This window comes from Vidua macroura, chromosome 27 (genome assembly GCF_024509145.1).
Source record: "Vidua macroura isolate BioBank_ID:100142 chromosome 27, ASM2450914v1, whole genome shotgun sequence".
NCBI classification, from domain to species: Eukaryota; Metazoa; Chordata; class Aves; order Passeriformes; family Viduidae; genus Vidua; species Vidua macroura.
In genome coordinates this window covers 200,083-321,978 of record NC_071597.1, presented here as the reverse complement: position 1 = coordinate 321,978, position 121,896 = coordinate 200,083, and the positions used below count along the sequence as shown (strand labels likewise).

The following is a 121,896-nucleotide window of genomic DNA, read 5'->3' as shown; positions in this document are numbered from 1 at the left end:
TCTGGGCGTTGGGAAGGGTCGGTCATGGGTGGGCGGGTGAGAAGGGTCACTCAGGCCACTGTCTGCAGGTGGGGTAGGGCCAGGGCAGCCTCACAGACTCCACTGAGCCCTGGAGACCCCTGTTTTGCTGGCACGGGGTACAGTGGGTTCTGGCTCTGGGGCAATGTCCCCCCTCAAAGCCTCCCGTACCCAACCAGCTCTTGCCACGAGTGATGCAGCCACGCTGCCCCTTCAGTCTAGCATGTGTGCTTTTAATGAAGACCCATCGAGTTCATAAATCAGAGTGGAGAAGCACTGGGCTATGTCCTGGACACACAGAAATGGTTCTCCTGGCAGGGTTGTGGAGGAGAAGGCAGCAGCATGGGGAGCAAGAAAGGGTTTGGGTGGTTTTCAATCCCAGCATCTCATTCTTTCTACATGGGTGCAGCAAAACTCCTTCAGCAGCCATGGGCTCCAGCTTGGGACATGTTGCTGGGGCTCACACCAGCAAGGAAGAGAGGAGAGAGCCATGGCTCTCGGTCCGATGGTCGAGGAAGCCTCCTCTTTTCATGTAGCAACCTGAAAGTACGCCATGAATAGTCCTCTTCTGAACAGAGCCTGTGCTAGAGCGACAGGCTGTATATGCCAGAGCAGTACTCCACATAGTCAAATGCCTTGATGGGGAATGTCACAGTGCCCCACTTCTTGTACCTCCTCTTCTCAGCTGGTGTCTCCACCACAAAGTTTTTGATGGAGAGGATAGGCAGCGTCACCTGCCGGTACAGCATCTCCATCCCCCACTCCTGTGGGCAGGGAGGGGACAGTTACCCGAGGCATGCCCAGCGTCTCCAGGGTGCAGGACCACAGGGACGGGACAATTCCTTACTCCCAAGGCATGTCCCTCCTTTGGAGACAGCCTGTGTCCGTGTCTCACAGCACACACATGACACAGGCATGTGCAGCTGTGAGCTGGGACACAAGGCACAGCCCTTCCTGTCCCTCCAGCTCTGACTGGGCTGCAGACACAGGGGAATTGTGGTGCTCACCTGGCTGCAGTCTTTGCAGGAAATACGGCAGCCGGGCTGCCAGTCCTTGAAAGTCCGCTGGAACTGTATTTTCCCAGAGGAAACTCTGTAATACGACCTGGAAGGAAGGCGCCACCAGACAGTAAGGATGATGGTCCAGGGGACACAAACAGGGCAGCACAGGTGCTCCCGTAGTCAAAGTTCCTGCAATCTCCCTGTACCAAGGTCCCTGAGAAAGAGCTGGCAGCAGGCTGGTGCTGCCCTTACCCATCTGCCTGTTCAGCCCTGCCCATGAGCGTCCTACCCAAATGTGGGGTTGACGTTGACGTGGTGCATGCCCTCCACCGTGCGGATGTCGCTGCCGCGGCACACGGCCACGTTGCAGTTGACACAGTACAGGCGAACGGCGGCTGGGTCGTGCAGCTGCCGCCGCTCGCTGATCCTGGCCTCCTTCATCAGCCAGCTGGCCACTGCCACCCGCTGCAGCTCCTGGATCTGTGGGGGACGGGGGGGACAGGGGTCAGCACAGGGCAGTGGGCAAGGACAGATGGCAGACACGGCAAGAGCCATACTACAGAGGGATGCATCATCCCAGGAGCACAAGCACAGAGCAGGACGGGCAGGGCAGGATGGGCACACGCTGGCCCAGGCCCCTCACACAACCCCATCCCAGGATCCGGTGCTTTCTGAAACAGAGCAGGCAGCAAGAACTGCCAGGCCCTGCCAGTGCCCATGGCAGCATGCAGCACCCACCTTTTGGCAGTACTCCTGCTCAGGCATGGCTTGCACTGCCTGAATTGCCCTCTTCATGAGTTCCACCAGGTCCTCGTTGAGCAGCTCTCGGGTCACCTCTCTGGTGTTGGCTTTGGCAAGGACAGAGTAGACACTGTTCTCAGCACGGGCACGGCCCCGGGCCTGCAGGGCAAGGTCCAAATGTTGCAGTCAATAGAAGAGGGACACAGTCAACCCTTCTGTGCTATACCCTCTGAGGACAGAGCTACCTCCACCGTCCCCTGTGCCTTCACAAGGAGATGTTCTGCCAGGGGCTGAGCTCATCCCCAAGGAGCTGCCTGTGGGGAATGCAAGAGCCCCCATGTCCCACCCCCGCAGCTCTGGGGGATCCTGGCAGGGCCAGAGGGAGTCTGGGCAGCACCTGCATCATGGCGATCTCATTGGTCATCAGCCCATAGCGGACCACGATGCTGCACTCGGGGATGTCCAGGCCCTCCTCGGCCACACTGGTGGAGAAGAGCAGGTTGAGGGCTCCCTGACGGAACTGCTTGATCACATCCTGCTGCTCATTCTGGGTAGACAGGGGGGTGATGCTTCAGCAGCTGTGTAGGGCTCTGAGACCTAGGCAGCACCCACAGCACTCCCAAAATGTGCAAAGTGGGGTCGGTCCAGTTCCTGCCCACCCTCCACTCACCTGTGTCATGTGCCTGGTCTGGTTGCTGTAGCCGGCGCCGGTGAGGACGGCGGCCCTGATGTGTTGCCCATGGAGCGTGGCCGTGGTCTGCAGCCAGCTGAGCAGGCTGTGGGCGCTCTGCCTTGTCTTGGTGAAGACGATGCCACGAGAAGTGCCCAGAGGCTGAAAGTGTTCACGCAGGATCCCCTCCAGCTTGGCCAGCCTGGGGTTCTCATAGCGATGATCCCCAGCAAGTGCCTGCAGGCTCGCCCTGTTCTCTGCAAAGGTGAGCGGGGTGTCAGGGATACTCCCTGCACCCCAAATGCAGCCAGCATCACCCCCCTTCAGGCCCCTCTGTTACCCTCAAAAGTGGCAGTGAGGAACTGTTCAGTGGGGTCCTTCTTATCCCTCTCAGCACTGTAGAACTGCTGGAGGCACTGGAAGGCGTCGACCATCCTCACGGTGTCATTGATCAGCAAAGCGTCGTTGTACTTGCGCAGGTGCAGGGCGCACACCCGCGTCTTGCGACAAAACATCTCTGCAGCTGGCAGGGCAGGGGACATGGCAGTCACAGCCTGTCCCCGTGGCTCAGCCCTGCCACACCCACACTGCCACACCCTCACCTCTTTTCTCCAGCTCCACAATGCGCTGCTCGTAAATCTGCGTGCCAAAGTCCCGTGGGAAATCCGGCTTCTCCATGAACTGCTGGATCTGCACCATCACCTTCTTCAGCTGCTCACCAAAGGGGTCCTGGGAGCAGAGAGGAGCTCAGGATCCAGGAATTGTGGCTGCTTGCATGGTGGGACCCAGACAGTTACAGGATCCCCCAGCACCAAGGCTCTGGGTCAACTGATTTTTCACGCTGGCCTGAGCGAAGCAGATGAAGGCTCCTCACCCAGCAGGGCTTGGGGGGTCTCATCTTCCACCCAGTGAGCAGCCCCAGGGCTCTGAGCAGCTGTCCCTCACCTGGACTCTCTCCTGGCACAGGTCATACTGCTTCTTGGGTTGGGGGACGTGGCTCTGCAGGTGCTGCAACTCATCCTGCACCGATGTGATCTTCTCAGTGTCCAGGTTAGCACAGATCTGAGAGGGAAAGACCCTGTTTCCACCCCGAGCCCAGTTGCCCAGGACAATGCAGCACGTGGTGCTCACCTGGTGAGTTTGGGGATGGATGACTCCTCCGGGCTGCCCATCACCCACACATCTGGACCATCAACCCTCATCCCGAGGGACACCCTGCTGAACCCCAGGGGAAGCTGTGCTGAAACAGGACAGGGGGCACAGGACGCACCTGTAGGATGTGCTCTACGGCCTCCTCAAAGGATGTTGCCCCCCCAGTGCCAGGGGATGCTGTCAGCCCCAGGACCTGTGGCAGGTCCTGCTCCCCACTGAGCTTGCGCTGGAGGTATCTCAGCATGATCTTGTTGTAGACGGCGTCCTTGTGCGTGTGGTGGCACTCATCTATCACCAGCAGTGAGAAATCTGCTCCGGGCCAGGGAGGGGAGCAGGGTGAGATGGTTGCTCAGCTGGGGGCTCAGCCAGGGCTGCGGGGCCAGCAGTATATGTAGCCTGGTGCCCACCTGTCAGCTCCACGTGCACGTCTTCCTCCGTGCTGACCAGGGCGTTCTGCAGAATCTGGGCTGTGCAGATGACAACGTCGCTCTTCTTCACCAGGTCGGCGAAGAAGGTTTTGTGGCTGGTGTCCCCACTGATGGACGTCACCTTGAAGGTGTCCTGCAGTGCGTGGAACTCCTTCTCGGTGTGCTGGTCCACCAGGTGCACCTGTGCCCACAGGACCACACTCAGCACCGGTTAGGACCACCACCGGTGTCTCCCGCGGTCCCGGGGCAGGGCGGCACCTTGTTGACAAGCACGGCCACCTTGGCGCCCCGCCGGCTCTCCAGGTGCCGCCGGCAGACATGGACGGCCACGCGGGTCTTCCCGGCGCCCGTGGGCAGCCAAACGATGCTGTTGCGGCCGCGCAGGGCCGGGGCCGCCGCCTCCCGCTGGTACTCCCGGAGCTCCATTCCCCGCCGCTCCGCGTCCCGAAGCCGCCGCAGCCGGGAAACGAAACTGGAGGCGGCGCCGAGACCGGCGGGCGGGGCAGGAGGAAGGCTCAGCAAGGGGGGGCCACGCCGGCCGCGCTGGGGCCAAACTGAGCCGAGCCGGGCCGAGCCGAGCCGAGCCTCCCGCCCGGCCCGGAGATCCCCTTGGAGCCCCGGCTGCGAACTGGAACCGAAACCAAAACCAAAACCGAGTGAAGCTCCCACAGAACCTCCCCGTACCCAGACCGCCCCTGCGCCCCGGCCTGTCAACACCCTACACCCCAAGCAAGCCCTGCACCCCAATTCCGCCCAGTGCGCCCCAGCCCATCCACGGGGATCTTCACTCTCTCCCCATCCCGAGCTGTTCCTGTTCCCCTCCCCAACAGCTTCCTGAACATCCCAGGTGGTCCCCCCCGCCTACCACGCGGGGCTGAGCTCCAAGGACGGATCTGGGGCTGCACAAGGACATTTATTAAAAAAACAAACAAACCAACGAAAACACCAGTCAAGTGGAATGGGGGAGTGGGGGGCAGGGAAAGGGGTGGGGGGCACAAGGAGGAGGGAGCAAGGTGGGGGACAAGCAGAGGTGGCTGCCAGCCAGAGCAGAGCAGGGAGCAGAGACCAGCACAGCACCAGGCAGCCACCCTCCCTGGCACTCAGAGAGGCAGGACAGGGGCTGGCAGACCCCCACTCCCCAGCTGGCAACAGGGGCAGGCAGGGAGGATGTACAGGCAGGGAAGGCAGACCTGCCCCGGGGGGAGGGAAGAGCTGACAGAGGCAGCAGGAGCTGGGTGTGCAGGGCAGGGCCCCCTGCCCAGCAGGACCCTGGCCCAGGAGCAGCACCGCTGCGGGCAGCGCAGGGCTGACCCCGCTGTACATTCAGTGTGAGGGGTGGGGGCTGCCTGAATGAGGACGGAGCAGAAACCAAAGCACTTGTGTGCCCCTGCCCTGTCACAGGGAGTCAGGGCAGAAGGCACGATCCCAGGTAAGGGGGATGCACAGGGCTCAGGGGGCTCCCCCTCCTCAGGCAGAGGCAGGAGCTCAGTGCTCTCCCTGCCCTGGGCAGATCCTGATGAGGCAGCTCCAGCCTCACCCCCATTCCCTAGGAGAGGGAGCCAGACCTGCCCTGAGCTCTCAGGGATAAAATCACCAGACCCTCAGCCCCTGGGGCTCCCCAAGAAGGAAAGCCCAGCTCCCCAGGCTGCTCAGCAGCACCAATCCCTCCAGCAGCTCCTAGCAACAGAGAGAGTGGGGCTGGATCCCACAGGAGCCCTGTCCCTCCCACGGGAGGGCCGGTGGCCACAGCAGGTCCAGGCCGGCCCCCGCTACTTGTCGATGAGCCCTCCCTCCTTGAGCTTGAAGTAGAAGAACTTCTCGAGGGTGTTGGCACACTTGCAGTAGTCGCTGTCGGGCGGGTTGTACTCGCGGCAGTTGGTGATGATGCGCTGCAGGTCGGCGATGAACAGCTTCTTGGTGACGTAGTAGCGGTTCTTCAGCCGCTCCGTCATGGTCTTCAGGTCTGCAGGTGGGACAGGTCAGGACCCCTCCCCAGGCCTCTGCCCCCCCGCAACCACTGAGCTGGACATCAGCCACAGGTCTCAACTCATCCCTCTCTTACTCTGGACTATCCTGGGAGGGATAGTCCACCCTAAACACGAGTCCTCAGCACAGACCCCACAATTAATGTGGGGTCCTCAGCCCCCTCTTCTGCAATCCTGTCCTGAGGGGCTGGATACAGCAACCTACCAATGGGGAAGCGGATGATTTCATAGTAGTCTGGTGCCTCTGACTTCTTCACCGGCTCCATGAAGGGCCATGCACTGGGGTGGGTCTGGGGAGAAGTGGGGGGCACTTGGAGCAATGAACAACCAACCCTTGTCCGCTCCAGCACCCAGGGGTCCTGCTCCTCCCACACCTGTGTCACCCCAGCAGTCCCCAAGGGCAAAGCCCAGTACAGCCCATCCCAAGGGAGAGAGCTCTGAGGGCTGTCAGGTGGACAGGCGCCCTGGAGTGAGGGTCCTTTCCTGCCCACACCTTGATCTGGGCCAGGAGGTTCTTCAGCATGTTGTAGAGCTGGTCCGGGTCCTTCAGCTCCTTCCTGCAGGACAAAGCCAGTTCCCATCAGCCTCTCTCCACTCCACGGCCAGGAAAACACCAAGACTGAGGCACAGCGCGAGCTGAGCCCCCAGCCCTGCTGCTGCAGGTCTACCCCCACCCCCATGCAGCACTCACCCCTTCTCCTTCCCCAGAGGTTTCCATCCTGTTTCTCCTGGAAGACAAGTGTCAGTGTCACCATGTCTGCGCCGCAGCCATGGACAGAGGGAGGACAGAGCCCTCGTGCCAGACCCCCTGCCAGGACTCACGGATGCCAGGGACGCTCTCGATGGGGATCTGCCGCACACCCTCCTTGAAGCAGGTCAGGCCTGGGTAGACTTTGCGGATTTGCGCCTGTTTCCTCTCGATCAGCTTCTTGATGATCTGCAAGGAATGGGGGTTGGAAGGGAGCAGATGAGTGGGGGCTGCAGGATGCTCCAGGGAGCCACACTGTGATGTGGGACCCCACAAACCCACCGTGCAGGGCCAGAGACAACCCCAGCCAGTGTCAATGCCAGCAGTACCCCCTCGCTGCCCTGCAAGTCTGCTCTCAGGGCCAGCACAGCCCCACACCTCTCCTCTGCTTTAAGGGGGTGGCTGGCAGTCACCTACCCTCATGCCCACCCCTGCGCCATACCTCCTTCTGCTTCTTGATGATGTGTGAGAGCTCGGTGTAGGGGATGCGGGGGTTCAGCTCACACTCCATCAGGGTCGCCCCCTCATAGTCCTTGATGTATCCCAGGTAGCGGCTCTTGGGGACCTTGATGTCCTTGGAAAAGCCCTAGGAGAGAGGGGCAGGTGGGAGGAGGCAGGTGTGCAGCAGGGCTGGGAGCAATTCCCAGGGAAAGGAGCCCACCTGCTTTTTGAAGTAGCCAATGGCGTACTCATCTGCATAGGTGAGGAAGTAGAGGATGTTGTGCTTGATGTGGTACTCCTTCAGGTGGTTCATCAGGTGCGTCCCATAGCCCTTTGGGAAGTACCATGAGACAGGAACCCCCCCCCCCAGGCAGCCCCAGCTGGGATAAACAACCCCCTCCCACCCATGGAAATGGCAGCTGGAAGATGACCTGGAGCAACTACCACTGCTCGGGGCCGGCCAGTGCCGAGCAGGTTTGGCTGCCCAGGGGGCTGGAGCAGCCCTACACCAGCTACAGAGAGACCATCCTGCCCACGCCAGGCTTTGGGGGGGCACACGTGTGTGCCCAGCTCCCTTCTCTCTGCTCTCACCTTCACTTGCTCATTGGAGGTGACAGCGCAGAAGACAATCTCCGTGAAACCTTGGGTAGGGAACATGCGGAAGCAGATGCCCCCGATCACTCGTCCATCCTTGATCAGTGCCAGGGTCTTGTGCTTCCTGCGGGCAGCATGGCCGAGGGTGAGGGGAGCCCCCCACACCGGCCCCCCTGCATCCCCCAGCCACGCACGGGTCAAAGACGAGGCGAGTGATGTACTCCTTGGGCATGCGGGGCAGCTGGTGCGAGAAGACATTCTGCAGCCCCACCAGCCACATCAGGATCTTCTTGTTGGATTTCTGCGAGAGCGAGTTGCCGATGACGTGGAACTCGATGATGCCGCGGCGCTCCTCCAGCCGCGCCGTCTCATCCCGCGCCGCGTTGGCCGACAGCAGGCTGGTCTGGGGGCATGGGGGGGTCACTGGCCCTGCACACCCTCTGTTGGGAGAGCCCCACTCCACCCTGACACTCTGGGGAAGCAGCTCTGTGGGACCTGGAGAGGACCAGAGGCACCCCAGCATCCGCAGCCCATACCTCAGGGCCCAGCATGGCAGCAGGGTCTGTGATGGTCAGCATGACCTCGTTCACCAGCTCCATGGGGATGTCTCCCATGACACGGATCCGCTTGGCATCCTCCAGCGTCAGGCTCTCAGGTAGCTTCCGCTTCTCTCCTGGGATGGGAGCAGAGCAGCACATCCAGTGCTGGGATGGCCCACGGACAGTTCTAGCTTCCTGGCGTGGGCTCACGTGACCTTACCTGGCAGGGGCTCTGGGGTGCTGGCGTCCAGGCTGGTGGCCGAGGTGCTGCTGCTGAGCTTCTTGCTGAAGAGAGGAGTGGTGGGCACGGCAACGGTGCTGACTGCAGCTGCAACAGACCCACGGTGCCCGTGACCGCTGGAAAATGCCTCGTCACGCCATGGCAGCCCAGCCACTGCTCTGCCACACCTTCACCTTTTATCCCTCAGCCCCCAAACAGGGGGAGCTGCTTCTTGAAATACCTGGGCGAGACACCAGCTGGGCACTCTCCGCAGCTGGCACTGTGAAATCAGCCTCCCAGATTGGAGAGTTCTCACCGTAGATCTCCTCCTCCAGCATGGAGAGGAACCTGGAAGGGAGTGGCACATCAGCATGCAAGCATCCCAAATGCATTCCTCATGCTCCAGCAGCCATCTCCACACTGGGCACCTACTTGGGGAAATGGGTGAGGATCAGTGTCCGCTTCTCCGGCACCAGCTTGTCCTTCTCCACCCGGAACTTCTCCAGCAGCTGCCGGCGGGTCACTGTGAAGATGGACTTGAGGAGGCTGCGCCCGAAGACGTGGGTGGTCTCATAGCGGGGCAGGCTGTCACAGCTCTGTGGCACATGGCAGTAGCACAGCCACCTGTGGGACAGGAAGGGGCTCTGGAGACAGGGCTGGGACCAGAGACCCCAGAGCAACCATATCCCTCCTGAGACAATGCTGCTGGGAGCAGGCTGGACGAAGGGCACAATGACATTTAGAAGCACTGGCCCCACTGGGTGCCTGCTCTCCTAGTGGACTGACAGTCTGGGGGAGCTGGAGAGAGTCCTGGGAGTTGGGCCCCAGGGTGGCTGGCTCAGTGGCCCCCTGCCCTCACCTGGTGTAGTTGACCTTGTAGGTGGCCACATCATCATTCTGGGAGCGCTGACGGAACTGGGACGGTGTCTCCAGCTTCCAGTAGTTGAGGCACAGCAGGAACATCTTGGAGAGCTCATACATGGTCTGGCGCTCCTTGGGTGGCAAGTGGCTGAACTTGTACTGCACAAAATTCAGGACTCCCTGGGGAGAGGACAGGACAGTGGGAGGGTGCCAGGGGCTGCTCTGGGGTCTTCCATGCTGCCTCCCAGAGAGTGAGGGGACCATACAAGAGCAGCAGAACACAGGACAAGTCATCAGGGCAGTGCATGAGCCTGACAGCAGCCTCACCTGCTCAATATTTGGTTTCTCAAAGGGAGGGCTCCCCAGGGACCCCTCAACCACAGGCTGGCTCATCTGCAGGATGCACTTCCGCAGCAGCTACAAAGACACCAACAGACACGGTCAAAAGAGTCCCAGGAACCAGATGCTCCAGGAATGGTGGAAGTGGCTGAATGCCACCATGGGGCTGCTCCAATTTCTACAGCCAGGAAGGCACCGGTGCTGCCCTTGGAGCACACCCATTCACCCCTAGAACTGCCCCCCTAGGGAATTCAAGGCCAGGAGAGCAGTCACTCCAGAAGAGGGTCAGCGTTCCAGGTCTCTGGGCTGTGGGATGGTTCACAGCCCCAGCTTCAGTGCCAGCTCCAACAGAGCACACAAACAGTGGGACAGCAGCCCCCACAACGACCAGAAACTCTGCACAAGTGTGCAGAGTGGGGCAGTGAGACATGCACACCCCCAGACGCACCTTGAACAGGTAGAAATACACCTGCTTGGTGTCCGTGTCCTCCTCCTTGTGCACTGACATGAAGAGGTTCTCCACATCCACCACCATGCCCAGCAGACGGTTGATCTCTTCCTCTGAGACGTTCTCCAGGTGGGACACGTGGTCCGCTGTGCCGGAGAGAAAGCCACAGTGAGACCAAGGGATCAGCAGCCCTCGCCCTGCCCGGGAGGCGCCACAGGAGTTACCCAGTGCGTGGCCACAGCTCCGGCACGGCTCACTCAGGTTGGTCACCGGCTGCTGCAGGTCCATTCGAGGGGCTGTGGGGGGGTTGGGGTTCTTCCAGCCATTGCACTTGCAGGCGTCGTTGGCCTGGGAAGAGGGAGGCAGCGTTCATTGCAGTGGCCCATGCGCTGCCACATGCATGCCATCCTTCTGCAGCCAAAGGATTTCCCTGGTTCCCACCTACTCCTTTTCACCCAGCCCAGCTTTTCTCAGCCCCCACCCTGCACCACCCACCACCCCAATACTCCCCCGTGCAGCCCCAGGACTCTGCAGCCCCTGCCCAGGGACATCCCTGCACCTCCCTTGGGTAACTCAGCACTCCCTTCGTGCAGCCCCCGCCTGCACACAGCCCAGCACCCCCGTCCTGCACGCCGTGTACATCCCAATCCCGCATCCTTTGTCCATGTATTCCTTGCACTCACCCTCCTGCATCCCTAAATTCCCCTCCTACACCCATAAACGTGCTTGCAACACCCTCCTGCATCCCCCACTCAGGTCAGCATCCTCGTCCTTCATCCCCCACCCATGCACAGCATGGAACCCCCACTCCTGTATCCCCTGCACCCCCACCCATGCCCGTCCTTGCATCTCCCACTCATGCACAGCCTTGAACCCCACCTCCTGCCCTCCCTGCCCTCCCGGTCCCGCTGTCCCCCACCTTGCAAGCCGAGAAGACTCCCAGCTTCTCCAGCTTCTTCCCGCGGGGGAACCCCCGCACCTGCGCCTTGCGCTGGCTCGCCCGCTGCTGCTGGCTCAGCCCGGGCCGTGCCGGGTCGCTGGATCCCGCTCCTCCAGCCGTCACCCCGCTCGCCCCCGCCGTCCCCGCCGTTCCCGTCCCGGGGCCCGGCGGAGGCCGCCCGGGCTGCGCGGCCTCCGGCTCCGCCATGCCGGGCCCGGCGTGCGCCCCGCGCTCACTGCGCCTGCGCGCCGGGAACGCCGGGATCTGTAGTCCGCTGCGGCGGGGGAGGTGGGGCCGGTGCTCCCGGGACGGCGCTCCCGGGGCCGGTTCACGTCACCCGCTCTCCCGAACGGGAGCAGAGCTCCCACTCGGGACTGCGCGTGGCGTGAACCGTCCAGAGAGGATGGAGGTCCGGTCATGACGACCCATCGCGACAGCCCCTCACGGGGCGATGCTGAGCCGTCGGTGCCCGGAGGAGCCCTCCCACCCCTCCGGTAACCGGTACCGCTCCGCACTCCGCTGACTCCAGCAAATATGGAGCATGGCCACGCCCTCTTCTCCAAATGCGGTGTGTGACCCGCCCTCCGCCTGCTCGGAGCCGGCACGGGGTGCGGCCAAGCGGCCGGCGTGGAGGGCGGCCGCGCCTCCTGACCGGTACCGCTGAGCCGGCTCCGCCCGCAGGGCCATTCGTGAGAGGCCGCGGCCACCGTCAGCGCGGGGGCAGCGGCTTGGCGCCGGGCTGTGCGCGGAGCTGCGGGCAGCGCCTGGAAGGTGCCAGTGCTAGCGGGGGGGGGGGGGGGGCACGGCACGGGGGACACGGGCACCGCACGGGAATGTTCCAGCGCCATCCCAAAGATGGGAGTCAGTTGTCCGAAGGCTACCCAGGGGGATGCTCAGGACCTGCCGGGGATTCTCAGTGCTGCACATGGCCCCTCGCCCCTCGCCCAACCTCCTCTGCCAGGGCAGAGCTGGGGAGAGGTGCCAGGGACATTCCCGGTGCCAGCACAGCCCCGTTTCCCACCCTGCAATCTCGCTGCGTGGGCACAGGCAGGAGCATTGCAAAGCACAGGGCTGGGCAAGACCAGAAACACCAAAACCACACAAATAAAAGTTAGGAATATTTATTACATATCAAAAAAGCCGCATGTTTTGGGCAGACACCACTCCCCGGGCCATCGCGCAGTCCCGCTCTGCGGCCAGCAGCTGCCCCCGTAGCCAGGCTCAGCCTGGTCCCTGTTGCTCCTCTTCACGCCTTGGCCCGCTCGGCTCCCTCCTCAGTGCTGCCAGCTGGCTGTGCCACCGCCGGCCCCATCTGGATGGGCACGTTCCTCTCCGGGACAGCCGGCAGTGCCAGCTTGGGGGCCTCGATGCGGAGCTGTCCTTCCTTGGACAGGGAGCAGGTCAGCGCTTCGGCGTCCACCTCCTCGGGCACGTCCCACTCCCGCTTCAGCACCTCGTACTTGTAGGAGAAGGAGCCCTTGTCGTCTGTGCTCTGCGTCTCCTTCTGCCCCACCAGCACCACCTTCCTGCCCACCACCTTCACCGACAGCTGCTCGGGCGCAAAGTCCTTCACGTCCTGGCAGACAGAGAAGCCGTCCCCAGAGCCCTGGGTCAGGGCTGTGCTGGTGCTGGACGTGCGCTCGGAGGCGATGCCAAGCCGCCCGGGGCTGCTCCCGCTGCTCAGGTACTGCTCGACGCTGCTCATGAACTCCCGAGCCCTCTCCATCTCCAGCCGCATCTCCCGCTCCAGCTCGGCGAAGAGGGTGCCTGGATGTGGCCAGAGGGTGCGGACGGGTCCCAGCCACGGGAACAGCGAGCTGGACATGGGCGGCATAAAGTGCAGGCGGCAAAGCATCTCTGCTCCAAGGAGTGCTCCTGGTTGTGCTGCAGCTCTGCTCGGTGCAAGGGCTGGAGCCGTGCTGGGCTGGGGCAGGGGAGCAGCGGATTTTATTCTCCCCTGCCCAGGGGTGTGTCCCTTCCAGAACGCTCTCTCCCCACGCAGCGTCCTGGAGCCATCGCCTATTTTTGAGAGGCTGATTATCCACCAGCCAAAATAGCAGCGCCTGTTTCTGGGGACAGGTCACATACCACAAATAGGGAGCCGCAGTCACTGCTGGGAGCTCAGGTTTCTGCAGAGCCATCGTGATGCAGCAGGGCCCATGGGGCCATGGCCGGGGGGCTACAGAGCCCTTCCCTGGGCCCCCCCGCCGGGGGGATCGATGGAGGCAGGCTCCATTGTGCCAGGAGCTCATCACTTCTGCCAATACAGGAACTAGTCCCACCCCTAAAGTACATGTCCCTGTCATCTGCTGCCAGGCACTCCTTTCACTTTCTGGGACCCCTCTCCCTGTTGGCCACCCCCATCCTGTCCTGACCCCTCAGCACCTCACTGTGCACCCCACCTGGGCATGTGGCCGTGGACTGACTTCTGGTCTCACCTGAGGGGATCTTCCTGGGCACAGATGGGGGGGAAAAGGAACACAGCGCAGGGTGGGGGGAGGCAGGGAGGAGATGAGCCCAGACTCACTCCATGCCTGGGAAAAGCAAAGGGCACAGATTTTTGGCAAGGGTGGCTCAGGCATCTCGCTCGGAGGCTGAGGTGATGCTGCTAATTATAAGCCAGGATAGCAGAGCTGTAAGAGTCAGGGCGAAGGTATGCCGGGCACGACGTCAGCGGTGCCACTCCTCACCGGTGAGTAACAAGAATGAGCTGGAACGGGCTGGAAAGAGCTGAGCTCTTCTCCAGAGGGTGACATAATGCGCGGGACAAGGCCACGCCTCCAGGGAACGGCTATAAAAGCCTCCGACGGCAGCAGCGGGGCAGAACGCTTCCAGCCCACTGGAAAGAGGACAGAAGCAGCAGCAGCAATAGCAGCAGCAACAGCAGCAGCAGCGATGCTTTGCCGGATGCACCTCGCACCATTCGCCTCCAGCTCCCTGGCCAGCCGGCTGGGCACAGTGAGGACCCTCTGGCCACACGCAGAGACCATCTTCACCGAGCTGCAGCAGGAGATGGAGAAAGCTCGGGAGTTCATGAGCAGCTTCGAGCAGCTCCTGAGCAACCACGGAGCCATCGCCACGGAGCACACCCCGAGCACCAGCATGACCCTGACCCACAGCTCTGGGGACGGCTTCTCTGTCTGCCAGGACGTCAAGAACTTCGCTCCCGAGGAGCTGTCGGTGAAGGTGGTGGGCAGGAAGGTGGTGCTGGTGGGGCAGAAGGAGACGCAGAATGTCGATGAGAAGGGCTCCTTCTCCTACAAGTATGAGGTGCTGAAGCGGGAATGGGACGTGCCCGAGGAGGTGGACGCCGAAGCGCTGACCTGTTCCCTGTCCAAGGATGGGCAGCTCCGCATCGAGGCCCCCAAGCTGGCACTGCCGGCCGCTCCTGAGAGGAGTGTGCCCATCCAGGTCAGCCCTGCTGCCCCACAGACCGGACCAGCTTCTGAGGAGGGAGCCACCAACAAAGCCCAGGTGTAAGAGGATGGGACCCCATGGCCACGGCAGGACCGGAGCAGACAGGAGCAATTCTCGGGTTTAAGCCCAGACAAGCTTCATCGGCAATGATGTCACTTTTTTTCACTAAACTGGAATGGTTTTGTATCCAATAAAAATACTTTTGCATTGAATCTTCTTGTGTTCTCTGGGTGTTGATTGATGGGGAGGCTGCGCCCTGCTCTTGGTGCCAGAGGAATGGGATGCACAGAGAGGGAAGAACCTCTCTTGCTTTTCAGGGCAGCACAAAATGGGGTCAGACAGCAGACCCAGAGGGTTCTCTGCGGCAGGGGAGGGGATCTGGGAGCACTGTGCTGCTAAGGGAGGGAGGCAGGCAGGAAGGGCAGTCCCACTCACCTGTACAGGAGCAGCTGGGGTGCCCTCACCCCTTCCTCACAATGCTGCCAGCATCATCTCCAGCTCCACAGCCTCAGCCAATACCCATCCCCACACAACAGGGAAGGAACCACATCAAGCTGACTGGCAGGGTGTGGTGTGAGGCTGTTGTAGCCACACTTTCCCCTTCCCATCTTGGCAAGGGGCTGCTGGAGTCATCCCTGAGCTCCCAGCAGCAGGGAGGGAAAAGCTCAACCCCGGGCGCGGTGTGTAACCACCACAAACACCCGCGCTCAGGCCCGGGCAGGCAGCAGCTGTGTGGGCAGGCAGCAGGTATGCAGGCAGGAACGCCTGTTTGTGCTAAAGCTGCCCTGAGATCAGACAGCCCATTGCCCAGACACACCAGGAACACCAGCAGGTCCCCAGCCTCGCTACTGAGCCCCTGAGCACCTGTTGCAAGCAGCAACACCCTCCTTAGGGCATCACAGATGCTTTCACAGAGACCCCAGGTCTAGGAAGAAACCAGGCACCCAGGGAGAGGAGCCAGCAGATGGCAACAGCACTGCATACAGTGTCCCCTGAATTGTTCTGAGAGGGATCAGGGAAGCTCTTCTCCAAACTGGTCCATCTCTGGCTGCCTGGGAAAACCAGCAAGCACTGGGTGGTCCCACAAAGATCCTGAGCACCTCCAGCAGCTCAGCAGTCCAGGCACAAACAGCACCACACCAAGGAGGTGTAGTGGGGGCCACCGAAGCCCATATCCCACAGGCAGCCCAGGCTCCAGCATGATTCCCAGGCACTCTATCACCAAATCACTCCAGACCTTTCCTGCTTCCAGGATTTTAAGGAAATCCAGCATGAGGAAGAGACACTGAGACCTTGGATAGCAGATGAAGGGCACACAAGCCAAGGCTGTTCATACAACTCTAGTCACAGCTCTCCTGTCACCGAGCCTCTTGCAGCCCCTCAACTGAGGGGGGACAATGGGTTCCAAATGCAGCACATCTCCATCCTCAGCCTCTCCTGAGCACAAATGGTGCTGCTGGCAGCACATGTGGTGTGGATGGAGCTGCAAGGGGCTGCTCCTTCTTCCATACTGACTCCAGGTCCCAGGGTGTTGGGGTCTCATAGTCCATGCAGCAGTGACAGGAGAGCAGCATCTTCCAAGGCCATCGTGCTCCAGGGACAGAGGCATTGTGTTCATGAATTCTGGAGCACCATCCCCAAGCCTGTTCCACTGCAGAGCAGAGCTCTTCCACACACTGTTCCCCCACCTCTGCCCATCTTGCATTGCAGAGTTTCCCCAGAAGTATCAAGGCAAAGAATAATTCCCACAATTTCCCTCAAGCTTCCTTGTGCACACTGGAGCCAAGCAAACACCAGCAGCATCACTGTGAGGAGAGCAGTGTGCACGAGCAGCCACACAGCCCAAGCTCAGAGCACCATTTCTCCTTCCTCAGGAAGGAAGGGCCCCATTTCCCTACCAAGATGTGGGACACACCAGGAGCAGCCCAGCACAGCTCAGCCTCCACCAAGAACTGTTGTGCTCGGGTCCAGTCCCTGCTGCATTAAGAAACATGAACATGGTTGTTATGATAGGTTTATAAAAATTTTGTTTTAATCACACAAAACTGAAGTTTGTGATGAAGACTAAGTCAACAGTTCCTCTTAAATACCAGGATGCATAAGACACTGCATTAGGCACTAGGAGCAGCCAACATCAGTTAGAGTCTGGCAACAGAAGCCATTTAATACCTCCCTTCATTCTTTGTGGAATTACAGGCTTTTTGCAATACATGTCATTCCCACCAACAGGTTACCCAAGGTTTCCCCCACCCCACCTCTGTACATCAGCAAACCTTGTGTATTCCCACCAGAGCAGGGTTAACAATATTAGTGGCATCACAACCATCAAGAAAAGGACAAATTTCTATACAAGATTTTTTGCAAAAGTTGCAACAGGATTAGTGCATTACGACAGAACCAAGAGAAAAGAAGAGTTGGCATGCTGGAGTCCAACACAAAGAAAGACAACAGGCAGCTCGTTGGATGTACTATATTGACAAGATACTGATTGGTTACATGGAGAAACATACAATACAAAATACAGAAGAAACCAGTTTTGCTTCCCTCTGCCCCACCCCAAATACTCATCACTGATTTGGTCAATAAGTGGCCCAAGAGCCGGAGTTTGTCTCTAATGCTACAGTTTAGTGGTTGTTCTGGGCGCATCATACGGGATCAGCCTCAGCTCTTACAGACAGGGAATTTTAAACACGTGTCCCAATATCCCTTTGTTTCCCATAGTGAACTACAGTGTTGTGGGACCTGGGTGCTGCTGGCCTCACCTGCGGGACGGCCACACTGGCTGGGCAGACACCAGGTCCTGCATCCACCACCACCAGGAAGAGGGAAGAGCAGAAGTTCATATATTAAAAAAGTGACTTAAGACTTAGAATTGAATTAGTATTTGTACAGAAAGGTGCAGGTGGAAGAACTCCCTCCAGCCTATGATCAGAAAGGGATGGAGAATCACGGCGGCGCCGGCAGCAGCCACCCTACGGTAAGTGCGATCGTTAGCGTGGGTTCCAGTCACGTCCTCCAAGGGCTCGTGGGCCGGAGCAGCTGCTCAGTTGCTGCAGCACTGGCTTCTGCTCGGCTGGCTGCTCTCCTGAAGGTCCACCACCCGATTCCTGCCTGGGCCACCAGGAGCATTCTGGGGTTCATTTTTTGGCAGTTTCTTGGCTAGAAAGAAACAGGATGTTAGCAGGGTCCTCCAAAGAGGCCAACCTCCTCCCAGTGCGCACCCCAGGCTGTGTTCAGCCTGCTCCAGGCCTGAGCCCTCACAGCCAACAGTTTGGGACAGGACAAACATGCAGTTTGCACCGCATGCCAAACCAACCCATCCTTGGCCCTGGCTGGCATCACACCTGCTCCCATCTCCATCACCACCCCAGACACAGGGACAGGGAACCAGCTTTGTAAGGCTAAGGCTCCACACACTCAGGGAATGACCAATCACACCAGTGTGGCAAAATGGACACCTGGCCCAGAAAGAGCCACCATACCCTGGCTGACACAGGACCCTCTTGGGCTGCAGTGCTGGTGCTCAGAACCACTCCAGCCCTACATACAGGCCATACCTATTGCCATGAAGATTTCATTCACATTCATCGCTGTCTTTGCTGATGTCTCCATGAACAGCAAGCTGTTGTCATCTGCATATGTCTGTGCATCCTACAAACAATCACATCAGAGTGCTAAAGGCAGCCTGGCAGGAGGCCCAAGCAGACTTCATGCACTTCACTTGTCAACACATTAACTGCTAGAGAAACGCTGCGTCCCACCTTGGGCCAGAAATTCCCTCCCCTGTCCCTGCTCCCACCTGGCCTGGACAACCCAGGGACACGCTCCACCAGCAGCCCTGCATGGCCGGTGTCCCACAGCTGGGCTGGGGCACAGCCTGACTGAGCCACATGCACACACAGCACCTGGGAGTTGGGTCAGCTGGAAGTGTGTCACCCCTTGCAAGGGCACCACAAGCAATCCTGTGCAAGGGCTGGGTAAGAACCTCTCCTGAGTGCTTGCCCAGATGAGGTAAGAGCTGAGAAGAGCAGAGAACAAGCTAGGAATGATTCCTCATGTGTCTCGTACCCAGAAGATGCTGTTTCACACACTGCAGACATCCCCAGATGAATAACGCAGCAAAGGAGGCTGAGGACAGAAGCTTGTGCTACGTGGGCCTCCTCCTCCACACTCACCAGGACTTTCACCAGCCAGGGCCACATGTGCTATGACAGAAGCAAGGGAAGAGCAGGGCACAGACCCTGCTCAGTAGCATCCTGCAGTCCTCAGCACAAAACTTCACTTTCATTCTCCCTCAAAGCATATTTTACATATCTGCCATCTCCCTCATTTAAGCAAAAAGATGCTTTCCTGACCTGCTTGGGTAACAACTTCTCTGGATTCCTACTCACCTGGAAGTCCACAGCTCTCTTGTTAGCAAGGTCTGCCTTGTTTCCTGCTAGTGCAATTACAATATTGGGGCTAGCCTGCCTCTGCAACTCTTTCACCCAGTTCTTGGCTCGTACAAATGTGTCCTGGAAGCAAACAGGAGGCAGCAGTCAGGAAGGGCAGCCATGCAGGAATCCTCAGGGCAGATATGATTAGAACAAGGCTTTCCTGTGAGAAGTGTCCTGCCTCTGCAGCACTTGGCAGCAGGATCCTTTATCAGCTCACAGCCTTGGCTGGAGCTGAGGAAGAGGCCGTGAGCAGTTTTCAAGAACTTGGCAGCCCCAGCCAGGTACCTGCAGGGCTCTGACCCGGACACGCTCCCAGAGTGCCGGGAGCCTCCTGGCAGTCCCCCAGCCCTGCCCACACTCACTGTGTTGGTGATGTCGTAGACCACGATGGCTGCCTGAGCCCCCCGGTAGTACATGGGGGCCAGGCTGTGGTATCGCTCCTGCCCCGCCGTGTCCCAGATCTCAAACTTCACTGTTGTGTCATCCAGACACACTGTCTGTGTTAGGAAGGCAGCTGCAAGAGAAGGGGGTTTGCCTCAGCTCCAGCAGGACAGGGCCCAGAGCCAGCACAGGAGCTCGGCGCAGCTCTGCTGCCACATGGGAGTGAGCTGAGCCCTGGAGAGGCCAGTGCCACTCACTGTGGCAGCTGCAGCTCTGTGTGTCACACCCCCCGCTCACAGAACCCAGAACCATCACACAGTGACAGGAAGGTGGCCCGGAGGGCCCAGCAGCATCCAGCCCCTGGAGCATCCACAGTGCCAGACCCTCCCAGCAGCCCCTGACAGGGATCACGCAATCCAGTTGTGGCACCACCAGGATCTGACCTGGGGAGCACCAATAACAGCACCAACTCAGCCCACTTATACCACACACCCCAGTTTAGTAATTGGTTGTTGTCCCAGTGAGTCTAACACCATGTGTTACACCCAGGACAAAGGCACAGGCCTCAGATACAGACTGAGGCAGAGCACAGCCCTCCACAGAGGGGCATTAGGTCCTGCTTGCCAGCAAGCCACACTTTCAGCTGTACTTACTTCCAGCACAGGTCACAGAGGAACAACTCAAGCTTTTTCTCAGGACACCCCTCAGAATTGTTGCTCAGAGACCCACGTGCTAACCAGCCTTTGGTTGGTTGATGACACCGTGCTAATGATTTCAAGCTAATAAACTACAACACCTGAAAGCACTGTGAAAGTAGTTAACAGAATCAGGCTAGAAACAGCCCCAAAATCCCTGGTCATGGTCTGAAAAGATAATTAAGGGCTATAAACCAAGCTGAAGGCCTCAGTTCCAATTAGAAGCTAGAGCTGAGGCACTGGAAACAAAGCCTCAGAGGCAAAGTGTGGGGTTGCCATAGCATTATTCTCTGCTGTGTTGATCATTACACCAACAAACAAATTGTGAACCAAGAGTTAAAGCATTAACTGTTTGGCTCTATTTATAGCAAAAATCCCAGACCAGCCTAAAATAGCCAGTCTTGCTTCTGACACTCCAGACTGCCCCAGCAAGGTCAGCACCTCCTGGCCACAGGCATCTGGAGCTGGCACTCACCTCCAATTGTGCTCTCCTGGTATTCGTGGAACTGCCCCTTCACAAAGCGCAGGACCAGGCTGGACTTCCCCACCGCTGACTCGCCCAAGAGAACAAGTTTAAACTGGCAGATTTTGTTCCCAGCAGCTGGTCCATTCGGTCGGGCAGCTCCACCTCGACCTGCCATTGTGGTCTAAGTGCAGGAGTGCTGAGAGTTAAGGATGCTGCAGGTTCTGCACTGGGATCCACCTGTAGGCAGGTTGCAACTGGAAGAGGAGGCCAGAGTTAGTGACATGCTCAGGGACCAGCTGTACCAGTTCTAGAGGGTGGTTTGATCTGCAGCCACCATCAGCACAGACTGGTGGTGGTTCCTTCCCACAGCGCAAAGTTATCGGCTGTGAACACCACAGAGCAGTTCCTGCCAGGCAGCAATCCCTGCGGCAGGATCTCAGTCTGCAGAGCCTCTCTGGAAAAGAGGTAATGGTAATACACCTCCCCTCCCCACCAGTGGGCCCTCCAGCACTTTCACCCTGTCTGGATGTTACACACACCTTACTGGGGTGAGGTAGGTAAGGAGCACCCAGCACACAATGGGTGTTACTAGAGCTTTGTCTATTCAAACAGCAATTACTCAGTTCACAGAGGTAACTGAGCTTGACCTTTAGCTCCCTCCTCCTTTCCCAAGTTCACAAGGAAGCAACTTCAGACTATCAATGTTATACAGAGCCATCCCAGTGCCACAGTGGCAGGAGGCAAGTCTGCAGGTCACAAGGCACTTGGACAAAAGGAATTTCTAGAGCTGTCTGTTTGTCCTGAGGCACTTACACCACAACATTCTGCATCTCCCAGTGGGCCCAAGGATGGCCCTGGAGCCAGGCAGGTGATCTGCCACAGGGGGGGCACCTGAGGAGGTGCCCACCTCAGAAAGGCACCTGACAGCAGCTGCTCTCTGGGCACAGGCTGTCCCCTCAGGAGCTGACAGCAGCTCCCCCCTCCCATTCCTGCTGCACACCAGGAATCACCACCCAACCTGATCCAAACAGGCAGCACCTAATGCTTCCCACACCCACCCCACTGCCTCAGCACCCTTATCCCACATCATTCCAGGTCATCAGGCTACTGACCACGTTCCTCACATGGACTGTTCAAAGCCAGCATGAACAGACAGCGTCCCCTGGGATCAGCACTGCCAGCCACTCCCCAGCACCAACCTCCCGAGTCGTGCAGAAGCACAAAACCAAGGCAGGAACAGCAGGACAAGCTGATTTGCATCCAGAGTTACCCACAAGTGAATCCCAGGGCCTCTGTAAGCACTAAGCTCTGCTGCCTGCAGAGAACAGGAATGCTTTCTGAGTACACAGTTACAGATTTAGGCACATTTCCTGTACCCTTCACAACTCCCACTTCCCTGTGGATGATAAATGCTACAGCTGATTGCATCTGCTCTGGATCACCACTCTCCCTTCTACTCTCCTAAAACAGGCTGTTTGTTGAAAGAAAATGCCCCAAAAGCCAATTTTTCCTTGTCCGGAGAGTACCCCCAAAGAAACTCTGTGTACATCCTGCATTTTCCCATGAATAAGAAGTTTAAAACAAGTCAAACAGGAGCAGAGTGTCCTGTGAGCAAAGCTCAAGCCTACTCAGCACAGAGAAGAGTTTCAAACAGCTGCTTTCCAGGCCAAGGCCTGTCCAGCTGTGACTGCTTGAGGTTACTTTAACAATGCCTCAAGTTTAAACAATCCCACAGTTTGACAGGGAACCTCTGGCCATTTCAGAGCCACTCTGGAGCCTGTGAGTGCCAGCAGCTGGAGAGCCCAGCAGTTTACACAACACAAAGCACTTGAGCATACGCTGACCTAGAGACATCTCACCTCAAATTGCTCTGACCAGGAGGCAGTCAGACACCAGCTGTTAAGATGGTACCAGTCACCAGAGCTGGCAGGTAGGACAGAAATCGACAAGTAAAACTTCTGAGTGCTGTGGGGTCATTGCTCTGAGTCCCAGTCTTGGGTTAAGCAGTGAAGATACTGCAATTCAGAGCTGGGTCCTTGCAAGTAGCACGGTCAGGACTCCCCTCCCTCTACTGAGGAAGGACAAAGACTGTTTGACAGGATGAGAAAGCTTGATATGAAACAGACCAACAACTGGCTTTGCTGGACAGTGAGGGAGCAGCGTTGGTTGCTCTAGCCAGGAGCAGCTTGGTGACCACCAGGTTCAAGAGGTTCAGCACCAGCTCTGCATCTCTACCAGCCTGAAGAGGCTTCACCTTTTAGAGTTTCCCCTCTAAACAGAGCTTGCAAAGGAACAGCTTTGGCTTAACCTTGTATTTATAACTCCCTGGGCAGTCTATCAGCTCCACTGCTGTTCCAGACCAACATTCTGCACAAACACTGGGTGAATCAGTGTGTCTGAGTTACGGCCTCCCGAAATCTGATAGAGGTCATTCCCAGAGCAAAACAAGAAAATGAGCTTGTTGACATCCTCAAGTCTTAGCCTGACCTATATTTCACAGATCTTGATGCATTTTGCCATCTGGTTGTGCTACATGAACTCCAACAGAATTAGGTGAGCACATCTATATTGAACTCACCATGGACAGCCACTGGTCAGTGCAGGCAGAGCAGCAGCTAGAGCCTTGACTGCTCCAATTGTGGAGAACCAGATCATTATCTAAGGGTGGTCTGATGCTTGGATACAAGAGTATATGGCTTCATGTGCACATGATAAGTTGCCATATCTTTCAGGTGTTTGAGTGGAATTTAGAGACCCTAACTGGTCACTGATGGCTTTGGGCTAAGGACTTACCCAAGACCTGGACAACCAGCTGATGGTCACAGGAGGAAGCAAATAAGCAAAGGAAGTGCCCACAATGCTGCAGACTCCGTGGCAGGACAGGAACTTTCTGCCAATGCCAAGATGTTTGAGGATTCCAGTCAAACAGAACTCAGCTCTGAAGAGGCAGCAGGCGCTGAACTACACAGCCTGAACCTGTGCTAGATCAGCCTACACCCACCAGTGGACTTGAGAAACAGGGACTGCTTCCTGCTGTATAAAGCCATTTCTGGTGCTTGGGGAGCTATTCATCCTCCCACCTCTTCCAGCAGAGGATTGGGTTCCTCCCTGCTCCCCACAAGAACCCCAGCACTGACACTCGAGCCACAGGTCAGGCAGACCAAAATAATCACAGCAGTAGCACACAGACAAGGGAAAGCAGCTGAAGTCTCAGCTTGTCCCAGCCTGCCATGCTAATTCAAGTTGTCAAGGCCATGAAAAGGAAGGGCATGGTGGGGTACTCATGTAATCAAGATTAATTGGCATTAATTTTCCTATTAGTTTCTTTTAACTAGTGAAACCCAGCAGTTGGGAGATCACAAGACCCATGAAAAGGCTCATGCTGGTTTGTCTACCTGCCCTACCCACCTCCTGCTCACTGAAGCACACACAGGAGCTCTGCATCCCACAGCAAAAGCACTGATTTTTTTATTGTGAACTCTTAACATAGTTTTGTATTTGCATTGAGATCAAAATCAAGTACCAATTCCTGATGCTGTCCCACAAGTGAGGTCCAGGTCTATCACTTCTGCAGTTTGTGCTCCTCCAACCCCTCCCCTGCCTGCCAGGGTTTGCTGGAGGGGGCTGTACACAGCCAGGAATATTAAATTCAAGAATCTAAGTGCCCTAAATGAGAAAGCACATGCCATGGCTGCTGCACTCCCTGCCTGCCCAAGTGCAAGACCATTCTCCATTACCCTCAGGATGCTGGGGAATAGCGCCAGAGCCCATTTCAAACAAACCTACCCAGGACAAGAACACAAATCATTGCATGAGAATTACTGTCAGATTCCTATGTTCACCTCTGCAGGACACCCCACCACAGAGAAGCTGCTGATTTAAGGTGTCAGAAGTTAGAGAATCTGGTATTTTTGCCGTGTGTTCACCCAGTAGCAAAAACTACTCTGAAAGCTGAGGATATTTAGAAACCTAATCCTGAAGACTCTGGTTACCCAAACGACTGCTGCTGCTCTTAGCTATGCAAGGAGTTGCTTCACTGGTGATTTGTTGGCTTAGAGCCAAAATACTCAAGACAAAAGCCCCAGTGAAGTATTTATCTCGTTAAATAGCTGACAGCGTTACATTAATTCCTTGGCAAAGGAAGCCCTGAAGTTACCCACTGGTTTTGCTTCACCTCACACTGCACGGGCAGCTAGCCCAAGGGGGCAGAGTCAGCTTCAGGACACGGAGTCAGGAGCAACTTCCTGACTTCCAGGAGCAGGACCAGCAGAAAGTGTGGGTCCCACCAGAGCCACATGCAAACCACACTAGCCCAGGCTAGCACAGGATGGAATGTCAACCTAATATTCCAACTCATCAATATGATTAATCAGAGCAAACTTCCTGAGCCCGACTGCAGGGGGGTCCAGGCTGCAGAGAAAGGAGGAACAGACCCAGCTGTTACAGAGGAGAAGAACCAGGAAACACACAACCTACAGACCTCAGTCCCATCAAGTCTCACAAGTTTCAATACTCTACCTTCCTACCTCCTCCCCCGTCAAAGAATGAGCCCTCAGTGCCCTGATCAGAAAGGACACAGTCTGGAGTTCAGGAACTGCTCTGAACTGGGCCACTCTCCACTTCAGCCGGCAGGAGCTGCACTACAGCCCTAAAGCGCAGATTCACAGACCCGAATCAGCTCAGACAGCAGTTTCAGCAGCACTCCTATGGCTGTGACTAACTTATGGTAGTGTAACAACTTCTCTGTGCAGTCCCATATCCAAGACTCACAAAGACTTTGACATGCTCACCTTAATTTAGAGGTAAATAGGATTTCCATTCCAAAACTGAACTACTCATTCAGCTACAGACCTGAACTAGTACCATCTGCTTTTCATGCTGTTGATACACATCTGTTTCCTGACATTTGCACATCCATGGCCTCTGGAGCAGCTCCAGCAGCCAGCTGTTTTCCAAAGCAGCTTTTCCAAAACAACTCAGATCCCCAGAGATTTCAAGGCCACCATCCTGCTGTGGCAATCCCTCCAGCACAGACTTCTGTGGAAGAGTTTTACAACACCTTCATCTCCCATTAGCTGCCCACTAGCTCCCTGTCCCACGGTGGCTCCCTCTTGGAGCCCTCACCTACTTGCAGTTATCCTTGGCACAGCAAGGCTGGAGGATCAACTCATGGATGCAGCCTGGACTGACTCAAATGGAACAAAAGCATCAAGGTTTTAATTCTTCAGCAAAGGTTGTTTAACTCCTGTTCAGATGCCCTCAACAGACACAGCTTCACTTGACCAGACACTCAGCAACACATGCCTTGGATAGCACCCACTATTCAGACAGCAAGAAGGCAACATCAGCAATGCAAAGCAGCAAACTGCCACCTGCACTGCAAAGAATCTGTGACCTTCAGAATATCTTTCCCAGACTGCACAAAGATCTCCTGCCTCAAGCAGCTCCTTATTTGGAGTGCTACCAAACCAAAGCAAACATGAAAAACAGTGTTTTCTTATCTGTTTATGCAGAGTTGCTCCAGTAGCTCATTCCTGTGCTCCAGGGGAGGACAGCATTTCCCCCAGACCTCAGATGAATTTTATACCTCCCCAATACTGTCACATCCAGGAAGGTTTCCTGTTTCTGGCCAGTGTCTAAGTGTTTTCAATGTTATTCCGACAACTTCTCAGGACTTGCATAAGAGGCTGCAAACTTCATACCCCAAGGGAAGAAAACAGCTGACTCCAACATTTCTACATTCTATCCTCTTTTAAGTCTGCTGACAGGAATACTCTGGGCTACACCCACTTCATTAGAAGCGTTCCCATTTAATTTCCTGTGTCTGAAAGCACTTGGCATTCCTTCCCCCTTCCTCTTCAGGGAAATGCCATGACCACCATCCATAGCTGTGCAACAGCTGAAGAAGTTTGGATCCAGAGCTGATGACTGGCAAGGCCTAGAGCAACCCTCAAGCTGATCCCTGTTGAGATGCAGAAGAGCTTGGCTGTGATGGAGATAATCCCACCTCTCACTTTGCCTGGGTTGATGCATCACCTCAAGAGGCATCAGCACCCACTTAAAGAGCCTACAGGGATCCCTCACTGCCTGCACAACCTGCAATCAAATGTCAGCTAAATCAGCCAGAGCATCTTAGGAGAGAAGGTCACCCCAGAAGGAGATTTTCGGTCGGCAGGTATTGACTGTTCCAGCAAACTGTTGTGACTCGTGAGGGGTCTGAGGTGATTTCAACACTGAGACCCAGCTATGACCCCAAACATTCCTGTCCTTGACCTCCCAGATCCAGTCAGGCTTGTGCTTTACCTGTTTGCCTCACTCCAAGAATGCATCAAGATCAACATTGTCCTGTAGCTGCCTACAGGTCCTATCCTGAATTCTTAGCCCTTTTCAGACATAGATCTTTCACCTTATTATCCAGGTGAGCTGAAAATAAATGTAAAAGACTTTCAGAGTCAAGGCAGTAGTGGACAGCAGTGGACATTTCCAGGAAGCTCCCTCAGACTGCATGGCATGTCAGGACAATGGACTGAGTTGGCTTTCTTGGCCCCAGCCAAGGCTCAGAGGTGGCTCAGGAGGCCCAGCAGAGCACAGGCCCAACATCAGGCTGCAAACAGGGCAGCTCAAGTGTGCTGACCCTCCACATAAAAAGCTAAGAATAGCAGATGCACGTTGTTCCACAGCAGACTTAAAATAGTCTCTCGACATATTCTCCTCTCCAGCTTCCCTACAGGATTGAAAACAACCAAGGTCAGAGCTCCAACAGCCACATCCGAGGGCAGCAACTAAAGGTCAGCTGGGCCGGGGTCAGAGCTGGGCTGGGCCCCCTGCAGGTCCCAGCACCACTCCCAGCTCCTGCCCAGCCCCAGGAGCTCTCTCAGCACCCTGAGCATCACCAGGAATAAGGTCCGAGCAGTTTCCCCAAGATTTAGCAGGGCAAAAGAGTGTTGCTCACGCTCACACCTGCACTCCTGGCGCAATCCCACCAGCATCCCACGCCCAGCTCACACACCAGGGTCTGTCCCACTGTGACAGAGATCCAAAGATAGCCTTGTTCCAGATTCCCTTACAGACAAGCCACAAAATGTCCTTGCAGCCCACGGGCCTTGCTCAGGGCCCTACAGCACCATGCGTTTCCCTTCACAAGGGCTGTGCTTGGCACCAGCAGTGACCCAGGACAGTCTCCTCTGGAGCCCATTTGCAGCAAATCAAGTCACCTCCCTCCCTTCAGCAGTTCCCGGGAACCCAGCTGGGCTCCCCAGCTCCTGGAGCTTCCATTCCCACCTCAGAGGCTGAGCAACTACAAAACACGATCCCACCATGAAAATCCCTTCTGTCCCGGCGCCACAGCTTCCCCAATCCCATTCAACCTGCAGTCAGTCACGGCTGTGAGAGACGGGAGCTGGGCCACAGCTGCCGGACAATCCCACGGTACCGGCTCGTTCCCACTGTCCCGAGAGCCGCTCCTGCTCACAGGAGCCTGACCCGAGCACCCGCAGCGCCGCCGGGACGTCTGCCCTGAGCCAGGCACCGTCCCCTCGCCCGTGCCGCTGCCCCCAACCAGCGTGGCTCCTCTCTCCCGTTACCGCTCACCACACACCGGTGCCGCCAGGCCGGAGCTGCCGGTGCCCCGCGGCAGCGCCGCTGCCCCGCCTCGCACGACACGCAGGGCCCCGCTAGGCTGGCGCACGGCGAGAGAGGAGGGTACCCGGCCGCCCAGAGCCCCCGCCCCGCCGGCGGCGGCGCCCGTCTGGTCCAGCCCCAGCATCGCCCCGCCCGGCACAGCGGCGCCACCGAGCCCCGGCTCCACTCCCGCCACGGGGCCTCCCAAACGGCGGGGCCCGGCTGCCGCCCTCGGTCGGGCGAGAACCCGGGGAATGAGTCCACACCCTCGGGCCGGGCCCGGCCACCTCGGGGCGAAAGCAGCGGCCGCGGCCCCACTCACCGCCCGCAGCGCCGCTCCCGCCGGTGCGTCTCGCAGGCCCCGGCCCTCACTTCCGCCTTTACCCGTTCCGCTTCCGGACCCGACCACCCCTTCCGCCCCGCGCCCGCCGGCCACAGGCAGACACAGCTGCCAATCACCTGCTCCCGCCCCGCCCCTTCCCCGCCCCTTGAGGCGCCCCGCCCCGGTAAGATGTGCGTGGCGTCATTGCGCTCCCGCGGGGACTGCTGGGAGTTGTGGTCCGGGGGCGCCCCGGCGCGACCGGCCCCGTGGGGGACTCGGGGCGGGGCCCGGACAGCGCGGGGCGGCGGCGGACGGAGACTCAGCGGAGCCGGGGCTGCAAAAATAGAGCCTTTATTTCTCGGTGTTGCGGGGAGCGTGGGAGAGGCGGGGCGGAACAACACGAACTACAGCCGCGGAGGGGCGGCAGCGGCCGTGACCCCCGGGCAAGCCGGTGACCCCCGGGCAAGCCGGTGACCCCACCGGAGAGCCCTACGGATCCTCTCCGGCTGCTCCCCCGCCAGATCCCCGCGGGTCCCCCGGCTCCAGGCACAGGCGGGGGACCCCGGGCGGGGCGGCCGGGCCCGGCCGGGCTGTAGAAAAGGCCCCGTGGGCGAAGAGTATAAAACCGTATCAAAATCCCTGCGCGTGTTCCGAGTCCCGGGGAACGCCGGGGGCACGGCCCCCCCGGGCAGGGTCACCTGCAGCGGAGAGCCCCGGGGAAGGTGCCCCCGGTGCCCGCGGGGTCAGTGGGAGCTGGTGGAGCCGGATCGCGGCTGCGGGCGGGCGCGACACCAAGCCCCGGCCGAGCAGCCGGGGAAGGACCGGGCGGAGCGGGGCGGCAGCGGGGGCGGCTGCGAGTCCGAGCCCCGGCGAGGGTCGGGGCCGGGGGTGTCCCCCCGCGGCGGGCGCGGCCCCTCGGCGCCCACCCAGGGGTGCAGGGCGGCGGCGTGGGCAGAGCGGCTGCGGACGGGGCAGCGTTTGGCCCGGGGGCTGCCGGTGGGGGAGCTGAGGGAACTGGGGGGCACCGGGGGCGAGGGGGGCACCGGGGCAGCGGGTGGAGAGAGCCGGGGAGGCGGCGAGACGGTGGTAGGCAGACGGGAGGGACAGGCCGGGGGCTGTGGGGCGCCCAGGTGGCCCTTGAGCAGCTCCATCATGCTCTGCAGCTCCCGGCTGAGGTGAGAAACCTCCTGGTTGAGGTGGTTGATCTGGAAAAGGACAGACAGCAGTGAGCAGCGGCCGATGTCCCCGGGGTTTTCGGGGACATGCACCCACCTCTGGTCCCCACCACACCTCCTGGTTGAGCCTGCTGATGTTCTGCTTTATCTGCTCTGCCTCCATCACCAGGGCTGGGCCACCTGCGTCAGTCCCTGCTGGGGAGGACACAGACGGCGGTGGAATGCCCTGCCAAGCCGCAGGGCCAGCGCTGTGGCCTTGCCCGGCGGCTGCTGGCAGTACCTGAGGTGGGGGAGTCCCTTGCCGCGCTCGGCAGCGGGTCCATGCTGAAGCAGAAGGTTTGTGCCTCTGAAGTCCCTCCGTTGTCTTCAATCCCATCCACGACTCTAAGCAGGAGGGGGTGAGGGTTGCCCCGCGTCACCCCCTCACCTCTGTGCCATCATCTGAGCAGCCCCCAGGGCCCCTCGCAGCCTGGCTGGCTCAAACCCGCAGCAGCGAGATAAGCCGCCCGCACATCCCAGCGTACCTGGGACTGAGGTCGGGCGGGCCGCACGAGTGCAGGGAGGGGATGAGGAGCTTGGCCGGCCTCCTGCCCGCGCCACCATCCCGCTCCGGGAGCCGGTTGTCCCTCCGGCGCTGCGGAGAGGGGCTGCGGCCGCGGCTGCCGCGGGCTGGCGAGTGGCCGCTGTGCCGCAGGGCTGACACCTGGCACAGCTCATCGCCCAGGAGGCTGCTCAGGGAGCCGCGGCGCACCGAGCTGCTCAGCGCGGGCAGCAGCAGCTTGCGGCGGGAGGTGCTGGCAGGGGACTGCTGGAAAACCTCATCGGGCTCCTCCTCATCCTCCACAATGGAGGGAAGGGGCTTCTCCGGGGCAGCACCGCTCTCCGGACGAGGCTGCAGGCGGGCAGGAGGTCAGGACTAGTCCCAGCCACAGCCATCCCTGCCCTGTCCTCCCCCATCGCCTCGGCAAGGGACGAACCTGTGGCGCCTGCGGCAGCCTCGGGGACCGGGAGTAGCGGTAGAGCCCCTGCGGGGAGAGCAGACGGTACCGGCTCAGCAGCAGGAGGGAGCCCCTGCACAGCTCCACGGGGACCAGTCACGGGCCCGCAGCCCCCCCAGCCTCTCAGTGCCCCCCTGGGCAACCAAGCCTTCCCCAGCCCCACACATCACCCGCAGTAGCAGCCTCCACAACCCCTCACCCACTCCTTCCTCTGCTGCTGCCACGTCAATGGTGAGCTGCCCAACCTCGGCCTGAGTGTCCTGAGGCAGAGCCGAGGCTGCACCCCAAATCCCAGCCACGACTCAGCCGTCAGAACACCAGCTCTGTCTGGAGCATGCAGCCAGCGTGGGAGGGTGACGCAGGTGCAGAACCTGGTGCACACTCCTGGCATTCTCCTCTCTTGGTTTGTTTACACCCCTCCTGTGTTATGGACATGGTGGGTCTTGGTAGGGCTGTTTGGGACCTAGAGACTGACCTCCTACACCGCCTCCATCAGGCTCAGGGGGAAAACGGGTACCAGGGAAATGCTCCAAAGGAGATCCAAGCCGCTCTCAGCAGAGCCAGGGGAGGGAAAGTGCAGCAGAGCCATTTCTGCAGCAGAACATCCCCCCGGATGCTGGAGCCATCAGCATGACTAAACCCACAGCCCCCAGCTGTGTGCTGCACTCCAGGGGGCTTTGCTCTGGCTATCTGTCCTGCAGTAACCCCCCAGTTCTCTCCAACCCCATTCCCAGGCCTTCCATATACCTCAGCCTCCTGCATTGCAAAGGCTCTCTCTGCCAATTCCCTGGGTTGCACAGAGCCAGGACAGGACATACCTGTGTGCCAGGGTGGCAGAGCTGCAGCCCCTTTCCCAACCTTGGAGCCTGGGGACTGCGAGCAGGGAGTGCATGGACTCCCTCTCCATGGCCGTGCACAGCCCCAGCCCCAGGGCCATGAGGACAGGAAGGAGCCTGAGCAGGACACGCACCCACCTCCATCTCGCTGCCCTCCCGCAGGTTGAAGGTCAGGTCCTGGTGGATGTCAGCTGTGAACTTGCTGGCGTACTCAGGATAGAGCTGTAGCACTTCACAGAGCCCCCGCAGCCCGATGTGCTGAAGGTCGCAGTAGGTCAGTGCCTTCACGTCCGCATTGGTCTTGATCACTTGGTCCGTTCTGCACAGGTCGGCTCCAATCAAATCCCCTTTGCCTGCAGGAGGGGACCGGGGCTGGGCTAGTGACACGAGCCCTGAGCCCCTCACTCTGCCGGGCAGCAGGAAGGGCTGGGCAGAGCCCACGCCACCTGCCCTCACCCAGGATGGCCAGGACCACGTTGTCCTTCAGCACCTCGAGGGAGCCGGAGCAGACAAAGTAGTTGGCCTGCAATGCGTCACCCTGGCGCAGCAGATACTCCCCCGGGGCACAGAACGAGGTCTTGATGTGGAGTGAGAGGGAGCGGAGGCAGCCCCGGCTGGCAGTCTCAAAGATGGGCAGCTGCAGGATGTCCTTGTTGAGGTGCATGGCCACGTCCGCACGGAGTTCATCAGGGAAGTCGTGTAGCAGCTGGGGACAGAGGAGCCGGGGCTCGGGGCATGAGGGGCAGGGAGCAGGGAGCAGCTTTCCTGCAGCCCGGCAGCCCCAGGGGACAGGTCCCCCTCTGGAGTGGGGAATCTCACTGTTGAGCTGCCCTGGTGTCTCAGCAGTGCTCAGCAGTCCCAACTGGCAGAGGCGGGCCCTGTGGTAATCAGCTGCCTCTGCTCCATATGCCCGTCCCACTCCCCGTGCTGGTAGGAATTTGCCCCACACCTGGTCCCTCCAGCACCACTCCGAGCTGGCCCTGCCAGCCCCATTGCTCCCCCGATAGGATAGGTGCAGGTCGGGGCTGGAGGGGGCTGGCTGAGCCCCACCAACACCTCCTACCTCATTAGCATCAATGCCGTTGTTCACCGACCAGGTGGTCTGGAAGTACTCCAACATCCTCTGCTTGAGCTGCTGGGGCAGGTGATGGACGCGGATGAAGTCCTTGAGGTCCTTCATGCGGGTGTGGTAGAGCGAGCGGCGGGAGTACATGCGCTGGATGATGGCCGTGACATTGCCAAAGACAACGGCGTGCATCAGCGCTGCGGGCAGGAGGGCAGCGTCAGGCCTGGCCGGGGGCACAGCACGGGGGGACTGCTCCCCAGAGCCCAGCCCAGGGCTGTCTCACAGGGCTGTCTCACATGCCTATCACCTCCCCCAGCGCCCTGCCAGGGACACAACGCTCTGGGAGCCCGAGGTGAGCGCCCTGCCCAGCCCCACTGCTCGCCTCACCCCCAATGAGCATGGTGCAGATGGAGAAGATCTTCTCGGTGTCGGTGTTGGCGCAGACGTTGCCGAAGCCCACGCTGGTCAGGCTGCTGAGGGTGAAGTAGAGGGAGGCGATGTAGGCGCTGCGGATGGAGGGGCCCCCCACCGAATTGTTGATGTAGGGAGCCTCCAGCCTCTTGCCCAGCTCGTGCAGCCAGCCTGCCAAGCACAGCCCGGGGTTAGCACTTGCAGGAGCCAGCTGTGAGGGCTGCACCCCCGGCACTGCTGCCCCACAGCACAGGGGGGATCCCAGTGCTCCTAGCACGCCTCCGCCCCGCACTCACCGATGTCCCAGGTGCGGGGGTCGTTGCTCTCCAGCTCCTTGCGGCCAATGACGTACCAGATGCAGGCCATCCAGTGAGCCAGCAGGGCAAACATGGACATGAGCAGCGTGAGCACCATGGCGCTGTACTGAGAGTACCGGTCCAGCTTCTGCAGCAGCCGCAGCAGCCGCAGCAGCCGCACTGTCTTCAACAGGTGAACCAGCGAGGTCTGGGGGGCAGGAAGGAAAAGGAACCTGGTGTAGCTGCAGGCAGGGACAAGAAAGGACCCCAACACCGCCCCTGGTGCAGGAACCCTTTGTCACCCCCACAGCTGCCAGGAGGGCAAGCCAGAGGCAGCTCGTCCCCAATCAGCCTTGTACCCCTGTGCCCAACACCCAGCAGGCAGCCAGGGTTGTGGCTTGTCAGGGCACCAAGTATCCCCAGGAGATGTGGGTGTTGGAGAGGGGCAGGCAGGTGGGCAGCGGCTTTGCTGTTGAGGGCTGCGTTTGTGCCAGCAGCACTCACCACGGTCACGTTGAAGATGTAGAGCAGATCAAAGGGCAGAGCAGCGATCAGATCCACGAAGAACCAGGTGGCCACGTAATGGATGCAGATGGAGCGAGGGTCGTACACAACCTGGCCCGACTGGCTCACGTATGTTGTCCGGAAGTTGAGGATGATATCTACCCCAGGAGAGCGGGACCAGCCCTCACCACCCCTTCTGTGGCTGGTAGAGCTCAGCCAGTGTCCACAGCCAACACTGGTCTCATTTCTGGTGTGCCCAGGACCAACAGCAGGGGCACAGCAATCCCAGCTCCCCTCTCCATCACCCCTGATCCCTGCCCCACCACGTCCCACATCCTGGATCAGTGCTCAGCCCCACACACAGACCTACCCAGGATGAAGAGCATCTCTACGGCGATGTCGCTGACAATGGTGCTGCGGGCAGCTGAGAGACTGTCCTCTGTGCCCGTGAAGCAGACATTGTAGGGGACGGTGATAGCCACGTAGAAGGTGGCCAGCAGGATCAACCAGTCCCAGAGTGCCTTGAAGATGCTGTAGTGGAGCAGGATGAAGCGGGACTTCTGTACCGAGGCCACCTTGTACTCGGGGATGGACGGCTTGTTCTCAAACACGTTCTGCAGGAGCAAAAGTGCGGTGGGATGGGGGTGGTGCAGGGGCCATCCCACACGAGGGGTGAAGGCCACACACTTCTCCTGAGTCCTGCCAACCAGCTGGCACCCCCCAATGCCAGGGGGCATCTTTTCCTGCACTGTGATCACCCTCAGAGATGGGCACAGAATTACAGCACATCAATTAACACATTGTCATTGCTATTAACAGTAATCCCCTGGCAATGCCAACTGCTGCCTGGAACCATCTCAGGTTCAATTCACATGCTAGAGCAGAGGAGGGGAGAGGTGAGGGCAGAGCCAGGGCCATCCCCCCAAATTCCCAAAATTTAAGACTGGTGCACTGATATCTTTTGCCTGCTTATGAGCTTTGGGACCCAGCAGCTCTCAGACCCTTTCTCTGGCCCCACAACTGCAGGTCGTGCCCTGTACTGGGCACAGCAGCCATGCAAAGGGCTGGCACAGGATTGACTCTGGTCCCTGCCCCATCTGGCAGCTCCACAGCTCTAGCACCCTGGTAACAGCACTCCCCAGAGCCAGTACGGCTGTGCTCAGAGCCAGCACTGGGGTTTCCTGACAGTGAGTGTATGAGAAGCACAGCTCTGCCAGAGCTGCCAGGTCTACTGTCTCAACAACAAGCTCTGGGCACAGACTGGGTTCTCCTGCTGCCAACCAAACACAAGTGCAGCCTGGCTACAGCATGGCTGCCAGAGCTGGGGGGTATTTCAGTATTTGGCAGGCCAGGGAGAGACGTGCATGGGAACAGCATCCCAGTGAGGCTGGGCTCTGCTGGGGGCTGCTCTCAGGAGAGCTGCTGCACTGCCAGTTCACCACAGCCCCAGCATGGGAGGCACTGGGCAAAACTGAGTGTCCCCCAGGTCCTTACACGGTTGATTTTCATCTCGCCACGGTCCCTCCGGACAAACTGGTTGCTGAACTGGTGCAGCATGGTCCGGCCCTGCCTCCGTGCAGCCCTCAGGTGTGAGTTCCCGGGCTTCTTGCTCCTCTGCTTCTCATTCCTCTGCTTCTCTGCAGTGGACGAGGCATGCTGAGTTAGTGAGAGTGCTGTGCCATGGGTGTTTGTGTTCCCCACCAGGGAACAGGGAGCCCCTTTGCCACATGCCCACTGCACACACTGCTCCCCGAATCCCATCCCCATTCTACATCCATGGCTCGCTCACCCTCCTTCTTGTCACCAGGGTAGCTCCTGCCTCGGCTCTCTGTGATGTCCTTGAAGGAGAAGAGGAAGAGCACCACCTCCCCCTTTTCATTCTTGATGGGCATGATGTCCAGCAGGCACCAGAAGGCAGCTCCTGGGTGGAGAGATTTGGTGAAGGCAGGGCAGCTCCCTCACCGCTCAGCAGCTTCCCCCAGGCCATGAGGCCATGACGGGGCCAAATCCCAGCTGGAGCTGTGGCCAGGGACCCAGCCCCACGTGCCACTCACCACCCTTCTTGTAGAAGCAGACCTCAGTCTGGTACTCCTGCCTGCTGTCCAGCGCCTTCTCGATGCTCTGCAGGATGGGCTCGCTGGTCTCAGCCCCGCAGAGGAAGCGGCAGCTGCAGTTCTTCTGCATGACCTCAGTGCGGGCAAAGCCGGTGAGGTCGCAGAAGCCATCAGAGCAGTAGACGATGGGGAAGCCACAGCGGCCTTGCGCATTTGCCAGGATGAAGTTGCTGTCTGAAAGGAGACACAGCTGCCCTCGAGGCCTTGGGACCACCTCAAGGGGCACGAACAGCAGCCCAGCCCTCCCGGCCCCCCACGTGTCCCTCTGGGAAGTGAAGCCAGATCTCCATGTGGCTGCTGGCTGCCCCTAGCTGCTCCCAGAGCTTGCTCATCCCCTGTCCTACTCCACTGCCCCAGCCAGTGCCCCAGGCAGGACCCCAGCCCCAGGTTCTGGAAGGGGAAGGAGCCCAGATCCGTCTCCTGGTCCCCATCACCCACGCAAGGCAGCTCACGCCTCCCCCTCACCATCTGCCACTCCCGCTCCGCCGGGGCTCAGGGAGCTTAGTGGGAGCAGCAGCTCCCAGCTGGGCGTATCCAGCCCAGAGGTGCCCAGCTGTGGTGCTGAGATCCCCAGAGGTGTGGGGTGCTGGGACACCAGCTGAGAGGGGGGGAGAAACACCATGAGCCCACAGGAAGTCAAGGGCCAGCACGCAGGTGCCATGAGCCAGGGATGAACTGCAGCATCCTCAGCCTCTCAGCAGCACAGAGCCTCCACAGCATCACCCAGCCCTGGCGGCAGGAGTTGGCACCAGCCGCAGGAAAATCCTTGCCAGCCCCATGCCCTGCCCAGTCGCAGAACAGCTGTTCTGCCCCCCAGCCCCCAGCCCTGCCCCACGGCGCCAGCGGGACAGAGGGGCTCATGTTAGCAGGGTACCAAGGAAGCGGGTGTGCAGCTGGCACAGACTGTGGTGGAACACAGCATGGTCACACCAGGGTATTCCCAGCCCCAAAACGGTCAGCGGTGGTGGATGCCCAGCACAGGAGCCTTGCACCACACATCCAGGATCAGGTGGATGTGCTCTGCCCCCTCTCACAGAAGAAAGGAGCCCACGGTGATACCAGCACCCGCACACCACGGGCAGAGTGGTGCCAGGGCAAGGCAAACGCAGCAAGAGGCTGCAGGAGGGAAGGGAGGCAACCACAGGCAGCCCTGGCTGATGGAGGTGCCGTGGGGCCACCACAGCACAGCTCAGCCCAGGATTAGCTCGGAGAAGCAAAAATAGCCTGGAACTGTGACTAAGGCCAGATTTTGGCTCTGGGAAGCTGGGATTATGGTGATATCCAGGATGTGTTATTAGAACAGAAAACAAGGGTTTGCATTTGGGAGTGGCTCACTGAGCTGGAGGATGTGACCCTGGCAGGCTTGGCAGACCCCAGCCATGGTGGCCAGAGTGCCCAGCCGGGTGCCTCAGGGCCCAGGGCTCAGTGGATGCCTGGGAGAGGCAGGGTTAATTCCCCACGGAGTATCACTGCCCTAAACCCCTCTCCATGGCAGATAAAGCCGATAAGAGGCACATCAAACCACAAAGCCCCACACTGTTTAAAAGTGCCCAGTGGAGGTGGTTGGGCAGCTTTGGACAAGGGACTGCCACAGCTCTGGAGGCAAGGCCAGGCTCTCCAGGGCAAATTCCCAAGGCTTTGGTCATGGTGTTGCAGGCAGCTTCTCCGAGGATTCTTCCCTTGGATAGTCTGATCCAGGAGCTCTGCCCCTCTGGAGGGACAGTGGGATCACCATCATGAGGCACGTGTGGCTCTGCCCTGTCACCTCCAGGCACAGCTCAGTCAGAACTGGAGAAGAGAGATTTCTCGCACATTGCAGCCCCAAGGGTAACATCCCAAATTTCAGCTTCCCTGGGCAAGTGACCCCCTGTGCCACCAGGGCTGCCCTGTGTCACTCCAGGCTCGGAGCAAACACATGCTCCAGAGTGCTCCAAGTGCCTCGATAGTGCCCTAGGAGGTGGCTGCAGGCTCCCAGTGCCATCTTCATGCCAGTCACACCCAGCAAGGGAGGAGGTGCTCGGCCATGCAGGCAGCTGGCCCGGGAGACACCTGTTCCAGGTGTTTTTAAGGGGAAGCTGAGGTCAGTCGTGAACACGGCCCATCCCCGGGTGGCTTCATGGGTATCAGCCATCCCGGCTTCAATCCATCCCGGCTTCAATCCATCCCGGCCCCGGCACATGGACACGGAGAGCAACTCAGCGGCCGGTGACACCGGCACCACTCGGGCACGGGACAGAGCAGCGCGGGAGCCTGGGGATCCCAGGTCAGCCCGGCCGTATTGAGACCGACCGTGCTCTCTCCGGACCTCCATCGCCCCTCCCGGGGCCCCGCGCCCCTCCCGCAGACACTGGGATCTGTCCCTGGTGCTGAGCGCGGCTGCGGAGACCCCGAGCGGCACCGGCAGCGGGGAGAGCATCGCGGGGCGGCCCGGGACACGCGCACGGGGAGTACCGGAGCACCGAGCCCAGGTACGGGACGGTCCCGTACAGCGCGTGGGTGGCCATACCCGGCCGAGGCGCCGGGTCTGCGGGGCCGGGCCGAGCACTGTCCCGTTCGCCGTCTCCTGCGGGGCATCGGCTTCCCCCACCCGGTTTCCCCCCACGCCGCCGGCACGGCCCCTCCCCGGTCCCGTCCCAGTCCTACGTGTGCCATCGAAGCGGGTGGCGATGGTGTCCAGGAAGGTGTTCTGCGGCGCCAGCAGCCCCTTCATCACCGGCATCGTCCCGCCCGACCGGCCGGCCGCCGCGCGGCTGCGGCGGCGGGGCTGCCTCCGCCGCCCCCGGCCCCTCCGCAGCACCGCAGGCTGATCCCGGCCCGCCCGGGGCTCCCGCCCCGCCCCCGCCACGCCCCGGCACCGGGAGGGGCCTCGGCACCGTCGAGCACCGTCCCCCGCCCGCGGGTAGGGCGATCCGGCCGGGGGGGCTCTGGGTTGGTGGCGCCAGGACCCGCTCGGCGCTGGAGCCGCCGTACCGGGAGGCACCGGGACCCGCTGGGCCACGGGAGCCGCTCGCCCCCGGCGCTCTCGGGCCCACGGGAGCTGCAGAAAGAGCGGGACGCGCCGCCCTCGGTTGACCTCTGTGCTGGTAGTGCACCAGGCAGCTGGTCCCGCACACGCCCCAGTGCAGGCGCCGCAGGTGAGCCCAGTCCCAGCCCCGCGGAGGAAGGCACTTGCCCCGGTAGCTGCCCCGCACCGAGCTGCCCCCGCCCGACCCCTCCCCAGAGACACAACAGAGCCGGCTGACATCAGGCTACCATTTATTGTAAAACGCCGCGGTGCCCGCGGTGCCCTGAGCAGGCTGGGCCAGGGCCAGGGCTGGGAGGAGGTATCTAAAAGTGCTATTTACACTGAGCTCCGGCTGTGTGTCCCCGGAGCCCATCCTGCCGGGGATCCTCTCTCTGTCCCGCTGCCCCCATCCCATTCAGTAAAAGCTCCTTGCAGCTCCCTGGGCCTGGCTCGTGCTCAGGTCCTTCCCTGAGTGTCCCTGGCACTCCCTGGCGCCGCCATGGCTGGTGGCGGCACCTCGCGGCACCGCTGTCGGCTGGGCGACCGTGCCCGCAGGGCAGCCCAGCGTGTCGTGGCAGACGGTGCCAGAGTGCTGCCCTCGCTTGCCCATTGTGAGGATGCCCGCAGCGTGGTTGCCGGAGCCATGGAGCAGGCGGTAGAGCCGGCTCTGGAAGGCCAGGGGGACGCTTTTCCTCTTGCCCAGTGTGAGGATGCCAGCAGCGTGGTTGCCCATGCCGTGCAGGAGGTCGTAGACACGGCAGGGGCAGGTCTTCTGCCGGCAGCAGTGGGGCAGGCTCTGCCGGGCAGCAGCCAGGGAGCAGAGCAGGAGCAGGAGCAGGAGGCAGGCAGCTCGCCGGGGCTGCCGGAGCAACGGGGCAGCGTTAGTGACAGGGCAGAGGGGGGGGAGCACTGCCCAGCCCCAGGACTGTCCTCTCTGCTGTGCTCCCCCCTGCCCTGGTTGTTGCCGCAGGGGCCCAGCCCCACACCCGAGGCGCACCTGGAGCCTCACCCTTCGCTGCCCTGGGGCACGGCCAACACCCTCACCTGTGTCCCAGCCAGCAGCCAGATGTGAGTGTCCTCACCGCACCCCTGCCCTGCTCCAGCACACAGCAGCTGTGGCAAACACCCTCCTCTCGCTGTCCATTGCCACGGGACAAGCAGTGAAAGCACCTTGCTGCAGGCATTGCATGCCCAGCTCCCTCCCAAGCAGTTCCCTCATCAGCTGCTGGCTACAGTCAGAGAGACCCGGGGATTTGCTGCACACTCGGAGCTTCCCAAGAAACCGGCCAGGCCCTCCCACACCCCCAGCCCAACATTCTGACCTCCCACCCACGGCTGTTCTCTTGTCCCTAGGGGCTGCAGCTCCCCAGGCCCACCTTGGTGTTGGGCACCTCCATCCTTCCTGGGGTCTTCAGGTGGCCGAGCGGCTCTGGGGCATGTCCCATCGGGCAGCTGACAGCACAGCACCCTGCACTGCCACTGCCACTTTATAGGGCCCAGCACAATAGTGCTGCCAAAAATACCGCTGGGACAGCGGGAGCAACTGGTGTCTGGGAGACGTGGGAGCGCTGTGGCTGGTAGCCCGGAGACCGTCCAGGCCTTTCCCCTCATTTGCAGCTCCCCATTGTGAGGGTACTCACTGGACGGGGTGCCTGGCACTAATGAGGCTGTAATTGCCCACGGCCGCGCTGCTGGGCTGGCACAAAGGGGCTGAAGGTCAGCGCTGGCCGGTTCTGACAGCAGCGCAGTGTGCGGGGCCACTGCTCAGAGCCCCATTAGGCTAATTAACCCCCTGAACAAAGGGGTGCCAGCAGCTGTATAGCTCCCTGACTGACGTGGGAAGCTGTCAGCCTGCGCTTGGCTGGTGCCAGGGAGGGACAGTGCCACCAGGGTCCCGTACCCGGTGCCACCCTCCATCCTCTTTGGTGACACTGTCCCATCCTGGTCCTGTGCCTGGAACAGAGGGAGCCACAGGGCACCAGGGAGGGTCTTGCACTCTTTGTAACACTCCACAGCCCCAGCCTGACCCCAGACCACCTCCAGCCTTTGCTTGTGCTGAACTTCCTTGCTTTTGGGGATGAACCCAAACATTTCCCTGATGCCAGAAGCCATATCTGCTGTTCAGGGACACCTTGGCCCTACATCTGCTGCACCAGAGAGCCTCCCAGCCCCTCTGCATAGTGGGGACCCCAGGGATGCTGTGGAGGTGACAGGAGCAGCCAAGATACTTCCTGTCAGGTTTTCCCCAGGGCTGATGAAGGCCAAACCTGCAGCCCTGGAGAGGGTGGGCAGGAGCCCAGACCTGGGGCTGCTTTTCCAAGTGGCATCTGCCACAGCAGGGTGGGGGTACATGCACATGGGCACTGGGCTACCAGCATCCCCACTGACCCCTCGGCAGAGTACTGGCTCCAGAAGCAGATGGAGGGGATGGATGAGTCCTCTGGGAGCTTGGCGAGGCAAGAGGGAAGCAGGGACATCTCTCCCCTACCTCTCCACTGAATTCTGGTGCAAGCCCCTCAACATGGCAGAGCACAGGCACCCAGCCTCACACACGCTCCCCAGGCAGGCTAGGGGCTCCCTGCTCCCGGCCCCTGTGGCCAGGGGTGCTGAGTCTGGGCCCCGAGCCCCAGACCGGGGTCAGCAGGACGCTGTGTCGCTGCCTCCATCTGTCTCAGGGATTGGCTCCAGTGGGGCTTGCAGCCGAGAGGGCTCCAGAGAGGCTGATCCATTCCTGCCGATGCCGCAGGACTGTCCCGCATTGTGGATCTGCCACAGATTGTCCAGCGCCTCCGCCTTGGCATGCTTGAGGAGGTCAGCCTGGCCCTGAGGGGAGGAGACATCGGGAGGTGTGTTAGGGTGGAGGAAGAGGGTGACAGAGCAGGGCAGGGCAGGTGTGTCTGCGCAGCCCTTGCCCCTCACCTTGAGGACAGTGATGTTCCAGGCAAAGCTCTCCAGCGCCTTCTGCAGCTTGTGGCCTCTCAGCCCCTCCTTGGTCTCGATGCGGTGCAGCTCCTTGTGGAAATCCATCCCTGCATTGACGGGAGAGGTGCTCAGCGTGTGCAGGGATGTTGGCGCAGGGACAGCCACCACCCACGACCAACAGGGACCAAGCCAGAGGGATACCCTTTGCCCACCATGGGAATGCAGGCTGGGTGGGCTCCCCACTGCCCCAGCAGCCTCAAGAATCCTCCATGCCTCGAATGACGGGCCAATGGAATTCCGAACATCCCAGCCCCATGGTCAGCTGCAGCCTGTGGCCCTCTGGACCCAGACACCATGAGGTCCGGAAGGGTAGTGAGGACCCTGGGCAGAGGCAACACTTGCACTCCATGGCTCATATGGGGGGGAGTCAGAGCAGGACCACGAGACCCCCCCCCCATCGCTGCAGGCCCCGTCACTGTGCCCCACGTGACATCCCCATGAGTGGGTGCTATATTTACCCCTCCTGACGCAGCAGCGGCTCCGGGCCCACGCGAGGGCTCCCACGCAGCTCACTCGCCCTCGCGCTGCCAATCAGCACGCCCACAGCCCCGTGCCCCCGCTGCAGCTCCCCGGAGCCCCTGATCCTGCCAGCCGGGTACCGGCTGTGCTGGCACCGCAGCGGCTTGTCCACAGCACGGCCAGGGTGAAAGCAGGGACAGGGAGCACCAAGGCATGGGCGTGGGGGCTGCAGCTGCCAAATTGGTTCCTACCACCACCCCGAGGGGCTGCACACCCCAGAATCCCTCTGCTCTGCAGCACTGCAGCGCAGCAGCCAGAGCAGAGCGGGAGGGCACAGCACCAATCTGTGCCCTGCAGCTTGTGCCCCACTGCTCCACTCCCCCAGTGTTTGCAGCAGTGGCAGAGCTGAGCCAAGAGTCTGGGGAGATTTCTGTCTGCCATGTAGGCAGGGAACAAACACGGCTGCTGGCAGCCAGGCTGGCATGGCGGGGACAGCAGAGCATGGCCCCCTCCTTCTTCCCAAGCCCCTCCAGCTCCTGACACTTTTACAGCCCCACAGGGAGCCCACAGAAGCCCCTGGAGCTGGTGGGGCTATCCCTGTGGGGTCCCAGCCAACAGAGGGGCCACGCAGCCATCGGGGCCTGGAGTGGAGCCAGAGGTCCCAGGCAGCTGCCAGAGTGGGGGCACCTGCGAGGAGGACCAGGGCAGGCAGCGGCAGCACCTGCCTGTGTGGGTTCTGCCATGTGTTTGCGAAGTCTTAACACTCAGTTGCCATTTCTGCCATCAGCCCCAGCCTGTTATTTCTGGCACTAATTATGTTCTGGCGTTTGACAACTAATGACTCTTCCCCGCTTCCTCATCAGCCTCCCCCACTCTGCTTGCTTCCTACCACACAGCTCTGCAGCCCACCCACCCACACCCTGCCCCAGTGCAGGAAGCCCTGAGCCCCCCAGGATGTGCCTGGGTCCACAGCCAGAGCTGAGGTGGAGCTGGGGCTGCCCTCCAGGACCCACCTGCCTGCTGTGCCTGGATGAGCTTCCCGTACACCGCGTCGGCAGACTCTATCAGCGTCCGGCTAGTCTGGATCATCTAGGGAGAGGGGCAACATGAGGAGCTGGGCAGCCCTGGCCCTGTGCCCCTTGCCAAGTGGATGGGGAGACAGAGCTCATCAGGGGCTGCTCCTTGCACCAGCACGGTGCCGGGGTCTGGCCCTTCCCACCTCACCACACACGGCCGGGTATGGTGTGACCAGCACGTGGCCAATGGCCAGGTTCCCTTCAACACAAAAGAAGGAAGCAGCTCTGGCTGTGGCTATCAATGGGATTTCTCCCACCTGGTGGGACCGGGGCAAGGGACAAGGAGTGCAGGCACAGGGTAGGGCTGCAGTGTCCGAGGGTCGGACTGATCAGGGCAAGCCTGTGCCTTGGCAAGACCCCTCCCTGGGCAGCCCTCATGCAGCCCCCTGGCCGTGCACCTTCCCCTGTCCCAGGATGGGTACAGTGAGTTCAGGTTTCCCCATCCTTGGACCTTCTGATCCATCCCACAAAACCTGCCTGGGTTCATCCCACAAAACCTACTCGGGTTCATCCCATAAAACCTGCACCACCACTGGCTGCTGGTGTCAGTGCCACTGATCCCAGGGAGCCTCCCCAGGGAGCTGAGCCCCAGCAGGACAGCACTTACCGTCTCGTAGGCAGTGAGGACCTTGCGCAGCAGGTCGGGGATGGGGCCCTGGGCCTCCATGGGGGGGTACTGCTCTGCCAGGTTGAGGGTGACGCTGGGTGCACTGTCACTGTGCAGCAGCCATGTGGACACCGTCAGGATGCATTGCTTCATATTGGCAGCGGGTGTCAGCCCACACAGCTCCTTGAAGGAGACTAACGCATTCTGCAGAGACCAGTGTCCAGTGTCAGGAGTTCAGCTGGGAGGACCGCCAGGAGCCCCCCAGCACAGGAACACCCCCATTTCCCACAGCCCTCTGCTCCAGATAAGGCTCCTCGCTCATGTCCCCCAGGAAAAGGGGTACAGCCTGGCTCCCCACCACTCTCAGTCCAGCCCCATCCTGCCCTGAAGAAGCCAAGTCTCCTGGTGCCTCTGCCGAGGCCGTACCTGTACATTCTCCCGCAAGTCAGTGGCCTCCCGCAGCGGCTGGGTGGCCGTCCGGAAGACTTCATCGATGGCTTTGATGCCAGTGGCCTTGGTGGAAGTGTACTCCCGCACTCGGCGGCCCCGGCGCCCTGCCAGCCCCCGGCGGTGCCCCTTGCCCCCGCCACGGCGGTCAGTGATGGCCACATGCACAAAGAGGGTGGCGTGGGGCAGGGGCTCCCCGGCCAGCGACTGGAGGGGGACATGGCGGTAGCCAGGCTGCAGGCACTCAAAGGGGATGGTGTACTGGGCAATGAACTCGTCCCCAATGTAGTCATCATCCAGCACAACAAAGCGCAGGACGGCCAGCTCCGGCAGGTTGATCTGGAACTCCAGGCTCTCGTCGAAGATGGGGTTGTCCCCACTCTGCAGGGCTGTCTTGGTGCGGTGCTCGGCGCAGTCGGCCGGGATGCCATGGATTTCAGCGCAGACATAGGGCTCCACAACCTCCCCCTTGGCCCCCGAGCCCTTGGGCTTGGGCAGGTTCTGCCCGCTGATGACCTTGAGGTGTAGGAGCTGGGCAGGCACCCCGGGCAGGGAGTCCTTGGCATTGGCACTGAAGTAGGAGACCTCCTCCCGCATGATGGCCGGGCGGAGGACGTAGCCACAGGCCCCATTCTGACGGAACCAGCCCGCATTCAGGTCCATCATGAGCCCCGGTGTCTGGTAGTTCATAGCCACCATCTGGCAGCCGCACTTCCAGAAATCCTGGGGGTTCATGTTGCTGGCGTCAATGCGCATGGGGCTGGGGTAGATGCGGGAGAGGAACCGCTTGTTGTAGCTGACCAGCTCAGCCGGACACTCATTGGCGAAGCGTCCCGCCTCCACCTCGCTGAAGGAGCACATCTCCCAGTAGCGTTGCCCACGTCTCGAGCTCTCAAAGTCCTGGAAGGGCACTGCCTGGCAGAGGCTCACCAGCTCCGAGAGCTCACGGCTGAGGCGCACCCGCCGCAGTCCTCCTCCCTCCGGTGCCTCCCGGTCCTCCTGGCCCAGTCGCCGCGCCAGCTCCCAGCCTTCCTCCTCGTCTGACACCTCCCCCTCACTGTCCTCGCAGGTGGGTGGCAGCTTCTTGCCCTTGATGAGGATGCGGCCCTTGAGCTCCTCTGGGGAGGGCAGGTAGGACGCCACGGGGTTGGGGGGCTCCAGGTACAGCTTCTCCCCCAGCGTCTTGCGCAGGCACTGGGCAGCGAGCCGCTGCTGGGGGGCCGAGCAGCGCACCACCAGGCAGAGGATGAGGGGGTAGGCGGAGGCAGTGAAGGCATGCTGGTCAATCAGCCCCACCACGGCACGGAAGGGCACACAGGAGGCAGCCGAGGGGCTGGTGTAGACCACGGGCTCACCCTCAGGGCCATCCCACAGCACCAGCTCGATGCTGCGGCAGCCCAGGCCCAGGGCACTGATGTAGCCAGTGATGTCTGAGCGGCCCCAGAAGTTGTCCTCCAGCAGGCAGGTGCTGTGGGCAGAGCTAATGTAGTAGTGGGAGAGGGGCTGCGCCATGTCCTGGCAGACCTTGCGGTGCTGCGGGTCAAAGATGGAGCAGTCAGCAGAGAGCAGGTAACGCGTGAAGCCGTCGATGGCCAGGTAGCCCTTCTCCCGGCCCTCCTTAGAGGGTTCGTACTTGCTGACGATCTCCAAGCACTTCTCCTCTGTCACCCCCTCCATGCCCTGCTCCACCTCCAGGAACATCAGCAGGTCCTTCACGCCCAGGTATTCCTTGTTGCTGGAGAACTGGACCAGCAGGAAAAAGATCTCAGGGCGGGTGCAGAGCTCGCAGTATGCCTCCACGAAGAGGTCGCAGGCCACCTCCGTGCCAGGACGCTCACTGGCCTTCTGCAGCTCCTTGAACTTCAGCTCGATGGTGGAGGTCTTCATGCCAGGGTTGAGTGCTTTGATCAGCTGCACAGCCCGGGACACAGGGATGCGGCCGGACTTCTCCAGGTCAGCCAGGTCGAAGACAGAGGAAATCCAGGACGTCCGGAGGCTGGGGTGGCCAGTCCCAGGCGCTTCAGGGCTGTGCTTCCCATAGGACACCAGATAGCGCAGCCCCATCACCCAGGCACTCACCACATCTGCTGAGCTGGCCACCAGGTCCAGGGACTCGTAGTTATCTCCATAGATGATGGAGAAGGCGCACTCGTCCGGGAACTGGTCGGAGAGGCCATTGCTGCGCAGGACAGGCGTCTTCTTGCCCACACGCACCTCTTTGACCGATTTGATCTCAATCTTGGCCTTCTCTGAGTCCTTCTTGGAGGGCTCCCAGCGCACAGAGCGCATGTCGGCGTCCAGCACGAAGAAGCGACTGTACATGCGGGAGTTGGAGCGCACCTTCTTCAGCTCACAGCCCTCCAGCATGAGGGAGATGCAGGCAGCTGTGCTGTTGATCTTGCGGTCATTGGGCATGGAGCTGAAGGACACTGTCTTCTTCTTCTGTGGCGGCCGCTGCCGAGAGCCATCCTGCCAGGGTGGGAAAGGGGCAGAGCCATCAGGGACAGCCAGGCAGCACATGCCCCACCAGTTCCCGGCATCCTCCTGCCCCATGGTCTCCTTGTCCCAGCCCAAAGCAGCGCATAGCACTGCCCCAGGGTGCCCCAAGGTGCCCCAGCACCACGCTAAGCCCAGTCCACTCCAGTCCGCCCCTCTTCTGGGGGCTGGGAGCCAGCTCCAGCCCTGGCTTCCCTCACAGCTCACTGCCTGGCTTATTTTAACTCTGTTTTCCTTCCTTCCTTCCTGCTCCTGGCCCTGAGCTGGATCCTTCCCCACTGCTTGCTCACCCTCACAGGCACAGCCATGTGCCAGCAACCCAGCACAGCCCCTGTCTCCTCGGCCTGGGGACCAGAGGAAAACAGACAGCCGACATGTGATGCACGAGCAGAGCTGCTCCTAGGGAGCCCAAGAGAGATCCTCCATTCTTCTGCAAGGAGTGGGGCAGGACAGCCCCTGCCATTGCCACATGCTGGGGACTACCACAGCCACAGCTGTGTCCCACAGAGCGCAGGGTCACGACGGCATGGGCTGTTTGCTGCCAGCACCTCATGCCCACACTCTGCCCTGCCTCATTACAGGGAGGGGGGACCCAGCTGCCACGGGGCTGGCAGGGGCAGGGGATAAGGGGAAACAGCAGGGCTAGGAGTGTATTATGGGATGGATTTCATTAAGTAGCACAGTAGGAGGAGATTTAATCCACTTCTTCAAGATTATGGTGAGTCACTTCTAATCTGGTGGTGTCTCTGCCAGAGGCAGGTCCTGCTCAGCTGCCCAGGTTGGAGGTGAGGGGTCGCTCCCCTCCAGTGCCCCGAGAGCTTCCACAGCTCCCACACGGGGCTGCACCTGGGCAAGCACATCCCATGCCTGACCCTGGAGGGTCAGGATCTGCCCCACGGGGTAAGGCAGCCACAGCCAAGGGCATTCGGGATAGGTCGCACAAATGGACGTACGGTTTCCTCAGGGAATGGGGAATCCTCCAAGGATGCCCGGGACACAAAGGCCCAGGGAAGGAGGAACCAGCACCAGCCCTCAGCCCCTTGTTAGAGCCAGGCACATCCCACTATCCTGGAGCTCGGATGTGGTGGCTGTTCACATCCTCTCGCTGCCAGATTGCTCCAGGGAGCTGGCCGAGCTCCAAGACTCTGCTTCGGTGCCAGCCATCCCGGGTCGGCAGGCGCTCAGCGGCAGGTCACACCATCGGCCAGCCCTGCGGGGAAGGAATCGACGCCGGATGCTTCCTGCACGCAGCAATCTGAGCGCCCCACTGACAGGCAGCCCCAGCCCCCACCTCGCCGCGGGGCGATGGGCACCGAGGGCCGATGGGCACCGATGGGCACCTCCTGCCCCCGGCAGGACCCCCGCCTCTCTGCGGACCCGCTCCCCGCCCGGCGCACCCACCCCGCGCGGGCTCCGCACCGGGCCCCACAGCTGAAAACAGGAAATCCATCCGGAAAGGAAACTCGGGCGGGGGGCCTGCGTGCACCCAGCGCCAGGGACCTGCTTCCATCTGTGCCCGCTGCAGGCAGCCAGACACACCCCAACGGCACCAGCCCCGCCGGTCCCCCGACCACCCCGGCTCGGGGTGAAAGTCCTGCAGACCCCCACCCTCCCAGGCTCACACAGGGGACGTGGTGCCCGCTGCAGCACTTTGGGGTGCAGATGTGTGGCACAGACCCAAGAGCGCCCTGCAGCACACAGGCTCTGCTTCTCCCTCTGCACGGGCAAGCAGCGAGCGGGGGATGCGAGGAGTTTCCCGTCTGCAGCTGCCCTACGCTCCTCAGTGCGGCCTGGGCACCGGCAGGGAAGAGTCTCTGCTCCCTGGCAGCCCCTTCGCAGGCTCTTCCAGGCGATCTTCAACCCCAGGCACAGCCCACGAAGTGCTGGGCGAGGCGCAGCAGGAGCAGCGCAGGCAGGTGATGAGTAAGGCAGCAGTGGAGCTGGGAGGACACGGCGCCCATGGCCATGACAGCAAGGAACACCCCCAGACAGAGGGCAGAGCTCCGGCCGGAGCAGGAATCCTGCTCACTGTGCCACCGAGCTGGCAGGGAGTAGGCAGGGCTCCACAGAGCAAAGCACAGACCACGATGCCCATGCCCACCACGATGCCAGTGGTGAGCGTGGGCTCACACGGAGGGCACGTTCCAGCCCAGCTGCCTGTCCTGCCCAGCTCTGCAGCATGTGTTAAGCACCTCTTCAGCCAATTATCTCCTGCATTAGTGCCCTAGTGAGTGCTGATGCCCTAATCTCAGCCTCCACGTGACAGCCACCGTGTTACCGGCCACATAACCCACTCTCAAAGCACGAGATGGAGAAGGGCCCATCAGTCATTCCTCCCTTCCCTTTATCTCCCCATCTAGCCGTGATGTGATTCATCTGCAGCTGAATCCCCCAGGTCCCGGGTCTCCCCACTACCCCTATCCCAGTCTGGGCAGCGTGGGCAGGGGTGCAGGCAGGCAGCAGCCCCGGAGCTGAGGCAGTGGGAGACCAGGCACAGTCAGGGCTTTTCTACCGTCGTTTGTTCCCTGCCAAGAAGAGAGCGACTGACACATCCACTCCCCGAGGCACCAGCTGCCACTCCCCGGTGAGGGGCCATGGAGTCAGATCCCGGCAGAGGCACCACACAGCTCCTGGGGCTGGCGCACGATGGGAAGGGGGCTCAGGGGACACCTCCTGCGGCAGGGAAGAACAGATCCAATACCCTCTCCAGCATCATCCCAGCCCACAGGACCACCAGCCCCCTCTGCTTTCAATCTGAGAAGAAAGAAGGGAGCAGGTCCTCTAGCCGGGGCACAGGGACACTGCAGGGGACAGCTCTGGACCCCGCTGCCCCAGGGCCCCCTGTCTCCACCAGCCAGTGAGTTGCACTTTCAGATTCACTCCTCCAGCCTTTTCTGGAAATCCCAAAAAATAGCAGAGCCAGCAGCTCTTTCCACATGTGCCTCCACTGCTTCTCGGGCCCCGGATGGACTCGGAGATGCACAACGGATCAGCACAAGCTGGGGACACTGCTCGGGTCTGACCTCCCCCGGGCCAGCACCCTCCCGTGCCAGCGCTGGCCCTGGGCCACCCGACCTTCACGTGAGGCCAAATCCCGTGGTGACGCAGGTGGTGACAGGGATGTACCCGGCCCGGGAGCAAGCGAGAGGCTCACCACCCCCAGCCCGCGGTGCCCACAGAGGGTCCCTGGGCAAGGAAAGATGTTGGTCCCTCCCGGGAGAAGCAGGAGACCCTGGCAAGGTCCCCAAGGAAACTAGGCACGGACGGCGCACTGGCACCAGCCTCTGGCTGCACGGGAACACCGGCAGGGCTCCGTGCCGTCCCCGCGTGGGCACAGCCCAGCCGCCCCCGCAACAGTTTGCAGCGAGAGCCCAGGCAGGCGCGGGCAGGAACTTGGAGTCCTGACACCGCTGTCCAGAAAACTGGATCCCGGGGACGGAAGAGTGGGGCTGGGGCACCACAGAAACAGCCCCCTCACGGGGTATTAATAGCACCGGAGCAATCCCAGCTTAAAATAGGCTGCCGGGAGCAAGGAGGCGAGTCCCGGGCGGACGTGACCTATTGTGTCAGTGAGTACCGCTGGCATCAGCACAATCAGGGGCGTTCATTTAGGGAAGCACACGTGTGATCCGCTGCCCACCCAGGTGGGACACCCCCGAGACCCTCCCTGAACTTCGGCCCCACCACGGCGCGGCAGCACCAACACCAGGTGTTGGGAGTAGACTGCAAGCTGGTCAGGCCAGGCCCGAGGCTCAGTGCTTGTCAGGAGAGAGCACGGGAGAGCAGAAGCTGCTCGAGGGGCGGGAGCGGGCATCTTCTCACGGGAGCCCGGGGGTGTCCTGAGCAGGAGCGGGTGATGCTGCAGCGTGGCCATGGCACTTGACAGGGCGACCCACGGACACTCCACAGAGCCGGGCCGGGCCAGATTGTGCCCTTGGGGACCCTGGGTCCCGGCAGGGTGCGGGGACGCCCTGTCGGTCCCGGTGTGACCAGCACCGCGGGCAGATGGCGACCCTCGGTCACCCGGGGATGCGACTGCTCTGCAGCTCCTCGGAGCCGCTGCACGGGCACAGGGGGAGCGAGGAGAGGTGGACAGAAGCGGTGCGGCGGGACGCGGGGCTCGGCGCGGGGACACGGCTCGGCACCCCAGCGCTGCGCAGATGCCGGACCCGGGGCGCGGGGGGGCCGGCCCGGTGCGTTGCCGGTGCGGGGCTCTCACCTTCATGATGCTGGCCCGGGGCGCGGCGGGCGCGGGGCTCCGCTCCGCCGAGTCCTCGCGGCTGCTGCTGCCTGAGCCCGAGCCGGGGCTGCCGCCGCCGCCGCCGCCGCCGCGGGGCCCGTTGGGCAGCGGCGCGGCGGGGCGGGGCGAGCCCGGCGACGGGGCGCCCCGGGGCCCCTCCGCCATCCCCCGCGGCCTCAGGGCAGCGGCCGCCGCGGGGCCCCGGGGCGCCCGGAGCCTGCGCCCGCCGCCGCCGCCGCTGCGGGCTCAGTAGCGGAGCGGGCGGGAGGCGGCGCGGCCGGGAGGAGGGGACGGGCCGGGCCGGGGGCGGAGACGTGGCGGGGATGGGGATGGGGACGGCGCGGCTCCCTCGCCCCGGGCTGCAGCGGCGTGGCGCGCGGACGGGCACCGGGCACCGGCACCTTCCGCCGCCGGGGCATCCCCGGCCTCCGCCCAGCACTGCGGCGCCTGGGGCCGACAGCCGCGCCATCCCGGTGGGACCCCGGCCGAGCCCACACCCTGCAGCCGGGCACGCAAACCCAGCCTGGCACCCTTCAGCCGGGCACCCGCACCCTCTACCCTTGGTATCAGCAGCACAAACGAGCCTGCACCCAAAACAAGCTGCACCCTGCAGCCGGGCACTCAAATCGACCTTGCACCCTGCAGGCACTCAGCAGCCCGGCCCTGCCCAGCGGGTTCCACCCCACCAACCTCCCCTCCCACCGGGGTGGTACCCAGGCATGGCAGTGCAAGCAGAGCTGCCTAGTGCAGCCCCGGCCCCGCGCTGCCACGAAGGTGGCTCAAGGCTTTTGTTTCAGGGTGCTCCCAGCCCAAGGCAAAGCTTCTCCCCGACCTGGAGCAGAAATTTTGCTCCAGGTTTCTCCAGCAGGGATGGGAGTGCAGGCCCCAGCCAGGTTCATCCCTGGCGAGGGTCTAGGCTGTGCTGGGGAATGCTTTGCTTTGTGTGAATCTTGTTCAAGACATCATCTTCTGCCCACGGCCCAGCCGCCCACCAGCAGCAGCTGCGGCACAGCAGGTGCCCCACACGCCCTCACCAGCCCTTGAAATAACCCTTAATGAGCAGGAGAGGAAATGACCAGTCCCTCCTGATGTGCCTCAAAGGCACAAAGAGCCTAGTGTCCCCAGAGTGCTCAGCTGGTTAAATATTCATGCCTGCCCCTTCCCCAAGACCCCTGAGAACAGCAGCAACTCCTCAGCCCCCAGAGCAGATTGCTTGAGCAATCTCTTTAATGAAGATTAAAAATAATAGTCTAAAAAATCAATCCTGGAGTGCAGTCCTTTATTTATTTTTAAAAGATAATCCTCCTTTATTTTGTATTTGGTTTTTAAAACATTAAAAGCAGCCCTCACCGGAGCTTATTCTTAAACCAGTGGAACATGCACTGAAGCCCAGCTGGAGCTGCTCTGTGACACCCACCACCACCAGCCACCTGAGCCCTGCCCGCAGTGTCCCTGCGAGGGGACAAAATGCCACAGGGACCCAGTGCTCAGTGATGAGCCACGGCTCTTCTGCTCCTCCTGCTCCTGCAGGTTTCCACTGAGCCCTCTGCATCAGCCACGGCTGTGGTGCACAATGGGAAAGGCATAGGCACCCATCCCACTGTGGCTGCAGGTGCTGCCAAGGCACTGAGTGAGTGGGACCTGGAGCTGCAGGATTCCACTGCCCCGTGAGGCTCCCAAGCTCCTGCTCCATCTCCACAGCAGCACTGAGTGGTGCCCACGGGTGCCTGCTGCTGCCACGGGTCACGGTCAAGCTCACTGTCTCCATTTGCTCCACTCAGCCAAACCCTCTGGGCTGGGCACCCTTGCCCCCACACCCTCCCACCCCAGGGACACGGCCCCTCCTCAGAGGGTGCATGCCAAGTGAACCCCGGGGTGGAAGGGCTGTGGGGCCCCTAGGCTGCCCTAGGAGATGACTGATCCCTGGATGAGCCGCAGCAGCTGCTCTTCACGCAGGACCCGGGGCATGGGCATGGGGGAGCCCAGTGCTTCCCGCAGCCGGGTGAAGGTCCTGGGCCTCACCAGGTGCAGGCGCAGGGGCCCAATGCTGCCCTTGAAGCGGAAGGATTTGTAGATGGGGAAATCCTCCTGGAGACACTGGTCCAGCTGCAAAGAGAGGGCAGCTGCCTGTGCTGGTCCCACACTGCCATACCAGTGTCCTTCAGCCACCCCACACAGACCCAGAGCAGAGCCCATGTTCTGCTCACCTTGTAGCGCTGCCCCTCTGACAGGTCCCGCAGGCCCTGCAGCTCCATGAACACCTCGTAGTGGGGGGCACAGGGCCCTGAAGAGTCACCTGGAGCAGCACCGTGAGTACGTTAAAGCTGCCAGCTTCCTGTGCTGCAGCTGCAGACCCCCATGCAGTGCCAGCTACACTTTTAGGGGGACTTGGACAGCTCAGGGGAACTCACCCAGCAGGCTGCTCTCCACACAGACGTAGTCAATCAGGCGAGCACCCGGCCACATCCTCAGGGTGTGGCACAGGCTCTGGCAGAACTGCTCCTCAGGGATGCTCTCACCTCGCACACTCAGCGTCTGGCTCTCCCTGCGGTGCAGGGACACAGGGTGGGTTACTGGCATCCTCCTGTTAAGACCCTGCCTGTAAATGGGCCCAGCTCCCTAAGGTGAGGGACAGGCATTGGGGTGTCCCCACCTGTACACAGGTTCCACCAGGGGACATTGCTTGTGGAAGCCGGTCACCTTCAGCACCTCCCCAGTACGGCACCTGCACGGGCAGGGAGAGTGTGAGGGGGAGATGGGTGCATGGGGCTGGGGCAGGCAGCCGCCCAGGACTACACAGCAGCGAGGAGGCACCTGTATTCTCCTGGCTGGGCTGTCACAACCAGCCCGTACTCACGGCCCTCCCAGAGCTCATCCAGCAGCACCGTCCATGTTTCCTTGCTGGCCAGGCAGGGCAGGAACTCGCAGAAAGCCCAGTCAGGGCACAGCAGGAATCGGGGCACTGGCTCCGCTGGCCACAGGTTTACACCAAGCAGGGCTGGGCAGAGGCAGCAAGTGCCCATGTGAGCTCCCCAGACCCCCCCATCCTTGCCCACAGAAAGCCCCACCCCTCTCCAAGGGGCAGAATTTTGCTGGTGCCAGGACTGAGCTGTTTTCAGGTCACAGGAAGGGAATGCAGCACAGAGATGCACCAGCATCTGCTGGGGCAGGGAGATCTGTGCTGCCATATGGCAGCAGTTCCCTGTGGGCACCCAGGCCAGACCATGGGGACATGCCAGTGTGGAGGACACTCACCTCCTGCTGCCTGGTAGAAGGGGTAGTAGAAGGGCAGCCCCCGGCAGTCCGCCTGGCGGAGGGAGTTGCAGTAGAGCCACTCCGTGCCATGCATCGTCCTCACCACCACCACCTCCAGCTGGGGCCACAGACGCAACACGATGCCCTCGAAGCCGCGGGCGCACTCAGCACGGAGCTCGGCTGCCCGGGCAGCATCGGGGGTCAGCAGTGCCTGCAGCTGGTCCCGCACCCCCTCGGGCAGCCCGGGCTGGGGGCTCAGCCTGCCCAGCTCCAGCTCCTGGGCCAGCCGGGGCCATTCAGTGCGCAGGGCCACCAGCGCGTCGTGCAGCTCGGCTGCCAGCCCGGCCTCCAGCACACGCAGCGCACGCTGCCGCAGGGCAAAGAGCAGCTGCACCCGCAGCGCAGCGGCCCGCGAGGGCAGGACGGCCGCTGCGGCCGGGGTGCAGTACAGGGTGGGCAGCGGCCACCCCGCCGGGGCGCGGGGACAGCCGGGGCTCCAGTGCAGCACGGCCGTGCCCCGGCGGACCAATGCCCGTGGAAAGGCGGCGCCGAGGGCATCCAGGTAGAGCAGGGACCCCTGCGGGGGAGGGTCGGGTCAGGAGGGCAGAGCCTGCGGGGATCCGCGCCCACCCCGCCCGCCGCTCCCCGTACCTGCAGCCGGGGGTCGGTGTCCCAGCAGCCGGGGAGCAGAGCCCAAAGCCGCAGCGGGGGAACCGGAAACCCCGGCGCTTCGTCCCGACAAGGCTGCCCCAGGGGATGCCGCTCCTGGAACTCCTCCGAGCCTGCCGGGAGAGTCACAAGCTGAGAGCCATGGCAACCATGGGACCGACCCCTTCCCGCCCCCCTTCCCGCAGCCCCGCGCTCACCGCCGGCCGTCCCGGTGCCGGTGCCCAGCAGGCGCCGCAGCCGCCGCTCCTGGCTCAGCCGCACGTCGCTGCCCAGAGCCTCCAGCCGCCGCCGGTACCGGCCCCCGGCGCGGCGCAGCGCGGAACGGACTAGGCGGTGCCGTAGGGCGGGGACGGCCACGGCCACCACCACCGCCACCACCACCGCCACCACCACCGCCACCGCCGGCAGCATCGCGGAATGCGGACACCGCCCCAGGGCAGGGATCCGGCCCGACACCCCTCGCCCACCCGGCTATTCCGCCTCCGGCAGAAATGACGGAGATTTATCGCGCCCGGCGCCGCCCCCCTCCCCGCTTCACTTATATTTTCATTTTCATCTTTATACAGCACACGCCGGGCCCCCCGCTCGGCGGGGAATTCAACCGCAATTGAACCCCGAGTACCAGCGCCCTCTACCCCTCCATCAAAAGCAAGCTCCTTCGTTGGAAAAACAGGGCAATTGATCCGGTTTACCTTGCTTTTTGCCCGAAAAAACGGCCCCAGCCCCAGCCCAGTCCCTGCACCTCAGAGCAGCCCTCCCGCCCGGACAGAGCCGCCCGGATCCGCTCAGTTTGTGCTAACGGAGGTCGGACCACCCTGCCCTCGGGGATAGGAACCCCGAACACCGGGCCCAGCCCCAGCATTCATCTGGTGCACCCGAGATGAGGAGCTCTTCAGAGGGACCCACCTCTGTCCCAAGACACACGTGGCACTCAGAGCTTTTGTGTTACAAAAATATTCCGTGCTTTATTTACTCTGTGATAGAAAAATAACATGGCCAGGACCCGAGTTTCCCACCCAGGCGAGGGGAGAAGCAGCGGGCAGAGGGCTCCGCTTCCCCAAATCCCCTGCCCACCCGACTGCCCTCTCTGGGTGCCCTCGCACCCTGCCACCCTCATGCTGCACTGGCTCCTGAGGGGACACCGAGGCCGGGAGCCAGGGGGGGCTCCTGCATCCTTGGGGGCAGAGGAGAAGATGAGGTGCAGGGACCCTGCCACTGTGGAGCAGAGCACCAGCACAGGCTAGGGGAGCCCTGGCAGAACCCCTCCTCTGCCCTCTGCCCTCACGCACCCCTGGGAACAGAGCTGCAGGGGAGAACAAGAAGGCGACATGTACATTCTTAGTGACGACTGCGAAAGCGAACCTGAGGCCGGGCTGGCGGCCCCCGCCCCAGCAGCCCCACGGGGGAATGAGGGGCTGCAGGGCCAGTGCTGGCAGAAGCGGAAAGCCGAAGCTGGGCCTCTTAAAAGGAACATACAGGAAAACCATGCGACAAATCCGCTGCTGTTTATACAAGGGCATAAACACTAAAGAGCTGGACGCCAGCCTGTGTTTTGGGGCAGCACAGAGCAAATCCTGGGGGCAGGGCCCACCCGCTGTCCCCTGGCACAGAGACACAAACACAGCACAGTCCCCGCAGCGCCAGGGCCAGGGGCAAGGCGCCTGCCTGTCACGACTGGGCGTGGGGGATCCACTGACTGTCCACAGGGCGCCGCAGCAGCTCCTCAACGTGCCTTGCCACATCCATCGTGTCTTCCAGGTCAAAATCACCCTCGGGGTCCAGCACAGGGTCGGGGCTGTGGGAGGCAGGCGGTGAGGGGAGGACCAGCTGCAGCAGTATAGGGATAGGGGTGCAATACTCACTTCTGGGTGTACATGTTGTAATGAGGCTGGGAGCAGACAGCAGGTGACGGTGCCTGGTCCATGTAGGTGGCCCCTCCAGGGGCAGAATCTCCTGATGCATTGACAAACCTGTGGGGATGGGTCTCATGAGCACCGCGTGCCCTGGGGGTGAAGTCACCAAGATGTCTCACAAGGCTCAGCGCCAATGTGGCCATCTGTGGTGGACCTGAGCCACCCAATCCAGCCAATTCAATGCTGGGAACCCATGGCAACCACTGCCCAGGACCTCCCTTCGGGGTCACACTTACTCTGGCACCACTTGCTTGATCTGTGGCTTCACATATCCATCCACAGCTTTAGCTAGAGAGAAGGAGGCAGCACTGAGGGCCCAAGCTCCAGCACATGCCACGACCCCGGGCAGTGCTGGGGGCTCAAACGTGGCCAGATGCAGAACCCCTGTGGGGCCGGTGTGGCCCCGGGGTGGGGGTTGCTGAGAACACCAGCTCCACCCAGCTGGATGCACAAAAGAGGGGACACACGTGGGATGAAGGGACAGCGCTACCTGGCGTGGACTCACAGAGAACCGGCGTGTAGTACTTGGAGAACACCTCGTCCTTGGGCCGGTCGGGGAACACGTAGATGAGGTAACTGAGATCCCCGAGGCGGTCAGCCAAGGAGCGGATGGAGAAGTCCCTGGTGGTGAAAGGCATCAGGTTCCAGAACATCCTCTCAGCTGCAAGACAAGTGTGAGGATCATGGTGACTCCCAGAGTTTGCAGCAGCTCCTGGCTGTGCTCTGCACATGGGCTGCGAGGTCACATCAAGCAGCAAACAGCAGGTCCCACACTGCATCCCTCCCCCAGCAACAGCTGAGGATAAAGCATAAGTCACCAGAAAATGGGATAAAGTAGGAGGTACAGCGAAGCCAAGGCAGGTCTGGCCTCATCCTGACACATGGGGTGCTGGCTCCCCAACCATGGGGCTCCATGGGGCTCTGTGGTGCTTCTCAGTCATGTGGCCCTCCAAAGGATGCTCTTGTGAACAGCAACAGACTCCTGCATGGGGTCAGGATACAACCCCTGCACTGGGGAGCACCACCGAGTAACTGGATTTTGTACAGTCCACATCATTCCCCAGGGCTGGGTTGGAGGGTTCAGCCTGGTCCCTCCTCCCCGCTGCTGCCACAATTCGGGTCTGACACAGCCACAGCTGCAGCGAGCGAGGGCAGCACCGCTCCCCATGGGACAGCCACGGCATTCTGGGGGCTCTGGTGCTCGCCTCTTTCCTGAGGATAACTCCAGTGTGCCTGCCGTGGCAGTGCCACTACCAAGGGCATGAGGTGGCCTGGCTGGGGCCACTCGGTCCAGGGATGCCAGTGCCTGGCAAACACTCACAGGAGTCGAACTTCCAGGCTATGGTGATGCCACCGATCTCCGAGTCGCTGAAGCGCAGGAGGAAGGTCCCGTCGGGCTTGTTGATGAGCAGGTCGTGCGCCTGCTGCTTGTTGACAAAGCCCAGGATGGCCCTAGGCAGAGTAGGGCGTCAGGGCTTGGGGCTCGGGCCAGGCAGCACAGGACAGGGCGGCTCTTACCCATCATTCCAGTGCGGCTTCAAATGCTTCTTCAGCACCTCCATGACCCCGTCAAACCACTGCCAGAAGGTGTAATTCCTCCCAGGCAGGTTTTCCTGTTGAAATCCTCAGATAATGAGCACTCCTGTCACCAGCCTCTGAGCCTCTGTGACACGGCACAGACATTGGGTGCAGCAGCAGCAACTCAGGGACCCCCAGGTGGGTACACCCCATCCAACCCCACTGGGGGGGGCTCTGGACAGAGTCCAGGCCACTTACCCGGTTGAACTGGGACCAGGACACTGTGGTGCTGCTGTAGTCCTCCAGGTGGGAGCTGGTGCTGTTGAAGAGCTTTTGTGCCAGGAACACCAGGTTCTCCTTGGTCAGCCCGCGGCTGCTCTGCACTTCTGCCTTGAACTTCATGTTGAGCGCCTCGCAGAGCTGTGGCCACTGCACCTTGTCAGGCACAGCGAAGGGCACGCGGCCCTGGGGGCAGAGAGCGTGGTCAGCACCAGCTCTGCCTGATGCTTCCAGGCATGTCCCACTGGGAGGCTGAGCCCTACTCCCACACCAGGCAGATAGGACCTGCCCTGCCCCCACAGCACTGGCACTCACAGGCTCAGCAAAGGCGTTGTCCCAAAGCACGGTGGCCGTGGCATTGTTGTCCTGGCTCCCATGCACAATCACCACCACAGGCAGGGACAGCGTCTGCCGAGAGGAAGGAGACCAGAATGGGCTGTGGGGCACCAAGGGAGCATCACCCATGGGCAGCCATGTGGCCCCAGCCCAGCCCCACTCCTGTGGGCATAGTGCCCATGGCTTGCCTAGGGCCTGCAGAAGGGATATAGCAGCTTTACCTTCACCTGGAAGACCAGCTCATTCCCACCGACACTGAACTGTGACTCGAAGAGGATGGTGAATTTCTCCTCTGTCACTGACTCTGCACCGCGGCGATCCGAGCGCTTGATCCGCTTCAGGGACTGCAGGGACACAAGGGGTGAGCGTGGAGGAATAGATGGGGACAGCGGGGTGAACACAGAGGGACACAAGGGGACAGCACAGGGAGCCAGGGGCACTCACCATGTTGCGGAAATGGGCGCTGAGTGTGCCGGTGGCCTGGTGATACTCCATCACACAGCAGTTGTTGAGGATCTCCCCGCTGCTCTCGCTGCCACAGGAATGCACACGGAGTCAGGGCACACCAGGACTGGGAGCTGTGCGAAGTGCAGCCCTTCCCCCCGCCCCACACCCTGCTCCCATTGCCTTGGCAGCCCCAGCCACACACCCCCAGCCCCTGGCATTACTTGCGGGTGCTCTCATTCTTCAGCAGGGCCTTGGCTTGCTGCTCGCTGATGATGGTGGCCTTCACTTGAGGGGGGTTCATGTGCACATTCAGCTTCCCCCCCACCAGGAGCCGCACAGTGGCTGCAAACTTGGTCTGTGTCTTCAGCACCTGGGGGGGCTGCTTCTCGATGATGAAGGTGCTGGGGGGGAACAGGGGGATCAGGGGGGCTGGGAAGGGGGCAGGGCCAACCTGGGCCCCCACCCAGCTGGGCCCAACTTGTACCTGGTGACCAGGGCAGAGATGATGTCTGTGATGGTTCCGTTCAGCTCTGACAGCATCTCCTCCACTGGGCCTGGGATTGGCAGCTGCTGGCACAGGTGCTCGGCACGGCGGATCTGCTGCCGGTTCTGCCAGATGATCTCTGCCAGCTTCTCACACCTGGGGGGAGCAGGGCTCAGCACCCACTGGGCTCAGCACCCCATCCTATCCCACCCAACCAGGCACTCACCAGGTCTGCAGCACATCCAAGGTGCCTTCAGGTGGGCCCCCATTCCCTGCCAGCTGCTGCCGACGCTTCCACTGGATCAGCTCATCATCCAGGATGGTTGTTTGCTGCTTGCGCAGCAGCTGCAGCGTCTTCTGGTGCTTCTCAGCCAGGTCCTGTGAGGTGGGACAACATCAGGGGCGCAGGGATAGTGTCACAGGGCATCATGGGGACAGCATCACGGGGAACCAGGCGGCATCACTCACGACGCGGTACTGCTGTAGTGTCTGGGCCTCACGGTGCAGCCAGGCCTCCAGCGATGCCTTCTTCTGCTGCAGCGTCGTCTCCCGCGACATGCGCTCCTGGGGGCCCAGCTGGGAGAGCTGGGAGAACTGGGCTGGGGACAGGGCATGGTGTTAGGTCCTGCCAGCACCCCAGCCCCAAGCCCCTCGGGCCCCCACCCACCTTGGAGTCGCATGTTCTCCTGGTACTGGATGATGAAGTATTCCTGTGTCTGCTGCAGCTTTTTGAGCTCATTCTCTGAGTCCTGAGTGATGAGCCGCAGCTCCTCGAAGGTCTGGTTGATCTGCAGGTGCTTCTGGGACATGGCGTCCACCAGGGAGCCAGATGGGGAAGGGCTCTGCACGGGGCACAGGGTGCGCTCAGCACAGTGAGGGGATGCTCCCCATTCCCTGCCTCAGCGCTGCTCCCATCATGATGGAGTCAAGAGCCCCTGAGCATCCCCCCACCCCTGCAGAACCCTCTCCTCACCCCTCCCAGCCCGCACTCACATTGTTCGCCTCCCGCACCAGCCGCTGCTCGTGGTAGAGGATGTGCCGGATGCAGCGCACCAGCTCCATGGGGCATCGGTCATACGTGTTCTGTGGGGAGAGCACGGCCTGAGCCAGGCACAGGGCAGGGACCCCCCTGGCCTTGCACCCCTGCCCACAGTCCCCCACTCGCCTGCAGCTGCGTAGCGTAGTGCCCCAGCTTGATCTTCAGCAGGAAGCCGTCCTCACCCACTTGGTGGTCTGCCTTCTTCTGCAGCTCCTGGATCAGCCCCTCCAGAAGCTGTGTCGCCTTCACATTCTCCTGGGGGTTGTCAAGGTCGATGGAGTCCCTGCGTGCGGAGCAGAGTGGTGTCAGGGCAGCCTGGCAGCAGGGAGCACCCACCTGTACCCTAGGGCGGCCCCTGGGAAGAGGACAACCTGACCTACCATGCCTGGCTCTCGATCCACTGAGACAGGTAGTGCCGCACCTCGATGGGGAAGTGCTGCCCATAGAGCGCCTGCATCTGCCGCAGGGCTTCGCCCTGGAGCTGCTGGGCCTGGATCCACACCGCCATGGTTCAGCACCTGCGGGAGATGCACTGTCAGGGCACCAGCGGGACGCAGGCAGGCACTGTGCTGCAAGGGGTCTGGCCCCGGCTGTCCCCACACCCTCTGCAGGAGTGTCCGGAGTCCCTGGTGCTGCCAGCGCTGTCTCCAGCTGCTGAAAGAAAGAGCACGCTGGGGCAGGGGACCCTGGCTCTGCATCACCCCCTCTTTTCTAGGAACAGCCCTGGGGGTGCCCAGGGCCAGGGATGTGCCTGTGCGTGGCTTCCCCACATGGTTCTCATTTCCCCTCACTGCACCACGGGATTGCAGCCATCACTGGCCACGCAAATGAGGAAACAAGCCAGGGGGAGGAAGGGCTGGCCAGAAATCCAGGGTGACGCAGAGCAGAGTCCCCCCCCCCCCCCGCATTCACCCTGCTCCTGCCCACACCCTGGCAGTGCCAGCAGGCAGGAGCAGCCCCAGCCCCAAGAGCCCACGTTGCACCGCAGTCCCTGACAAGTCCCCAGTGCCAGGGCCACTGTGTGCCCCACGTCCTGGTGGAGATGATGGACCTTCCCAAAGCAGTTTTGGGGTGATTCTGGCTCCATGCAGGGATTCCACCCACTACACAGCCTTGGCTCCCCCAGGGGTAGGCAGGGATGAGATGGTGGCAACAGCACCTCTACTAAAATCATTGTGCCCCCTGGGTCACCTGTGCTTAGAGGGGGCTGGAGAAACAACCTGCAGCTGACTGTGTGAGGGTGATATAATGGTGAGTGACAGAGGAGGGTCTGGGGGGCTCAAGGTCCCCCCCTGAGTGAGGAGGCAGCAGTACAGTAAACAGCATTTAGATACACTCACACCCTAACCACCTGGGATTTGGCACCACACAGAGGGGCCAGGCAGGCCAGGTGACCAGGCCAGAACCCGATCACTGCACTGGCTGGTGACAAGCAGAGGGGCTGAGCCAGTGAGGGCTGTGCTTCCCCCTCTCCCTGAAGCATTTTGTTCAGCCTCAGAAATACCCAGCGGCCCACAGGGCCCCAAAAGAACAGTCAGGGGGACATGCTGGGGGACAGTGGCAGCAGGTCCGAGTGGAGCAGCCACAGCCAGAGCCCCTGAGCTGTGCAAACCCGCCCCTGAACAGGAAGAGGAACAATAACCAAGAGCTGGCTAAAAATGAATTTTTCCCCTGTAAAAAGGGAGGAACATTTCCACATTCACAGAAATCACCAAGCTGGAAATGCTGCTGGCAAGGAGGGGCCTGGGGAGGCAGAAGAACGTCAGCAAGGAGGAAAGGGAAGGTGGGATGGCCGACAGCAGGACATGCTGCTGTTGGAAATTGCGGACGCTTGATAAGGGGCAGAGCCAAGAACAGCCATGCCAGTGCCACTGCACCACAAAGTGACCGAAGTCCCCAGTACTGTGGGGACATCTGCATGGACACAGAGCAAACAGACACTGCCCCGCCTGTTGATAAAATGGTGATCTCTTCCCATCTCACAGTGACAAAACACTTCCTACTCCACTCTAGCATGTTGTTAAGCAACAAGTCTCTGGCTGCTCTGTGGTGAGCTGGCAGGTACCACATTTGGCCAGTGCCAGCCTGGGAACAGGAGCACCAGCATCATATCTGCCTCTGCAAGGGGCTGTGCAGTGGCTGACGGTGGCAGAGCTCACCTGGTGTGTGCCCCAAAACACCATTTGCACCAGGCTTGAGCACAACCTCCACAGACATTGTCAATGCAGCTGGACATGCAATTTCTCCTGGGGGAAATTTGTCTCATTTTTGTCTCTGTGTCCCACCTGTGGACAAACCAAACCTCCCCATGGGCTGCAGGGTACCCTGACCACCGCAGCACAAGCAACCAGTGTCACCTGCCATGGGCAGACTTTTGGCCCTGAGACTTAGCACGGCTGGGGCAGCAACTCTGTTTCAGCATAAGCTGCAGCAGCATGGTCCCACCGTACAGCTGGAGCTGCCACTTCGAGCTTTTCCAGGCAGCCCTGCCTCCTGCACCTGGCTGCTGCTGGCAGCCACTGCCCTGGCCTGGACCATGGCTAACATCACTTTCCAGCATCACACTCCTCGGTGGCACCACCAGCTGCCCGAGAGATGGGAACCTAGGGACGGATCCACCCTCATGTCCAGGGACATTCACCCACCCCAGTGCCGCCTCCAGCCGGCCAGCCCCAGCAGGGCCACTGCAGCCTCAAGCACTGCCACGGGTCAGCCATGCACGGCAGCCACCGGCCCCATGCGCACTCCAACAACTGCAAGAGGCAGATAATTGTCGTGGTTTAGGCTACTTTGCATTTACTCGCTGGCAGCGAGCTAGAACCCACCCGTCACTGCAGCTCGGTTAACCAGCAGCACTCGACAAGCCACAGCGACGCGCTCACCAGAGACACGCTGCCTGTGAAGGGGCACAGGCAGCTGCTTCCCGGGGTAGGACCACTGCTGAGGACAGACCCCAGAGCTGTGGAGAGGGACCCCAGCAACACAGGGACCGAACAGAGAGAGGGAGATGCCAGCAGACATAATTTCTGCCTCTTAAGGTCTCACTGCCCACTGCTGATGGGGAAGCACTGCCAAACCCAATGCAAAACAGGAGAAACCCACTCAAAAAGGGCACTCAGCCAGAGAGGAGAGGGGAAGATGGGAAAGGTGGCAGCTCTGCTGGGGCTTGGGGCAACCAAGGGACTGACGTGATCACACTGGGGAAGGGTCGAAGGCACAGTGGCAGTAGGCACCAGCAAGTCCCAAACTGCAGGAGAGCCAGAGCACATCCGTGGGCAGACAAAAGGAGGGAAATGCCTCACAGGATGAGGACGGCAGTAGCAGCTTCCCATGTGTCATCCAAGCACAGGCAGCAGCTACCCCGGCACCGGAGCACGCCCTGCACGGGATGCTCGCTGCAATCTGCCGCGGGACGCTCCCCGCACAGAGCCAGCCCGAAGACCTCCTCGTGAGCAGGACACCCCTGCTTTGCTGCTGGCACAGCCCCCGACAGCAGCCTCTTGCCCAGACCCATGCCGTGAAGGGCCAGGCAGGGGCCAAGGGCTAGGCAAAGGCCTGGGGGGGACCGCCGGGCTCTGGCTGTAACCCCCCGCCCCACTCCCGCGACCCACGCGGTCCCTCCGCCGCGGCGGCTCCCGCACTGCCCTTTGCCCGGTGCTCCGGCAGCCCGGGGGTTTCCGGAGCGGTGTCTTGCCGGGGCAGGGGCGCGGCGCTGGGCTCCGGCGGCCGCTGCGCCTCCCGCCGCAGTAAACACGGACACGTGGTTTCTCGGCACCTCCGGGAACCCGCGATCGCTTCCAGGTCAGAGCCGGCCCCGCTTGTGGCCACAGAGCCGGACCCTGCACCCTACGGTGGTGCCGCCGAGGGGCTCCGGTGTTGCCCCAGCCAGCGCTGCCGCTGCCCCCGGCAGGCCCGGCGGGAAGCTGTCCTGCAGCCCTCCAAGGTGGGCGGCCCCAAGCAAGACCCCTCCAGGGCAAGATCCGGCCCCCAGATGGGCCCCGGGCACGGTGGAGGCGACAGCCGGGAGCGGCCGCTCGGCACAGCGAAGGGCTGTCCGCACCAGCTCACCCCAGGGCCCCGCTGGAGCCGGGTGTGGAGTGCCCCGTCCTGCAGCCGCACTCACCGCGCTCAGGCCCCGCTCTGGCGTCCGGCCCCAGGACAGCCCGGCTACGGCTCGGGGCGGGCACGGCCGGGCTCCCGGGCGGCCTTTTCGCTGGCTGCGCACTACAGGAAGGAGCAGAGAGCAGCTATTTCCTTCCAAAATGTCAGGTGCCTGCGCGGGACAGCCTGCCCCCGACTGCTGCAGCCACCTCTGCCACGCTGCCCGCGGGGCGCCCGCCGGGCAGCGGGGCCGGCACACTCTGCCCCTCACACCGCCCCGAGCCAGAGCAGGCACAGCTTCTGTCCTCAGCAGGGCAGTGGCACTGAGCCCCCGTGGCTGGCTGAGGGCCAGGGATGGGACCCCAGGGAGTCATGCAGGAGTTCGGCATGCGGGGAGACGGGACCCGCTCACCTGCACCCCCCAGCTTCGCTCACAGCCCCCAGCGCACGGCCCTGGAGCAGAGCCTGCAGCAGGAGCACCCGGGTGATGGTGAGCAGCCCCCAGCCCTGCTCCTCAGAGCTGTGGCACCGACACACTGTAGAGCTGGCACAGAGAGCCAAGGGCTGCTCGCATGTTTTACACCAGCCTGTGGTTTCCAGCTCTGGCTGGGAGGTGGCAGCGCCCACCGGCACGGGAACGAGCTCCTTCTAGAAGCTCCATGCTTTGATGGGGTTTGTTTGTCTCCCACAGAAAGTGGCAGCAACTGATGGCTTCGCCCTGGTGGCATCAGGGAGGAGGCAGCTGAACCACTCAGCCCACACTGGAAACATCTGGGGCCAGGTACCATGATACTCATGAAAGACGCATGGCTGGCTCTGGTAATCCAACGTGCCCCTCAAGAGCAGAGGCGACAGGCCCCACAGCAGCAGAGTAGGTAGGCAGAGGTGGAAGTGGTAGCACCAGGACTGTCCAGGTGTCCCAGCAACTCTGGGAGCCAAAAGCAGAGAATTCACACTGTTACAGGAACAAGGAAACCACATGCATGACCTGATGCTACCCAGAGGGGACACCAGCCCCACACAGGCAGAGATGCCCCAGCTGGAGACTGATTCCAGGGGCATCAGTGCTGGGGGCTGCCGACAGCTCATCTCACACCACTGGCCAGGCTCTCTGCCTGCCAGTACTTGCCACCCTTGGGAAAGGTTTTCCTCCTCACTTCAGATTTCTTCCAATCAGAGAGGCCCAGAAACCCACGTCAAACCAAAACCACCAAAATACCCAGCAAAATCCCTTGAATCCAGCAGCTGGAACCTCGAGAAAACCTCAGTGCACCAAGAGCCACCCTGGGGCAGGCACAGCCAGATACAGGCACTGCCCAGGAACCAGTGGGATTCCTTCAGACACTGAGCATGTAGCAGGACCAGCACTGGTGGGCAGGACACATGGTACAGACACATCAGCAGAGCCCAGGGCCCAACCAGTCCAATGGGCACAAGTCCAGTGTGGCTCCTGCAGGACATGCACCGTGGGGAGCCCAGTCCCTGCCAGCACTGGTGCTGCCCCCATCATAAACCCCCAGACAGGATTAGAGAGGCTGGGCAGAGCTTTAATTACTCCTGGCTCCCTGGGGCCAAGCAGCTGAATTAACTAGCTTTGGGGCTGGCACAGCAGGGAATTGCCAACTCACTGTTTTGGAGCTTCCCCTGGCTAGGTGGGGGAATCCCAGGGCAGGCACAAAGCCACTTGCAGCATCCCAGACTCTGGCCTTGCCCGGGCAGGGATGTGCAGCTGCCCTGTGCCAAGACACTCAAGGAAGGGATTTTCCCTTCACACTAATAAGGACGAACCCCAAGTCCCTGTAATGCCACGCTGAGGGCACAGCCCTGGGGTCCCTCAGGTTCTGTAGCAGCCTCCTGCACCGAGGCCAAATCCATCACAGCCCCTGGCTCGGTGCTAATCCCTGCTCAGACCTGCTCCAGCCCAGGAGGGACAGGCCAGGCGAAGGACCGGAGGATTAAGCTCATTTCAGCATTGAATTAGTCCCGATTGGGGTCTGGAGACACAATTTCATTTTCTCTGCCCATGCTCCAGTGAGCACACACAATGGCACTAATCCACCCACAGCCAGACTGGATTTGCTGGGCAGGACCCAGGTGGGCTGGGGAAGATGTGGGCAGCACAGGCACCACCGGCACTGCTCTGGCTGCATCCATCCCCTCAGATCGATGCCATGCTCCAGCTCTCCTTGGGGCTGGGGACGTGGTGCAGGAGCCTCCTCACCCTTGGCACGGCTGTCCTGCAGGGCCAGCCCAGCTGGCACGGCACAGGCTTTTTGGATGTGTGGTGAGCAGGGAGAGCCAGAGGGACACCAGGGCAGCTCCTGCATCTCCCCACTGCCAGAGTTCATCCCCAGCAGCTGCAGCAGCTCTGCACACAGAGATGCTCTTGCACCAAGCCAGCGGAGCAGGATGGAGAGGAGAAAAGCCCTGCCTTTGGAAGAGGGGATGCACAGACATCCAGGGGTGCTGGCAGGAGGGGGACTAGTCAGAGAATAAAACAACCAAAACACCAGTGGTTTGTGCAACAAAATTCTCAGTCAAATCGAGAGAGGGGGCAAAGCACAGCGTGCATCCATTCACACACAAATATGTCCAGGTGGGTTTTGGCTTTCCTGGCCCTGGGATGGGCTTTCCAGCCCCTGAAGCAGCAGCAGAGCCCCTACCCCTGAGCTGCACCGTAAGCCTCACCACACCACCATAAGCAGGGCCAGAGAAGCTGCACCCCTGGGCCCACAGCTCAACAGCACCAGGGTCGGGTATTCACACCAGAGAGGACAAAGATAATTTTACAGCAGTTGCTGCTGGTGCAGGGACTCAGAACTGCCAGCAAGAGCAGCCTCTTCCTCTGCTAAAGGCTTTGCAGGGCCACTGAGTGATAGGGATGAGAGGCCAGACAGAATGGGCACCCAGCACGTGGCAGGCAGGGCTGGGTTGCTGCTCTGGCTCTTTGAGGCAGTGCTCTCCAGCACCAGCCTTTTCCCCAGTTCCCTCCCCAGCAGAGCTGTGCTATAAACCAGCTCATAACACAAAGTTACACTGAAAGTGGGGATTGCAAAACTCACCAGTGACTGTGTGAACCGGGAATGCGCTGTGATTGTGCTGTGGTTCAGCTATGCTCCTGTGGCTGTCCCAGCTTGGCGGCACATCATTCCTGATACAGTGGGAAGCAGGACCCAGCACTCAGGGAAGCACTGGGCATGAAGCTCCTGCGAGCAGCCCGTGCTCCTGGCCCCTCTGGTGCAGCCAGATGGGTGGATTCTGCTTTATCAGCAAGTCAGCTCAGCCCTATCGGCCAGGAAGCCGTGTTCACAGTGTGCCTCCCTCCCCCTTGACGTTTCCCAACGCAGCGGGAGCAGCGGCGTGCAGCAGCCTACCTTTTATCAGCCAGCAGATGTTGCTAGAACTGTTGCTGCATGTGAAATTCAGGCATGCCCAGCACCACTTGGATCCCTGCACCAGCCATGTGCTGCCAGGGTAAACACCCCCGCCCCCTTCCTCCCGGGGTCAAAACACTTGGGGGTTGCAAAATAGACACCCCATGAAAGGAAAGGCATGCCACAGAAACATTACAGCTGTCGAGGCTACTTCTCCCGGAGCGTGCCGGAGCCCCGGAGCCAGCACAGCCTCCCAGGCTGGAGCTGCCTGCATGGCTGAGTCCTGACCCGTCCTGGCAAGGTGGGGACTCTTACCCTAACCTTAACCCTAGCCATGCCCTGGCTTCCCTGCAGTGGCTGCTTCAAGGGCAGCACTCACAGTGTGTGGGACACTGGGAGTGACCACTGCCAGGCAGGCAGAGGGATGCTGATGGCAGGGAGCACAGGTACCCAGGGGATGCTGATGGCAGGGAGGTCCCATTCACCCCACCTGCCATCCCACTGGGCCTGGGCTCCCACTGGCTCCCCAGGGCTGCTGTGAAGCCTGTCGGGTGCGGCCCAGCTTACAGTCATTCCTTGCAAACTAGAAAGTAATTTCCCAGCTGATGGGGCTGCTTCACTGTACTCGGCCCAAAGCAGTCGCCACTCGCCACCCACGATGTCGCAGAGTGCAGGGAGCAGGGATTTTTTGCAAGCAGGGTATCTGAGTTTTGCTATCACTCGAGAGAGCGAGCTGGGAAACCCCATGGCAAAGCCTTCACAGTCACTTTGGAGTCAGCACTTCCCCCGCTGCGAGAGGGGAAGGTCCCTCCAGAGGCTCTGTGTGCCCTGTGCTAAGCATCCCCAACTGCAGCTCCCTGTATGGTGAGAGCATCCCTAATCCCACCCCAGAGCACTGGCCTTGGCACAAGGCAGATGCAGCAGACCCGGTGAAGTGGCTCTAGTGACAACTGTAGGGACCCAACACCCCCAAAGCAGGGCACTATCAAAGTGTCACAAAACACAGAGTGGGTGACAGTCACCCATCACACCCTGCTCCCAGCCCAGCTCTCCCATGTCTCTGCACACAGGCTGTTGGCACCTCTCAGTCCTCACCAGAGCTCCTCCTCCTGCTCATGCTGCACCCACAGCACAGCAGGGCACAGCACAGCCCTCTCCAGCCCCAAGGATGAGCTGCTCTCCCGGAACAGTTATAAAACCCAGGGAGACAGTCTCCATCTTCACATCCAGCACCTTGGAACCACACCAGGTCAGGCTACAATCCTGATGGCTTCAGAAGCTCAAGGACCTGGGCCAGAGTCAAGACCTGGAGGGCAGAGCTCCCACCGTGGAGGGCTGAATCCTGATGTCCATGGCAGTGGTCAGGCTCTGCAGAGCACCTCATTATGCCTGCACTAAGTGCCCCCTCGCATGCCACTGCTGGGGCTCACACTGCTCTGGGCACAGGCACGAGCACTGCAGGGACCCGGGCTGGCCGCAGGCAGCCAGCTCAGTGAGCCAGCCCACAACCAGGAATGTCCTGCTCCAACCAAGGGCCCTGCACCACAGGGACATCGTGTGCCATGCCCCTGCTGTGGGTAAATCACTCGGAGCTACCCTGAGCCCAGCCCTGTCTCCCCTCCGCAACGCGCCCCAGGCACTGTCACCAAACTGCTGCTGGTCACCGGCCCGGTGCCACGGGGTGCCCAGCACGGCGCACGGAGAACTGAACGAGCCAATAGCCCCGGCCCATCGGCGGTGCCAGCGCAGCTCAGGGCGCGCTCAGCAGCGCCGGTACGAGCTGAGCATTGGAGGCACGGAGCCGCTCGGCAGGAGCTGCCCGGGGCCGGCCTGGCACGAGCCCGGGGCTGGCCGGGCACGGAGCCCTGACAGCTCCGTAACCCGCTGGACAGGTGGCCGCGGCTCCCGCGGGCTCCCAGTCACCGGCCGCGCCCGAGCTGGGTGAAAGGCCACTGGGCGCTGCGGTCCCCGTGGTGTCGCCGCTCCCGCCGGGGAACGATCCCACCCGCCCCGCGGCGCCGAGCCGCGTGCGCCACCGACAGCAACCGGGCTCGCACTCCCGCCAGCGCGGTTCGGTGTGCTGCCTGCGGCGGGACGCCCCCGGCACCGCACGGGACGCCTCGCGTTGTCCCGGATCCTCCCCTCGGCCCGGGACCGGGACTCGGAGCCGCCCTCCGCGGCCGCCGCTCCGGCGGGGCCCGCGTGCGAAAACCGGCCCCGCTCCGCCGGGCGAGGAGCGCCCCCGCCCCGGGATGCGCCGCGGCACCAGGACGGGCCCGGGACGTACCCGCTGCCCCCTCGGAGCGGCCCCACTGTCGCCTCCGCCCGCCCAAGAGACCGCGGGCCCAGCCGGGCCCCCGCCGAGCCCCGCGCCCGGCCCAACTGCGCCTGCCCGGGGTTACGAAACACCCACAGCGCGGACCGGACCGGACCGGACCGGACTGGAACGCCCCGAGCCCGAGCCCGAGCCCGAGCCCGGGCCCCGGCCCCGGCCCCGCCGCACCCCGCCCGGCCCTGCGGTCAGGAAGGCGGACGGGGTCCAGGCCCGCTCGGTCCGGTCCGGTCCGGTCCCGTCCGGTCCCGGTGGCTATGATGGCTCCGCGCTCCCGGCCCGCGCCCACCTGCGGCCGCAGCGGCGGCTGCGGCTCCGCTGCTCCCGCGGCTCCCGGCGCTCGGCTCCGCCGCCGCTCTGCCCCCGCCGCGCCCCGGCCCGGCCCGCGCGGCCCCGCCCCCCCACGGCTCCGCCCCCGCCTGCCCCCGCCGACACCGGGAACGGCACCGGGTAACGGAGCGGTACCAGTCACTGGGCAACAGCACCAGGTAATGGCACTGAGCAACGGCACTGGCCATCGGACACCAGGCACCGGGTAACAGTGCCGGTACCGGGCACGGGATAATGGCATCAGGCAGTGGCACTGGGTGACAGTACCGGACACCAGCAGAGGTTAATGCCACCAGTACCAGCACCAGCAAGAGGTAATGGCACAGGGTGTCATAAGTGAGTAGTGGCACAGGCACTAGAATTCAAAACAGCTTGAGGCTTCAACACCAGCAGCTGTGGTAGGACAGAAACCAGCACCAGAATTTAGCAGTAAGTACCGGGGAAGCCCAAAGCAGCACCAGGCCTTGGTTCTGGGAGTAGGAATGACCAAATCAGTACCAGGTGGCCACAGACGTGGCTGCAGGGCTGCCTTGTGCTGGGTCCTCTGTGTGAAGCAGCCCTGGCTGCGTGGTGCTCATTCCCACCACAGGCCTGGGCTGACACTTTGCAGCTACGTGCAAGGCCAAGATCCCCAGTGCTGCCACAGCCTCCAGCACCTGCTGGGACAAGACGCTGCATCCCCTTCTTCCAAGCTGCCACGTCCCCTGCAAGCTGTGAGGAGACCCAAGGCACTGCCAGCTCCTCTGCAGTTGCTCAAACAGGGAAAGTTGACAGCGGCCGTAAGAAAACCATCCTGAGGAGCTCTTGCACAGCTGGCACCCACAGCAGACTCCTCCTGGCAGTACTGTCACCCCAGGGCAGTGGGGTGCCCAGGTGATGGGCAACCCGGGGTGCGGCTGCTGTGCGGTGATGGGCAGAGGTGCTGGCAGGAAGCAATACTGGGTGTGCTCGTTCTGCCCCAGCGCTTGCACCCACCGCATGGGATCTCCTGGGCTTTCACTTTCGCTACCAGCTCATCCTCTGTGGCCTGAAAAAACTCCGGAGGGAAATTCAGCAAACAGGTCCCTCTCCTGCTCCGGGCTGGTAGAAGCACAGGTGACCCTTCCCCGGTGGGAATCCAGGAAGGAGGGGCTCGTCTCTCCTTGTGCCAGTGCTGGAACAGGATCGCTCTCAGACAGCTGGTGCACCAGCAATTGCAAATCACTTGGCCACTGTGTCAGAGCACAGCCCCAAGTTCCCACCTCTCTACTCCTTTTATCTATTGCTCTTGAACTAAAGTCCTCTGGCTCCAGCTCAGACTCCTCACTGCCTCGTCCAGCTCCACGCTTCCAAGAGATAAATACCTGTGGGCTGGGCAGGCACCAGCCCAGCACCTGCTCCATGCAAACAACAGCCACAAAACGGTGCTTTCCAACTGCCAGCCCCACTTCGTGCCTGAAGCAGCCTTGGTGAATGACTGAATGAGTGACTCCAGCCCGAACAGCCCTCAGCTCCCACTAAATATTTTGCTGCCTGTGCTCACCCTCTTGGGAGAATCTCACACACAAAGGCTGACACATCGCTGCTGAGCCACTGCCAGCAGAGCCCTGGCTGCAGTTCCCAGTGCTCCTGAGGCACTCCAGACCTCACAGAGAGGTGAGCTAGGACCCTGGCAAGCGGGGACAGGCACCCAAGGTGAAGCCAGCAGCTCCCACACTGTCTGTATGCAATGAGACAGAAGAAAAGGAATGGAGAATGCAGCACAGGGCCCTGGTGCCTGCCCACCCTGCTTGGCTGGGACGCTCTTGCTCTGGTGAGTTGCATCACGCGGACATGCGGCTTTCACAATCCCTGGCCCACATAACCCATTGGTGCAGTCAGCCAGGCGGGCACTGGCTGCTCAGGCCAGAGAAACAAGGTCACACACAATGTCTGTGGCTGCTGGGGCTCTGTCTGGGCACCACAGATCCCGGGGTATCTGGAGGATCCCAGGGACACAGCGCTCCCTGTGCCAGACCTGCACAGCTACATGTGCTTGGGAGAGCTGGAAGATGTAGGCAAAACACCCTCTTTTCCCTCTCACTTCCCTCCTTTCTCCCTCCCCTTCTGCTACAAAGGGGGAAAAAAGGAAAAATAAATTAGTGTTGGGAGAGAAAGTGGAGAGTGCTCCATGCTGAAAGGGCAAATGGAATCCAATAAAATCCAATCCAATCACAATTACAATTTGTTTTCACCAGGTCCCAAGGAAAACTCCAAGCTGGCTGGTGGGGATGTTACCAGGAGAAATTCTTCCTTTCCAGAGGAAAAGAACAGAGGAACAGTGACTGAAGCAGTGACCAATGGAGAGGCTGCCCCTGGATCTGCCCTGGAACTGCCCCAGCTCCATCCCACCGATGCCCCAAAGCAATCTTAGCCCTGCCCTGGCTCTCTTTGGGCCTCAGAAAGTCTCGGGAAGCCTCTGGGAAGGTGAGCATTATCCAGGCTGAGCTGCAGCCGGATGCAAGGCCACCTCGCATGAGCTCAGCAGGATGCCGAATGACGCTGCACATTCCGGGGACAGAGGGAGTCTGGAGCTTCGTAATGGATTTCCGAGAAAATTGCCTCTGTGTTTGGAGCAGGAGTGCAACGAGTGCAGGCGGAACAGCCTTCCTCCCTAAGTGGCATCTCAAGGGTCTTAATTATTTCTCAGGAGTGGAAACATTTATTTAGGCGGCTTTGGAGAGGTCCTGACGCTTTTGGCTACTGCCCTCCGGGCACATCCTGCATGCAAGGCTCCTCTGCAATCCTCCCTGCTGCTCCCGGGATGTGCGGAGTGCTGGGCTTGGGCAAAGCACAAACACCCAACCATGTCACCTGCGGGCAAGAACACCGCCTCGCCTCGGCTCCATCCCCTCCTGCTTCCTGGGAAGCAGCAGGACATCTCATGGGGGAGCCCAGCCCCATCCCATCCCTGCTTTGCATCCCTCACACTCCCAGGTCTCAAAACAAAACCCCGTTGTGATAATCCAGCCCAGCTAATGTGAAACAGATGAATCCCCACATTAGTCACAGATTCACATTTTCCCACAAAGGTCCCACTGGAGAACCAGTGAGGATGGGCCCTGCGGGGTTCCAGCCCTGCTGCTGGTGCAAGAGGCAGCCTGTGAAGAGTGGGGCCAGCAGCCGAGGGGACAGGGCAGCAGCACAGACCCTGCCAGAACCCGGCCACCCATGGGCAGCACACGACTTGGAGCCATGGGCAGGGCGAAGGGGGGGCACCAGAGATGCTTGTCACTGGCACAGGCTCAGCCTGATGGTGCCTAGTGCCAGCGGGAGGGGATGATCTGCTCCAGCAAAAACTGGAAATGACATTTTGTCCAAGGGGGAATTTCCACAGGAAACCTCTGCTTCCAGCCACTCGGATATGGCTGGGAACAACCCAGCAAACATTTGGCCTCAGTAGCCAAGCAGTGCCATTGCTTGGGCAAAGACTCATTGTTTCCTCCATAGTTCCTCCAGCTAGGAAAGAACATCCAGTTTCTGCTACTGAAACAGCCAAGACAGGACAGCGAGAGCCCGACTGGGTCTGCAGAGGGCACCAGAACCCCCCATCAGCTCAGTGAGTATCTCTGCACCTGAGGGGGCACGGGGGGCCCTGCAGCACCCACAGCCCAGCTGGGACCAAGGGCACAATCACTTCATGCCCACCCCAGTGCCGGGGCTGGCTGGGGGCATCAGGAGCACACGCAGAGCACTTGACCCTTGGCCCCCACCCCACGCTGGTGCATCCCGACATCTCTGCACATCCCCACGCATCCCTGTCCTCTCCCTGCGTCCCTGCTCTCCCTTGCAGAGCTCAGTTGCCACAGTAACCGCTCAGTCCCAGCCACTCCTGCCACAAATGTGCAGCCACAGGTCAGCCCAGTCCAGCGGCTGCACCAGGGCCAGGGCCCTTCACCCCATGTCGGGGTGAGCAGAGCCCTTGGTGCTGGTGCCACCACAGCCAGATGCTGCATTCTGAGCCAGGATGGGACACCTGTAGGGAAACAGGCAGGAGGTGGTGTTTTTGGAGATCACACTGTGCTGGAGCTCTGGGTCTGACCTCTGCCACGTGTGGCAGTAGAAGCCACCACTGCTTGGTTCTTCTCTGCTGTGTATTTATCTGAGTGTGATGCAATATTTATTTGACTGTTGTGTTCTGAGTACTGGAAGCAGGGATTGGGATGGCTCTTGGCTTGGGCAGCAGTGGCATGTGCTCTGCAGCTCCGCATGTGTTGCTGTGGGAAGATCCTACCCAGCACCTGGGAGGGCAGAGGCGAGCCTCAGACAGGTCCTTGGACAGGTGGCAACTGAGTCCCGGGGGTCTCTGCCTCCCATCCCTCACTGCAGCCCTGCTCATTCAGTTGCTTGGCCCTGGGATAAGCTGTGGCCTCTCTAATCCCTGTCTGCTGCCTTATTCCCAAGGAACTGTTAATACTGCACAGCTCAGACACCCCAGGTACCTGTGGGACCCTACATGAGCGCCTGCTCTGGACTGCCCCTGGTCCAGGGCTGCCCTGGCAGGTGGCTGCCCATCCCCATGGGGCCGCCCTGCACCCGTCACGCAAGTGTCCACATCCCAAGCGGATTATCTGCATTTGGAAACCCCTAATCCGTTTGCACGCTTGGCTCAGACACTGTCCCCACTCCTCCCCACTGTGCTGCGGCCCTGGGCAAGGAGCAAAGCCACCCTGTGACCTCCTTTTGGAGCCACAAACAACCTTATGCCCCAGCACAGGCAGAAAGCAAGGGCTGCAGCCCCGCGGGGCTGACTGGGACAGAAGGAGGGGGACAGGATGTTGGCAAGAGTCCCTTGCCCCACTTGCTGCTGGTGCTGCAGGGTTTTTTCTCCAGCCCAGCACAGGGACCTTCCCTGGGCACTTTCTCCTGCTGCCCATCAGGCTCCAGGAGCTCCCAGCCTGCTGCTACCCACAGCAGGAACTCAGAGTTAGGAGCAGTGGCCCCTTGACCCCACCACTCAGGGCTGGCCCCTGGCTGAGGGGGCAGGTGCCAACTGGGATGCAGTGGGCCCAGGGAGATAAGGAACCCCTGATCTGCAGGAATAGGGAATGAAGCACCATGTTCCTGACACCACATGGTTCTGGCAACCCCAAGGGTTGCAGATGAGTAAGAAAATTACTTAGTCCTGGGTTCTCAACTCCATCCTGCAGCTGCCAGGGCAGGAGAAGGGGGTCCCTGCTGATGGGCTGGGCCTTGTTCCTTTGTGAACTGCCCCCCACCTGCAGCACCCTGGGCTGCACCACTGAGACAGACAATGATCCAACACAGCTGCCTTAATAGCAGGAATGGGATGGTGGGGTCTGGGCAGAGCCCTGGTTTGGTTTGACAGTGAAATGGAGGGGTCCTGGAGTGAGGCTGGTTCCTGAAGCAGGGACACGGTCAGCTCAGACCTGAGCAGGATGCTCCAGGGCACACAGAGGGCAGAGAAGGCTCCAGTGCACCTCCAGCGCTTCAAATGATGCAGCACAGCCAGTTCCACATGACCTGCACGAACAATCCCCCTAATCCTGCTCTGACAGAGAAATAATCTCTCCCTCTAGGCCTCATCAGAGCACAAACCCTGGAATGATCTTGTTCTCCATGGTATTGCAGAAGGCTAGGGTGTGCAAAGCATGTCACTGTCACCAGCCAGTGCTCCCAGACTCATACACCCAATCCAGCCATGCCTTGCAGAGCCTGGGACCTGCTGCCCCCAGCCCCAGTTCCAGCCCAGTCCATCGACCCCAGGGCAGAAGCAGTCACAGGGGCCCCAGTGCAACCCCAGACAGCCCGGGCTGAGAGCAGCCAGAGCAGGGCCCCAGTGCAGCCGTGTCCTCCCACGCGGGCACAGGCATTTCCTTTACACAAGTGGAGGAGACCCAGGCGCGTCTCTGGGGCAGAGAGAGCAACCATGGGCTGGGACACGGCGACTGCCCCCCGCATGCCCGGGGAAGGGCCCCGCAGGCCCCGATAAGGGGCAGCTGCCCACGCGTGCCTGGCAGGTGCCGGAGCCAGTTCGCACGAGCAAACCGCAGCTGCGGCACCGGGGCTGAATTGCGCTGACAGAGGCCCCAGTTCCCGGAGCAGGGTCAGGCGGGTGCCGCAGGCAGAGCCAAGCTCACACCCCAGAGCACGTCGCTTCAGGGCCTTTATTTTGGAGAAAGTTAAAGCCTGTAGATACAGCAATAAAATATACAAAAAATAAAATTTTTTACAGTATTGAATGCTGCCAGGGACTGCGGCTGGAGGCAGCTATGGTGAGCGAGCAGAGGGGCAAAGGGCCCTCATCGCCCCTGAGCATCCCCAGGGCCAGCCACGGACCCCCCATCCTGCTCCCACACAGCTTGGAGGGGCTTGCCCAGACCCCACAGCCAGGGGGATCTTCCCCCCTGCCCTCTGGTTCCCTGCCTACCAGCTGTGATGCAACTCAGGAGGAGCAGCTCTCCCACTGCCTCCCCCACCCCTCCACTGCTCATCTGTGTCCGTTTGCCCACTGCATCGAAAGGGCAGGAGGGCTCCCCCAATTCTGTTAAATGCAGGACCACAACCACCAACCCCCCAAAAGTCAGGACACCTGCCCTTCACAACACCCCTGTCACTGTCCTGCACTGCCCCACAGCATGTTCCTCTCCTCACATCCACCTGCTCTCTTCAACTCTTGCCCCTTCCCACCTTAACTGTGAGGGCCAACCTCCAACAGAACAGCCACATGAAGCCCCCGAGAAGCTGCAGACCCCATGCCTGGCCCCTCATAACCCAGAGAGAAGGGGACAGGCCAGGTGCCCCACTGTCAGCCATGCTGGTTCCCCCAATTCCCCAGGGTCCAACTGGTCTAACTCAGCACAGTGCTGGAAGCAAGACCGAGCTCCCAGCACCAGCCTGGCCACAGGGAAACAGGACAGCCCCTGTGGCTTCACCCAGCTCCCAGAATGGGCCACAGCTGCAAATGCTGTTCACACACAGGTGCTATTACTGGGTAGCAGCACTGCCCTACCCCAGGGATACCAGCCATCCCAAAATGACCACTGTGCCCAAAGCAGGAAGATGGGGATAAGCACAAGCAGCTCCTGAACCGCTGGAATCCCAGCAAACCTAAGCTGAGTCCAGCAGGGGTGCCTTCAGAGTCAAGGGTGGGAGCACCTGGATACATCCACCTGCAGCTCCAAGCCCTGTACTGGTCATCCTGGCCAAAACCAGGGCCAGGCAGGCGCAGAGAGGGGACTCACCCCAGCACCCTGCAAGCTCTAGGAGGTGCTGGGAGCAGCAGGGCAGACCCTGCCACGTGGCCAATCCCCTCTGCAATTCCAGACTTGTAGGGTCTTGTGGGTTTGGGTGCGGGCAGTCAGGGCAGCAGCTTCCAGCAGTGGGACCGGGGCTGTGGAAGCGTTTGTGGGAACTGTGGCTGCAATCGGAGACAAATAGGCACTTGAATGAGCAAAAATAATAGAAAACTGTTATGGAAGGAAATAGAAAAAGGTTCATCCCCCTCCCCCAGAGAGGAGCGGCACCACCCCAGAGAGGGGCTGCGCTGTTGGGTCAGGTGAGGACCTGAACCCATTCAGGGACCCTGGCCCCCAGCTGTTCCTGAGGGCAGGCCCGGAGCAGCTGCAGCCGAGTGGGACAAATCCGGGGGAGCGCTCTGGAGGTGGGAAGGCTGAGCCCAGGGAGGGCCCCGTGCGCCGGCGCAGCCCCTCACATGGGCGAGGACGCACACTCTGGGGTCAGCTCCATGTCGAAGGTCAGCGACTCTGCGGGCAGACACAGCCAGGGTTACGGGGCCCGTGCGGGGTGGCAGCCAGGGCCCCCTGGAGCCCCCCCTGACTCACCGAACTGCCCACCCGCGTTGCTCTCTGCGCCCTCGCTGCTGTTGCCGAACTGCATGAGCGAGTCCAGGGTGCGCGGGGACATGGGCAGGTCGATGGTGTTGCTGAAGGAGGTGCTGTCCGAGGGAGAAGAAGCACAGAAACCTCCGGAGTCAGGGCCTGACCAGAGCTATGTAACACCCCCTCTACCCGCTGAGGGGCCCCTGGGCATGGCCCAGCGGCCCCCAGAGCTCTCCAAAGGAAAGGGGCCCCGGAGGGGAAGAACAGGGCTGTGGTTTGGGCAGCAGCCGGAGCCTAGCTCAGCCCCCACTGTCACCCCAGGCTGGGAACCCCACAGTAACCAAGCAAAGCTCAGAGAGAGGTGGAAAGAAAGGAAGGAAACCTCTCCCTCAAACAAGGCTGAGCACACAAACTTCCCCCAAGCACTGCAGACAATCCCCAGGAACACTCACGGGGTGACACAGATGAACTTGGTCTTCAGGTATGGAGCAGCACCTGCAAGGAGGGAGAAGCTTTGTCATCAGCCACCCAAGGATGAATCTTTCTCTCTGCTCCCCAGAACACAGGCAGTGTCCACCCTCTGCCCATACTCAATGGGACCCCATGGCTGGTCCCACACTGTGGCTGTGCCCTCCAGGGATGGCACAGGGTCCTGGCTGGTGACAGACAGTGCTATCCCCAGAGCCTCCATGTGACAAAGGAGCCACAGAAAGTCAACAACTACCTGAGTCCGTTGCTTCTGAGTGTTCCTGGCTCTCGGAGCGGCAGTACTTTCCAAACGCCTCCTCCTTGGGGATGTCTGGGTACAGGTATACCAGTGGGGACACCAGGATGTTGGTGGCATCCATGATTTTGTAGCCCATGATGATCTCCGCAAACGACATGTTGTTCAGCTGCTGCTTGGTGTAGGGCTCCACTGACTGGATCTGTGTCTTTCCTGTACAAGGAAGAAGATTTTTGGCACAGAACAAAGGCAGGGCTGCCTTCAGACACCCCCAGAGCAGTAGGGACAAGATGGGCCTGGGGCTGTGTTTAGCCCTACCAGGCACACAGCAGACCACGGGGCAGGACTGGGACCTGACTGTGTTCAGTGCCATAGAAAACTGCCCCATGGGCAGCACATGGGCACAGAGACCCAGAAGGCAAAGACCAGCTAAGGGCGGCCAGGCTCAGAGGTTAACCCATGAAGACAGCTTCTTGGGACAAGGATGAAGGACAAGTGCTTATCAGGGCATCCAAGACCCCTCCGGAACCTGGAATGCCAAGCCAAACACCCAGGGTAGCAAGGGTGGAGCTCGTACCACTGATGTCCTTCTCCACCCATGTGAAGGTGATGCCTCCTTCCTTGCTGCTCTCACTGAAGCGCAGCAGAAAGGTCCCTGGGGGCTTGGTGCTCAGGATGGCTCGCTCCCGCTCCTTGCTGATGAAGCCCATGATGTACCTGGGCAGGAGGAAGCAAGAACAACAAATATGGGTCAGGGCACAGGAGCAGCTCCTCCAGGATGTAAGTCCTGCCAGCTCTGCTCAACAACAGAACGCAGCCTGGCCACTGACATTTTATGGATTCCCAGGTGAGTTTTCACTCTGAACCAGCAAAAAGTATCCCAGGACAGCACACCTACACATGGACAAGGCACCCCACGCCATCAGGGTGGAACCCGTGGGACCCCTTCCAAGGCCCAGCCTAACCTCCGGCTCTGTGCTGGCACTCACCCTTCGTTCCACAGCGCCAGGATGTACTTCTTCACCAAGTCAATGATGTTGTCCAGCCAGACCCAGAAAGAGAAGCCTTTGCCAGCCATGTTCTCCTGAGGAAAAGGCAGAGAGGCTGCTAGCACAGCTTGGAAGAAGGGAACAGCCAATGGAACGTGCTCAGGGAAGAAAGGAAATTCTACCTTGCAGAACTTGGCCCAGGTGATCTGACAGCCAGAGTAATTCACACCTGGTCCTAGAAGAGAAAAAAGAACACAACCATTTAAATAGAGCTGTCCTTCCAAAGACACCATCTCCAGGGTTTGTGCCATCTGGGAGAAAACCAAGCACCTGAAAATTACTCAGGCCAAAAGCTCTCAGGCCAAACACAGGACCTCACTCTTGGATGACATGTACAGGTGGGGAATCACACCAGGGGACAACAGGGATGGGCAGGACACCCTACCACGTCACCCCACACTTACCCAGCAGTTTTTCTGCCAGCGTGGTCAGCTGCTCGATGCTGAGACCGCGCTTTGTGGTGGAGGAGAACTGCCAGCTCAGCACCTCTGCCACCTGGTCCCAGGTCCCAATGGGTGGCTTGGTGAAGAAGTTCACGTTCTGCACAAGGGAACACACAGCCCTGAGTAGGACATGGGACAGGAGCAGGGCCAGGTACTGCCTCAGCCTTGCTCCTTGGCCTCAGTTTCCCTCTCTCACCATGACACCCCCATCCTGACACCTGCCGTGCTGCCTTCCCACACCAGCCCTACCTTGGGGTTGTTGGTCAGCATGTTGTACCACAGGATGGACGCCCAGGCATTGGGCATCTGACAGATGTTGGAGATGACCACCACAGGCAGCGAGTGGGTCTGCAAAGAGAGGATGTTACCATCATTTGGAACAACTCCCAGGGCTCTACCCAGGCCCGCGGCAGTGGAAGGCAGTGACCTGTGCCTCACCTCCAGGTCGATCTTCAGCCCCTGGTGATACACCTCTGTCTCAAAAGTGATGAGGTGCAGCTCCTCGGTGACTATCAGCGAGGCCTGGGCAGAAGGGGACACCATGAGCACAAGACACCCACCCTCAGCCCAACACACGACCACCAGACCCAGCATGGCTGCTGGGGCTGGCCTGGAAAGCTGCCAACGTGCCAGTTGGTGCCGGTGGACCCCCTGCCTCAAGGTAGGGCTCCTGCATCCCCCCCCAGCTCAGCTGCCCCTGTCAATGGCCAGTCACCCACCCAGGGCCCCTGACACTCACATCACAGTTGGCCCGGCCTCCATTCCCACACCGCTGCTCCCGCAGGGTCTGCAGAGAGAGGGACAGGCTGCAGCAGCACCACAATGACACGTGGCTGTACAGGAGCAGCCCAGGAGCTCATGGTACCCACCAGGTGTTTGAACTCTGCTGAGAGGCTGCCGTTGTTTGACTCCTCCATGTTCATGACCTTGGTGTTGGTCCCCAGGATATTAAACTTCCGGGACCTGGGAAGAGGAAAGAATGTGGCTGACAGGGCAGTCTTGCAGTGAATGTGTGGTAGGATGTTGGCCAGGAAGAAAAGCAGAAACATGAAATAAGGAGCAAAGCAAACAGTGTACTTACCCCCGAAGTGCTGCAACATCCCCAGAGTCCCTAGAAAACGGGAAAGAGACACCAGGTCATGGCAGTGGCCTTCCTACCCTGATGCAGACAAGCTGGTGTGCAGTGCTAGCTGCATCCCAGCACAAGTCCCATGAGCCCCACAGGCCTTCCCCCTACATGGGGGTGAACCCTCAGGACTCAGCACCACCCTGCACCCTCCCTTTCAACTGGGGGCCACACTGGCCCTTGTTGTGGAGATCGAGCCCAATCCAGGGGCAGCAGTAAGCCCACCCAGTGCCACTGGAAGAAAAGCACGGGACTCACTTGTCAATGCAGACTTTGATTTTCAGCTGATAGTTCAGCTCTGGAAACTTGACCAACAACCTGCAAGAATCAGCAGACACAGAGCATGAACATGCACAGAAACTGCTCCTGTTCCACACAGCCAGCAGTATGGACCAGCTCCTCTGGTGGCCCTGGGCACACCTCCACATGGGCCTGGTACATGTTAGTCCTGGCACCTGTCCCCAGAACCAGGGAAGTGCTGGTACTCCCCTGAGCATCCCAAGGAGCTCATTTGGGCTGCTGACAGCCCATGCCAGGCTCTGAACAAACACCCTCCACACTACCCTGGGCCAGAGGCTGCCAGGGAGGCATAGCTGGGAAAGGGCAAGGAAGCTCCAGGCAGAGCCTGGTGTCAGAGCAGCCTCCCTCCATGGAGGCTGGCAGGGAACATGGCCCAGGCTGAGCAGCAGCTGGCCAGGGATGTGCTGATGCTTCCCACCCCCACAGCGGGATTTACCAGAACCCGGCTGCCTCCAGGAACATGGCAGATCCCCAGCCAGCCCTGCACTGAGTCATGTGGGCAGCACTCCAGCCCACTGGGATCATCCCTCTGGGATCTATCCTGCTGGTATCCATCCATTCCCAGCACCAGTGTTCCCCAGATAAGCTGGGGGCTGCATCTTCAGAGAGTGATCCCAGGCTGCCCTCCCTGCTCAGCTCCCCTCCCTCACCTGCACAGGAGGTGACCCACCTGACTTTGGTGGTGAACTGCACACCTGTCTTGATGACGAGGGGCCGGTCGGGGTGCATGGGCATGCAGGGCTGCCTCTCCACAACAAAAGCACTGCAGGAAGAGCACAGAGACCACAGTCAGACCTCACTGCCCACCCTCCACCCACAGCCATTACTGGGATTGCCTGCAGCTCCCGCCTGCCTTCAGCACCTTTTCATCAGGTTCCTGAACAGCTCCACAATCCGCTCCTCCAACATGGGCCGGTGCTGGACGATGGGGTCACCCTTATAGGATACTTTTTGCTGCAGTTCTTCCAACTTCTTGATCTGCTGTCGGGTCTGTAGCTGCGATTCAGCGAGGGAGGTTATCCTAGGGGAGCAGGGAGAACCAGCATTAGCTCTGGCTGCCAAGCCTGCACTGTCCAGCCTGCAGAGCCCTCCTCTTCCCATGCAAGAACACATTCTCCATGCCAAACCAGTCAAGAACTGTGTCTGTGGCTCCAAGCCCAGAGCATTTTTCTAGGCCATGCATTACAAACAAAACCTGACGTGCCCAGGTGACTCCAAGGCCAGAAACTTTCCAGCAGCCTCAGAATCCCCCAGGCATGGAACTGGGGACAGTGGGACACCTTTCCAGCACAGTGCCCACCATCCTGGCTCAGTCTAAGCTGCAGGCTACATTCACATGTGTAAGCATCAGAAACCATTTTACAAGGACATTTCCAGACACCAAGAGCTCATTTCCACAGCAGGTGTATGAATGCCACTGCTCTGAGCACTGACACAGTCCCAGGCAGCTCTCACCAGTTCTCGAGCCGGTCCAGGCAGATATTGGGTGGGCCACCAATGCAGGCAATCTGCTGCCGCCTCTTCCAGTCTGCCAGTTCCTCATCTGCCAGCATCTTCTGCACATACTCCATGGCTGACAGCAGCCCAGCCAGCTCACTCACTATGCCCTGCCAAGAGAGAAAGCAGAACCTTCAGCACCCTGTGACTTCCCCCACGGACCCACAAGTTTCACATTCACAGGCAAGGAAGAAGTCACTCAGGGCTGTGCTTGCTGCACTGGTCCTGGTTCTGGCCATGCAGGAACTACCAAACTCCGACCCTGAAGAAGGGGGATCTGCAGCTGAGTGAATCTGGAGAGCCAGCTGCCCCACTTACCCTGCGCATCTGGTCCAGTGCAGTCAGCATTTGCTCCAGCTGCTGCATCTTCTGCCGGGTCACTGACTGGTTGTTCCCATTCAGGTCCTGCATGTCTGTGCAGAGGTGAGAAGCTTCAGCCACACACAGGGACTCTTCCCACCTTCTCAAGTGCCACAACAACACAACACTTTCACAGCAAAGTGCAGGCGCCCTACAGCCAAGCAGGAATCTAGCACAGCCTCCAAGCACCTCTGTGGCTCTCCTGCATCCACAGAGGCAAATCCCTCCCCATCACACTGCTGCGCTTACAGCAAAGCTCAGTTCAGCTCCCTCAACAGTAGCATCCCTGGCAGAAACAGAAGACCAGGTTTAACCAATTGCCATGGAAATGCCCTGAGAATGAGCACATCCCCTCTGGGAGTAGAGGTTGGAACAACTCTCCAGCAAGTTTCCTTGCAGGAACACACTGTGGTTTGCAGATGCTAATGAACTGTCATTACCTCCTTGGCTTTTCAAAGTCTTGTAGTTAAAATCAAAGTCATCCTGGAGATTCTCCACCACTTTCATCTTCTGCTCCAGATCCTTCAGGGCAAGAAATGTGATTTCATTCACAGCACTCAAAAACCTTGGTGGGGAGAGCCAAAGGTGCCCAGGCAGACACATACCTGCACCCTCTTCCTGACATCCTGCAGGTGCTGCTCCAGCATCTGTTGCTTCTCTGTCACCACAGCTGCTGTTGGATGTGTTGCCTGTCCCCCTTGCTGCAGAGGGGACAAGAAGGGCGTAAGGACAGGGCTATAACCTGGGGATGCTCCCTTCCAGCCTGAGGAGGCTCTGCTGGGTCCTCAGCCCACCCCTAACACACAGTGGCAGATGGCTGCTCACTTCAGCATCAGTTCCAGGGTGTCACACAGTCAAGGAGATGAAAGACAGAGACACCCAGCTCACCACACCCACCCAGAACACCCAGGCTGCATCCTGGCTGTCAGGAATCAGGATGGAGGCCCTGGGATACCTGGCCACTGACCTGGGCTGCGGTGGCAGCGGTCTGGAGGAGCCGAGACTCTTCCCAGAGGCAGCGAGCCACAATGCGGGCTATCTCCATTGGCTTCTCCAAATATCTGCTCTGTAAAGAGTCAAACACCCCACGGTCAGCAACACAAGGCAACCCCTAGGATCTCCACATCCTTGAGGGCTGTGGATGGTGAGCTGTGCCAAGGAATCGCTCGGACTCTCACCAGCTCCCCCACCATGGTGGCACTTCCCAGCTCACCTGCAGGAACTGCTTGATGCGGCGCAGGTTGTGCTGGTACAGGACGTTGGACTCCTGCAGAAAGCGGCTGTACTGCTGGTCGATCTCCCCCAGCAGGTTGTGGAACACCAGTGTGGCGTGCGACTCCTTGCTGGCAGCGTATGCCCTGTTCAGGGGAGGGAGAGTCCTGAGTGCCTGGCATGGGGCAAGGGGCAGAGCAGGGGACCATGCAGGGGGGCTCTGCTCACACCCACCATCCCCTGTGTAACTTACAGAATCATTTAGGAAGGAAAAGATCTCTAAGATTGAGTCCAGCTTGTGACTAATCACCATCTGGTCAAGTAGACCAGGCAGACAGTGCACACCAGCACCTGATGTCTGTGAGCATGTCCCACATGCTCATGGACAGGATCCAGCAATCACTGTGTCAGCCCCTTTTACAATAGAGGTCAATGTTAGCCAGCCCTGGATGGGGACATCCCCCTGCCTCAGAGCTACCTCTGCTCCTGGCCTAGGATCTAACACAGTGCACAGAGTGCTACTCCATGCACAGTCCTGCTTCCCTTGATGCCACATGAGCCCCAGAGAGAGAGGCCAGTCCCATCACCAGGGGCCCAGGGAAAGTGACAGAGCTCCTCCAGCCCACTTGAGCCCCTGCAGATGGGTGTTATGAGCAAAGTCCCCTCACTGGCATTTCAAAAGGCCTTACCAGTCCTGGCTTTCAATCCACGGGGCCAGGAACTGCCGGAGCTCCATGGGGAAGCTGTCGCTGTAAAGCTGGTGGAGCTGCTCCAGGTACCGCGTGTCGAGCTGCTGTAGCTGGTTCCACTGCGCCATCCTGGCCAGCTCCAGAGACCTGAGGGATGGCAACACAGGTGGCTCAGAGTTGGCTACTGGCTTCCTCCTGCCAGGACCCTGTGACTACTGCAATGCCCTAAAAAGGGTTCTCTGGCCTGAACCAGAGACAGCCAGGGAATGAGCCCAGGGCACACTGCTCCAGGACAGCTGGCACGGGCAGGCTGGTCACTGGCAACAGGTAGGAATGAGGCTTTAATTTGTTCTCGAAGGCACCCCTGGTCGGCCCTGCTGGGAGGCAGGGAAGTGGCTGTGGAGCTTACAGTAAGTGAGGAAGGCGGAGACTGCCAGGAAGCTACAGAAACAAGGAAGGAGCAATTTTCAAGTTCACGACTTGAATCAATGAAAATCAAACTGACACTAACAAGGGGACTCCAGCTGTGCTGGCAAATAAAGGCACAGCTCTGCGTGACACCAGCAGTCACTTCCCTGCAGAAAGTGGTTGGCTCTTCCCAAAGGTCCCTGCGCTGAGTGATGCAGCATCACTAAGTGGTCTCCTCCCCTGAGGGACTCTTTCCCCATTTCTCTAGATGTGAAAAAAGAAAGTGGAAACATCCTCTGTGGGCTGAGACACCAGGAGGGGACAGACATCGGCACAGACATGGGAGTTAGAGAGGTTTTCGGTACTTCACAGCACTGAACAGCCCCAAAGGCAGGAGCAGCCTCCACAGGAGATTAACCTTGAACTACAACCCGCTGCTGCAATCCTCAGAGAAGTCCACATGAAGCAAACCTGCTTTCAATGGAGCAACAAGTGAACACAAAAGGAGAGAGCCAGTGGCCATGCAAAGTCCTGCAGACAACAGATTCCTACAGCCCTGGAGTCAGACCTGGCTGATGTGACAGAGCCTCTGTGATGCTGCAGTCCAAGGGCTGGACTGTGAGCCGTGGGCCAGGGTTGTGTGTGGGGCAGCACAGCAGAGCCCCCATTCCACAGGGGCTTCAGCCCTTTGTGGCCGGTTCTCAGCTGCTGTAGCTCAGGGAATGCTCCCTCTGCTCCAACAGCTGCAGGGCTCCAGCCTTCCACTCAGTCCTGGAGGCCACTCCTGCTGCATGAGTGGTGCTGCTGCTCGGGGAGAAACCCAACAAAAGCACAAGCCAGGCCAGAGTGAAAGCCCACCAGTCCCGCAGGGATTGCCCTGCCTGGATGGTGAGCTCAGCCACCACTTCCTATTGCACCATGCCCCGGGGGCGGGGGGGCTGCACCAGCCCCTCCGGAAACAGCAGCAGCTGCTGCCCCAGCCCAGCTCCTGCCAGAGCCGTGCTTCCAGCTCTGAGGAGGACAGTGCTGCAGCAGCATGGCACAGGAAGCAGTTACCTGGGCAGCCCCTGCAGCGCCCGGTGCCAAGTGGCTCACAGGCAGACCTGCCCATCAGGCTGCAGAAACTGAACCAGATGCCACATCCGGACCCATGATCCAGGCAGATGTTCCACCTGAAAGCCACAATCTCGGCATTTCAGAGCAGTGCTGGAGCCCCAGTCTGAGAGCACCAAAGGGCCAAGAGCAAAGCTCCCAGGCTGCCACGAGGCAGCAGCACTTGGACGGGACTCAGCCACTTCCCACTGCCACAAACAGCTGCAGGAGAAGCCAGCTTGCAGCACTAAACTCCAGCTCCTCCTGGCATACACCCAAGGCACTCCAACATTCCTGGAGAAAAAGGTCCCCAAGACATTCCTCACAGCAGCAGCCACCACTATCAGGGAAGCTCTGATCCTGCCAGCCCTGGAACCCCATGCAGGAGCCTCTGCCTGGCCAGCCCCACCAATGGGAAGCCACCCTTGCCTCGGTTAAAGATCTGAGGATTGAACCTTTCTGATTTCATTGGGCTTGCCCATCTCTGTGGTCTGCCTCTCCTCCATCTCTGGAATGGAGCCAGAGAGCAGCCGACACGGCCAGGACCAACACGGCATGATGCAAGCTCACGGGTAAACATGCTGTCCAGAGCTCAGAGCAGAGCTACTAAAAGTAGCTCAAGAGCTAAAGTTCACCTTTCTTTATCTTCCTGCAAGGGCAGAGCACAAGAGTCAGGCCCAGCTGCATAGTGTCACCCGCAGCCTCTGGGACAGCTCTGCACACTCCAACCCACCCCACTCAAAACGGGGCTGCCCTGGAAGCAACCCTGCAACTGCTTTCTGCCTGCCTTCTCATCTCTGGGACACACCTGGGAACACTCTGCACATGTGCCCCTACAACAAGCAACGAGCCCTAGGGCAATGTGTATGGGGGAGTCACTGGAAAGGGCCTTAGAAGGACCCTGGGACTCCATGTCCCCTGCAGTGACAGGAGTAGGACGAAGCTCAGTCACTGACAGCATTGCACAGGCCACATCATCACGGTGCCATCACAGGGTTATGACAGAACACTTCACAGAGTCCCTGCACCAGGCACCCTGCACCTCGCTGCCCCCTCTTCCACACAGCCATGAACAGCCCATGGAAAACTGCTCGACATGGCAGCCAGTAGCTCTGGCAGCACAAGAGCCAGTTTGGAAAGGCTGCTAGAAGAATTTGACTCTGCTTCTTTGGAGCGATTTCAAAGCCAGCCTTGGAGGTGGAAAACAATGATGCAGAGATTTGCAACAGGAGGAGGGAGATGGCTCTGGGCAACCTCACAGATTTCCGATCACCCCACATACCACAGCCTGCTGTTCCTCATCACAGCTCTCCAAGGTCCATCCCAGCCGAACTCCCACTGCAGCAGCTGTGAGTGACACTGTCACCATCGGGACACCCAGCCCACACCCCTCCTCTGCTCTGCCAGCGCTGCTCCAGCAGCTCCAACAGATGGAGAAGACTGGGGGAGTGACAGTGATTGCGGTGGAAGCGGGGTCTGCTCCCCGATGTGCCCACCAGGCAGGGCCGGTCCCTGCAGGCGCAGAGGGGGCGTGCCCAGGCCAGCCCACCCTCCCAGCTCCACCTGCAGTGCCAGTCCTGCTGCTGGGACAGGATCGCGGGGGCGTCCCATGGCCCGTGGGACAGGAGGCACCCACACACGGGCAGCGCAGTGCCGGGCTGCAGGAGCGGTGGGCAGCACTGTCAGCCCCCGCAGAGCTCTCGGGCGGCTCGTTCTCCCCAGCTGCACAACCCGACTGCTGTGCTCGTCACACCCAGCACCCACGGGGACTTGTCACCGAGGCCAGGCCCCGAGGTCACCGGTCCAGGCCGGAGGCCCCGAGCTGCTGCTGCAGTCCAAGAGGCATGTGACAGCCCTGAGCTCGCAGCTCCGCAGATCCCAGCCGCGTCCTTCAGCCCCGGTGTGCTCGGGCCACCCTTTCGGCTCCCAATCCTGGTTCCGAGTCCTGCCATCACCACAATGCTACCAGCGCTGCGACGAGCCGCACCAGCCCGTGCCTCGTTCCGCACGGGAACCCGGAGGCTGTGTCAGCCCCGGCTGGACCCGGGCGGGCCGCACCTCCTCTGGCCCTGCCGGTCCCGACGCTCTTCGCTCTCCAAGAAGCCGGTTCGGGTTCTGTCCCCGTGCCGGGCCGTGTGCGGTGCCAGCCCGGAAGATCGCACACACCGACCCCGCTCCGCACCGCGGCTCGGCCCTCCAGTGACGGGGAGCCGGGACAGGCCCCCCCGCGTTATCCCGCCATGCCGGCCCCGCTCCCGCCCCGGCCCCAAACCGGCCCGGGGGACACCGGCTCCCGGCGACGAGCAGCGCCCGCGCGCCTCCCGCGCTCACCGGCGGTCCCGGCGGGCGGGGCGGCGGCTCCCGGTGACGGCGGCGATCGCGTCCGGCTGCGCCGAGGGACCGGACCTCCAGAGGCGCGGCCCGGCCCCGCCACACCCCGTCGTGACGTCACCATCCTACTGCCAATGGCGACTCGGTGCTCCTGCCGCCCCGCCCCGACAGGCCTCCGACAGCCAATCAGCGCGGTCGTCGCGTGGTGCGTCACGGCGCGCAGCGAGGGGGCTGCCCCTCCGGCTATTCCCGGATGGCACCGCCTCCCGCCGCGGGGCTTCGCTAGGCAAAGGCGGTGCAGGGAGCCGGGGGGGAGCGCCTGCCGGGAACAGCCGTGCGGGAAACCCAGCTGAGTTCCGGGCAGCGCCGTGACGTCACGCGGTCGCCGCCACCGCAGCCTCTTAAAGGGGCCGCGCCGGGCGGGCCCGTGCGCCGTGCTGGGAATAGCGCCCCCGCGTGGGGAAAGGGGGATCGGCCCCGTGAGGCAAACGGGGATGGATCCCTGTGGGGATCGATCCTGTAGGACTGTGGGGATCAGCCTCTAGGGCTGTAGGGATCGGTCCCTGTGGGACTGTGGAGATCACCCCTGTGGGGCTGTGGGGATGGATCCCTGTGGGACTGTAGGGTCACCCCCGTGGGGCTGTGGGGATGGATCCCTGTGGGGCTGTGAGGATCTGCCCCTAGGGCTGTGGGGCTCGATCCCCTTGAAGCTCTGGCGATGGATCCCTGTGGGGCTCTGAGTGCCAGCCCCACGCAGCGTTGTGGGGATCAATGCCTGTGTGGCAGCTCCTCCCCAGCGCCCGGTGCCACGGACAGGCCGCACACTGGTGATTTACAAAAGAGACTTTATTGCTGCGCTGCTGCCTGGGCACAGCCAGGGACAGGCGAGGATCACCCGGGCTTCTGCCGCCGTGGCCCTGCTGTCCCGGCCCCGCAACTCAGAGAAAACCCGCGTGAAAACTGGCTGTGGGCCCCCAGGAGGCTCCGTGAGGGCAGGTGACCTGCGGGCTGGGGCCCACACGGGGCTGGGAACCACCAGCAGCCAAGAGCCGGTGCCCAGCGCCTCCCCACACAGGCAGCCTCGGGGCCACCGGTGTCTCAGGGCTGCCTGCAGCCGGCACACGGAACCGACCGGTCACACCTTCTGTGGGGAGGGAAGCTGTGGCAGGACCCTGAGGCCGGGACAGCACTGGACAATTTGAAGGAAAATAATTCTTAAAGGTAAAGCAAGTTTATATATTGGGTTATGTGAACAGCAGCAGCCTTGTGCTGGCGGAGCAGGATGGGGAATGCGGGGCTAGGGCTTGCAGTGGGGGCTGAGTATGTAAGAGCCAAGCTGGGCTGAGCCAGGCAGAGCTCCCAAGCCACCGTGTGCTGCCTTCGTGCTGCCTCACTCAGGGCATGGAGTGAAGCTGCAGAAAGCAGGACACAGGGAGGAAAGCACAGGACGTGGGCATGGGCATAAGCCTGAGCGGTGCCAGGACCCCTGCAGAAAGCAGATGCTCGGAAATGATCAAGGTCCCGTGCTAGACAGGTGTCAAGGCCTCTTTCTGATGGTCTAGAGCCTCACATGGCAGCAGTGCATCCCACATCCCTCTGGAAACAAGTCCCTAGCTGGGGCAGCTGCTGCAGCATCGCTGCCTGGGTGTCCCCCTCTCCCAGGGCAGCAAGCGTGGACCCCACTGCCTGCTGCCACCACCTCTGTGGGTGTGGAGGGAGCAGATCCAGCACTCCAGCCCCTGGGACTCGCCATGGACCCTGGATCTCTGGCAGATCCGTGGCCCATGTGGGAAGCCTGCAGCTTGCGCTGTTCCTGCCATGGCCTCGGGGCACAGCGGGGAGGAGCAGTGGGCCCCAGCTGTGTGACACCCCACAGGCACCCACGGCAGGCCCAGCTGCAGGGTGGCTTCGTGCAAAGGTCACCCAGTCCTTCGGAGGGCAGAGAGGAGCAGCTCCACCTGCCCCACGCCAGCTCAGCTTTGCCATGTGCTGCCCAACAACAGCATTTGCTCAGCTCTTCCCTCCCGTGCACCGGCTGCATCCCAGTTCCTCTGGTCCCCCGAAGGAGCAGCCGGTTTGGGTGCTGGGAGTCTTCTTGCCTGCAGGGCGGCTGCACAGCCTGGCACAGGGGCCAGGTGGTGTGGGCTGGTGGACTATTTGCAGGAAGGTTTCTTGACACCGAGATTTTCTTATAGAGGTCTCTTGAACTTTCAGCTGTACAGCTTCTTGGGATCAGCACTCTCCAGCTGGGTCACGGCCCTGCCACTCAAAGCACATCTTTGGGTGTGGGGCAAGAAGGCTGCAGCAGGAATGATCTCTGAGGGTGATTTAGTAGTGTAAGAAAAACAGTTCCGTGTTCTTAATGTTTATGTGCTAAAACTAAAATATAAAATACACCTTGTACAAGCAGGCAGGGGATCGGCATTGGCTCTGCAGGGTAAGAAGGATGCATTGTGTACACTTCCCTGGGGCTCCAGGGCAGGGAGAGCTTGAAATGTGAGTGATATTGTGTTCAGCTGTCATCCACAACCCTTGTGCTCTGCAGCCCGTCCTACTCGCTGTCACTCTTGTCCACCAGTACCGCATCAGTCTCCTCCGTGATCTCCAGCAGGGTGTGCATGTCGGGGCTTTCCCCACGCATCAGATCTGAATTTTCTCCTTCCTCTCCACCAACCTCCACCAGCTCTGTTGCTTTCACCTCCACCTCACCCTCTCTTATTTTCTTGACATGAAAAGTGAAGGGTGGCACTTTGTAGATGGCTGTCTTGGACCTGGCGTAGATGGTGTGGTCAGGGGTGAAAGACTTCCTCAGTTTGTCCCGAGAGCTCTTCATCTTCTCCCTCCTTTCGTTAGTCACAATTTTAGTGCCCAGTTTGTTCATCCTCTTCTCCAGGTTGTGGCGGGTCTTCTCCAAGTTGTGACGGGTCTTCTCCAGGTTTTCCTTGGTCTTTAGCTTAGTTTTTTCCATCTTCTCCTTTGAGAATGCCTTCTTAAAGTCATCCACCCTTTTCATGCCGCTCCTTTTGATGCGTTCTGCCCGTGACTCTTCGATAATCTCTTCAATCTCCACCTCCTCATCTGAGGAGAGCTGGATGTGGTCCTCCTCTGCGTGGTCCTCACCCACAGGGACCTCCTCACCCTCACCTTCCTTCTCCAGCTTTTCACCTTCCTTTAGGGACTTGCTGATGCTCAGTTTAGATGGGAGCTTCACTTCATCCTGCAAGACACAGAGCGGAGCCAGTGAGACACACAGACACCGGCAACCCTGGAGCCAGCCCATCCTCCGTCCCACAGCGCCACAGAGACATCGGCCTCCACCCAGCTAAACACACCCAGGTTCCTCAGGCCTGGGCTCATCCTCCCTTACTGCAGCTGATAAGTTATTGTGAAGAGGATCTGCTTAGGACTCTCCCGTACCAGGACTCAGGCACCAGCTCTGCTCACCCTAGGCCGGCTCCAAACTCATCTGTGATGCCAGAAGTACGGGAAAGGCAGCCCAGCACTGAAACTGGAGCCTTTTCCCTTCCTCCTCTGCCCGTGTCACAGTCCTGTGCCCTCCAGTTTCATCTTTATCCCAGACCTGGCCATCACAGCCCCTCACTCCAGGGACACGTGGACCACCAGGACAGTGGTTTTCAGTGGTCTCCAGCCTGGCCAGGTCCAGCTGCGGCCCCGAGCACAGCACAAGGCTGCAGAGGCATAGCCAGAGCTGAGAGTCTGGCCACCGCACCAGCGTGCACACTCTGTCCTGGCTGCCCCCAGGCTGCACTCAGACTTTCCCAAGGCCTCAGGATCCAGATGTGGGGCTGGGACATCTCTTGGGATGCAGCAGGCTGCCCTGTTTTTCCTATTTCTCCACTAGGGAATAAATTAGAGAATTTGCCCGGGTCCATATCTGGAGATGGTGGAGACAGTGGTCCCAACTCACACAGCCTGGTCTGCACGGAGACACAGCTCTGCTTGGGACAGGGCGGGATTCATTCAGCTTCTCCATGAGCCTGAGGCAGCCAAGTTCCTGATCCCAGTGGCAGAGGACAAGCATGTTCCTGGGAGAGGGGCACAGGTCTGGAGTGGGATTGATTTTCATCTGAGCAGCACATAGCATGCGTCCCTGCTGCAGTGATTCACCTCTCTGTTCCCAGGACAGGCTGGAAATAGCCCATCACTGTACCGAGTGTCACAACTGCAGGGCTGCAGCTCAAGCTCAGAAATTTATTGCCCAAGCAGTTTTAATCTACAGAGCTGGGTGGGAGAGGTGGGAGCTGCCAGGACCAGCCTGTCAGAAATCCAGCAGCAGCCAAAGGGCAATGTGTGGAACGGGCACACAGCATGCGGAGCTGCTGGGCTGAGGTTTGGAGAAGAGCCTGGGCAGCAGGACAGCCAGGTGCCATTCTGAGTCCTGGGGCAGGCAGCAGCAGAACAGAGCAAGGATGGGATTCCTAATCTGCACTGGCAGGAACCAGGCCCAGGGAAATCAAGGGGCAGTCCCTAGTGTACCCCAAGTGCTTGAAGTGCATGGCAAACCCTGGAACACCAGCAGTGATTTGCCTGCCCCGGCTTGGGGAGGTGCCCTGGGACCCAGGAGGGTGACTTTGCTGTGACACCTCCCATGCTCTGCGTGTCATAGCAGCTGCCACTGCTCCACTGCAGCTGTGCACGAAGGAGCTGCACAGGTGCCAAGAGCCAGGACACGGGGGATGGTCATTCCCTCAGGCATGAGGAGGGGTGTTCCTGGTGCTGTTGTGGGACAGAACATCCTGGTCCCTGCTCAGCGCCGGAAGGGACAGCGTGTGTGCACGCCCTCACCCTGAGCACTGTCCCACCGCACGCCACTGCCCTGCCTGACCAAGGTCACTGCCACTCTGTGGCTCTGGCCTGAGCTCCTGGACAGAGGCTGGAGGAGATGCCCTCCCTGCAGACACGGGTGTTGTCCCCAGCCCTCTGCACTGTCCTCAGCCCTGTCTTCCCTTGCACCCCTGGAGAAGCGACACAATTCACCGAATACGCAGCTTCACCTGCGTGAAATCCAGAGGCTCTCAGCTGCTTTCTCATTTTTTCCCAAGCACAGGTGCTGTTCCTTGGGCCAGCTGAAGTTCTGGAAACACAAGGGCATCTGGAGAAACTTTTGTGAGCAGTGAAAAGCCAGTTCCATGGAGCACTGGGCTCAGTGAGGATGGCACAGGCTGCAGTGTCTGTGGTGAAAGCACAGAGCCTGCTGGAGCAGAGCTTTCATTCTGGGTTTTTTTCAGAGCAGAGAACTGTTCTGGGTGAAGTTCTTCACCCTCCAGATCACAGGTCAGATCTCATATACTTTGTGGAGATTAAGGTGAAGTGGCCAACATGTGTTTTCTTCATTTGATGAGCCACTTCAGCAAGAAAACAATACACATGTTCTCTAGAGGGCCAGGTCAGTCCAGGGCAAACCCACACCATGGGGAAGGCAGGGATCCTGTTCTCCACAACAACACCTGCTGGAGCAATCCCAGAAAATTCCAGGGACCCCGCCCAGCCAGCAGAACATCAGGAACTCCAGCCACTTCCTTCCCTCTGAGGCAACACAATGAGCCAGAACAAAGGCATCCCCCTCTCGCCTGGCAGGGTTTTCCCTGGAAATGGGCCATATCCTGCAAACCCTGATCCTATCATCCCTTGTGAGCTCCAGAATATGTGTTTGCAGAAAGAAACACCACCTCAAAAACTCCAGTCTGTCACATAAATAACAACCTTTCCTCATACTACACCAGTATATCCAGCTCTTGACTGAATTTTCTGATGGGATGGGATGGGCTGCACCAGCAACGCTCCCATCCAACCTCAGCAGCATCCTGCAGCTCTTCCCTCACAGCCACAAAGACATGGCCAGCAGCAGCTTTGGATACATGGGACAGTGGGAGCAACCCCTCTTGGGGTGCCTGCAGCTCTCCCTAATCCTGCACTTCACAGGGAGAGCAGCAGCTGCCCAGCTCCATGATCCCACGGGCTGCACTCAGGCACTTCTCCCACTCTGCTGGCCCTGCTCCATCCCCACAGCCCAAGCCCAGCCTCGCAGCACTCACAGCTCTGCTGTTGCCTCTGTCAGGAGGCACCTCATGGATCAGACCCATGGATCAGAGAGAGCACAGCCCTTCTCATACGTGAGGATCCCAGCCTCCCCCCTTGGGACTCTTTCCAAGAGCTTTTCTCCAGCTGTGTTTGGGAAACCCTTCATGTCCTGCTCCCGACCTCTCTCTCTCCAAGGCATGGTATAAGTCCTGCGTTTCCCACCCTCAGCCCACCTCTTCCTCACTGATTGCTGATCTGATCAGTAGATAACCAGCCGGGGGACCACTGGAGGATTTTCAGCAGTGTGCTAAGGGACAGTCCCTGGAGTCCAAGCTCACCTGCATTCAGGGATTATTCCTGTGGGTTCAGGCACAGCACAGCTGGTGCAAGAACATCCACAGCTCTGGCACATCTTAATGGGGACCAGCACGTTCTACTGAGCATCCCTTGCATGTACCTCCCCCCTGTACCCAGGCACTGCCCAAAAGCCACCAAGAGTCTCCTCCTCCCTGCCCAGGAGGTTTCTCCAGTGGGGAAGGAGAAGGGGAACTGCCTGGTGTGGGCAGGACATGCCTGCAGACACAGGCGTGGAGGATAATGGGACATGACTGGAACAATCAAGAACCATCCCAGGCTGGCTGCTGCACAAGTCCCTACTCGGTCCGAGCAAGGCACTATGCTCTCTGCACTTCATTTCACTCATGACTCATCTAGTTAAGCCGCATTTTTAACACCAGGCATTCTATTTTTACTTGGAAAACACTGATCCTGAAGTGGGTGAGTCCAAAATCCTGGGTCTTGGCATCCCTGCCTGTTGGGGTGTTCAAAACCTGACTCCCAATCAGCAGAAGCAAACCAGTTCTGTTCTCTCTGCTTGGATCCAACTGGCACAAGGACAGCGGGTAAACAACATTTTTCAGAAGATTTTGGTACCAGCAGCAGCAAACTCTGGCCCTGCTCTGTGTACAGTGCAGAGCTGCACCCAGCAGCAGGACAGGGACAGGGAGCCTGCATTATCCCTGCCACACAGACCTCCTGGGATGAGCTGTGCTTTGGGAAGCTCCCTGGCACTGGGCCAGTCCATCTGTAGACTTTGTGGGCACCCAGAGGGGTCCCAGTGCCCACAGCCAGCCCCAAGGGCAGCTGGCTGCCAGCTGCTCTGTGTCCTCCTATTCAAACAATTCCCTGCTATTGGATCCTCAGCAGTCTCTCCTCGGCTCCCCTGAGTGGGCTTTTATCTGACATTGTTTTCGAGTTCCCTGGCAGTGAGTCACCCGCAGCCCACGGCCATGGACACCCGCCTGGTTGCTACAACACATGTAAACACTTCCCCTGGCGTATAAAAGGCCAAGGAGACACAGAGCTGAGCTGCATTCCCACTCAGTGTGTAAGAAACAGAGTCCCAGCACTCCCAGCCACTCTGGTCTCCAGTTGGAAGGTTTAATGGAAGATTCTCACATGCACATGCAAATCACATCTGCAATTCATTTCACTCCGTTATTTTTACACAACTGCAACAGCACAAACAGAGAGTTTGGTTGATGTTTGCAGCCATAACATGCAGAAAATGACCAGCTCACATTCCTGGGCTCCACTATGACCAAATCGGGCTGATCCCAACGCTGGGTGAGCTGGAGCCTGTAGCCCCTCCTGCACCCCAGCCTCCCTCTGTCCACTCCTGGCAGCACAGCCTGGCCCTGGCCTCGGAGAGACCTGGGGAGGATTAGGAGGAGCTTGGGCAGCAAACAGCCCTCCAGGTCAGGTCAAATTGTGCCAGAGGAGAACACGTTCTGCTCTCGCGTTTCCATGATAACTGCTCTGCTGTGCCAGGCCTCAGAGGACACTGTTTTGTGCTGACCTTCCCAAGTGTCATGGGAAGGAGGATTCAGCTATTCCTGAGTAACAACAGCATGCCTGAGAAGCACCCTGAACATAGCAGGGCTCAGGAGTGTCTTGCACAGAGGGGACTGTGCTTTTTTCTCCAGAGCTTTGGTAGAACAGACCTTTTCTGTGGAGACTGAAATTTCTAGATTGCTAGATTTTTTTCTTTTATTGCTAGATCACAAAAGAAAAAAAAAAAAAAAAAAAAAAAAAAAAAAAAAAAAAAAAAAGGCTTTTCTTACATCTGACATTCTCCTTGAAAAGGAGAAATTTTCCCTGTCAGCTTTGCCCAGAGATCACAATTCCTGGACTTGGTTCACCCTCACCTGGCTCTTGGAATAGTCCTGTCCACCCAAGTGGCCATTCCCACTGGACAGTGCTGCACACGCTGCTGGGTGACCCCCAAAGGGCAGCTGGAGCTTGGGGTGTTTTGTCCAGTAGCTGCACAATGACAGGAAGGCAACAGGCCACTGTGGCCTTGTGGCCAAAATGTTTTATGAACAGCAGTTAAAGTCAGGGTGTAGAGGACCTGAGCAAGCAACGCCAGGGGCTGTGGCAGAAATGGGAGATGCTGCAGGGGCTGCCTGAGGCACTGGAAGTTTATGTCACAGTTTGTGGTCTCTGCCTGTTTTACCTGTTTAAAACAACAACTTCAAACCATATCACAATCACAAAGTAATGCTCACAAGAAGCCTGAGGAGGTGGGTGTTCCAGGGCTGTGTTTTACAGGAAGAAATGGCAGCTCAAAGAACAGGTGGGATTTGCCCAGTCACAGCAGATGGCAGCAGAGCCAACTGCCCCTGGCCACTTGCCCTTCATGCAAGCCACCCAGCAGCTTCTCCCTCCCAGATCTCCTGAGAGAAAATCCCAGCTCCTCACACCCACGCTCATGCAGCAAGCACATTAGTCAGCAGCAGGATCAGCCTTGGAGGTCTGAGAGCCCGAGGCAGCCCCGAGCAGGCGAGAAGCAAAGGCTCGGAATCAGCAGCTCCCAGAGCTTCGAAGAGGTTCAGAGTGATCTTCAGGGGGTGCCGCTGACGAGGCCCTAAACTGCTGCCTCCTCGCGTGTCTTCTGCTGCCCTGGGCCTGTCTCCACGGGGTGGGCTCAGAGGGCAGTCCCTGGCGAAGACTCAAGGCATACCCGTGGCATCTTCTCGGGCTAAGATGAGGAAAACTGCGTTTCAATGGCCGGGGAAAGGAAGCACAATGGAAACACTTACCTGTTCCTTCCAGGAATCTGATTAAGAACAACAGTGATCCGGGTTAGCACGAGAACAGGTAGAGAGAAAAGGCACAGGGGTACGTTTTAGTAAAGGGAGAAGCCAGGAAGCAGAATTCGACAGAAAAGAGAGTCAGCAAAGATCTGTGAGATGGAATAGTGTCCGTCTCTGATTCAGAAGGCCCAGGAGACACAGGATCCCTTCTGTGGGTTCAGGCACATTCCCACTGACACTGCCACAGGGCCAGACTCTGCTCACAATCACAGGGATTCAGTGTCACCTGTTGGGGACATGTCTCCCTTTGCTGTGGTGTAGCTGAACTCAGAGTTTGCTTGTAAGTGTAAGATCATGAAAAAAAAAGGTGGTGATTTCAAACCCCTGTGTTTATTGATTCAAGGGCAGAGACTGCAGAGATTGAAACAGGCGGGTGCAACTCCAGAACTCTATCTGCTGGTTTTGTCACGTACTGACCTTACCCTAAACCAGTGCCAGATAATTCCCAGCAGCTCCCAGATCTCTGCACCCAGTGACACAGCAAAGTCAGGCATGGCCTTGACTCTGGGTTCCAAGGGTTGGACAAAGTTTGTGTCCAATAGTGCCAAGAGGTTCATGAAAAGAGAAGCCTCAAGCCTTAGAGACGAGACTTTTGGAAGTCACCAAGGAATACTGCTGAGATAAAAAGATCTAAAATATGAGGGGAGAAAGCAAATCGTGTTGGGATTAGGTAAATGTTAGAGGGCTAAATAGTTCATTTTCTAGTAGCATCTCCCTGAGTAGCAGAGTCCTCCCAGCCTCTATAATTCTGGGTGTTGTGCAATCCGCCTGGCACTTTCTATCAGGCACATCCAGTTACCCTGTGTCCTGGAAGCTGTGTCTGAAAAGCTGGATCTGCTTCATGAGCTGTGAGAAACAGCCACCTGGGACAGGCACCAGAGCTGGTGCAAAGGAAGGGAGGGAGGGTGGGGAGAGGAGGAGGCTGTGCTTGGAAAAATGCTTTGCCTTTAGTGAGTCAGAAGAGACTCACTCAGAAGAGCTGTAGGAAACAGAGAAGTAAAGAGATTGAGAGTGAAAAGGAGCTTTTTCCCCCTCTGACAGCATTAAAATTTTTTGATGCCATTATCAGTCTGTTTGTACCACTGGCTTTGCTCTCAGATCTACTCCTCCCAGATAAATCTGTCTCAGCTGATTGATGACTCCGGAGCTGCTCTTGAACAGCAAAGCAGCAAAGACGGGGTTTGTATTACAGATCGTTTGCAGACACTGACATTTGCATCCTCACATAAAGCTGAAGACTAAACATCCTGAGACTTTTTATTCTAAATATTTGATTTTCCTTTACTGATACTGCACATTTTGTTTCTGCTCTTTGTCTATCTCACAGCTGGACATTGGACCCACAATTCTTCAGCTGCCCTGTAAGTTGTAGGAGATCTTGCAGAATCAAGAGGACAAATCACAAATGGGAAAAAAAGAGGGCTAAGCCTGTTGCTGAATAGTTTATAAGTCATTGCTTTGTCTTCTGGGTTGTGCACATGAGAGACCTGAAGGAGGAATATGTGACAGGAGGGATATTACCTTGGGTTTGTTTTCATGAGCCACTACTCATCCAATCTAACCCTATCCCAATGGCTGGGCAGCCTCTGGTCCTTTGCTCTGAGACAATTTATGGCTGCACAGCTCAGCCTGGAAGTATAATGGTGAAAGGATTTTAGCAAAGCAAACACTTATGGCACCAACTGCTTATAAATAATAGCTGAGCAATGAAATATTTATGCAGTTGATACTAGACTGCAACAGAGAAATCCATGCTCCAGAGTTGTCTACTGGTAGACTGTTAATCTGCACTAAAAGAAATCCTCAGAGTCAAAGCTATTAACAGCCTGACTCTTTTTAAGGCTCAGTCTCCTCTGAATTATTATCCTGAAATTCTTATAGTTCCATAATATGCAGAGAATATGCAAGATTTTTGTACATCGGGATATTCATGTGGTCCCCCTGCAATGGAGGCAGCACTGACAGGAGCTGCTTTAGACTGGATTTGCAGTGAAAGTGAAACCCACTTTTTATTTTAAAGTATTATCAGAAAATAAATACAGTGGCTGCTGCAATGCAAATCCCTGCTGTGACCCACTGGGAAGAGGGATGGATGTTCCAGCACAGAGAGCTCTCAGCCACGTGGAGCCAGCTGGTCTTGCAGGAAAAGCACCCCGTGGGTACCTGGTGCCTGTGACTATCCCAGTGCTGTCACCAAAATTGCTTTGGAAATTCCTATTTACTTTTTAATGCTGGTAGCTGGGCAAGCTGCACTGAACTGCAGGCACGTCACCCATCCAGGCTGTCCCTCAGGGCTATGGATCTTGCTGGCTCTTGTCAATGTTCCACTGTCATTAAACTCATCATGAATGAGTTTCTGAATGATTAATTTGAAACAAAACCATAGCTCAGGGCAGCTGCCATTCTGTTTGGGCAGTGGAGAAAGGCTGTAGCCCACGGGCAGTGGGTTTGTATGCCCTGGGGTCCCTGCCCTGTACTTCTCCTCAGCTCCCTGAGCTCATGTCTTTTTCCACACTCTTTTGAGGAGCAGAGATCCAAAACTGAGACAGTTCAGGTCTGGCCTCTGAATCTGTCACACTAATGGGTGGGTTTGAAATCTACCCCTCCTTCTCTCGATGTACAATCTCCCATCCGTATAAGGCCCATGCGAGCACAAAGTCAGGCAGGGCTATTTATATTTCCTTGCCCAGCCCTACCCACCCAACACTGCATGGCTGGGATCCAGGTCCCACCCTGCTCTCCCAACAGCACAGCCCTTCCCATGGAAACTCACATCTCACACAGCTCAGAGCGGCCACCAAAGCCCCCTGAAGAGCAGATGAGCCCCACGAGAGCCTCCCAACAGGACAGCGTGGGGAGCACTCACCCACACCCCTCAGACAAAGGCTGCTCTTCCCAACAAAAACACTGCACATCCCGAGCCAGAGCTCCCAGAGCTCAGCGCCCACATGAGCCTCAAAATAAAAGAGCGTCACACTTTGGAAATTCAATACTCCGTGTGCATGCCGAGTGCTGCAGGGGTTTGTCCGGTTGTAACAAAATCAGCCTTTGGCATTTGCAGGAATAAGTTTAATTTTCAAAAACAGCTTGAAGGAAAATGCCAAGCTTACATAAACTGCCACGTGCCACTCTCCAGCTGAACACGGCACAAAGTCTGGTTTCAGAGCAGTAGCTGCTTGCACAGGACATCCATTATTTAACCATGAACTGCAGTAACCAGCCCCATGTTCAGGATCCTAAACCCAGGAGATCTGGGATGAAGTCACTTTAGTTTGTTTTTATTAGCAACCGCTCTCACGGAATTTTTTGGTGTCCTGATTTCTCTGAAAGACAGGAGCCTGGGACAGAGACACAAAGGAAGCTCTGAGCTTTGTTCCCAGGGGCTGCTGAGCAGTGCAGGCTGACATCAGACTTTTTAGGAAGGTAAGTTCTGCACTGAACGTCTTCGTACACAGTGGCCTGTCAAAGCTGTCACCTCTGCTTTGGCTCGGCAAGTTTTCAAAAGAGAAAGATGGGGCAATTTGGAGGGGTACGGTTGTTTTCAAGTTTTATTCTAAAGAATTGATCTAATTCCCTACATTAAGTCTATAAAAAAACTCAACTTGGAGAAATCAGACCAGCTCCTGGCAAAATCAGCTCAAAGAGGGTAAGCAAGTGAGAAAACACAAGCACAGACGGGACTGAGAGTGATGACTGTAAATGTCCTGCTCAATACCTCCCCTCAGCCAGGACATGGGAGTTATATCCAGCCCTGCACTTTCTCCCCCAGATTTTGAAACCACCCCAGCAGATATGCTCAGGATCATGCCACAGGTCAGGCTTTCCCTGATAAAAATTTGCTTTTCATCTCCTCCTAATCTACAGTGAGCAAAACACAATTCTCACAGGCAGTCTGACTTCCCTCCAAGGTGCAAAAGGTTTTATTTGCACTCCCGAAATAATCCCTCCACAATGGCTGAAGCCCCTGGACTCAGTGCTGAGAGAATAGTCAAACATCAAGAATCAGGAAAGAGCTCATTTATCTTTACCTCTTTTATTTCTTCCAACTGCAGAACTGTGCAATGTGGAACCTTATTAGAGCAGGACTCTTGCTCTGCTCAGATCTTTCACCCAAAAACAGCCACGCTGGGATTATGGAATATTTTACATCTCTAAGGATGAGTTTCTCTCTTGTTTTCCAAAACAAAAGTCTAATAAATCTTTGGACCTTTTGCCACAGCAACTGAAAACACACAGGAGTCATCCCCAGCTTGAGAAAGTAGCTTTCCCTGAGTCAGAGAGGAGCAATAATGTGCTCAGCACCGCAGAAATAATTTCATGACCAGTAACAAACCCAACAGACACTTTGGTAGGTGGGGGTCTGAGAAGTGAGACACTGAATTAGATGAGAGTTATTTTGCAATTATTTGGTTGTAACTGTAGACACGGTTAGGAAAGCACAGTGAATTGCTCAGTTGACCCCCAGGGTGGACCCCAGCGCTGCATGCTTTCCCGCTGGGGCCGGGTCTGCTCCACTCCCATGGAAGTGCCAGCACGTCCATGAGGGCACAAACGGCTCCATTTCACATGGTGCAAACCTCGAGAATTCCTTACCTGTGCTCTGTGACATTCAAATCACACTAAATTCCATGCTGGGAAATTATCCCAAATCCCACATAATTTCTTCCCCTAATGCCTCCATGAGTCCTCAAGTCCCTGGCCAAACGATTCTTTCTGAGGCTGCTCTGTCCTCACCACAGCAGCAAGGGCAGGCCCCAAGCCTTTAGAAGCAGGATTGCTTTTTCACATTCGAAAAGAAACTGCTCAATATCAATAAGCCACAGCAAACCAAAACAAACTGCTCATGAAACACTAACCTGCAGATGTTTGGGATGCTTCCCAAGGACCTTGAACCTTGCCAACTTCCTACCTATTTCTGTAACTGACATGGAATGTTATGATTAAACAATTCCCTCCACTCCTCTCATTTTGCAATAGTTGTTGCTTCTATTTTATTTTTCCATGGATAGATTGATGCAAAAAGCTTGTAATAAATCCATACACATATATCTGGCTATAACTGGTTGTGTTTCCTGTATGATCTGAACAGGCTCAAGTATTTCAGCCTTTCAGCCGTGAAAACAACAAATGGTCAAGCTCTGAACCAAGAAATCCCACAGGCCCTGTACGTGTCCGACCCCTGAGCCTGTCATGAGCCACTCGCCCTCAAACCTCACAGAAAGGACCATTCTCCCTTTTATTCTGCTCTTCTTCCCTCTCTTCCCATGATCAGCACTCGAAGCTTCTCCATTTGTTCCTAGCGCTGGCTATTATTAACCCAGAGGCTTTCAACTGTAGCATTAACTGTTTCACTCACTTTTCTCCCCTGGCCCAAGAGAAGAGTTTGCTCTGATGTGGAAAACTAACTCCAGGAAGGAAACCTGACAGAATCACGTTCCTCTCTCTCTCCTTGTTTAATGTTAAGTGAAAATTCCAACATTTCGTGCAGGGGGTGAACATCAAGCAAACCAAAGCTGTTATTGAGACCAAACAGCAAGGCTTGCAGGATGCAGAAGAAAGAAGATGGGAATTGTACAAGCCCTCAGCAAAGGCTGCCCTGAGCACTGCCAAGCTCAGGGGGCTGGGCTGGATTTTCTCTGACAGCTCTATCTGCCCTGGCTGGACAGATTAACCCTGAGGCTGGGGTTACTATCACTTGTTACCAGATGCATGTCACAAATTTAAAATATCATCGGTCTTCACATAGCCATACACATGGTGTCTCTTGGTAGGAGAGACATTGGCAGATGGATTTACAACAACCCCTTCCAGATCCCAGAGCACTATTGCTCTTTGTCGAGCTAAGCAGTTAAATCGGGTTATTTTGATACTTCTGGCCCATTGCAGTGAGTTCTTAGGGCCTCATTCCCTATCTGCATTAAAATTCCTGTTAAATGGGACAACTGTGTCAAACTTTGTCTTAGGACACACAGAAAATGTTAAATCACAAATGAGGTGACCAGGGACCCACCTCAGTCTGGACTGCCAGACAATCTGGAGAGTTTGGGAGAGGGCTGGGCTGAACATGCATCGTGACAGGACCCTCAGCAAAGAAAACACCCACTAACAGGATGTAAAGACATAATGAAACAGTTCCTTACCTGATAGATCATGACTTTGAAGTTCCTGCGTTTCAGGAGCTCTGCTTCGTTGGCCTCCAGCTTCTTGATCTGCCCGGCTTGCTTCTCCAGGTTCTGCCGCACCGTTTTCACGTTGACGCTCACCTTGCGCACCTTCTCCAGCATTTTGTTGACCGTGTTGCTGGTGGTGGTGTGTGCCTTGGTCAGCTTGGTCAGCTCTCCCTGGATGCTGGTCACTGCGCTATCCATCTCTTGCTGTCTCTCCTCCAGCTGTGTTTGGGTCAGCTGGATCTGATCCACTGCTCCAATGATCTTGTCCAGAAGGGTCAGCACCATCACACCGTTGATCTGGTCCGGTTTGATGGGCTCCTCGGGCGCTTGCTCCTCCGAGGTCTCAGAAACAGTGGGTGGCTCGATGATTTGCAAGGTGGTGTCCTCCATGGTCGCTCAGGCTCACCCAGAGAAGCTGTCACTGCAGGGAGAGAGCAGGGAAAACTGAGCCCGAGCCTCAGCTAAACTCCGCACTGGGAGACACGCCAGGAATGGGGAGCGCAGTGAGTGAGTGTCTGTGCTGAAATTCAAATGGCACAGCTCTGCACAGTGGAACTGCCCTGCAAAATTTTCCAGGCTTGCAGGTCATTGGCTGACTCCACCTCAGCCATAGAAAAGGAGCCGCTGCCAAATGCCTGCTGACCCACCCTTTTGAAATGATTAAAATAGTTGGAGGGGAGACGATGGCTCTGCATGCAAACACAAGCACAGCTCAGCCAGGAATGCAAAGCCCTGGAACTGTAGCCTCCCCTTCTTTACTCTCAGTCTAAAGGCACTGAAGTAACAGGAAGAAAAAACAAAATCCTTTAGTAAATGGCTCAGGAAGCTGCTGGGAAGAGAGTGGGAAGCAAGCAGCCCTATCTGGGCACAGCTGTGTGCACTGAAGGCTGGTTTAAACAACTGCACATGCTGAAGTTCAGAAGTTCAGCTGGACGTTCAGACCTTTTGCCAATAATAAGGTTTGGTGGTTTTTTGTTTTTTTTTTTTTTTTTTTTTTTTTTTTTTTTTTTTTTTTGTTTTTTTTTTTTTGTTTTTGTTTTTGTTTTTGTTTTTTTGGTTGTTTTTTTTTTTTTCCCAGGTCTATGAGAGCGTGAATTTCAGTATCTTAAAGAAATGCTACAATTTGAATTCAGGAAGTCACAGCATGAAAACTGGGCTGGAATCTCTCTAAGATACAAGTCTGTATGTTAGGAATGCCCCCTCCCATGAATGTACAAGAGGCACACATAGTACATGCAGAGTGCAACACGTCTCCACACAGATTTAACTCAGAGAAGGATAATTCACTGCTGAAGTGAGGCAGCTGGGCACTCCCCCTAAAGGAGCTCTCCCAGCTCTGCAATCCTTGAGCCTTCTGCAGGTCCAGTCACCAGACTTTAAATGCAGGACACACTGCAGTGTACACTGCTTGTAAGCATAGCCCAAATTACTTGTGGACTTAGTGGTAAAAACCCTAAATGGTTCAAAACAGGGAGACACGGGGGAGGCACCACCAGACCTTGCAACAACCCAGCTGAACATGCCAGGAATGTGGAGAAGGAAAGTTCAGATCTTGGGGGTGACCCTGGGCCAGAGCCTTCACTGGTTCTGGGATTTGCTCAGCCAGAGGGAACCAGGTGCCCACGGACAGAGCTCCACTTGGGAAGGCTGTGGGCACACTGGGAAGGTGGCAGCTTCCCTCATTCTACAGCTTTGACAACGGGTGTTCATCCTCAGCACCTCCAAGGCCAAGTCTGCTCTTGGCCTTTGCCACTGGCTGGCAAACACCAGGGAGAGCCCTGGGTTCCTCCCAGCTCAGCTGCCTCGGTGCAGGCTGGAGAAATGATCCAGCCCAGCTGCACACTGGGCAAGCCCGACAGTGTCCTGCAGCTGCAGAGGGACATTGTTCATCCACAATGCTCACAGCAGTCAGCACTTTCCCTGCTGTATCCCTGCCCCGTGACTGCTCCCTGTCCCCGCTGAGCTGGGCCTGCTGCCTCTGGGGTCACAGAATTGTACCACGTGCCCTCACAGCAGCCATTCTGTCACGTAGTGAAAACAGGCTGCTTTCTGTACACTGTTCTTTCCTAGAGGGACCTTTTTCCAGAGCGTTTATTTCCAGTGTTTGCTGCTGCTGAGAGTTCCACGAAAAGAAAAGGCCCCAGAGCTGTTTGTCCCTGGGGTCACCTGCTCCAGGGTGGGCTTCCACAGGTAAACGTGTAGGGATTCAGGTACAGGACAGGACACACGCGGACCAGAGCTCCTTGAATTTCTCTTCAGAAATTCTGAATTTATGAATTCAGCCTCTGAAGTGTTATGTGGAGACTCATCAGGGTCACAATACAAATTCCACTGAAGTAATAGATTGATTAATTAATTAATTAATTGAGCATTTGATCAAAGCCTGAAGCTTTCAGAGGTTAGTTGTGGAGCAAAGCCAGTATTTGAAGAGTTCGACATCCATGCCATACATGACTCCAATACATCTCTGTGCCTTTGGGAATAATAAAAAAAAAATCTGCCTGAGTCAGTAGGTCAGTGCGGATAGAACCAGACAAACCCACAGGCCAGGGATGTACATCTGTTCCTGGGGCTCAGTGAGCTCAAGTGCCTCACTTGGTGCCCCTGTGCCCACAGCCATCGCCCTGGACTGGAATTCCCATGGGCTGGAACACCGCGAGTCATTTTCTGTGTCTGGATTAACTTCAGCTCAGCCCCTTTTCTGCGGCGGGGACACACCAGGAGCAGCCCATGGCTGGGAACCGGCAGCGTCCCCTTGGGAGCCTCAGCCTGGAGCCGATCTCTCCCAGCGGAACACCGGGCTGCGCCTGGGGCTGCTCCTCGCTCTCCCTGTGCCTCGCATGTCGCTGCCCCGGGCCGTGCACGGGGCCGCACCCGCGGCCTCACCGAGACCAGGCCGGGCCCAGGACACGATCCCAGTGACGTCACAGCTCCGTCACCACACCGCTCATGACGTCACTCACGGCGGCGCGGGGGCCTCCCCTTATCATCACTTCCGGGGCGGGGCCGTGCGCGGTCGCCAGGAGACGCGCGCGTGACACCGCCCCGCGCGGACGATGACGCGCGGACGGGAGCCGGCTCGGGTCAGGCGGCGCCGGCGGCGGCAGCGGCCGGTAATGCCGGGGAACGGAACGGAACGGAACGGAACGGAACGGAACGGAACGGAACGGAACGGAACGGAACGGGGCTGGATATGATGGGGACGCGATGCGATGGGGTGGGGACCCGCACTGGGCCGGCTCCAGGTGCAGCCGGGCTGTGACGGGGCGGCGGAGGCGGGAAGGCCTCGGTGCCTGCCCCCGGCCCGCTTCTCACGGCCCATCCCCGCAGAGGCCGCGGCGGGAGCGGCGCCGCCATGGGGGAGCTGTTCCGCAGCGAGGAGATGACCCTGGCCCAGCTGTTTCTGCAGTCCGAGGCCGCGTACTGCTGTGTCAGCGAGCTGGGCGAGCTGGGCAAGGTCCAGTTCCGCGACGTGAGTGTCCCCCGCGCACCCTGCGGGACCGGGGCCGTGGCGGCACCGGGAGCCCCGGCCGACCCGGGGCCGGTGGGCCGGGCCATTGCTGAGTCCCGTGTCTCTCCCTGCAGCTGAACCCCGACGTGAACGTGTTCCACCGTAAATTCGTCAATGAAGTCCGGAGGTGCGAGGAGATGGACCGAAAGCTCCGTACATTCCCGCTGGGGTTGTTGTGGCTCTGACTCTGCAGCTTTTGCTTAAAAAACAAACAAACAAAAAAAAATCCAGTGAAGGCAGGCTGAAGCTGCAGGGCAGCGTCTGGAACAGAGCAGAGGGGTGAGGGCACAGGCAGGGCTCTCTGCCTCCAGGGATTCACCTCCCCCTGGAAAGATAACTCTGGCCAAATCAGACATCTTGGAATAGGAGGTGAAGGAATCAGCTGCTGCTGGGGCCAGGTGCAGGCTGGGGGAACTGTTTGACGCTAAAATGTCTGTAATTAACACTTCTAATGCTGTCTCGACAGGGTTTGTGGAGAAGGAGATTAAAAAGGCAAATATTCCTATCATGGACACTGGCGAAAACCCAGAGGTGCCTTTTCCACGTGACATGATTGACCTGGAAGTAATGATGTGTTAAGACTTAAACTAGTATTTGATTCTGAAAAGAAACGGGGGAAATTGCCTCTGTTGGTTGATGCTTGCAGGATTTAGTGGCGGGGGGCATTAGCTCAGTCTCCAGCTGTCCCTGGGAGCAGCTCTGCCAGCTCACATTGTCCAAATACAGAAGTGAGAATACTCAACAGGAATTTCACCACTCAAACGAGCCAAAAACTGCTGGAACCACATGATTTATGGTGGTGGGTCATAAAGTTTATCACAATTTTATTGATTTGAAGAAACTCTATCAATCCAGTCCATAAAAGTCTGGCTGAGTGTGAGAAGTTGCAGTTGCCTGCAGATGTGGCAGATCTGGATCTGTGCCACAGCAGGCTGGAGATGCATCTGTCAATCCATGCAAGTTGGGTGGGGATGTGAAGCATCTGACTTACCTCTGTGTTTTGACAGACTGAACAGCACTTAATCATGGAATTGCTTTAAGTCCTTTTTCTCTCACCTTTTCACATCTTCCAGGCAAACTTTGAGAAAATTGAAAATGAGCTTAAAGAGATCAACACCAAGCAGGAGTCTCTGAAGAGAAACTTCTTGGAGCTGACAGAATTAAAATTTATACTGCGTAAAACTCAGCAGTTTTTTGATGAGGTCAGAATACCGGTGGGCTTTAACACTTGGGGAGTTGGTTCTTCTCATAGACATTACCATTTTTATTCTCAAATATATTTTAGTTGCTGTTTTGGACAGCAGGGTCATTTTATGCTTTGTTTGACAAAGCTGCACAAATTGTTTTCCATTTTTCATGCAGTACACATAGCTACCCATGATTTACCTCCTACAATGCTGATTTGGGCTTGTTCTAGTTAAGCAATGGTTTGTCTAAAAATTGTGTCACATAATTAAGATGTGAGTAGTTTTGAAAGCACATCAACAACCCCAAGATTTAGTGCTACAGCAAGCACTGTCCCCAGTGGGTCAGAGTTTCTTTGGTGCACGTGCAGGGGACTTAAAATCGAGCTGAATTTCTCTTCAGCCTTTAAAGTGTTATGGGGAGACTCATCAGGGTCACAATACAAAGTCCACTGACATAATAGATTAATTAATTAATTAATTGAGCGTTTGATCAAACCCTGAAGCTTTCAGAGGTCAGTTGTGGAGCAAAGCTGACATTTAAAGTCTTGGACATTTTGTCAAATACCATCTAGGCTAGGAACTGGCAACTTTCACTGGAGCTGAGAGCAGCTTCTCCAATATCATTCATGGCACTGACATAAATCCTGCTTGGGAGAAGACATAACCCTTCCTTGTAAAGCTGAAGTATCTCAAGAGTCTTGGCAGTTCTCTCAAAGAGCTCCTGTGTGTTTTTCAGGACATGTTTTTGCTGAGCAGATGTCCTGTTTCCTCTAATCTCAGGATTTGATCAAAGAATTCTTAACGGAAATGGCTCCTGGTATTTACAAGGGCTATTGTCAAGTGGAGCTGGACTCCTGCACACTTCAGGCCGTTTATCTAACAGTTTGTTTTTTGTTGTTTTGGCACAAGGTATTGCCTGTTCAGGCACCAAGGTTGGTCCTGTGCCAGTCATAGTCACTGCTGACACAGATACTGCTGCTGCTGCTGTGAGGGCTGCTGGGCTGTGGGGTTGATTTCAGTACAAAAAATCCCTTGTCTTTGATTGTTGGATGTTCACTTACAAGTGTCCCTTGGACAAACAGGATTAACCTGATAATCCATTACTTTGCTGTGTTAAAGTAGCACTGCCTCTTCTGAGTATCATGTAAAACCAAGTCCTGAGCACTTCTATCTTGAGAATGAATCCCAGACTGGTTTGAGGTGGGAAGGACCTTAAAGCTCATCCCCATCCACCCCCCTGCCCTGGACAGGGACACCTTCTACTAAGTCAGGTTGTTCCAAGCCTCATCCAACCTGGCCTTGTTAATTATTGTCCTCTCTGCCCACTGCTCTTCTTCAACTGCAGTGGGATCAAATTAAATTTAAAGATCAAAACCAATTTTATAAACAGTCCATGGCAGGTCACCCACAGCCTTACACAAACTAGCCACAGAAAGCTTAGATATGTTCTGCTTCTCTTTCTTAACTGTTTTCTGTAGTAATAAAACAAAATACACCGAGGAACATATGCTGCTCTACGTAAAAGCAAACAGAACAGCTTAGAGGTGATGTTCAGTAAAATGTAAATGTGGATAGTTTAAACCTGTCTCAGCTTTCTGTGCTCAGCAAACAGCTGGGAGGAGCCCCGAGCAGCCCAGAGCTGCCTCTGCTCACCATCCCAGAGTGGCCAACTTCCTCCATGCTGCCATTGCACAGCACTTGCAACACTTGAAGACTACAATAACTTGTAATTAAGATTGTGTTATTCATAGTAATGAGTTGCACAAGAAATGGCTGAGTCTCCAATTCCTTCATGCTGGGCATTCGCTCTCCAGAGTTTGAACACAGTGGGAGGGAGGGTGGCAAAATGTCCCCTTGTTCTTCCTGTGACCATTCCAGCCCAAGCAGCCATTTCTTGTTCCAACACACCATGTTGATGATTATGCTCCTTTTCTCAGTCTTCTTGTCCTTACTTATGAAGAGCCATATGTGCTGGAGAGATTTGTCTGAGAGTTTTGCCTAGAGTGTGAGCGTAAAAGAAGACTGGAAAAGTAACAGTTAATGGCATGCAGTCCCTTCTTCCTCCCTCTGACTCTTCTGCCATCTGTTTTTCTCTGTTTGCTTTGCATCTGTCACTTCTGTCTGACTCTGGGTTAATAGATGGTGACATAAATCCTTTTTAGTTCTTTTGAATATTGATTTTTGTCTTGTTTGTGACCTGGAAGGGGCTTGAATTGTATGGGTTTGCACTGGGCATCCAGAACCGTCACAGGGCAGGACTGCAGTCATCAGTGGAGAAAATTAACCTTTTTTGAGATTAAAGGTACTGATCTGGATGCTGATCAGGGGATCAATAAGCAATTTTAAAATGCTTAATAATGAAAGCTCTTGTATTATGCTTCTTGATTACTGCCATGGAAATGCTTGGGAGATTCCAATCCTGAACGACCTCATCTAGTAAAAACGACTCCACGATAACTCTGACATTTCACTCACTGCTGGCGAAAACTCATATTCAAAGTAGATTTCCCAGAATCCTGTTTTCCTGCACTGGAACTGGATAACTCTTCCATTTCCACATAGTCTCAATTTTTTATTTCTATTAAATCCCCCAGCAGTGCTTTAGTTATCCTTCAGAGCTGCTGCTGTTGTGCCATTTTCTTTCTAGAAAGGGTGTGCTCATCAAATCAGAGTTGTTGAGAAATTAATTTAAGGAACATGGAATTTGTAATGCAAATAATCCTTGCAAAATAATGTTTTCTTTTAGTTAATCTAGTCTAATTCACATTTATTCTAAACTGTTTTGCTTTGTAATTCCACCCCCTCTAAGCAGGACTTGTGCTGAATAAAGGACACATAGCCCAAATGGGCCAAGCTAATATTAAACATATATAACAAATTCTCTCTCGGGTGAGGCAAATCCAGAGGTATCACATGTGCTGTCCTTCCTTTTTCATGAATCATCTGCTAAAATGTGCTGCACATCACAAAAAATTACCCCTGAGAGTGTCTTGGTTACGGGAAATACAATACAAGCCTCTAACAATTGTAACTTACTGTTCTTCAACATCCTGAAATCCAGATGTCAAACAGTTGCTGGGATGTTTGGTCTGTGTGTTTCATTTTCAGGTACCAAACTTTCTTATTTTAGTTGTGTTCTCTATGAACTGAATTTTCATTGAGTTTTTGATGTTGCAACAAGTCATCTTTAAGTTGAAAGGATCAGGAATTCCTGTGTTGCCTTTCCAAGCCGAATGAAGGGCTCCCTCCCTCACATAACATCCTAAGCTGCAGCAAGTGTGTGTACAAGCAGTTGAGCTGCTTTTGGTGTCAGTCTTGCAAAAACTCTCATGTATATGGCAAACACTTTCATTTGACAAGCAGGTAAAGCATTGGAGAGATTTTCGCTCTGACACAGCTCTTGCCCAAATACAGAGACTGGGGCATAAGTTACTGCACTTGCCACAGGTTTTGCAAGGCTGTGCTCTGTGTGTGTGCGTGGATGTGATGTGTCCTTGGGTCAAACTCTGCCTTCCAGTGTGGTTTAACAAGTTCCCTTGGTGGCTTTGTGGGAAAGACCTCCTACATTCCACAGAGGGTAGACTTTGGCCCTCTGGTTGTGCTCAGAAAGTGTAATCTTTGGCATTTCATTTTATAAGCTGCAGAGGTAGAACTAAGTGTGAGGCGGGATTGAACAAGTGTGAAGATGGTGCAAAAGAGGATATGATTTGAGCATCCTTGACCTGAATTTCTGACACTTACAAGCCATATTCCTAAGAATTTTAGCCTGCAAATTGGTTGCAAAGAAGGACAGTGTAAAACTGTCCTGTTTCAGTGCCTTGCTGGCCAAAGGACGTGCCATGTTGCCGGCCTGCTCTGAGCAGTGTTTGTGTCACTGATGGTGAACCATACGGTGAATAATGATAAATTAATTTAATATCTGGGGAAATACATGAGTCAGTTGTGTTTCTCTGGTTTGTGCCTTCAAATATGGATATTGGGAACATCACTTGTGTTTAAAACTTGAATTTTTTTTTAATTCTGTCTTTCTTCAGACTTATATATGTCCCAGGCCCTTTGTTGCAACAGTCTTCAAGCCTTTCTTGTATGGAAGCCCTGCTGAGCCATTCCATTTTTCCTCTTGTTTTTCTCCTTCCATGTGTGATTCTTGCTGTCTTTTCTGTCATCTTGTTCCTCTTTTTGCTGTCTTATGTTTGCTCTTCCTTTTCTTTCCTTTCCTTTCTTCTTTTCTTTCTTTGTCTCCCACAACTATCTCCTGGCTCCTCATTCCCTCCATGCCACTAACTGGTTTCCTTAGATATTAATTGATTTGTGAATTCAGACTGAATTGCAATTGCATCATCAGCAGATGGCAGATCCAGACCTGTTGAAGGAATCCTCTTCACTGCTGGAGCCGAGCGAGATGGGAAGAGGTGCCCCGCTCCGACTCGGGTAATTGCAGTTCAGGATTGCTGGATTAGGATCCTCAGCCTATGGAAGCAGCAATGATTTGAGTGCAGTTGTGGAACTTTCCACACCAAGCAGATGAAAGCTGATCTAAAACTGGCTGTTGCTCTCTGCTCTTTTCTTGCCTATATTCACTTCCCAGTTCACGTTGGTGCTTCACAAATTTCTCTCTGCACCAAACAGTTAACCCAGTTCATTCTGTGTAAGCCTGCCTGGTTGTTTCCTCAGATGTTCTGAGATCTCAGAGCTTTGTTGAAAGTTGTAACTACTGTGGGCACATAATGGTCTGAAGTAACTGTATAGTTCTACATCCTTTTTATCAGCTGCTTCCAGGCTTCCTTGTACATGTGTAATACTTCATCTGGACATGGGGTTTGGTCCAGTGAGGTCTAAGTATGAGCCCAGGACATACTCACTGGCAGCCATGGCTGCTGTAACCCTTGCAGCCAATGTACCAGGAATGTAGGGGAATGAAGGCTAGAAAATGCATATCTAAATGCATTTGTTTCTCCTACAAGCAGTGAGTTATATATTTTTAAAATAATATTTCATTCTGTTAAAAAACAGAGCCTCTGCTATAGTGCACTTGTTTTGCTGTGTGCATTTAGAGAACCTTCCATTCTGCTTGAAGAACTAATGTCAAAGCAGGGTTTTGACAGCTTTCGGTGCGGTGCCAACCCCCAGGTGCCACGGTGTGCTGGCTGTGGGGTGGCTCAGGTGCAGCCCCTCAGGCCGTGCTGTCCCCTTGCAGGTTCGTGGCTGGCGTGATCAACCGCGAGCGCATCCCCACGTTCGAGCGGATGCTGTGGCGCGTGTGCCGCGGGAACGTCTTCCTGCGCCAGGCCGAGATCGAGAACCCCCTGGAGGACCCCGTCACAGTAACGGAGCTCCTGCTGCAGCAGCAGGATCTAAACATAGAAGGGATCTTCAGATAGAAGCCTCTGTCCTGTCGTAGTTGAGGCAGAGACAGCACAAAGCGACACACTCCATTTTCAGAAGGCTTCAAACGCTTTTTATACATTCTTACAAAACTCCTAAGTTTACACTTTACTCATTGGTCAGGAAAGACAAAGAAAGTTCTTATTGGAATAGGCAGTTGCAGGTTATTTATCCTTTCTTTCTTGGTTTCTATGTCAACAACCTTGGTAGAAATTTCTTTCAAGGCTAAACATGGATCCTCTAATCAGACTTCTCTTTGGCTCACAGAAGTCACTGTAAAACCTCTTCCACACTGTTCCTCAGTGAGGTCCATCCCAGCACCTGTTGCAGCCTCTGAGCTGCAAACAAATGTTTTCCTGTTTAATTAAAACAAAAATAGGAGGCTGGATGGGGAGTGCTGTTGGAAGGGGGAAAACAACTCAAAACACGGACTGCAGCAGGGCCTTGGGATTTCTCTGGCCCAAACTGCAATGAGGAGTGATTCCTCGTGGGAGATGCTCTTTGGGACATGGGTGGTGTGTAGTATCTGAAGCTCATTTCTCTGAACTTGAACCTTTCATTTTTTTCATAATTCACTAATCAGTGGTTTAAACATCCACCTCAGAATCGTTCACATTACTATAGAAACAAATAATAAATGTTGTGATTGGGCCTGGTTTTACATCCAGTGTCTTCTGTGCTCAAACCAGTGGGCACTGCCCAAACTTGGGGCACCCTTGCTCTTACCTAGTAAAGGGCTGCCCTGGAACACAGACCCAGGAGGTGAAGCTCAGTAATGGCCTCTCTTTCTCATGTGAGGCTGATGTGTTCCCTTCTCCCACCAACCACTGGTAGCTGACCTGTGGAATCATCTGTCTGCTAGGAGAGACTTTGTTCTTATTGTGCAGAACTTCCTTAAATTGAGGTTACACCTAATGTAATTATTCTTGAAACATTATGTTAAAATTTCCTAAGTAAGGTAGAACAATAACTTGTCAACAAATGCAGGAAAGGGGCCCTGGCTGCCCCCACGGACACAGCTGTGCAAGGAATGTGCCTCTGGCCTCCCTGGGAGCCACACTGGTTAAACTCCACTTTTTTTTAATCTTCATTCACTCTTTTGGCTTGATTCTGTAGGTGAGCTGACTGAACTAAGTGCTGACAAAATCATTATTTTTGGAGCTCTTACCAGGTTTTCCCATTTACTTTACTTTATAGAATCAATAATGGATAACCTGGGGCATTTTGCTTCAGTGAACACAACTACAGTGCAGGTATTCTGTACTGAGGTGATAAAATTGCTCTCCTTTTTCAGTGTTAATCAGGTACATTTCTTGACCTGCTCTGCATATCTGAGCTCTGATGGACAAACTCAGTGAAAGGAAAATTAGAATTCTGGTAATTAGCCAATGCTAATTTCTACAATTCTTTCCTTTGTTCTAGAGGGATTACGTGCACAAGTCTGTATTTATCATCTTCTTCCAAGGTGACCAGCTGAAGAACAGAGTCAAGAAGATCTGTAAAGGGTATGAAAGTCTGACAGCTGGGCAGATTTCAATTATTTGAAACACACTGACATTATTTTATATCGATATTTCTCAACTCCCTGTTTCACAGTGGCTGCAGGAGCACATATTTAGAGAGCAAATGAAATGTGCCATAAGTAACTGAAACACATTTTACAGTCACACTTGCCACTCCCCAGCCTGTAATGCTCAAAGTACACAGCTGCTGTGCTAGGGAATGCAAAAAAACAAGGCAATGGTGATTTCTGGGGCAGGCCTGATGGGACATCAGTGGGACATTCTCCACAGTGGAGACAACAGTGACTGCTTCTATCAGCAGTTGCACTGGTGTGACATCATTCCCCCTCAGCTGGATGGCTGACCAGCCTCATGACAGTGCCTGGAGACACTGGCAGCACAGGGAGCAGAGCATTCTCTCCCACTTCTGTTTTCTTTAGCACTCGAACTTCTGCTTTGGCCTAAAGCACTTCTGCATCCCTTTGATGTAGGGGCTGGAGCTCTGCTTGGCAGTCTCTGCTGATAAGAAACTTCTCTCAGGGTGCCTCTGCCTCACCCCCGACTGATTGATCTTCTTTCCATCTCTGTCACTGAGGTGCTTCCCTGTCTTCCAGGTTCTGGGTCTCCCTCTACCCATGCCCAGAAACACCTCAGGAGCAGAAGGATGATCTTCAGATGGTAAAATAACTGGAGCCAATGAACTTTCTTAGTTTTTTTTTTTTTTTTTAATAATATGATTAAAAACTCTATTTGGAAACTTTAGATTCTGTCCAAACAGGAGGATTTTCACCCCTATGAGATGACCATATTTTCAGCTTCGGGTAGCTTGAGACCAGAAGTGCAAGAGAGGTGTTTGGAGACTGCTCAGTTGTTTCTGTGTCAGGATTTGGGATGGGTGGTTTGATCTTTCTGTAGGGCTAAGCAATTCATTATAAACAACTAATTACAGAGAACTCCACACCAGAGCGAAAAGAGGAACTCATGTAGGGAGATCCTGTAGGTTCTGACTCTGAGAGCATGTTGTGTAACTGCCTGCTTCATCTGCAAGTACTTTGAAAACGTTTAAGCTTTTTTCAAACTGAGATACAACAATGCTAACATTAATTTAGCTCTTCCTTTTTCTGCCTGTCTTTATATTTTCATGTTGTGCTGTCCTGAAGAGCTTCTGCTTTACAGCTAATCTCTTGTGCAGCAGCCTGAATCTTGGTAAAAAGGAGCAGAACCAGGGTTAAGATACACTGGCAGGGCTGGAGGAGACTGACAGTGTCTGTGCTCCTGGTTCCAAACTCGTGCTGCCAGCTGGGAGTTGCATCAGGCTGTGCAGTGCAGTTTGTCCTCTCCAGCTACTCCTGGGTCCTCTGTGGAGATCCACGGTGCCCCTTTATCCTCATTATCTGTGCTGCCCTGCTCCCTCTTGCACCCTTAATCCCTGCCAAGGGGAAATAGATTTTGGGCTCTTGTTCGTGTGGCCAATGTTTGTCCTACAACAGACTGATTTCCCTGGTTTGACTTTAGGAGGGACTTTCCCTGTTCTCACGGATTGCTTTGTTCTTTTTGGGTTTTTACACCAGATGTTCTACGCAGTATTCAGTGGTCGATACATCATCCCGCTGATGGAGCTGTTCTCCACGTACACAGGCCTCATCTATAACGACTGCTTCTCCAAATCCCTCAACATCCAGGAATCTTCCAAAAAATCCCAATAAACAAGGATGTGTTGCAGACCCAAGCTGCCCCCACCTCAAACCTGTGATGCCCTGAGAGTCCCAAGGGAACCCTACAAACTGACATCAGGAACCTGGGCTGGCCACTTTTCTTTCCCAAGGGAAAAGGCTAATCTTTGTCTCCAGGGGCCTGTGGCCCTCAGTGGGCGGACACCTCCAAAAATCCAAACGATCGAGGATGTGTCGCAGACCCAAGCTGCCCCCACCTCAAACCTGTGCTGCCCTGACAGTCCCAAGGGAACCCTACAAACTGACATTAAGAACCTGGGCTGACCACTTTTCTTTCCAAAGGAAACAAGCTGATCTTTGTTTCCATGGGCCTGTGGCCCTCAGTAGCCGGCTGCGTCCAAAAATCCGAACGATCGAAGATGTGTCGCAGACCCAAGCTGCCCCCACCTCAAACCTGTGCTGCCCTGACAGTCCCAAGGGAACCCTACAAACTGACATTAAGAACCTGGGTTGGCCACTTTTCTTTCCCAGGGAAAAGGGCCGGTCTTTGTCTCCAGGGGCCTGTGGCCCTGTGTGGGCGGCTGCCTCCAAAAAATCCGAATAAACAAGAATGTGTCGCAGACCCAAGCTGCCCCCACTTCAAACCTGTGCTGCCCTGACAGTCCCAAGGGACCCCTACAAGCTGACATGAGGAACCTGGGTTGGCCACTTTTCTTTCCAAAGGAAAAAAGCTGATCTTTGTTTCCATGGGCCTGTGGCCCTGAGTGGCCGGCTACGTCCCAAAACCCGAACGATCGAGGATGTGTCACAGACCCCAGCTGCCCCCACCTCAAACCTGTGCTGCCCTGACAGTCCCAAGGGAACCCTACAAACTGACATCAGGAACCTGGGCTGGCCACTTTTCTTTCCCAGGGAAAAGGACCGGTCTTTGTTTCCAGGGGCCTGTGGCCCTGTGTGGGCGGCCGCCTCCAAAAAATCCGAATAAACAAGAATGTGTCGCAGACCCAAGCTGCCCCCACCTCAAACCTGTGCTGCCCTGACAGTCCCAAGGGAACCCTACAAACTGACATTAAGAACCTCAGCTGGCCACATTTCTTTCTCAGGGAAAAGGCCGGTCCTTGTCTCCAGGGGCCTATGGCCCTGTGTCCCCGGACACCTCCAAAATTCCGAACGATCGAGGATGTGTCGCAGACCCAAGCTGCCCCCAGCTCAAACCTGTGCTGCCCTGACAGTCCCAAGGGAACCCTGCAAACTGACATCAGGAACCTGGGCTGGCCACTTTTCTTTCCAAAGGAAAAATGACCGGTCTGTGTCTACAGGGGCCTGTGGCCCTGAGTGGCCGGACACCTCCAAAAATCCAAACGATCGAAGATGTGTTGCAGACCCAAGCTGCCCCCACCTCAAACCTGTGCTGCCCTGACAGTCCCAAGGGAACCCTACAAACTGACATCAGGAACCTGGGCTGGCCACTTTTCCAGGGAAAAGGGTCGGTCTGTGTCTCCAGGGGCCTGTGGCCCTGTGTCCCCAGACACCTCCGAAATTCCGAACGATCGAGGATGTGTCGCAGACCCAAGCTGCCCCCACCTCAAACCTGTGCTGCCCTGACAGTCCCAAGGGAACCCTACAAACTGACATCAGGAACCTTGGCTGGCCACTTTTCTTTCCCAAGGAAAATGGCTGATCTTTGCCTCCAGGGGCCTGTGGCCCTGAGTGGCCGGACGCCTCCAAAAATCCCAACAAGCAAGGATGTGCCCTCCACTGGCACCTTTCCAAAGCATTGCACTAGAGTCCAGTAATACTCTGCATTTCCAGTGGTTCAGCCTGTCTGACCCTCATCCTGACCCTTAAAATGCACTAAGGAATTCTAAAACAGCCCTTAGGAAGGTGTAACAATGCCCTCAAAGACACCAGACAAGTCCTAAGAAGCCTTCCAAAATCCCCTAAATATTCCTAATGGTCCTGCAAAAACACTCAAGGAAACCTGCTCAGCCTCCAAAGCCTTCCTGGTGCTCTCTAGCCCACAGATGTCATCCCTACCTTTCTCCAGGGGGTCCTGTTGTCCTCTGAGGGTTCTGTCGTTGTCCTGGTGTGAGGGTCACTGCCTTGTCCTAGCGGGAGCGTTCCGGTGTGCTCTCGCTGTTAGGGTTGCTGTGTGGTGCTGCTGCTGGCAGGGCTGAAAAGGGAAAAGGCTCTTGTTAGGGGGGCTGCTTAGGCTGAGGTTAGGGCTGGGGGGAGAGGTGGTGCACGTGTACCCTAACTTGCCTCCTAAGATGTACCCTGTAGCCCTGATCTCCACTGCACTGTCCAGCCCTCAAGCCCTCGCCCTTTACCCCTCAACCTCTCCCTCTGCCCCCCAGCCCTCAGGCTCTGTGTGTCACCCTCGAGCCCCCCCTTTGCCCCTCAAGCCCCCTCTCAGCTGCCCCTCAGCTCCTGTGCGTCACCCTTAATCCCTCTCCTTTGCCCCTCAGCCCCCAGCTTCTCTGTGTCATGCTCCAGCTGCCCCTGCCCCCCTCAGCATCTCTCTGTCACCCACTGTCCCCTCTCCCTGTGCCTCCCTCAGCTCCCAGCCTCTGTCACCCTCAAGCCCCCACAGTGCCCCTCAGCCTCTATGTGCTGTGCCATGAAAAAACATAAAATTTCCCTAAAAACCCCTCATCTTCAAAATGTTCTAAAAGCCCCACAAAAACATAACAATAGCCTCAGAATACCCTTAAAATACAAGAAAAATACCCTACTTTTAAAAAAACCCTAAAACACACCTAAATATCCCTAAAAAACCTTTAAGAAATCCCTCAATATTCCTAAAAGAGCTCTAAAAATACCCCAAAAATACTTAAAATGCCCTGATAAGACCCTAAAAAAACCTAAAAGTTCCCTCAAAAGACCTAAAAATACCCTAGTCCTAAGAGTCCTCCACATACCCTCAATAGACCTAAAAAAGCCCGAAGAACACCCCCAAAAAAAACCATA

The 121,896-nt window shown here is 58.1% G+C and overlaps 13 protein-coding genes across 21 annotated transcripts; 2 read left to right on the top strand and 11 right to left on the bottom strand.

Annotated features, from left to right (window-relative positions):
* Window positions 1-230: 230 nt before the first annotated feature.
* Window positions 231-4,528, bottom strand: DHX58 (DExH-box helicase 58). Its single transcript, XM_054000440.1, has 12 exons — window positions 4,269-4,528; window positions 3,990-4,191; window positions 3,701-3,891; window positions 3,376-3,492; window positions 3,033-3,159; window positions 2,771-2,953; window positions 2,431-2,687; window positions 2,158-2,307; window positions 1,758-1,919; window positions 1,309-1,499; window positions 1,026-1,122; window positions 231-782 (listed from the first exon to the last, which is right to left on the bottom strand). Exons 1-12 carry the CDS (start codon window positions 4,434-4,436, stop codon window positions 603-605), a joined length of 2,025 nt encoding a protein of 674 aa, XP_053856415.1. The 5' UTR covers window positions 4,437-4,528; the 3' UTR covers window positions 231-602.
* Window positions 4,529-4,904: 376 nt separating this feature from the next.
* On the bottom strand, window positions 4,905-11,901 carry KAT2A (lysine acetyltransferase 2A). Of its 2 annotated transcripts, XM_053999940.1 has the most exons (18): window positions 11,105-11,898; window positions 10,410-10,533; window positions 10,186-10,331; window positions 9,726-9,815; window positions 9,397-9,578; window positions 8,970-9,161; window positions 8,779-8,885; window positions 8,538-8,645; window positions 8,315-8,451; window positions 7,973-8,181; window positions 7,776-7,902; window positions 7,405-7,515; window positions 7,186-7,329; window positions 6,818-6,932; window positions 6,687-6,723; window positions 6,489-6,552; window positions 6,201-6,285; window positions 4,905-5,973 (listed from the first exon to the last, which is right to left on the bottom strand). In XM_053999940.1, the coding sequence occupies exons 1-18, from the start codon at window positions 11,330-11,332 to the stop codon at window positions 5,780-5,782; spliced, it is 2,400 nt and encodes a 799-aa protein (XP_053855915.1). In that variant the 5' UTR covers window positions 11,333-11,898; the 3' UTR covers window positions 4,905-5,779. The 2 variants fall into 2 exon arrangements, with proteins under 2 accessions (XP_053855915.1, XP_053855916.1); XM_053999941.1 differs by lacking the exon at window positions 6,201-6,285 and having other exon boundaries at window positions 5,895-5,973; window positions 11,105-11,901.
* A 331-nt stretch (window positions 11,902-12,232) lies between these two features.
* LOC128819710 (heat shock protein beta-11-like) lies at window positions 12,233-13,306 on the bottom strand. The gene has a single exon (XM_053999954.1). It carries the CDS (start codon window positions 12,978-12,980, stop codon window positions 12,372-12,374), a length of 609 nt encoding a protein of 202 aa, XP_053855929.1. The 5' UTR covers window positions 12,981-13,306; the 3' UTR covers window positions 12,233-12,371.
* Window positions 13,307-13,867: 561 nt separating this feature from the next.
* On the top strand, window positions 13,868-14,754 carry LOC128819706 (heat shock protein beta-11-like). The gene has a single exon (XM_053999951.1). The coding sequence runs from the start codon at window positions 13,883-13,885 to the stop codon at window positions 14,603-14,605; it is 723 nt and encodes a 240-aa protein (XP_053855926.1). The 5' UTR covers window positions 13,868-13,882; the 3' UTR covers window positions 14,606-14,754.
* A 1,798-nt stretch (window positions 14,755-16,552) lies between these two features.
* Window positions 16,553-28,538, bottom strand: RAB5C (RAB5C, member RAS oncogene family). Its single transcript, XM_053999952.1, has 6 exons — window positions 28,463-28,538; window positions 20,530-20,774; window positions 19,341-19,492; window positions 18,934-19,056; window positions 18,100-18,193; window positions 16,553-17,701 (listed from the first exon to the last, which is right to left on the bottom strand). The coding sequence occupies exons 2-6, from the start codon at window positions 20,693-20,695 to the stop codon at window positions 17,586-17,588; spliced, it is 651 nt and encodes a 216-aa protein (XP_053855927.1). The 5' UTR covers window positions 20,696-20,774; window positions 28,463-28,538; the 3' UTR covers window positions 16,553-17,585.
* Window positions 28,539-28,915: 377 nt separating this feature from the next.
* Window positions 28,916-38,581, bottom strand: KCNH4 (potassium voltage-gated channel subfamily H member 4). Of its 4 annotated transcripts, none has more exons than XM_053999936.1 (16): window positions 38,506-38,581; window positions 35,803-36,036; window positions 35,538-35,669; window positions 35,243-35,385; window positions 34,119-34,362; window positions 33,749-33,906; window positions 33,245-33,452; window positions 32,925-33,119; window positions 32,535-32,734; window positions 31,928-32,177; window positions 31,610-31,824; window positions 30,615-30,662; window positions 30,162-30,529; window positions 29,918-30,021; window positions 29,735-29,832; window positions 28,916-29,667 (listed from the first exon to the last, which is right to left on the bottom strand). In XM_053999936.1, the coding sequence occupies exons 1-16, from the start codon at window positions 38,579-38,581 to the stop codon at window positions 29,206-29,208; spliced, it is 3,135 nt and encodes a 1,044-aa protein (XP_053855911.1). In that variant the 3' UTR covers window positions 28,916-29,205. The 4 variants fall into 4 exon arrangements, with proteins under 4 accessions (XP_053855911.1, XP_053855913.1, XP_053855912.1 ...); XM_053999938.1 differs by having other exon boundaries at window positions 29,753-29,832; XM_053999937.1 differs by having other exon boundaries at window positions 29,735-29,829.
* A 519-nt stretch (window positions 38,582-39,100) lies between these two features.
* On the bottom strand, window positions 39,101-40,324 carry HCRT (hypocretin neuropeptide precursor). The gene is made up of 2 exons (XM_053999955.1): window positions 40,243-40,324; window positions 39,101-39,725 (listed from the first exon to the last, which is right to left on the bottom strand). The coding sequence occupies exons 1-2, from the start codon at window positions 40,309-40,311 to the stop codon at window positions 39,282-39,284; spliced, it is 513 nt and encodes a 170-aa protein (XP_053855930.1). The 5' UTR covers window positions 40,312-40,324; the 3' UTR covers window positions 39,101-39,281.
* A 1,167-nt stretch (window positions 40,325-41,491) lies between these two features.
* LOC128819699 (inactive phospholipase C-like protein 2) lies at window positions 41,492-51,338 on the bottom strand. The gene is made up of 6 exons (XM_053999934.1): window positions 51,153-51,338; window positions 44,417-46,906; window positions 43,991-44,194; window positions 43,321-43,396; window positions 41,786-41,895; window positions 41,492-41,689 (listed from the first exon to the last, which is right to left on the bottom strand). The coding sequence occupies exons 1-6, from the start codon at window positions 51,336-51,338 to the stop codon at window positions 41,504-41,506; spliced, it is 3,252 nt and encodes a 1,083-aa protein (XP_053855909.1). The 3' UTR covers window positions 41,492-41,503.
* A 1,099-nt stretch (window positions 51,339-52,437) lies between these two features.
* On the bottom strand, window positions 52,438-55,508 carry GHDC (GH3 domain containing). The gene is made up of 8 exons (XM_053999949.1): window positions 55,295-55,508; window positions 55,080-55,210; window positions 54,429-55,005; window positions 53,988-54,171; window positions 53,827-53,898; window positions 53,585-53,718; window positions 53,381-53,469; window positions 52,438-53,279 (listed from the first exon to the last, which is right to left on the bottom strand). Exons 1-8 carry the CDS (start codon window positions 55,506-55,508, stop codon window positions 53,079-53,081), a joined length of 1,602 nt encoding a protein of 533 aa, XP_053855924.1. The 3' UTR covers window positions 52,438-53,078.
* A 527-nt stretch (window positions 55,509-56,035) lies between these two features.
* On the bottom strand, window positions 56,036-73,041 carry LOC128819702 (signal transducer and activator of transcription 5B). Of its 2 annotated transcripts, none has more exons than XM_053999942.1 (19): window positions 71,210-73,041; window positions 61,494-61,631; window positions 61,240-61,396; window positions 61,068-61,157; window positions 60,742-60,916; window positions 60,543-60,673; window positions 60,301-60,452; window positions 60,075-60,230; window positions 59,812-59,991; window positions 59,588-59,675; window positions 59,365-59,487; window positions 59,123-59,215; window positions 58,787-58,993; window positions 58,529-58,623; window positions 58,332-58,462; window positions 57,501-57,671; window positions 57,247-57,298; window positions 56,960-57,067; window positions 56,036-56,892 (listed from the first exon to the last, which is right to left on the bottom strand). In XM_053999942.1, exons 2-19 carry the CDS (start codon window positions 61,619-61,621, stop codon window positions 56,766-56,768), a joined length of 2,364 nt encoding a protein of 787 aa, XP_053855917.1. In that variant the 5' UTR covers window positions 61,622-61,631; window positions 71,210-73,041; the 3' UTR covers window positions 56,036-56,765. The 2 variants fall into 2 exon arrangements, with proteins under 2 accessions (XP_053855917.1, XP_053855918.1); XM_053999943.1 differs by having other exon boundaries at window positions 57,516-57,671.
* Window positions 73,042-77,382: 4,341 nt separating this feature from the next.
* Window positions 77,383-90,394, bottom strand: STAT3 (signal transducer and activator of transcription 3). 4 transcript variants are annotated; one of them, XM_053999947.1, is made up of 24 exons: window positions 90,302-90,394; window positions 86,471-86,617; window positions 85,783-85,927; window positions 85,537-85,635; window positions 85,175-85,270; window positions 85,010-85,091; window positions 84,528-84,622; window positions 84,168-84,319; window positions 83,575-83,733; window positions 83,383-83,475; window positions 82,671-82,730; window positions 82,368-82,397; window positions 82,156-82,249; window positions 82,026-82,073; window positions 81,725-81,808; window positions 81,536-81,634; window positions 81,248-81,383; window positions 80,966-81,018; window positions 80,784-80,878; window positions 80,372-80,511; window positions 79,792-80,007; window positions 79,523-79,565; window positions 79,074-79,186; window positions 77,383-78,995 (listed from the first exon to the last, which is right to left on the bottom strand). In XM_053999947.1, exons 2-24 carry the CDS (start codon window positions 86,596-86,598, stop codon window positions 78,940-78,942), a joined length of 2,316 nt encoding a protein of 771 aa, XP_053855922.1. In that variant the 5' UTR covers window positions 86,599-86,617; window positions 90,302-90,394; the 3' UTR covers window positions 77,383-78,939. The 4 variants fall into 4 exon arrangements, with proteins under 4 accessions (XP_053855922.1, XP_053855923.1, XP_053855921.1 ...); XM_053999948.1 differs by lacking the exon at window positions 90,302-90,394 and adding an exon at window positions 90,029-90,243; XM_053999946.1 differs by lacking the exon at window positions 90,302-90,394 and adding an exon at window positions 89,253-89,520 and having other exon boundaries at window positions 79,795-80,007.
* Window positions 90,395-91,129: 735 nt separating this feature from the next.
* CAVIN1 (caveolae associated protein 1) lies at window positions 91,130-106,347 on the bottom strand. Its single transcript, XM_053999950.1, has 2 exons — window positions 105,639-106,347; window positions 91,130-93,518 (listed from the first exon to the last, which is right to left on the bottom strand). Exons 1-2 carry the CDS (start codon window positions 106,056-106,058, stop codon window positions 92,853-92,855), a joined length of 1,086 nt encoding a protein of 361 aa, XP_053855925.1. The 5' UTR covers window positions 106,059-106,347; the 3' UTR covers window positions 91,130-92,852.
* Window positions 106,348-108,891: 2,544 nt separating this feature from the next.
* LOC128819709 (V-type proton ATPase 116 kDa subunit a 1-like) lies at window positions 108,892-118,461 on the top strand. Its single transcript, XM_053999953.1, has 8 exons — window positions 108,892-109,140; window positions 109,254-109,332; window positions 109,646-109,743; window positions 110,253-110,381; window positions 114,715-114,797; window positions 115,564-115,690; window positions 117,174-117,256; window positions 117,868-118,461. The coding sequence occupies exons 1-8, from the start codon at window positions 109,024-109,026 to the stop codon at window positions 117,938-117,940; spliced, it is 789 nt and encodes a 262-aa protein (XP_053855928.1). The 5' UTR covers window positions 108,892-109,023; the 3' UTR covers window positions 117,941-118,461.
* Window positions 118,462-121,896: the final 3,435 nt, after the last annotated feature.

What these genes read in the sequence shown, in the direction of transcription:
- DHX58 (XM_054000440.1), bottom strand. Translation starts at nt 4,436, where the DNA reads ATGGAGCTCCGGGAGTACCAGCGGGAGGCGGCGGCCCCGGCCCTGCGC. An exon ending in TGGCCGTGCTTGTCAACAAG is followed by an intron (nt 4,192 to 4,268) that starts GTGCCGCCCTGC and finishes CTGTGGGCACAG; the next exon opens with GTGCACCTGGTGGACCAGCA. An exon ending in TGTGCCAGGAGAGAGTCCAG is followed by an intron (nt 3,160 to 3,375) that starts GTGAGGGACAGC and finishes CTCTGCTCCCAG; the next exon opens with GACCCCTTTGGTGAGCAGCT.
- KAT2A (XM_053999940.1), bottom strand. Translation starts at nt 11,332, where the DNA reads ATGGCGGAGCCGGAGGCCGCGCAGCCCGGGCGGCCTCCGCCGGGCCCC. An exon ending in CCTCTGGGGAAGGAGAAGGG is followed by an intron (nt 6,553 to 6,686) that starts GTGAGTGCTGCA and finishes TTTGTCCTGCAG; the next exon opens with GAAGGAGCTGAAGGACCCGG. An exon ending in AATCATCCGCTTCCCCATTG is followed by an intron (nt 5,974 to 6,200) that starts GTAGGTTGCTGT and finishes TCCCACCTGCAG; the next exon opens with ACCTGAAGACCATGACGGAG.
- LOC128819710 (XM_053999954.1), bottom strand. Translation starts at nt 12,980, where the DNA reads ATGCTTTGCCGCCTGCACTTTATGCCGCCCATGTCCAGCTCGCTGTTC.
- LOC128819706 (XM_053999951.1), top strand. Translation starts at nt 13,883, where the DNA reads ATGCGCGGGACAAGGCCACGCCTCCAGGGAACGGCTATAAAAGCCTCC.
- RAB5C (XM_053999952.1), bottom strand. Translation starts at nt 20,695, where the DNA reads ATGGCAGGTCGAGGTGGAGCTGCCCGACCGAATGGACCAGCTGCTGGG. An exon ending in TCTACGACATCACCAACACA is followed by an intron (nt 19,057 to 19,340) that starts GTGAGTGTGGGC and finishes GTTTGCTTCCAG; the next exon opens with GACACATTTGTACGAGCCAA. An exon ending in AGAGAGCTGTGGACTTCCAG is followed by an intron (nt 18,194 to 18,933) that starts GTGAGTAGGAAT and finishes GATTGTTTGTAG; the next exon opens with GATGCACAGACATATGCAGA.
- KCNH4 (XM_053999936.1), bottom strand. Translation starts at nt 38,581, where the DNA reads ATGCCGGTGATGAAGGGGCTGCTGGCGCCGCAGAACACCTTCCTGGAC. An exon ending in CTGCACCATGCTCATTGGGG is followed by an intron (nt 32,735 to 32,924) that starts GTGAGGCGAGCA and finishes TCCTGCCCGCAG; the next exon opens with CGCTGATGCACGCCGTTGTC. An exon ending in GGGAGGGCAGCGAGATGGAG is followed by an intron (nt 30,663 to 31,609) that starts GTGGGTGCGTGT and finishes CTCTCCCCGCAG; the next exon opens with GGGCTCTACCGCTACTCCCG.
- HCRT (XM_053999955.1), bottom strand. Translation starts at nt 40,311, where the DNA reads ATGGGACATGCCCCAGAGCCGCTCGGCCACCTGAAGACCCCAGGAAGG. An exon ending in TGGAGGTGCCCAACACCAAG is followed by an intron (nt 39,726 to 40,242) that starts GTGGGCCTGGGG and finishes TTGCTCCGGCAG; the next exon opens with CCCCGGCGAGCTGCCTGCCT.
- LOC128819699 (XM_053999934.1), bottom strand. Translation starts at nt 51,338, where the DNA reads ATGGCGGAGGGGCCCCGGGGCGCCCCGTCGCCGGGCTCGCCCCGCCCC. An exon ending in TCCTCACTGCCTACGAGACG is followed by an intron (nt 43,397 to 43,990) that starts GTAAGTGCTGTC and finishes CCCTCTCCCTAG; the next exon opens with ATGATCCAGACTAGCCGGAC. An exon ending in GGAACATCACTGTCCTCAAG is followed by an intron (nt 41,690 to 41,785) that starts GTGAGGGGCAAG and finishes TCCTCCCCTCAG; the next exon opens with GGCCAGGCTGACCTCCTCAA.
- GHDC (XM_053999949.1), bottom strand. Translation starts at nt 55,508, where the DNA reads ATGCTGCCGGCGGTGGCGGTGGTGGTGGCGGTGGTGGTGGCGGTGGTG. An exon ending in GCCCAGCCAGGAGAATACAG is followed by an intron (nt 53,899 to 53,987) that starts GTGCCTCCTCGC and finishes CTGCCCGTGCAG; the next exon opens with GTGCCGTACTGGGGAGGTGC. An exon ending in CTGGTGGAACCTGTGTACAG is followed by an intron (nt 53,719 to 53,826) that starts GTGGGGACACCC and finishes CCTGCACCGCAG; the next exon opens with GGAGAGCCAGACGCTGAGTG.
- LOC128819702 (XM_053999942.1), bottom strand. Translation starts at nt 61,621, where the DNA reads ATGGCGGTGTGGATCCAGGCCCAGCAGCTCCAGGGCGAAGCCCTGCGG. An exon ending in AAGCCGCACTGGAATGATGG is followed by an intron (nt 58,463 to 58,528) that starts GTAAGAGCCGCC and finishes TACTCTGCCTAG; the next exon opens with GGCCATCCTGGGCTTTGTCA. An exon ending in AGCCTGGAAGTTCGACTCCT is followed by an intron (nt 57,672 to 58,331) that starts GTGAGTGTTTGC and finishes CTTGTCTTGCAG; the next exon opens with CTGAGAGGATGTTCTGGAAC.
- STAT3 (XM_053999945.1), bottom strand. Translation starts at nt 89,272, where the DNA reads ATGAGGAACAGCAGGCTGTG. An exon ending in CCTGGGCCAAGTTCTGCAAG is followed by an intron (nt 80,879 to 80,965) that starts GTAGAATTTCCT and finishes CCTTTTCCTCAG; the next exon opens with GAGAACATGGCTGGCAAAGG. An exon ending in GGTGGAGAAGGACATCAGTG is followed by an intron (nt 80,008 to 80,371) that starts GTACGAGCTCCA and finishes TTCCTTGTACAG; the next exon opens with GAAAGACACAGATCCAGTCA.
- CAVIN1 (XM_053999950.1), bottom strand. Translation starts at nt 106,058, where the DNA reads ATGGAGGACACCACCTTGCAAATCATCGAGCCACCCACTGTTTCTGAG. An exon ending in TCAAAGTCATGATCTATCAG is followed by an intron (nt 93,519 to 105,638) that starts GTAAGGAACTGT and finishes TGTGTCTTGCAG; the next exon opens with GATGAAGTGAAGCTCCCATC.
- LOC128819709 (XM_053999953.1), top strand. Translation starts at nt 109,024, where the DNA reads ATGGGGGAGCTGTTCCGCAGCGAGGAGATGACCCTGGCCCAGCTGTTT. An exon ending in GCAAGGTCCAGTTCCGCGAC is followed by an intron (nt 109,141 to 109,253) that starts GTGAGTGTCCCC and finishes CTCTCCCTGCAG; the next exon opens with CTGAACCCCGACGTGAACGT. An exon ending in CCCTGGAGGACCCCGTCACA is followed by an intron (nt 115,691 to 117,173) that starts GTAACGGAGCTC and finishes CCTTTGTTCTAG; the next exon opens with AGGGATTACGTGCACAAGTC.